Source organism: Erinaceus europaeus, chromosome X, assembly GCF_950295315.1.
Source record: "Erinaceus europaeus chromosome X, mEriEur2.1, whole genome shotgun sequence".
Classification (NCBI taxonomy): domain Eukaryota; kingdom Metazoa; phylum Chordata; class Mammalia; order Eulipotyphla; family Erinaceidae; genus Erinaceus; species Erinaceus europaeus.
In genome coordinates this window covers 105,934,930-106,079,108 of record NC_080185.1, presented here as the reverse complement: position 1 = coordinate 106,079,108, position 144,179 = coordinate 105,934,930, and the positions used below count along the sequence as shown (strand labels likewise).

At 41.5% G+C, this 144,179-nt stretch overlaps 1 protein-coding gene across 7 annotated transcripts; it reads right to left on the bottom strand.

The window, feature by feature from the left end:
* Positions 1 to 28,733: 28,733 nt before the first annotated feature.
* Positions 28,734 to 91,649, bottom strand: TAB3 (TGF-beta activated kinase 1 (MAP3K7) binding protein 3). 7 transcript variants are annotated; one of them, XM_060182765.1, is made up of 11 exons: positions 91,362 to 91,649; positions 64,538 to 64,631; positions 59,430 to 59,542; positions 58,720 to 58,840; positions 51,198 to 51,388; positions 44,671 to 46,126; positions 43,171 to 43,331; positions 40,475 to 40,568; positions 38,115 to 38,198; positions 33,908 to 34,003; positions 28,734 to 31,429 (listed from the first exon to the last, which is right to left on the bottom strand). In XM_060182765.1, exons 5-11 carry the CDS (start codon positions 51,297 to 51,299, stop codon positions 31,281 to 31,283), a joined length of 2,142 nt encoding a protein of 713 aa, XP_060038748.1. In that variant the 5' UTR covers positions 51,300 to 51,388; positions 58,720 to 58,840; positions 59,430 to 59,542; positions 64,538 to 64,631; positions 91,362 to 91,649; the 3' UTR covers positions 28,734 to 31,280. The 7 variants fall into 7 exon arrangements, with proteins under 7 accessions (XP_060038748.1, XP_060038747.1, XP_060038746.1 ...); XM_060182764.1 differs by lacking the exon at positions 59,430 to 59,542 and adding an exon at positions 52,957 to 53,043; XM_060182763.1 differs by lacking the exon at positions 59,430 to 59,542 and adding an exon at positions 51,539 to 51,636.
* Between the last annotated feature and the right edge of the window lie 52,530 nt (positions 91,650 to 144,179).

Genomic DNA, 144,179 nt, shown 5'->3' with positions numbered 1-144,179 from the left:
GGAAGCCAGGAGCTGGATAGAGATTGCATGTGAAAGCAAAAACTTGTGAAAGAATAGTCTATTAAAAACAATCTCTTTAAAGAAGATGGAGTGCTAGTTTCCATGCTCTAGCATAGACCCTGGTAACCACTTATGTAAAGGAAATGTTTTAGATGACATGAAGGACTTTTTATTAGTGATTTAATACTGATTTTTAAAAATGTAAGATAATGGGAATAATTTCGTACGGTTCCTACCATCAGAATTCTTTTTTAAAAATTTTTAAATATTTATTTATTTTCCCTTTTGTTGCCCTTGTTTTTTTATTGTTGTTGGAGTTATTGTTGGTGTTATTGATGTCGTCATTGTTAGATAGGACAGAAAAATAGGGAAGACAAAGAGGGTGAGAGAAAGATAGACACCTGCAAACCTGTTTCACCACCTGTGAAGCAACTCCCCTGCAGGTGGGGAGCCGGGGGCTTGAACCGGGATCCTTATGCCGGTTCTTGAGCTTTGCGCTACATATGCTTAACCCACTGTGCTACTGCCCGACTCCCACCACCATCAGAATTCTGTGTCCCCATCCCCTCCATTGGAAACTGCAGTAGTTCTCCTGAGGTCACCGATATGGGCTGATTCTATAACTATCTGTCTGTATCTGTGTATATTTATAGAGTTCCCCATATTTCCTGTTGCCCTGCCTTCACTTCCTTTCTAAGTCAATCCCACACCTACTATTATTTCTGGGTGTCTTTTTTTCCTCTTCACTCTCAGATAAGAAAAATAGTACTTGTCTTCCTCTGGTGTTTTCCAGATTCACTCCCCTTTCATTGATGGTATAAAAACAAGATTCCTGGTGACAAGCACCTTGGGTCCTGGTGGAATTGGCAGCCCTCTGGTCATCTTCCCCTATCATTTACCTCTCTGACAATATGGACCAAAAATTCTTTTTGGGGTGCAAAAGGTGGGAATTCTGGCTTCTGTAATTGCTTCTCCACTGGACATGGGCATTGGCATGTCGATCCATATCCCATAATAGTTTAAAAATATTTCATTTTTATTTTAATGAGAAAGACCAGGGTGTTGTTCAGTTCTGGCTTCTAGTGGTGCTGGGGATTGAACCTAGGACCACAGAGCCTCAGGCATGGAAGTCTTTTGGTAACCATTATGCTGTCTCCCCAGCCCCAGGCTGGGGTCTCCTTGTGTTCTTTCAAATGCAAGTGATGTCCCCCTTGCCCTCCCTGGTTCTCCATTCATGGGGATGAAAGGCTGTGTCTGTCAGCTGGGCTTTATTTCAACACACATGTGGTTTTTAATGAATTTTCAAAGGAGGGACTAGTTTAATCCATTTGCTCTTTGCAGGACGTGTTTTAACCTTGTTTGTAGGCTACTAGCAAGATTGAAATCTTAAGGGAAAAAATCCATAGCAAAGCAGATTGGAGAGAGATCTGCTATGCCAGAAAAAGTGCCTCTGAGAATGTGAGTGTGGTTAGCTCTATTAGCTGCTTTGTACTTTTCCTCTATTTTATACTGCAAAAGACTGTTTCAGCATCAGGAGGGAAAAGAAACCAGCAGAGTAGAAAAACATCTTTGCTGAAAGTCACATTAAAGTCAGTCCAGGAAGGCAAAGTGCACATGTTATCCTGCACAAAGACCCCTGTTCAAGCCCTTGGTCCACACCTATGGGGGTGGGGGGTCATAAGAGGTGGAGCAGGTCTGCATGGAGAGCTATGGAGTCGTGCAGGCACTGAGTCCCAGCAATCACCCTGGTGGCAAAACAAAACAAAACAACCAGTCCAAGCAATCATGCTTATGTGAAGAGCAAATACATATGACTTCCTTTTATTTGTCTTGATAGTCCCATAGTTGTAGTCAACTCAGTATATTCGGCAAAAATAAATCGTGTGTGTGTGTGTGTGTGTGTGTGTCTGTGTGTGTCTGTGTGTGTCTGTGTGTGTCTCAAAGTGGTGTTTAAAAGGAGAAAACAGTTTTTGATGAAAGTTCACAAGAGGAAGGCTGACAGCTGCTCCAACTCTGTGGACACTTGGTGACAAGATGGCGTTGAGCTAGGTTTTCAGAACAAGATGACTTTTGCTATATTTTTTGAGATTGATTCGTTTTGAGAAAGGGAGAGAGGGAGGGTGAAGGGGAAGAGAGAACTGTGAGAGTGTGAGTGGAGTTCAAAAGGCAAATAGAACATACTGCTCCACCACCCATGCAGCACCACTCTGATTTGAGTTTGTGGCTCTCTCATGTGGTGCTGGGGAGTCAAGCCTGGGCCTCACACATGGAACATAGGTCCTCCACTGCTGAACCATCCCTGACCCAGAGTTTTGGCAGGAGAAGTGAAGAGACAAAATAAGATTATGGGTAGCTAGCACAGGAGGATGACACATGCTGGTCGGCTTTTAGAGTCAACCCAAACCCACAAGGCAAAGTAACACAGAATTAAAATGAGCCTTGAAAAATGTCTTAGGTCCAAGCAAGGGAAGTGACATGAGCAAAGGCCCTGGGGTTGAGGAAGAAGGTGTATTTAGGGTAGGAGGCTGGCCTGTGATCAACAAATGTAACAAATGGAGAATGGGGTTTATATGTATATATAAAAATGGAGAGAGAGAGAGAGAGAGAGAGAGAGAGAGAGAGGGACCCCAAGACCTGCAGCACTGCTTTACCACTCACGAAACTTCCTCCCTGTAGGTGGGGACCAGGATCTTGAACCTGGATCCTTGTGTGCTGTAATCTGTGCACTCAACCTGGTGAACCACCACCCAGCTCCAAGAATAGGGTTCATTCTACAGGGAAGCGGACAGATTTCTAAACAGAATTGTAATCGGTTGAGTCACAAAACATTGTCAGCAAGAGGAAAAAGAGGTGGGGTCACTGCAACCTTTTAGGGAGACACAGGTGGTGGCCACACTGAGCCCCCAGAGGGAGGTAAGTCATGCGGAGAACAACCCATAATGTATCGTCTTGTTGGGTACACACAGAAAGGAGGGGACAGCTAGAATGAGCAAGCTTGAGACTATTAACAGTGTTAATGGCTGTGTTCCCATAAAACTTCTGTCTAGACTGTGGGTGGGGTCTAGCCCCAGGCATAGCTTGGTAACATTTACCTTAGAGAAGAACTGTGGGTACTGCTCGTTTCTGGCTTACCTGTACACTCTAAACCTTTTCTTGGAACTGCCACTTTGTTCAGTTTACTGTTTTAAAAAGTATTCTGCCAGGCTGGGAAAGATAGCATAGTGATTCAGCAAAAAAGTCTTTCATGCCTCAGGCTCTGAGGTGCCAGGTTCAATCTCCTACACCACCATAAGCCAGAACTGAGTAGTGCTCTGGTTTAAAAACAATTATTCTGCTATTTCTGTGACTCATATTCAGTCTTACATGGAAGAATCCCCCTTTTTTTCTTGCCTATGGATAGAGATTTATGCCTCCTGCATGATTCTACAATTCCTAGTAGACTTAAAAATTTATTAGTGATTTAATATTGATTTACAAAATTATAAGGTAATGGTTATAATTCCACACCTTTCCTACCATCGGAGTTCTGTTTCCCCATTCTCTCCCTTGGAAACTGCAGTAGTTCTCCCAAGGTCACAGATAATGGGTTGACTATTTTTTCTATAACTATATTTTTATATATTTGCCTATTTTTCCTATGGTCCTACCTTCTCTTCCTAAGTCATATCTACTACTTTTGAATATCCTTTCCATCTGCCCCTTTTGTTTTGTTTCCTCTTCTCCCTTTAGGCCCTGATGGAATTGAAATTCAGAGCTCTCTAGTAATCTTCCCCTAATAGTTACCCCTCTGGGAGTATGGACCAAAATTCTTTCTGGAGTGCAGAAGGTGGAATATCTAGCTTCTGTAATTGCTTCTCTGCTGGACATGGGCATTGGTAGATCGAACCATACTCCCAACCTGTTTCTGTCTTTCCCTAGTGAGGTAGGGCCCTGGAGAGGTGAGGTTATAGGAAGCACATGAGATTATCTGCCCAGAGAGTTCAAGATGAAATCATAGTAGCAACCACAACTTGGTGGCTATGACTTAGTGAGTTTATGGAAAGATCCTGGTTGTATTTTGTTGAGTTTCCAGGTGAGCTTTTCTTTTCTTTTCTTTTCTTTTCTTTTTTCTAGTTTATCAGGAGAGCTATCTGAAACAGCTCCTTTTCCATAGCCACAACCCCGGAAGTTCCCCACTTAGCTCTTTCTATCGGTGGTTCTGAGATTCCCTGGAAGACTTTTAAAAAATGTTCATTTTACTTATTTGAATAGATACAGGGAACTTGATAGAGACAGGAGAGATAGGGAGAGAAACAGACTCCTGCAGCATGGTTTCATTGCTCATGAAGCTTTCCCCCTGTGGCTAGGGACTAGAGGGCTTGAACTGATGTCCTTGCACATGACCCGTGCTCAACCAGATGTGCCACCATACGGCTCCCTTCAGCAAACATTTCCTTTCAATTCCATACAAAGAAACACGGAGAGGGGAAGAGAAGAGAGGAAAGGTGAGCAGAGGGAGAGAGATAACACATCACATCACATTCTCTAAGGCTTTGCTTTCCCTGTGCACGCTGCTCCCACGTGGTACCCGAGACTTGAGCCTATGTCCTCCTACATGGCAAAGTGTGAGCTTTACTGGGTGAGCTATCTTCTTGCCCACACGGAAAAATCATTTCAAATGAATCACAAATCTTTGCGTCTCCTGCAATTCATCCTGAGCTTTGAGTATAGCAAGTGCTCACATAGAAATTGCTGCATTTATTGCATCAAGTCAGGAGGTCCTGCATCTTAGAGGGGAGCTTGTTTTTTTTTTTTTTCTTTATTGGGGGGAATTAATGGTTTGTAGTCAACAGTACAGTAGTTGGTACATGTGTAACATTTCTAAGTTTTCCAAATAACATTCTAACCCCCCACCTAGGTCCTTCTCCATCATCATCTTCCGGGATCTGAACACTCTCCCCCACCCCAAAGTCCTTTACTTTGGTGCAACACACCAAATCTAGTCCAAGTTCTGCTTTGTGCTTTCAGAGGGAATTTTTTTTTTAATCACTTTTTTTGGATAGAAACAGAAATCAAGAGGCAAGGGGGAGGTAGGGTGAATGAAAGACACCCGCAGCACTGCTTCATAGCTCTGAAAGTTTCCCCAGTTTAAGTGGGGACTGAGGTCCTGAACCTAGATCCTGGGACACTAATGTGTGCACTCAACTAGGTGCACAACCTCCTAGTCCAGGATGGGTAATTTTTTTGTCCTTTCTGGGAGCTTTCTGAAAAAGTCAGAGCTGGCTTTTAAAATAAAAAAATATATATATTTATTTTCCCTTTTGTTGCCCTTGTTGTTTTTTATTGTTGTTGTAGTTATTATTGTAGTTGTTATATGATGTCGTCATTGTTGGATAGGACAGAGAGAAATGGAGAGAGGAGGGGAAGACAGAGGGAGAGAAAGATAGACACCTGCAGACCTGTTTTACTGCCTGTGAAACTACTCCCCTGCAGGTGGGGAGCCAGGGGCTCGAACTGGGATCCTTACACTGGTCCTTGCGCTTTGTGCCATGTGCCCTTAACCCGCTGCGCTACCACCCAAACTCCCGGCTTTTTTTTATTTGAAGAGATAGACAGATGGAAAGGGGGAGGGTGGAGAGAGAGAGGGAGGGTGGGAGGGGAGAAGCAGAGACGGAGGGAGGGAGGGGAGAGAGAGAGAGAGACACCGAGACCAGAAGCTTCCTCCAGTGCAGCAGGGGCCTGCCTCAAACCCGAGTGACACTCATGGTCCAGCAGGCGCACTGTTCAGATGAGCTACTGGGCTTTTTCCTGTTTCCCTATGTCAAAATGTGCCATGCCTTTTCCAACAGCCCAATATTATGCTGGCCCTAGAGAGTCACATTTTAAATAGTTTTTTACGTGGTGCCCAGCACAAACCCAAGGCGTTTTGAATGTACAAAGCCATTGAATCTACTACCTGGTTGAATTATTTTTTTTATTACCCTATATTTTTAGTGGATGGGGTAGGGGTGTGGGCAGCAACTGGCTGCTGAATTTCTTCAGAGCTCCAGACACTCCTATCCTGCCATTTTCTCTGTGACTCCAGCATCATTTTGCTTCACCAGCTTTCTCAGTCTTCTCTCTGTGTGTAAATATATACACATGAATGTTTATATGTGTTATAAATACATATCAGTGTGTGTATGTGTGTATAAATATGCACGAGTGCGTACAGATGTGTATATAAATATGGATGAGTGTGTGGATACACGCATGCGTGTATAAAGACACATAATGTGTGTGTGTTCTGAACAATTTGGTACTGCAGGAAAACTATACTCCTCTAGCCCCCAGGGACTTCACATATATAGTCCCCAAGAATTAGACATTATCTTCCCTAAGACATTGCCATTTTTCCCCCTTTTATTTGCTAGGACAGAGAAATTGAGGATGGAGGGATAGAGAAAGAGCAACACATGTAGCACTGCTTCACTGCTCAAGAAACTTCCCCTCTTACAGGTGGGGACCAGGGATATGAACCCTGGTTCTCGATTGCTGGGCTGAGCTTCATTGACAGGAGACAGACGACCAGGGACTCATGGTTGAGCTGTACGCAGTATCTCTTTATTCATGTAGGACACAGCGCAATCTATACCAAGCTAGACTAAACTAACAACTAACTAAAACGAACAATGTTGTCTTTATATATACTTCCCAAGTAGGGTGTGAACAGGATGTGACGCAGAGAGGGTGGAGAGAAAAGTGACTGGTGAAAATCAGGGTGTGACAAGGAGAGGGGGTGGAGCAGGTGAGAATTCTACCACTAAACCACCAATGCCCTGGAGGGAAGGTGGTGCTTTATGTAAATGTAAAAGTGATTTATGTAAATAGACGGCAGTGGTTATGTAAATAGAATATAGTGGTTATGTAAATAGAATGCAGTGTTAAGCAGGGGGGGGATTTAAACCAAATGAAACAGAAGGGGTTTTTAAAAGCAGAATTAGAAGATACCAACACTCGATATGTAATATGTGTGTTCAGCCAGGTGTGTGTCATTGTCTAGCCCAAAGACATTACCCTTTTCAAAGGCAGGGCAGCCATTAAGTGATGGATACTATTATCTGACCCACTGTCCATAACCAACTTCTGTCATTTTGCTTATAGTTTTTTAGCAAGTTGCCTTGGTCTAAGAGCTGACTCATGATATCACATACTACATTTGGTTGCCACATCTGTCTCATGGTATGGACCCGTTCTGCTTGCTTCCTAACATTGTTATTTTGAGACCCTTGTTTTTGTGGAATGCTTCACTGTTGGGTTTCTGTCACATGCTGAGCGGACTGCTGCAGTTTGGGCAGGGATACAAGAGTGATGTCCTAACAGAAATCACAGTGGAGTGTGGGAAAAGATTAAAGTAATGGTTCTGCACGACACTATCATGCCTGAGGCTCTGAGGTCCCAGGTTCAATCCCCCATCCTGTCATAAGCCAAAGTTGAGAAGTGTTCCAGTGAAATAAATAAATAAATAAATAAATAGAATAGCAAACATTTAACAAAGAAGTCACAGTGCCATTGGCTGCCTTACTTCTGATGCTAACTTTGATCAAACATACATTGTATCATCTGCTGAATTTCTCCTCTCTTAAGCTACTGTTTTTGCTTGTTTTTCTCTTTTTCTTTTTAAGCTATTTCTGAGGCGAGGTAGGAGTGTGAGGGAGTGGAAGGCTTGAGCAATTTGAGGAGGAGAGTGCTACTATGTGAGTGAGTGGTCCTTTAAAGGCAGTTACTCCTAGAATAGAAAGAACATTCATTCAATCGAAGAGAGGATTTGCATCACTTAACTCTGGTACCCATAAAACCTAGAGTTCCTTCCATACTGGTGGGTAGAAGGAGAATAATGGGTGGGTTAGGGATGGGTGCAGGGGATAATTAGCATTCTACTTTTTGGGGTGACACTTGGATGGGAGAGCCCTTTGTTTATCTATTATTAACTCTAAATTGGAGTTTCTTTTCTGATCATATGTAGTAACAGTAGTAGGCAATCTCTTCTTTCCAAGTTTAAGTTGCCCAAGAAAATTGATATGGCTTATAAGGATGAAATCTTCGACTGGCCATAACTCACTGGGTAGAAAGCATATCTTGCCATGCAGGTGACCCAGGCCCGAGCTCCGGCCCAGCATGGGAGTGCGGTAACTCCTGAGGAAATGACACTCTGGTACCACAGTGTCCCACATGTACTGTGCTGTGTGTGAATAAACAGTGGCCCTGGGATTGGGGAGATAACAACGGTTATACAAAAAGACATTTGTACCTGAGGCTTCAATGTCCCAGGTTCAATTCCCCACATCACCAAGAACCACAGCTGAGCAGTGCTGTGGTATAATAATAATGATAATAATAATAATAATAAATAATGTCCCAGGGTTGGTGGCAGGAGTGGTGTTATTTTTAGTATCATCAGCATTTTGTTTGAGCATAACTACTTCCCGTTTACCTTTTGTACCTTAATTTTTCACATAATTGCAATACATTTGTCAAAACTGATAAATGTTAAGAAGCTATACATTATTACTTACTAAACTCCACACTTTATTTGAATTTTGCCAGTTTTTTTCCCTGAATGTTCTTTTCTGGCTCCAGAGTCCAATCTAGGAAACCTATCATATATTCAACTCTGATATTTTAATTCTAATGATTCATCTTGTGGATGTTAGATGGCAGAAGATTGCAGGACAATTTGATTTCTGATCCTGAAATATTTGCATATTGAGAGGATAGCTAAATTCAGCTGTTTAATAAGTAGATGAGTTTAACATTTTTTTCCCAGGAATATCTACCCTAGTACCTAAAGAAAAAAGTTGACCTCTGGGAGTCGGACAGTAGCACAGCAGGTTAAGCGCATGTGGCATGAAGCACAAGGACCAGCACAAGGATCCCGGTTCGAGCCCCTGGCTTCCCACCTGCAGGGGAGTCGCTTCACAAGTGGTAAAGCAGGTCTGCAGGTGTCTATCTTTCTCTCCCCCCTGTCTTCCCCTTCGCTCTCTATTTCTCTCTGTCCTATCCAACAATGACATCAATAACAATAATAATAACTACAACAATAAAACAAGGGCAACAAAAGGAAATAAAAAATTTTTTTAAAAAGAGAAAGAAAAAGTTCACCTTAAAAAAACCGATGCACTGTTAGGAATTTCAAGACTGTCTAGGGAATTGCGCTCACACTGTGCATGGTAGTTGCTCAAGAAGGAATTAGGACTCAGGTCTTTTTAAAAATATGAACCATTGTCATGTGGTTTATTCCCCCATTAGGTGGTGGGAAGAAAATCTGATTGTTTTTCTAGAAAACTCCAACCATTTTAGTTTAATGTTTGTGAGTGATTGTTTGTAATATTATAAAATATAAATAAAATATATAGGGGCCGGGTGGTGGTGCACTGGTTAAGCGCACACATTACAGTGCGTAAGGACCCAGGTTCAAGCCCCCGGTCCCCCCCCTGTAGGGGGAAACTTCGAAATTGGTGAAGCAGGGCTGCAGGTGTCTCTCCATCTCTCTCTCTCTCTCCCTCCCCCTTCCCTCTCAATTTCTGGGAGTATCTATCCAATGAATAAATAAAGATAATAAAAAATCTAAAAAGAAGTTAAAATTAAAAATAAAATAGGGGTATAGTTCCACACTGCGCCCACCACCAGAGTCTGCTCCCCACCCCCACCCCCACCCCCAGTGGCAATCACCAAATTGTTTTTCTTTTATTGCCATCAGGGTTATCACTGGGGCTTGGTGCCTACACAGCAAATCCATTGCTCCCAGTGGCCATTTTTCTTTTTTTATTCTTTTTTTATTTGAGAGGGGGTAGGGAGATTGAGATAGATAGATGAGAGAGAGAGAGAGAGAGAGAGATCGGACAATCTGCTCAAGAGGTCTAACTTCACACAGTGAAACCACCTGCTGCCAAAATGTATACACTTTAAAAAAAATCACCATTTCCAGCTTGCTTTTAAATCATGTACTTCAACCTCAGTGTCAAATATTCTATACCATTTGTAAAATTAAATTAATTTATTTAAAAAATAAAAAGTAGAAATATTGACAAAACCATAGGATAAGAGGGGTGAAATTCCACACGTTACCCACCACTAGGGTTCCATATCCCATCCCCTCCACTGGAAGCTTTTTTATTCTTATCTCTCTGGGAGCATGGACCCAGGATCGTTATGGGGTGCAGAAGGTGGAAGGTCTGGCTTCTGTAATTGCTTTTCCGCTGAACATGGGTGTTAGCAGGTTGATCCATACTCCCAACCTGTTTCTTTTTTTTAAATTTTATTTATTTTAATTTTTTTAGAGTTGCAGAGAGAGGGAGAGAGAGAAACACCAGAGCACTGCTTAGCTCTGCTTTATGGTGGTGCGGGGGATTGAACGTGGGATTTAGGAGCCTCAGGCTGTTCTGTATGTAAAAACTATTATATTTACTGTTGAATATAAAACATTAATTCCCCAATAAAGAACAAAAGAGATTGTGGAGAAAACTTAAAGATATAGTATAGTCTTGAGAAAGAAAGGGCAGACAGGAACTAAATCTACTCAGGAAATATATTTATATTTAACATATAATTATAGATGCCATTCAGTGTGTGAATTTAAGTCATGCATATTGATTTTGTAATTTTATTACTGTTATGATAATAGTTTAGAGACGTACAAGATTTTGGGGTACAGTTTCACACCACACCCACCACCAAAGCCATCCATTTTAATCTGATCCATTGCATTTATATGTAGTAACTTGATTACCATTTTAGCAACAAGCACCTCTGTCATTTATAATTATCCTTTCTTTCCAGTGTCTGGGCTAACACCACAGTTTTAAAGCACTCTCATGACTGAAAAAGGAGTGCTGAAACACTTTTGTTTAGTATCTTGTTGAGAACATCTCTATAATTAGGTTTAAAAATCAAAGTGGAAATAGGATTATAGTTCTGTTATATTGACAGGAGGTTTACTTGGGTCTAGTACAGATGTCTGAAAGTTGTTACAGAACACTCTTCTATAAATGAGGGTTTGTACACAACATTGTGAAAAGCGGATCTAATCTGGATTCAGCATCTAAAACACTTTGGACAAGAGGGTTATGTTTTGGGTACCTAATATAATCTAGTGTCTTTACACTCCTTTGATGTTGTTAAAAAATCTTTTGAAAGCCTTGAAATAATCTCTGACTCAAAATACTTTATGGAGTCCCTTGATCCCTTTACCTAGCTCCTCCACCCCCACCCCATGGAGATGTCTGATTCAACTGTAGCACAAAACCATGGTACCATTTTACCATTCCTTAGAAGAAGAATGGTAGGATGGAGTTTAAAAAAAAAAAAAAAGATGGAAGATCACCTGAAAAGTCAGTAACAGCAATAAAACCAGGATCTCTTCAGAAACTCATTAAGCCACAGACATCAAATTGCAGATGCTACTATGATTTCATCCTGAATTCCCTGGGCAGATGAGTTCATGAATGCTTTCTAGAACCTTACCTGTCCAGAGCCCTGCCTCACTAGGGAAAGATAGAAACAGGCTGGGGGTATGGATTGACCTGCCAATGCCTATGTCCAGCAGAGATGCAGTATTAGAAGCCAGACCTTCCACCTTCTGCACCTCAAAAAGAATTTTGATATATATTCCCAGAGAGGGAGAAATGTTAGTGGAAGATGACCAGAGGGCTCTAAAATCCAGTTCCATCAGGACCCAGAGACGAGAGGCAAAAGGAAAAGACACTTGGAAGTAGTAGGTGTAACTTAGGAAGAGAAGGCCAGGACCATAGAATAAATGGATATATATATATATATATATATATATATATATATATATATATATATAATAGTCAACCCATATCTGTGACCTTGGGAGAACTCATGCAGTTTCCAATGGAGGGAATGGGTACTCTAGTGGTAGGAAAGGTAATGGCATTAACCCCTATTATCTTTTGACTTTATAAGTCAATGTTAAATCACTAATAAAAATAATAAAATAGAGGTGGAAATAGAAGAAAAAGAAAGGAAAAGTTCAGTAGCTTGATCTTTTAAGACGAATCACCTTCCATCATAAACCATGTAATGGCCTTCACTGTATGAAGAGAGCCTTTCCTTCCTGGATTAGAACTTGATGGTGTAGGCTTCATCTGTTGTAGCTGTAAACGTAATGCAGAATGGTTGGGTGGTCAACCTTTGTTCTCTAAATACACACATTCTTTTTTTTTAAATATTTATTTTATTTATTTATTCCCTTTTGTTGCCCTTGTTGTTTTATTGTTGTAGTTATTATTGTTGTTGTTGTTGGATAGGAAAGAGAGAAATGGAGAGAGGAGGGGAAGACAGAGAGGAGGAGAGAAAGATAGACACCTGCAGACCTGCTTCACCGCCTGTGAAGCAACTCCCCTGCAGGTGGGGAGCCGGGGTTCGAACTGGGATCCTTATGCCGGTCCTTGTGCTTTGCGCCACCTGCGCTTAACCCGCCGCGCTACAGCCCGACTCCCAATACACACATTCTTAACTGAACATCTGATATATTCATTTGCCTACAATTAACTGACAATTCTTAGACTACTTCATAAGACAATTGTTTATGTAGAATAAGTTGTGCTGTTCTGAGAGTCCATGTGGCAGCTAAAATCTAGTAATACTCCATACACCAGCACCTCAGCCTGAATAATCATTATTCTTACTTTTAGATATTTGCTTAAGCGAAGTATATATACATAGTTTGGCAAAGCACTCCATCCACCCAGTTGAATGAACAGAGTTAAGATTGCTGGCATTTTATTTCAAGTTTTTGATCCATTTTCTGCATCCTAAGTTTGCCTTCCAGGCACGCTGACACCCTCCTGATAGTGTCCATTCTGTTTCTCTTCCATTTTGTTCATCCCCGTCCAGGCCAAGATCAAAAGAGCTCATCTGATTGCACACTTCATTCCAGGGAAGGCTATTTGCATTTTTAAAAAATTTATTTTATTTTATTTATTCCCTTTTGTTGCCCTTATTGTTGTAGTTATTATTCTTGGATAGGACAGAGAGAAATGGAAAGAGGAGGGGAAGAGAAAGATAGACACCTGCAGACCTGCTTCACCGCCTGTGAAGTGACTCCCCTGCAGTTGGGGAGCCAGGGGATCGAACCAGGATCCTTACACCGGTCCTTGTGCTTTGCGCCACCTGTGCTTAACCCACTGTGCTACAGCCTGACTCCTTGGCTATTTGCATTTTTAAGCTGAACATTTTCACTAATTGAAACTTTGAACATGTTGGTGTGATCTACACTTCTGTTTTTCAAACCGAAGAACAATAGCAAAAAGCAGTATTCTGCAGATAAGTGTCTCCAATTCCGAGTTCGCCATTCTCCTTACCTCTTTATAGCTGAAACAAAACTAGACAACTCCAGCCACTTTTTCCAAGAAATACCCATTACATGAGGGGGTTTGCAGTGAGCTGATCTTGGCATCCAGTTCATGGGAATGTGGCAGCACATCTGGCTTGGACACAGGACAGAATGTGGATCAAGAAAAAATGTTAATGCCTGTGAGGGGGGGCGTTTATAGGACTCACATACACTGTGTGTGGATCAACATGCTCTACCACCGAGCCACCTCCTCAGCCCAAATCCCAAGGAAAAGCTGCTTTTAAAGGATGTAGGAATCTATTTTGTGTGGTCCAGAAATCATGATACCCGATTTGGGAATGATATCAGTGTGTTCATGTGTTTTGTTTTTCACTTTGCATATTTTGGAATACTTCTCTGTTTGATATTGTGCACTTATCAGGAAAGGGAAGAAATGGCAGATGGCACAGGACTATGCTGTCTGAAATGGGTATTTCAGAAGTCACAGCAGTGTTGCTGGAAAGGGGAAACTACACTAGTTAAGCCCAGCAGATAGGCCTTTGATACTGGGGATTAGCTGCTGACAGGCTCCTTGAAATAACAGGAGGCCTGGGGCAGGAGGGCAGCAGTGCTGCTGCTCTGGTATTTCAGACCACACGGCTGGAACTGAGCTTCAGAAGAACATTCGGGGTGGGGGGCTCCAGATAACCATCTAGTTTCCCCCAAAACTGGGGTCTGGATGGCGACATGCACACTCTGTCCAGTGTAAACGTTCTTATCTGTTAAGAGACCAGCAGTCACCGCCACTGTAAAATGATTTGTCTCCTCAAACATTCCTCTTGGACATGGAATGATAACTTTAATTCCATCCAGTGCCCAGTGCAAGATTGTTTGGGAAGCACAATTTTCAAACTCCCCCCCCCCACATACACAAATAATAATCAAAAAAGGAGAAGAAACTAGAGATGGGAGAGCAGAGGCTAAGCATTGTGGCAACAAACAATATCTGGGGCGGAAGTGGTTTACACAAGCATTTGGCAGTTTCTGGTGTGGGTGTGTTTTTTGGGTTCAATATGTCCTGAGGAATATTTTATGGGCCATTTATTCTGCAGTTATCAGTCAGGAACAAGTGGTTGTCAGGATCAAAAGCATTTTGAGGTCCCTGTACAACAACCCCCCCCTCCCGCCCCGTCTCTCTCTGTGAGGCCTGGCTGCATATTACAGACACTGGGAAGGTCCGCAGATGAAAAGCCCTCATTCCCTTCCTGAGGAGCAGGCCATGTCCTATAAAAGCAGTGCTCTCTGCAAAGTGGGTACAGGGCATCAGAGAACTGATACTCACCCTTGCCTGCCCTTCCAAGCAAACAGAACTTGATATAATGGTATGAAATAATTGATCTTTACTTCTATCTAAAGTTCAAAGAACAGAATTTCAGGTGCTGGAGGGGAAAGCACAAACCCTCTGTGGTGTTTACTCAGTGGAAGACAGCACCTGTGTCTTTCAGAATGAGACTTTTGGACTCCTTGAATCCTATGTGTATATGCATGTGCTTGTGTATGTTGGGGGGTGGGTAGCTTCTTAAAATGAAGATTCTGGGGCCCTCTTGAGACTGGAGGAAAGAGAATTCCTGAGGGTGGGACCCGATTGCTCCTGTTGTTAAACAGTGTTTCCACCCTATCATTTTATTATAAAATAACGAAAGTTGCTGTGTTAACTATGCTAGAATTGACAGTCCAGTGGCATGAACTGCAGTCATGATGTTGTGCAACCATTACCACTGTTTGCAGAACTTTTTCATGACTCCAAAGAGAAACTCTGTAATAATTAAGCAGTAGCTTCCATCCCGGGACGGACGGACAGGGACACACACACACACACACACACACACACACACACACACACACCCTTCTAGTCTGCTTTCTGTCTCTGAATTTGCTTAGTCTAGATCATTTAACTGCAATCTTAAAATGCTTGTCTGTGTCTAAGTTCATGCAGCATTTTTCTTTCTTTTTTCCTTTCTTCCTTTTTCTTTCCTTCTCCTCCTCCTCCTTCTCCTTCTTTTTCTGTTGCCAGGGTTGTGACTGGGGCCTGATGCCCACAGGCCCCTGCTCTTGTGGCTACTTTTTCCTTTTTTTTTCCTTCTTTTATTGAGATTAATGGTTTACAGCTGATAGTAAAATAGAATAGTTTGTACTTTTTTTTTTCTATTTTATTTGCTAGGACAGATAAACTGACAGGGTAGGGGCATATAGCAAGGGAAGGGGGAGATAGAGAGGAAAAAAGAAAGACAGCTGAAGTACTGCTTTACCACTACAGAAGCGTCCCCCTGCGGGGGGGGGGGGCAGGGGCTTGAACCCAGGTCTTTGTGCATGGTAATGTGTGTGCTAAACAGGGTGTACCACTGCCTGGCCCCTGTAGCATGAGGGCTTCAGGGCTCATTTATATCACAGCATGGATCAGAACCTTATTCCTTTTTTTAAAGAAATGGCTAAATATTCTGCCTGTTTGCATATGTGCATGTACACAGGCGAGTACGTATACACTGCATCTTATTCATGCCTCTGATGTAGATGTTTGTGTTCATATCATCTTGTGGCTATTGTGAATAATGCTATGATCAGCGTTGCTGTACAGGTAAGGTATCTGCTTAAACCCATTTTCACTTCATACGTGTGTGTACGTGTGCGCATGTGTGCACAGAATTGCTGGGTCAATGATTATTCCTTTTGTGGGACCATGATCTCATACATACAGTTTTCATTCCAGGCCACTTTTTCATTCAGAGAGACAAAGAGGAAGACCCCACAGCACCAGAGCTTCCTCTGGTGCCATAGTACCTCTCATGTAGTGCCAGGGCTCAATCCTGTACCAAGTTTGTGGCAAGGCATGCACCCTGCTTGGTGAGCTATTTCTCTGGCCCTAGCATTTTGCTTTTTGAGGAGCCACCAAGCTAGTTTTCTGCAGTAGTGCCATCCTTTTATATCCCCACTGGCAAAACATAGTGCTTTTATTTTATTTTATTTATTTTTTCCTCTAATGGCCATCTTGCCAGTTTGGACATGGTGTCTTGCTGTGGTTTTGATTTGCATCTCCCTAATGCCATTGGCATCTCTTTGTGCACTTAGAGGCCACATAGATAGCATCTTTGCAGAAGAACCCATTCAAGTCCTTTGCCTTTTAAAAGCAGTATATGCATTTATCATATGCAAAGTGTATTTCCAGGCCATACATTTTTGTTCAGTTTTTTTCTAGGCTGTCTTTTGTCTTTTGTCCCATGTGAAGTCCTCTTTGTCAGTGGGGATCTTCTCCCTGTGAGTGGGAGCAGCCTTCTGTGGGCTAACCTACCCATGAGCCAGATACCCTCTCTGGGGCTGGGGGTGGAGGTGGGGAGCTTTATTCACCAAGATGTGCTCGGTGACCCAGACACTTGCCCGCAGAGTCCTTGTGTCCAGCATTAACGACTGCATTTCTGTTTGTCCTGGATTCACCTCGCAATTGTAGTGACAGAATGATACCCATTGTCAATAGGGATAACCTTGACGACCTTAATGGTTTCATGAATGTTCCTAAAGTGAACACAAAGATGTGTACCTCTCGATTTACATGATTTTGTAGTGTTTTCTGAGCCAAGGGAATAGAAGACTGTTTTCAGAGATCTAAGGCTATTTATGGAGAAAGAAAGAACATTGGCTACTGGAGAAACTTTTTGAGAATTTCAAATCTAGTCAGATAAACAGCTGTATAAACTTCTATTTTAGGGCTGAGTTTTTTGGTTTTTTTTTTGGTTTTGTTGTTGAATTATAGGAATACTTTATACATTCTGGATACAAAATGCTTATAAGAAATGATTTGCAATTATATTTCTCCCATTCTGAAGATTGTCTATTCACTTTCTTCAGTCCCCCTCACTGTATAAAAGCTGACTTTGAAATTAGATTTCACTATTTTTTTTATCCTTTGCTTACTCATACTTTTGATGTTCTGTTGAACACACTGTCAAGTTCTAGGCTATGAAGATTTACCTCTAAGTTGTATGATGTGGGGCTCTGATATTTAGGATGTTTACCCATTTTTCAGTTAACTTCTATATATGGTGGAATCTAGAGAATCAGATTCATTCTTTTGCCTGGGGAAGCTCAGTTGCCCCAGCACCCACAGTTGAAGATACCATTCTTTCCCTTATTGGACGAATGTATCGCTCTGGTTAAAAAATTATTTGACATAGATACATTGGTTAATTTATGGACTCTGATTTGGGGTCTTTGTATACTCATGTCACTACCAGAGTATTCTGATTACTGTGACTTCATAGTAGTAAGTATTGAAATGAGGAAGTTGATTCCACTAACTTTGTTCTTTAAGGTTCTTTAAAGTTTTAATGGCTCTCCATATGAATTTTTAGGATCTGGGAAAAAAAAACTATTGGAGCTTTCAGATGGGCTGAATACAATATATAGAACACTTTGGGGAGTGTTATGTTAGTAGTGTTAAGTCTGATCCTTCAGAATGAGATACCTTTTCATCTGTTTGGTTGTCATTAAAACTATGATTTATTTTTCTGTTTCCTCTGCAAAACCGCATTGTGACTTTTCCAGCAACCCAATATTTTGACCGTCTTCCTTTTCTCGTGGCGATGTTTTCAGTATACAAAACTTTCACTTGCTTGGTTGGTTTCATTCCTACGTATTTTGTTCTTTTTGATAGCATGCAAATGAAATTACTTTCTTAAATTCCTTTTCAGAGACTGCTTGGTGATTGGGTCTGGAAGTACAGAAGATGTTTTTAAGATTTAGTTTTATAGTAGAGAGAGAGAGTGAGAGAGAGATTGACCATAGCACAGTTCCTTTCCAGCATCCCATGGCAAGTCTTGTGCTCTAATATGCTGAGCTACTCCATGGCCCTTTGAAATGTTTTTTATATTTATTTTTTTATTTTAGTTTTTTTCCAACAAACATGTGTTTATATTATTATTATTGTTGTTTTTTATTTATAAAAAGGAAACACTGACAAAACCATAGGATAAGAGGGGTACAACTCCACACAATTCCCACCACTAGAACTCTGTATCCCATCCCCTCTCCTGATAGCTTTCCTATTCTTTAGCCCTCTGTGAGTGTGGACCCAAGGTCACTGTGGGTTGCAGAAGGTGGAAGGTCTGGCTTCTGTAATTCTTCCCCGCTGAACATGGGCATTGACTGGTCGATCCATACTCCCAGCCTGTCTTTCTCTTTCCCTAGTGGGGAAGGGCTCTGGGGAAGTGGAGCTCCAGGACACATTGGTGGGGTTGTCTGTCCAGGGAAGTATGGTTGGCATCATGCTAGCATCTGGAACCTGGTGGCTAAAAAGAGTTCACATATAAATCTAAACAAATTGACTAATCAAGAACCTAAAGGCTGGAATAGTGCAGATGAAGAGTTGGGGGGTCTCCATTTTATAGATAGCTAGTAGGCATATTTTAGTTATATTTCAAAGGGCCTGTGGCTATACTAGTTTTTTTGTTTGTTTTTCCCCTGAGCCTGAAATCTGATATTCAGGTGGATCCAAGTTATTGTCTGGGGAGATGATGTCATGGCTGGAAAAAAGACCGGAAAGCTGGATCAGAGAAAAGAGTAGCTCCCAAATATGGGAAAGGTGTATAAATATTGTCGACTGTAAACCCCATCAATTTGATCTGATCTGGGGCCCGTATTCAGCTTAGGAGCAAGAGAGCAATGTTACTGAAGTTGTTTCCTAGTTTTTGGAGGCTTTGTGTGAATTGTTTGGGATTTCCTATATATGTGATTGATTTAGCTAGGTCTACAGATTGTTTTACTTACTGCTTTCAAATAAAGGTGTATATTTCTTGTCTATTACTATGGCTAGAACTTCTAGAACAAAGTGGTTTGCAGTGGTGTAAAACGGCAGCCTTATCTTATTCCTGATTTTTTTTTGGGGGGATACCACTTATCTTTCACCATTGAATCTATGAACTGTGGGTTTTTCAAATGTGCTCTTTTTAAGGAAGGTACCCTTTAAAGTACTGTTTTCTGAGTTTTTTTTTTTTTATCTTGAAAGGGCACTGAATTTTGTTAAAAACCATTTATGTATCAATTGAGGAGAATGTGGACTTTTCCTCTTTGTGTTATTAGTGTGATGTCTTGCATCAGTTGATTATCTTATGTTGAACTACTCCTGCATTCCTGGGATAGATCCCACTTGGTCGTGGAGTATAAATAACTCTTCTAGTAATGCTGTTGAATTCAGTTTGCTATTTTTTTTGTTTTTGTTGAGAATTTGTACATAAGGGGAATGGTGGGTTTGCAATTTTCTCTTAATGTTGTTATCAGACTTTGAAATCAATGTAATGCTGACTTCACATCTTGTAGGTCAGGAAGGGTGTCCCCTCTCCTTTTACCTTTTGAAAGGTTCTGAGGAGGATTAGTGTTGATTCTTTAAATGTTTGCTAGACACGATTTGTAATAGCCTAAACCCCAAACATGGAAGCAGCCTAGGTCTCCAGCAACAGATGAACGACTAAGAAAGTTATGGTATATATACACAATGGAATACTACTCAGCTATTAAGAATAATGAGGAAATCACCTTTTTCACTTTATCGTAGATGAGGCTTGAAGAAATCATGTTAAATAAGATAAGCCAGGATGAGAAAGATGAATATGGGATAATCTCACTCATAGGCAAAACTTAAGAAACCAGAATAGAAAGGGAAAACAAAACAAAACTTTAACTGGTTGGGTGTATTACACCAAAGCAAAGGACTCTGGGAAAGGAGGACGGAGGGGGGGGGGGTGGGGGGCTTTCATGTACTGGTACTTGATGGTGCAAAAGGACCTAGGCTGGAGTGAGAGTGTTTTGCAGACGCCTATATTATGGCGAGATGAGAAATTGTACCCACATGCCAACAACTGTACTGTAAACTATTAAGCTCCAATTTTAAAAAGGCTACAGTAAGAATAAAACAACAACAACAAATGTGTGTGTGTGTGTGTGTGTGTGTGTGTGTGTGTGTGTGTGTGTATGTATTTGCTGGAACTTACCAGTGAAGCTCTCTGGTTCTGGACTTGTTTCTTGGGGGAGATTTCAGTTACTGTGCTAGTGTATTAGCTGATCCAATGTTTGTGCTTGTTACAGGTCTTTGAAGATTTTTCTGGTTTTTAGTCATTTAAGTTTTTAGGAATCTGTCCATTTTATTTACATTATCTAATTTGCTGAGGCACAATTGCTCCTACTAGTCTCTTGTTCATTTTATTTTTATAAATAAGTCCTATACTCACTTTTAGGAATTTATAGCTTTTCATGTTTGCTTGTCAATATAGCTAAACATTTGCTCACTTTTTCCTCTCACACAGCCAACTTTGGGTCCTGTTGCTGCTCTCCTTTTCCCCATTAATCTCTATTCTTATGTTTCCTTTCTTCTGCTGGATATTGTTTAGATTTGCTCTTTCTCCAGTTCCTTGAACTAGAAACTTTAGGTTGATTTGAGATAATTGTGTTTTTAGACCCAGATATTTATACCTCTACAGAGTTCTGTGAACTGCCTTTGCTGGATCCTGAAAGTTTCAATAAGCTGCGTTTTTTTCCCCCATCATCTCTGAATTCCCTAATTTCCTGGAGATATGTGCACTTAACCAGGTGCTCCACCGCCCAGCCCAATTTTGTTGGCACACTGTTTCAGAATGCTATTTACTTTCCTCCTATTTGTGAATTTTCCAGGTTTCCTTTTTACTTTCTTTTTTTAAATTTATTTATTCCCTTTTGTTGCCCTTGTTGTTTTATTGCTGTAGTTACTATTGTTGTCGTTGTTGTCGGATAGGACAGAGAGAAATGGAGAGAGGAGGGGAAGAGGGGAAAGATAGACACCTGCAGACATTCTTCACCACTTGTGAAGTGACTCCCCTGTAGGTGGGGAGCCGGGGGCTCGAACCAGGATCCTTACGTTGGTCCTTGCGCTTTGCACCGCGTGCCCTTAACCCGCTGCGCTACCGCCCGACTCCCTCCTTTTTAATTTCTAATCTCATTCTATATTGTTGGAAGAAGGCACTTTGGAGGACTGCAGTCCTTTAAAAACATACTGAGATTGGTGGTGTGGTGAGAGGTAGGGTTTCTTCTAGAGAATGTTCCATGTGTGCTTGAGAAGAACGGGCATTCCACTGTCCAGTGTAATCTCCTACTTGCTCTTTAAAGATTCATTTCCTTCATTCCACCAAACAGATGAAAAGAGAGAACCAGAGCAGCACTCTGGCATAGCTATCATTGATATTAGGGCACGAACCCTGACTCTCATGCCTGCAATCCTGCGCTCCCCTACTATGTCACCCCCAGGCTGCCAGTTCTCTTTCCTTATTGTTCTTGTGTCAGGATGTAGTAGCCAGTGCAGTGTTGTATTAATGGCTCTGAGTGTTTATAGAACCATTTCCCCCTTTACTTCTGTCAGTTTGCCTCATCTATTTTGTAGCAGCAGTAGTAACACAATGAGAAGTGCAGCTGGAAGGAAGACCCTGTACATTTAGAATACTGCATCTATCTAATGAAATACATAGTTAAAGCAAAGAGTTATCCTCAATAGGGAACAGAAACATGAACTTGCAAAAAAGAAAAAGTGACCAAACTGAGACTTCATGAGAATAGCAGTGGTTTGGTGGTGATCTTGGAAACCATTATTAAATCACCAATTAAAATAAAATTACCAAAATGGACTCATTTTCTAATCCTCACAAGGCAGTATAACATCACCACATGCATTGCATTAAAATAAAGGACTCATTGGGGGTGGGGGGATGATTTTAGGTCCTGGTGTGTGATGTGGGATGAGGACCTAGGCTGGGGGTGAGTGTTTTGCAGAAAACTGTGAAATTTTACACATGTACCAACAACTGTCTTTAGTGTAAACCATTAACACCCCCCCACAAACATTGATCAAAACGATACAGAACAAAAACAACTTTTTAAAATATTTATTTATTTTCCCTTTTGTTGCCCTTTTTAATTTATTTTTATTTTTATTTTTTAATTTCTTTATTGGGGAATTAATGTTTTACATTCAACAGTAAATACAATAGTTTGTACATGCATAACATTCCCCAGTTTCCCATTTAACAATACAACCCCCACTATGTCATTCATCATCCTTCATGGACCACTTTCTATCTGACCACAACGAAGTAACTAATAGTCAGTAGCAGGTCCTGTAGGATAGTGAAGTCCTTTGAGAAGGCTTCAAAACATTCTTTTCGGGTTCTGGATTCCTGTTCTCTTAAAGCCTCCAACTCTGTGTCTCAAGTTTTGTCCGTTTCATTCCATGCCTCTCTACATTTCTAATAGTTTTATAAGACTTTTCCAGATAAATGGCCTTCCTGGTGAGGTACTTTAGATGCGTCTGATAAGAGGGCTATGTAGACCCAGCAGATGCCTCATGAGCATGACCCTGGGGTCCTTCTTGTGTGAACCCTCACTAGGCCTGGGCAAACCTGGGGGTCCTGTCACAGTGCCTCTCCCCCGTGTGTCCTTCCGTGAATCTTGAGGTTGCTAGAAGTTGTGGCTTGAAAATCACGTCAATCATGTTTCTAAGGCTTTTCCTCAGCACAGTGTAGGTGACCGTGGAGGTCTGGCCACTTTTTTCCCCATTATTTTGCTTTTTTATTCTTAATTTATTTATAAAATTAAAAATATTAACAAGACCACAGGATAAGAGGGGTACAATTCCACACAATTTCCACCACCAGAGCTTGTATCCCCTCCCCTCCCTTGAAAGCTTTCTTACTTTTTTTCTCTCTGAGAGCATGGGCCCAGGGTCATTATGGTTGTAGAAGGTGGAAGGTCTGGCTTCTGTAATTGCTTCAGCACTGAACATGGGCATTGGCAGGATGAGCCATACTCCCAGCCTGTGGGGGAGGTGGGGGTCCAGGGTACATTGGTGAGGTCCTCTGTCTGGGGAAGTCAGTTTGGCATCATGGTAGCATCTGCAACTTGGTGACTGAAAAAGCTTTAAGATACAAACACTACAAAAATGAGAATAGATGGAAAATTCCTTAAAATTTTTTTCCCTCCAGGGTTATTGCTGGGGCTCAGTGTCTGCACTATGAATCCACTGATCCTGGGGGCTATTTTTTCCCTTTTGTTGCCCTTGTTGTTTTATTGTTGTTGTTGTTGTTATTGCTGTCATTGTTGCTGAATAGGACAGAGAAAAACGGAGAGAGAAGGGGAAGACGGGGGGAGATAAAGATAGACACCTGCAGACCTGCTTCACCGCTTGTGAAGCGACCCCCCCCCCTGCAGGTGGGAACCCGGGGGCTCAAACCAGGAACCTTACACTGGTCCTTGGACTTCACACCATGTGCGCTTAACCCACGGTGCAACTGTCTAGCCCCCAAGAATTTTTTTATTGCCACTAGGGTTATAACTGGGGCTCAGTTCTGGTATTAAGAATCCATTGCTCCTGGTGACCATCCCCCCGTTTCTTCTTTTTTTTTAAATTGAATAAGATCGAGAGAAATTGAGAAGGGAGGGGGGAGCTGGAGAGAGAAAGATACCTGCAGACCTGTTTCACTGCTCCAGAAGCGTCCTCCTACAGGTGGGGAACAGGGGCTTGAACCTGGGTCTTTACACATGGGAAATATAAGTGCTTAATTGTGTGTGCCACTGCCCAGCCCTCTCAAGTGCCTTGATTTTTAGTAATTTTTAGATGTAATGTTTTAAAGGCAGAACATGTGGTGTCTATAACTATAAACTGTACTTCTGAAAGTATTTTTTTGGGGGGGAAGTCCTGATGGAATTAGGTTTCAGAGCCCTCTGGTCATCTTCCCCTAATAGTTCTCCCCTTCTGAAAATATGGGCAAAATTCTTTTGTAGTGCAGAAGGTGTGAGTTCTAGCTTCTGTAATTGCTTCTCTTCTGAAAATGGACATTGACAGGTTGAGCCATACCCCCAACCTGTTTCTGTCTTTCCCTAGTGGGGTAGGACTCTAAAGACTTAAGATTCTGGGACACAGTGGTGAGGCCATCTGCCCAGAGAAGTCAGGATGGAATCATAGTAACATCTGTAACTTGGTGGCTGAAAGGCAGTTATGAAGTTGGACAAAATATTTAATAAACAGGAACCAGAAAGTAGAAATAAAGCACATGAGAATAGGAACTTTAGGGTGATAAAAAGCTACAAGGTCTATTTTAGGTCTGTAATCTTAGGGACCCAAGACTGACTATTCAGTGATTAAAAAAAATTATCTTTATTTATTGCATCAAGACAGCCAGAAATCGAGAAGGAAGGGGGTTATAGAGAAGAAGAGAGACACTGGCAACACTGCTTTACCACTTGCAAAGCTTTCCTCTTGCAGGTGGGGACTGGGGGCTTGAATGCAGGTCCTTAAGCATGGTAACATATGTGCTCGACCAGGTGCGCCACCACCTAGCCGCTATTCATTGGTTTTCTTAAGCAATGAGCTTTAAGACCAGCAGGCCTCACTGCTGAGGTTTTTTAAAGCCAAATGGAATAGGAAATAGTTTCTTTTTGTAAAGCTATGGACGTCCAGTGCTTTGCTAAGCATTTGTTTTCAGCCAGTCACAAGTGAGCAGTAGTGGGTGTTTTAGGTATTTAGTGTGGGGTTGAAAACTTCGCCCTGGAATCCTCAGCAGAACTGGGGGATGAGGATTAGAGATGGCTTGGCATGTGAGTAGTTCTTAATCAAGGGAACAGAGCAGCCTGAAAACCTCCTAAGTCCTCAAAAGAGTAAACACACAAGTACATTTGTTTTTAATTTTATTTCTTTATTAATTTTTAAATATTTATTTTCTATTTTGTTGCCCTTGTTTTTATTGTTGTAGTTATTGATGTCATCGTTGTAAGATAGAACAGAGAGAAATGGAGAGAGGAGGGGAAGACAGAGAGGGAGAGAGAAAGATAGACACCTGCAAACCTGCTTCACAGCCTGTGAAACGACTCCCCTGCAGGTGGGGAGCAGGGGCTCGAACTAGGGTCCTTTCGCTTGGCACCAAGTGCGCTTAACCTGCTGTGCTACCACCCGACTCTGGTACATTTGTTTATGAAGTAAAGTAATCCAGAACAACTCGTGCTTTTTTTCCAAAGCACATATAAAACTCTGAGAAGCACCACTTGCCTTTTCCTGATCTCTGGAACATCATGAAGGGTGGTCAGAAGCACACCTAACCCTGTTCAAGAGGCAGGCAAGGTAGATGGTCCGAGCACTTTAAGAATCTCAAATTGGCAAAACAAAATCACCCGTACACTGTATACCCTATCATCAGGCTACAGTCAAGTCAGGAGGTGTTTGGAGGGGTGAATGCAGGTGGGAGATGAGCCCTGGCTGGGCATGATGCACACAGCAGTCCCCATACGGGGCAAAGGCACAGAGCCCATTATTAGCACAATACCAGGATTAGAAAGACATGTAGTTCTCACACAACCCTTTATTTGGGTTTTTGTTTTACTTGTTTATTTATTGGAAAGAGACAGAGAAATTGAGAGGGCATCTCCAAGAAAGACCTGTAGCACTGCTTCACAACTTGTGAAGCTTTCCCCCTGCAGGTGGGGGGTGGGGGTGGGGCTGAGCCTGAGTCCTTAAGCATTGTAACATGGGCTAAAGCAGATGCACCATTGCCTGGCCCCACAATCCCTTTGACTACAAAAAGGAGTGGCACAAAACAAGACCTTAAGTAGTTTCTACTTCACATTAAACCACTTACTTAAATAGGATGACCCAGGATATGAGAATTTTTGAGGAAGAATTTTATACTAGTTATCTTCAATATTATGACTGCATGCCACCACACGTGGGTCTGTTATGTTTGCATTAAGCAAAAAGTCTGTAAGGGGGAGCTTTCTTAGGATTTCTGGCAGAGAATATATATATATATATATGCAGATTAAAGAGCTGAGACCTAACAATCTCAAATTTTCTATTTAGACCCTAATTTGCATTGCAAGCTTGGTGAGACTAACTGGAAATTTAACACTACACATTTAGTATTAGAAATTGCTTTGTAAACGTGATGAGTCGGGCCAACAAAATAGGTCACCTGTCTGCTTTGCCAGATGCACGACTCAAGTCCAAGCCTGGCCCCCAGCACACGGAGAGAAGTTTTGGTGAATCTTCCTTTCTCCCACTCTGAAAAAAAAAAAAAGATGGTCTGCAGGCTGGGTGGGATCACACGTTACAATGTGCAAGGACCTGGATTTGAACCTGATTCCCACCTGCAGAGGGAAAGCTTTGTGAGTGAAGCAGGTCTCCCCCTCCCCTCTCAATATCTTGCTGTTTCTATCCAATAAATAAAGATAATAAAAAATAAAATTTGGCCTGCAACTATTAAGTTCCAGAAACTCGAAAAACAAAACCAAAATGAGTATACATGATTTCTGCATATTTACAGAATTTCTATATCTGGGATTTGTTTAAAAATAAATGGTGATAGATGAGATTATAGATAAAATAAGGCTACTTAAAGACAGTTTGGGAAGTGTGTACTCAGTACATAAGGGGTCCTTATGAGATTCTTCTATACTTGTGAATTTTTACATAAAATGTAGTTGAAATGATTGACTTTAATGTGTTTACTCACTAGAAAGACTTAATTCATTTGTGGAAATTTCTGTGCAAAAATTGTGTTGATTCTAAGCCCATGGCAGTTATTTACCTTGAAAAAACTAGTTGCAAAGAACTTAAAAACAAAAAGGAAATGACTCATTCTTTTGTAATATATTGAAATGTAATAACAGTGTTTCTGACAGTCTGCCTTTTAGCATATATATATATATATATATATATACATATACTCCATTTTTAAAATGACAGCTATGGGCCCAGGTTCAAGCCCCCACCTGCTGTAGAGGGAAAGCTTCACAAGAGGTGACATAGCATTCCAGGTGTGTCTCTGTCTCCTCTCTCCTCCCCTCTGAATTTCTCTGTACTATCAAAGAAAAGAAAGGGGAAAAAAAAGTCCCCTGGGAGTGGTAGATTTGCATGCAGGCCACGAGCCCCAGCAGTATAACCTTGGTGGGAAAAAAAATTGAAGTTACAATACCCCAAGTCTAACGTTCTGACAGATTAGGTTTTTGAAAGAGTATATTCCAGTCCAGAAATATGTGAGTGTTGGAAGTAGAATTAGTTTGAAAGTGCACATCATTTCTAACTATACAGAAAAGATGCGAGATGTAGTGTTTGCTTTCAGTTTATTTATTTTGCAGAAATCTTTGACTTACTGAATATGTACTGTTTGGACGTACGATGCATGCATAGCCTTTTATATGCCTTTGTACAGTTCCATCTCAAAATGATTTGATTCATAGCATACACAGAAATCTAAGAGACGTGGTATTTACAAGATTTAATAAGTTTTTGCTGTTTTAATAAAGAAACTGATAAGTTCCTTTACAGTAGGGAAACATGGACACTGAGTGTCATTATAAATACGAATCCAGAATTGTTCAGTCTCAAAACAACTTCTCATGACTTTTGGAATTAAAATTGAGTCATTATTCTACTAATCTGAATGCCTAGGCCATGCAAAATCTAATTGTATTAAACGTTTGGGGTGCAAATAAACAGGAAAAAATGCATGTCTGGTGAATGTGAAAACATCAGAATTTTACAATAAGAAAATATTAATTCTTTCAAAAAGTTACAGTAGTGGTGCAATACAGACAGTGCCCAATTTATTCTGATTTTTAAAAAGTAACATTTCAGTTGTCATTTTTTTCCCAGATATATAGACACACACTGTGACATGGACTCAAAGTCTGAACAAAGATTACAATATTAAAATAAATCAACTTTAACTATAAAGGGACATCTTCACATTCCAGGATACATCATTGATATTTTTAAAGGAGAAATTTTCTATGCCTTGTATTCTTGCTTTGTTTCTACTGTCAAAGACGTTACAATTACCTTTTAAAATACTATATAAAATTGAGTTGTCACAGAAAGTGGATATAAATCCTAGATAACTGTGACAACGCAATGACAAAAATTTAAGGAAACAGTGATTTCTTTAACAATTAACAAGTACTTAAATTGAGACCAGCTCCTTAAAAATCATTAAACTGCTTAATACACTTCCCGTTTCTTTCAGGGAAATAAACAAATCAGCAACACTTTCCCCGCCATCATTATTCTGCTCTAAAACTACATTTTTATAATACATTTCTTTCTTTGAAATCCTGTCTCTAAGCTCTCCCACACAATGTCATAAAACATTTTACAATGCTTAGAAAGTTTCTGGCTCCTCTATTTCCACTTTAAGACCTACTCTCAAATTTAAGGGACGACATGCTCTTAACAAAATGGCATATGTGCTTTCAGGAAAAAAAAAACCAGCTTACAAAAGAGTGAAATAATGTAAAATGTGTAGTCAGGTCTATGTATTACTAGATACATCAAACTATTTTAAGAAGGTAACTTTTATTTAAAAAATTTTTTTTCCAGAAACAGTAAGTGCATCATCAACTGATTCAAAGAATACAGGGGGAAAAGCAGAGCATAGGAACATCGCAATTTATATTCTACCACTCATGTCAATTGTTTGTACATATCAATTCAAACAGGACATCCTTTTGAAAAGGCACCTTCAAAGATGAGTGAGTTCATGTTCAAACTAATAGAAGAACTGGGGCAAAGTTAAATAGATCACATTTTTCAGTGTCAAATAATTTTCTTATTTTAAAAATTGTGTACAGCCCATGTTGATGTCTAAACCTTGTGCACAATCAGAAATGAACAGATAGAAAACTTCCTTGCAAGCAATCTCTGACATCTCATACCCCACTCGCTACACCTACCAATAGACTCCTTGCTCATTTTTCCTGGCAGGTGAAAACAATGATTTACTAGATATATCACCAAAGGACTGGAACCATGCATCTACTGTATGACAACAGCTTAGTAACCTGGATGTATGTTCATGCAATAGATTGAAAGTCATCTATATGGTTTTAATAAAGCATCAAACTGTTTTCATACATGCTATTTTCATTCTTAACTGACAACTGCCAAGTTAATTGCTGCCACTTCAAAATATCACTACGAATACTGGTAAACCTTTAGCTAGCACACCAAGCAGTTATATATATTTTCCCCCTAAATTGTGAATACCAAGTGGGGTGGACCATCACTAGAAATATGAAACCATACAAAGGCAATGGCATATTACAGAACAGTAGGACTGACAGATACCAGTGTTACAAAAAGCCTTTAAAGAATGCTGTTCTCAGGTCAATGCTTTAGAGCCTATCTGCTTTCTCCCTATTTTCACAGTTTTGCCACAGTTGTATGAGAGATGTTTTATCAGGGTAATCACACAACCACACTTTGTGAGACAAGTGAATATGTTTTAAGAGACTTGTCCATACATGAACAAATGTTTGCAAAGCTGTGGGTTGAAGGTGACATGATTTTGATGGGAAACGGAGTTATTATGCCTTTGGTCTCAGGATGCTGTTAAGTGCAGCGTGTTGTTCCAGGTCTGCCAGAGATCACTGCTAAATTAGATACAATGACAGCTCAGTGTGTGTGTGTAGGGGGAACTTCGTATGGGAGAGTGGGTAGTCCTAAGTGGGTAGAACCTCAGGTAAAAGTCCTTTCGGATAAGAAAACCTAATTTTATTGCTATTTGTTTACCTAAGAAAAGGGAAAGATTCCAAAATCCAATTTTGAGTTAAAAGGAAACTCAGACATGGCAAAGGCTGGAAGTAGACGTGCCATGAGTCATGTTCCAGTGGTGCACCCTATTGGCTCACATACTTTTCTGTGTCTTCAGCTATTCACTCTGAAGTTCTACCTCACAAATGAACTCAGTGTTCTCTCTCTGAATACAGTGTATCAACTTTAAAAAGTTTAGTTTCAAAGTCTTCTGTATTCATCTTTCTCTTAGTCATAGTTCTTGAGTAGCTTCTTTTCCTCCCAGATTAACAGTGTGCAACGTTGCAAAATTGGCCAACTGTAACCCTTTCACACTGGTTTATTAACTTAAGTGCAAATCATCACTGAACAGCTAAAACTGATGATTTTTATGTTTCAGCTAAATTAGGTTTATGGCACAAAGTATTACCTGTGCTGTAAACATTAATTTATCACAAAATTGGAAGGAGGAGGAAAAAAAAGGCCCTATGGACTGCAAACGTTTCTTATAAAACCACAGCAGAGTTCAAGATTTCCAAATGGATTTTGGAATGGATTTATATTTGGCATACATTCACTGTGCTATTGGCAAAGCACAGTTGGATGAGAAGGTCATTTATAAAGTCATACTTTGTAAGGACTTGTTACTTTTAAAAATCAGTGGCCTAACAAAAGCATGCAGTAAAATATCTATTATGTGGTATAATTAGGTTTAGTTACCAGTGTTGATACAGCTTGATGAATTGTACAAGCAAAAGGGTTCTTACCACTTCTGATTGTACTTTCAAAGAGCACAATGTCTAATTCCTGACAAATCACATTTTAAAACATCTTGTATATGTTTGAAATTACCCCTGAAATAAGCAGCGATTTCAATACCCTTATTATTTTGCCCAAAGAAAACCATACTCTGGCCTTTTCTGCCCTTCAGTAGGAAGCAATGGGAGGGAGCATGGGCAGCCTGTTTCCAGAGAGCTATGAACAGGCAAGTCTGCTCTGGAAATTCACAGTTTGTCTGTATAAACTATCACATGTCACCTAGAGCCAAAAGTTCTAGTTGATACAGTATGGGCTACTCAGCAGTAATTTTGAACAGTTGGGATTCTACAGAAGCACTCTAAACTTCTGTGGACTTTTTTGTATCCCTTTGTCTCTCACTCCACAATGAGTTAAGGTGAAAACTAAACCTCCCCCTTTTTCCTTGAGAAGAGTGCAAATGCTACAGTGCCATTCCTCCTCCCCTGTGTGAGCGGAAATGAAAAGGCCCGGCAGATGAACAGATTCTCGAGGTCTCCTTTTCTTCTGGTAGGCGTTTAAAGGTTTGCTCTCCAGGCTCTTCTTTCAGGTGTACCGTGGCATCTCACACTGCTCACAGCGATTTAGTGCTGGGTGGTTCAGGAAGGTACAGCTGTCACAGTTCCACGGAGCCCCTTCGTAGTCTTCATCTCGGGGGTGTGTCCGAGGGTTGTGTTTGGAGCCAGCTAGATGCTCTGAGGGAGTTGAGAAGACACACATTTTCAAAGCATATTCCGAGTTGAAATAAAAACCGCCCCCCCCCCCACAAAAGCAAGGGTGGTCATTTTCTGTCTTACCTCAGGTGAACACCAATTATGAAACAGGGCTACTCGAAATGCATAGCTGAACACAGGAAATTTATGGTATTTACTTTGTTCTACCTTTTTTTTTCTTTTTGCTATAGAAAAATACAAAAAAGTTGGGGCCAGGTAGTGATGCACCTGGTTAAGCGCACACATTACAGTGCAGAAGGACCTGGGTTCGTGCCCCTGGTCTCCACCTACAGGGGGAAAAAACATTAAGTGGTGAAGCAGGGCTGAAGGTGTTTCTTTGTTTCTATACAATAAAAAATACAAAAAAAGGTTTCGCACTGTTCATTATTCAGTTAGTGGACAATTATGTTATATTCTAGCATAATGGAGACAAACGTTATGGCATGTTCAATGAATTCTGCCTCCTAGCAACCTCAGCCAGCTGTGGCTTTCCCACTTCAAATGCCAGTCCTCACTATGTGTGGGATTCATTTCCACAGGATGCACGTCTAGTGAGAATGCTTCATGCGTGGCAGTGACAATTCAAAAGTTTTTCATAAAGCTTTATTTAGCTCTTATTAGCTATTTTCTATTCTTTCCTATTGTTTTAGTATGAAAATGTCTATAAAATGGTAAACTTATGTTGGAGCCTGAATTTTTATTTAAAGAACCTGCATTCTTACTAGTCTTTGCTTTCAGAAAGCCAAAAAACAAATGTCTACATATTTTCTAGATGGAATTCACCCTTGGAATCTGGGACTGAGTCAGGAGGCTGGGAAAATTACTTGTTAGGCACTGAACATCTTCACTATGAAGATGGGACTAAGATCTCAAGTGAACAGACAACTTAAATCAAGATTTGGGAGAGGTTTTACTCAGTCACCGTTTGGGCTTAAATGTATCTCCCTACTGAAACTGGTTTATGGTTTGTCAATTTGTCTTTCATGAGAAATGACTTACATGAACATTACTGCAGGTATAAGACGACTCAGGTTTAATCAAAAAAAGTTATCTTACTTTATACAGAATACCATTTCTGTAGACTCATCTGCACTTTTCACTGCCCTTACCTCTGACCCACATGTAGTATTTTTTTTTTCATGCAGAGGATATATGTATCATCTTTAGTATAAAAAGAGCAGAATGCCCTGAAATCTCAGCACTTTAGAAAAATGTTACACTGTTGAGTTTTAAGGGGGAGGCTCTTGAAAATTCAATAAATGTATGTTCTTAGGGGAGGTGACTTCTTACTTATTTCATTTAGTATTCATCAGAGTGAGAAAGTTGAATGTTAAACCCCTCAGCCTATGCTGTTTTCAAACAGATGACTTTAGTGTGGGAAAAACTTTAATCTAGGATGCCTGGGGACTCTATTCACTGTTTAGTACTGTATGGAAGAGAAAAAAATCCTTATACTCAGAATTACTGGTTAAGACAGGTTAATAAAAGAAAAACATATAAAAGTGTGTGGGACTGGGAGGTGGGTCCCTTGGTAGTGGACCTGGGTTTAAGTCCCCAGTTCACACGAGGTGTGGAACACTATTGCAGATGTCTCGCCCTCCCTCATATACTATCAAAGAAAAATTAAAAAAAAAAAGATTAAATTGTGCACACCAACTTCTGTATACATGGGAGATAATAGGAAAACTGTGAAACTCCTAGTCACTAGTTTAATAAATATCTTTAGCTGTCAGGAATCAGTTTTCAGAGGCTATCAGGAAATACATGGTAAACAAGGTTATGCTTTTAGGCAGATCTGTATCGTCTCCTTGACAGGCCTCTTTAGTGCTGTAGTCAGCCTTCTGGTACAAAGGTTGCCTTAGCATTTTTACCGTGTCTGTAATTTCTCAAAATAACCTGGCGAAAATTATTTGAGGCCTCATGGAAAATAAAATCAAAAGACTATATATTTATGCAACACACTCTGAAAGAGAACTGGAGCACCACACATGCAAGTACCTCCCAGGCACTTAATTGGATTAATCAGCTAAATTTCTCAAAGTAAACAAATAATCGGTATTATTTATATTATATAATACATGGAAGACAAAATGCTCAAGAGAAGACAGCTGGTTTGCTCTGAGGTTGGGATCTATGCACATTAAGCAGGATATTTACAGATATCTATCTCGTTTCAACAGAACCCAAGGGTGAAGTTCAAGAAACAAGAAACATTAGAATAATCTGTTTGACTTCATTTACATACTCTTAATATGTGATAAAATATCAGATTTTGAAGCTCTGGTATTGAGCAAATGTAAAGTATCTCATCAATAATTTTATAGATTGCTTATTGAAATAACAGTACCTCAAATATTAAAATCAGTTTCACGTGTATTGCTGAGAAACAGAGGCTTCTAATGCTATGGGGATCAATGCACTTCTAGATATTTTTCACAAACTTTGGAAATTAATACAAACCATCTGCTGTCTGGGTGTCATGGACATCTGCCTGTACTCTGGAGGTCACGCTAATCCTTCGGGCTTTTCTCTCAATGGTGCAGGGGTCTGAAGAGTCTGCAAAAGAAGAAGCAATCAAGCCACATGTTACTGAGGGTGGAGAGGAGAGGCCCTCAAGGCTCTTTCACACTACCTGCACCGTGAGAGTTTATTACTTCGTGTCACTTTAGTTCTCCAGTGAGTGCAAATTCAGTGGCAACAGTTAAGTCGTTAGGAGACGATACATCCTTTCCCTAAATAATAGTTAATTAATGGTTGAAAGCACCTTCTACACAAACAATCCCAATATTTTATATTATGTTTATTTACTGGACAGTCAAATTGAGAGGGACATCTGTAGCACTGCTTCACCACTTGCAAAGCTTTCCCCCTGCAGGCGGGGGCTTGAACCAGGGTCCTTGTGCACTCAACTAGATGTGCCACCACCTGGCCCCAATCCCAACATTTTATCAAGAGCACTTTACTATGTATACACATGGCCAAGAAGACAATTTGGTATCCCAATTTTTTTTTGCTAGAATAGTGTGAATGTGCACTTTCTAATAATTGCTTAGGCCCTAAGTCATCCCCTAGCACTACCAACCTTTGGAAATCAATTGCTCCGGAATCCTGTGTGTGCTGTTGGGTACTTAAGTATTCTATCAGCAAATTAACATCTCAAATCTTTACAAAGCTCAGAAACTGGTCCTAAAGGTAATGTGTTTCTATGGTACTCCTAACTGATGCTTAAAAATACCCAAGATAGGAGGTAGACAGTGGCGCACTTGGTTAAGCACTCACGTTATAGTGCACAATGACCCAGGTTCAAGCCCCTGGTCCCCACCTGCAGGGGTCTCTCTATCCCTATCCAATAAATAAAAAATATCCACAAGCATTCAGACTATGCTCTTGGCGCCCACCACATGAGTTACCAGTGGCTAGATAGGAGCAAGCTTTGAATCTACTGAGGACTTTACACACCCTAGACTGCTAAAGTACAGTCCAAAAACTTTCTCTTCAAATTCTACTTGAATTTCTAGCATGTATCTGTAGTAACCACAGGACAATTTACTAGCTTTTAAGTAAGGGGCATTGCAAGGTAGTCTGTATTGAACTGGATACATCCTTCCAGAGCAGCGTCATGTGCTGGAGCTCAAACCTGGGCCATAAACAGTAACTCTCTCATTATTAATAGTCAACACTTTTTAAAAATTTTTATTGCTAACTTAATATTGATTGACAAAATTGTAAGATGACGGGTATAATTCTGTACTGTTCCCACTCCCTGCATTGAAAATGGCTGGCACCAAGGATCCCCAGTGATAACCCTGGAGGCAAAAAAAAACCAAAAACAGTAGTTCTCCCAAGGTCACAGATAATGGGATGACTATTCTTTTTTTATATATTTATTTATTCCCTTTTGTTGCCCTTGTTTTATTGTTGTAGCTATTAGTGTTGTTGTTGTTGTTGGATAGGACAGTGAGAAATGGAGAGAGGGGGAGAGAAAGATAGACACCTGCAGACCTGCTTCACCGCCTGTGAAGCGACTCCCCTGCAGGTGGGGAGCCGGGGTTCAAACCGGGATCCTTCTGCCGGACCTTGTGCTTTGCGCTACCGCCCGACTCCCTGGGATGACTATTCTATATTTGCTTCTTTTTTTTTTTTTTTGCCTCCAGGGTATTGCTGGGGCTCAGTGCCTGCACCAATGCTCCTGAAGGCTATTTTTCCACCTTTTTGTTGCCCTTGTTTTATCGTTGTTGGATAGGACAGAGGGGGGCGGGAGAGAAAGATAGACACCTGCAGACTTGCTTCACTGCTTGTGAAGTGATCCTTGCATTGGTCCAGGCACTTAACCTACTGCACTACCACCCAACCTCCATTTTCTATGGTTCTGCCTTTTTTAACTTTTAAATTATATTTATTTATTGGAAAGAGACACCTGCAGCCCTGCTTCACCACTTGTGAGGCTTTTCCCCTGCAGGTGAGGACCAGGGGCTCGAACCCGGGTCCTTGTGCACTGTAACGTGCACTCAACCGGGTGCGCCACTGCTAGGCCCCCCTTCTCTTCCTTTTTCCCAATATAGTTGAAGTTCAGAGCCCTCTCTGGAAGTATGGACCAAAATTATTTGCGGTGATGCAGAAGGTGGGAGTTTTGCCTTCTGTAATTGCTTCTTTGCTGGGCATACCACACTATTTTGTAGCCTCATGATCTCCCATTATGATGTTATCTTTAATGGCTTCCCTATCACCAGAGTTCTGTATCCCCATTGCCTCTGTTCTCCCTCTTTTTAAGTTTATTTTCCCTTTTGTTGCCCTTGTTTTTTATTATTGTTGTAGTTATTGCTAGATAGGGCAGAGAAAGGTAGATACCTGCAGACCTGCTTCACTACCTGTGAAGCAACTCCCTTCTGTTCTTTTTATTGATATTAACTCTTGTACATTTGTAGAGTCAAGCTACGAAATGTCTACTTTAGTCTGGATAAGTGTAATAATGGGATAGAAAACTGAAACGAAGAGATACTTGCAGCTTCACCACTGCCTGGCCCCCTAAATAACTCGATCTTTGAAATGCTAGTTAAATTATTTGGTACATAAAAACAAATCTTTCATATTGTTTTATGTAATACTTGTCCTAATTATGCAAGATTTATTTTCTGATGAAAGCACTGATTTTCTAAATTGTTATGCTCACACCTTCACAGTATACAAGGATCCAGATTCTTCTGTTGCCTCTCATCAATAAAATAATCTTAGGAAACTTACACATACACAAAAAGTATACCACGATCCAAAGACTTAACTAGGATCATAATGCATAGGTGGAGAGTATAGTGGGGTCAGAACCCCAGCAAAGAGGAGAAAGGGCTGTAGACTACACCACCCCATCCCTGTGGGGCCTGCACTGACAGCAGATAGGCTGCCCAGTGTCAGATTTGGGACCGTACAGGAAAGATATTGACATGACAGTGCCTATATGATTTGTGTGCATGGTACCATCAGATCTTATTAGTAACTCTATAAGCAAGGATACAGAGATAGAACATTCAAAATTTAAAGCAGTTTGCCAATACCCTGACTTCTCACAAGAAAAATTCTAAATCAAAAATGTTCAGAAGTAATAAAAAAATCACCCTAAAATGTAAATGAACTGAATTTATAAAACCCAGCTACATTCTGCTTACAAGAGATTCAAGTTGTAAAGACAAACATCAACTTAAAGTAATGGGACAGTAAACAGTACTCTGAGCCAATGGAACAATTTAAAAGGCAGGAACTTACACTATAGGGTTCCTGCCAAAAAAGGTAACAAGAAATAACCCTTACTAATATATACACACACTCAACATAGCAGCGCAAGAATATAAATAGACTTAAACTTACCAGCACAATGACATGAAAGAAGATACTCATACATCACGCCTGACACAAAATTAATACAAAGAACTCGTAAATCTCAGCAATAAACCAATTAAGTACTGGGCAGACACTTCTCTAAGGAAGACATAATGACTATTATTCAAAGGACAAATAAATGAAGTGAAACATCAGACTTTAAGGTCCCCACCTCCAAAGAAACAGTATTCAAGAGGATGTGGAGAGAAGAGCCATTATGAAAACATTAGTTGAAGAACTATCTGTACCCCTATGTTTACTGCAGCTTTATTTGAAATAGTCAAAGAGTTGAAAAACCTAACCACCAAATAACTGGCTACTATTCAACTATAAAATGGATGAAATCCTGCCATGTGCACCAACATGGAGAGCATTATGCTTAAAGGTGAGATGGATGAACTAAGCTAAAAAAAAAAAAAAAAAAAAAACAGAAGCACAATATTTTTCTATAAAACCTACCGGTGACAAATTGGATGTTTAGTGTAGACGTAACGGAGTACATATTCTTTAAATAAAAAAAAAATTGCCATCCCCTACAGTCAAGAGATGAAACACCAATTGCCAGATGTGGAGTAGAGAAAAATCAAAGCAAAAAAACATATGCCAATCTGACAATAATTTTAGTGTTTCAAGTGTAGAAGGTGTAAGGTAAATCTTTTTTAAATATCCATTTATTGGATAGACAGCAATATGCAGTACTGCTCATGAAAGCTTCCCACCGCAAGTGGGGACCGCCCTTGTGCATGGTAAGGTGTGCACCACCGTCCAACCCCCTCCATGAACACTTTCTACTCACCTTTTTTAGACGGCTTGGGTGGTACAATTGGGCCAGGTTCTATGTTGTCATAAAAATTATTCATGGCTTTTGGATCAAAGTTTCCTAATAAGCAAAACAAAAATCACAAGGCATTTAGGGCTCTTATTTCCTGTTCTTTGAATGTTAAAGGAAAACAAAATATTTAAGAAAGGAACTTGTTTTTCTGAGTTACAAAACTCATTTATATTATCCTACCCTCCTCCCATAGAAATAGTTTACCTATTTTTCTAACAGTCATTCTCTTTGGGCAGGATGAAGCATGTGAAATTTTTAGGGAGTAAAGTGAAAGGATGGCTCAACTACTTTCTCTGTTTTGAGGTGTTTGAAAGATTATTCCCAAGCAACCTGATAAGTACGAAAAACCATCAGCTCACAGATTGATATTTTAAGAACCAAATGGTACCTATAGACTGATCAGTGACAAAAGAGATATGGTTCCAATTTTAGAATAATACAGTCGCTGAATTTTAGGGAGTAAATATTGTATCTGCCCCAGGTTAGTTTTTCTCCATTGGCAAATTCTGGTTCTTCCTTTACTTCTGTAGGGCATATCAGTGCAATGTATTTGTCCAGAAGTGCAAATTATAATTTACAATTGTATTCATGCTTATTTACAGAGGACAATATTGTATGTAGTGACATTTCAAAGATAGACGTTCAGACCTGTTTTCCTCAACACAACCTGTAATGAAGCTGTCCTTTCACCTTAAAGTTTAGATTTGAAATGCAGTATAAACTTTCCATAGTATGGAAGAGCAGAGCATAAAACAGATCTGAAACCTTATGAAAGAAGATTCAGAAATACTTTAGCACCAAAACACCACACTTTGCTTATAAAAAATTAAATAGTGGCTTCCTTTGCAGGTCCTATTACAGGTGTTTTTTTATCCATCTGGATATTCTACTTAAACTTTTAGAAAATAAGTCTTTTGGGGACTCGTGAAAGCTACAATTTATTTGATGCATTAATTGGATCTTTTTATGTTTTAAGATGCCGCATATGTGTTTCTTCAATTACTTAACAGCTGATGTTCTAATTTCTAGACCCCATAAGGCTTACTATAAATATGCTAACCAAATGTTGGAGTATTTATTTGGCTTCAAAAACACACAAAGATGCTGCAATCTTCTAATATAGTAGCAGTAGTTTGTATAGCCTCCACATTATGCACAAGACTGTTTTTGCTATTCAAGCTAGTTAAGCTGTAGTGACTTAGGCTTCTGAAAATAACTTTAGGCACGCCTAATTAGACTGCTCAACTTTCACATTCAAATTTGCTTCTATTGTTCATATACTTCTTTTCACCTGCTATTATTCAATCATACCTAAAATGGTAATGAGACACTTATTATATTTATGCTCCTGAAATATAGCAGAAGCTCCTTAGCTACTATAGTTAACAAGTGTTGGTGGGATAATGGGATAAAAGACATTAAAACACAAAATTAAAAAATTACAGGTCAACTTTAAGGATCAGTTCCTGTCATACGACATCTGTTCCAGTACAGCCCCAGCCCGTATGTATACAAATGCGTGTGATTATGTTCACTGTATGTATATAGATGCAGCTCCCAGTTTTGATTGAAAGATACATACTTGAACACTTATAACACAATTTGAGGATAAAATCCTTAGATTTTTGTGATTTTTAGTGACTTGCCTTTGAGTCTTTAAAAATATTCACATTTGTTTTTTATAGAAAGAGCAGCTTCTGGGGACTGAGTGGTGATGCACCTGGTTAAGAGCACACATCACTATGTGGAAGGACCCGGGTCTGAGCCCCAGTCCCCACCTGCAGGTGTCTATCTTTCTCTCTCCTGTCAAATAATATATATAAAGCAACTGTCAAGAGGCTTGGGAACAGGTACAACTGACTCTTGGCAAGCTGTCTACAGAGTGTGCTGTGGAAACGGGATATAGGAAACATTTCTGACTTAGAGAACTAGGTAAAAGGAAGTCAGGAGAGCTTCTACTGTAGTTCAGTGCTGTGAGAAATCGAAAAAATTCTAGATATAGTTGAATACTCATATAAAATAACATGAAATTTATTTAAAATATGATCCTAATTTGGGATCCCTATTTTTATCATTGTTTCAGATGACTATCACATATGAGTATATTCATTTTTAGAATTAAAACCCACAAATTGATAAAACATTAATAATTGGCTAAAAGAGGATGAAACTCAAAGTAATAATTAAGAACTTAGTGATGAAACTGCTAAAGCAAAATTATATTGATCCCCCAAATCTTTACCTGGATTATAATATTATAGTGAATGAAACTGTAGCTTACATTTTAAAACATACTATTACTTATCAAGTAATCAAGTCTATACCTCTAGATTGAAGAAGGTCAACTTCTTTCAGTGTACAGTCAACATTTATCTGGAGTTGTCTGTTCATGCTTCTCAATCTTGTCATTTCCTCAGGCTAGTAAGAAAGGACCCAAAATAGCAATGGCGGGAAAGTCATTATCACGTCCAACATTAAAGAACTTTGTTTTCATGTTATTCCTAAGAATATGCCCTTAGTCCATAAGAAGGAATGTTTAAGAAGTCCTATATATGCTTATTATTAAAGGAATAGTCAGGTACAATGGGGACATCAAATGGCCACATGTAAAAATATGCATATAATAGTTAACTATGAAAACAAAACATTCTCAATGCTAAGAGTTAACCTTTTAAATAAGCAATGTCAATCTTTTTCAAGATTATTTTTTTCCTCAAAACTTTCAAGGTATTACCACCAAATTTACAGAGGAATCTGTGATATAGATGGGTTTTTATGACTCTTCTAAGGTTATAAAGAACACAGTAGAGCCTATATTGAAGGAAGCAGTTAATCATAAACACTTCAGAAACAAATGAACTCCTTTCTCTAAGTTTGTTTTCTTCTGCCTTGACCTTTCCTGTCCAGCCTACTCCTTAGGTCTCACTGGCATATTTAAGACACAAATGTGAAGAGAGCCCTACTTTTCGATAAAGCTTTCTAACAGTCTTTACTTCCTATTATGACTTTCTATGCATGTACAGTAAAAAGTGAAGTCTGAGTTTAGATTCTGGAGGAATAGACAGTATTCAAAACATACCTGAGCATTAAAATAAAGCACCTGTCCAGGACTTTTAAGGAATGCTGCTATATTCCTAAGAATGTGTGAATGATTCTACTTTTATTTGTAGAATTGTGTCAGGAGAGTCAAGTATTTCAATAGGCTTATTTCCAAAGAAAGCAGACTATTTAGAGTGGGGGGGGGGCTTTTTTAGAGCTGTTGAGGCAGAAATACCTTCACTGTTTCTGCACTTTAAGAAGCTATCTGACAGACTCGTATTAATGACCACTGATGTTCTTTGAAGACATATCTTAAATTTCCCATCTTGAAGCCTATTAACTGGTCAGCACTTTTCATTTACTGTTTTTTTATTCTCTTTTGTTGCCCTTGTAGTTATTATTGATGTCGTTGTTGTTAGGACAGAGAAATGGGCTTCCTTCACCACCTGTGAAGCGCCTCCCCTGCAGGTGGGGAGCCGGTCCTTGCACCACATGTGAATCCCAATCTCATCAGCCATATGCGGTTTTTTTTTTTTTTTTTTTTTTTTTGGTGATGGTACAAACCCAGGGGGCCTTACACATGTGAAATGTGCACTTTTACCACTGTGATCAATATTTTAAAAAAATTATTGCAGAGGTACCTGCAGGACTGCTTCACCATTTGTGAAGCTTTCCCCATGTGTGGGGGACTCGAACTTGGGTCCTTGAGCATTGTAATGTCCGCTTAACCTGGTGTACCACCACCCGGCCCCCTGAGCTTGTTTTTAATGTACTTGATAAATTAATTTAGGGAGTCGGGTGGTAGCACACCAGGTTAAGTGCACAAGGACCAGATTAAGGATCCCGGTTTGAGCCCCTGGCTCCCCACCTGCAGGTGTCTCTCCCCCTCTCCTATCCAATAACTACAATAAAACAAGGGCAACAAAAGGGAATAAATATTTAAAAAAAATACTACATGCAGCATTTGGCAGCATGGGTCCATAGCCTTTGTTTCTTCAATCTAGTAACCTTGTGAAAATCAGATGAAAGCTATAGATTTACATACACATATGCTGTCTGCAAGAGACCTGGACATACATACCCATTTCTCTAAACTTACAACCTCAGGAGAAGTTCCCCCCCCCACCCCGGTTTAGAAAGGAACGAACAAAGCACTTACCACAGGACCATACTCAAGAGTACAAAAAGTGCTTGCTAAATTACTGCTTAAAGTGAAAAGAGAGATTCACTCATAGAAAGCTTGTAATGTCTTCGGGACCTAAGTGTCCATAGTGGAATAAGATGAGGGTTTGTTTAAGGGTATACTGTACTGGTATCTATCATGGGGAAATGTAAAAATGTGCCCTTGTGAGAACATCCTAGAAATCAATTATTTTCTCAATAAAGTGATATTGGAGTTGAAAAAAATCTTAAAAAATAAAAGCTGGCAATTTCACAAGATTTTAGGAGATATCTTTCAAAACTGTCAAAATTGTTTAAGATCTTTAGAACTCAATAGATATGCTAGACATTTATCCAAATATTTTCATTAGAGCACTTCCTGTTAGAACTGCTGCTATTCTCAGTTTCTACAATTATTTAATTAAACTGATGTTTTTAAATAGTCATTAACACTCAAAATTCATACTGATCTATTTTGATTGATTTGAATTAATGTACTTGGAAAAATTATTTCTAAGTGTTTGAAAAATACATATATGCTTAGAAGAAATGAATATGAGAACTTATAAAATATTTGGTCAAAGTTCACTATTTCTATTTTGGCAGAAAGCAATTTGCAATAGGAGACTACCTCTGGCTTATCAGGATAAGCCTATGAAATTCATATATGTGAAAATAATTCATCATTTTGATGAGGACTATTGAGGGTAAAATACCTTCACCTACTGCTTAAGAAATAAAAACACACTGCCAGAACAGGAACAGAATCTAAGGGAAAACGAATGGCCTGGGCAGTCGTCTTTCCACACATGTCACTTACCGTTGGGATAGCAGTGGTACAGCTGACCCTTCTGAGCCGTCTCTGCATCAGGTCATGCTCCATACTGTTAACTTCTGCCTTCAGTCGCTCTAGCTCCTCCTTCTCAAGTTTCAATTGTTTTGCTAGCCTCTCCATCCTTGCTCGCTGATGTAACAGCAAGGCTATAGTATTACAGATAAAGTCATTGCAGAGACTAACACTGATCAAGGGGGCATGGAAATATTTACATGCATTGGTAGTGTAAAAATACTCAAAGAACCATCATCTAACAAACCAACATTTATTTTAATATCTAAATTATTACACCTTTAATTTAGCTCTTGTAACTGCTACAAAAATGTCATCATCACTATATCCCCTCATTTTGCTGGCTTTAGTTCCTATAACATTCTATGCTTTTTTAAAATGGACTAACCACCAGGCACATTGGATTACTACAGTTACTAGATGCTCCTTTACATAATACAATATTGTTCTTCACTATCAATCCCACCTTTTATAAATACATTTTACTTATAAATATCATTTGTATCCTTCAGGCTTCCTCTCTAGAAAAGATTCAAATTCCTTCACTGATAAAAAAAAAAAAGTCTACTTGAAAAGTCAACCAATAGTTGACCAGAGCCAATCAGTAAGTGCCTCACGCTAGTTTCCAGGCTTCTGAATGTAAACCGGTCCTTAGCGGTTTTATGGCCAGTGATCCCACTAACAAAACTGGAGTCGGTCTGCAATTGGGAGTTTAGGCTTCTCAAAACATAAGATCACCTCTGACTTTCTTTTTTAGAGAGAGTATGCTTTGCAAGTACAGCATTTTTTTTGTAGGCAGATGAAAAAAAAATTTTGTATCAGATTGTTGCTGTTCTAATCCAAGTATGAATAGTTTTTCGCTGAAGTTAGAAATAAGCAACTCAAGATTCAATTTCTACTTACCATTAGTTCTAAGTTTGAACTTGTGACAAACATAATTTTGTGGCATGGGATTTATTAAAGACAACCTTGGGCAGAGGAGATAGCATAATGGTTATTCAAACAGACTGTTAAATCTGAGGCTCCCAGGCTCAATCCCCTGTAGCGCCATAAACCAGAACTGAGCAATTCACTGGTTGAAAGAAAAAAAAAATACCTTAAAAAAGTCTACTTTTTCCTACTTTGCATAGACAATTTCACTTGTCTGTATATTTCTTTTTTCTTAAAAGAATTTATTTATTCATGAGAAAGACAGGAGGAGAGAAAGAACCAGCCATCACTCTGGTACATGTGCTGCTGAGGATCAAACTCAGGACCTCATGCTTGAGAGTCTAGTGCCTTAGCCACTGTGCCACCTCCCAGACCACTGTCTGTATTTTTCTGAGTGTTTTCACTAGTATCACACCTATATTTGCACATTTTAAAACAGACTGTAGATGCCTAAGTACTAAAGAGTTAAAATAATTTTCTTTTGAATAGGTAATTGCTGCCTTACCACACCACAAAGATTTGATTTCACAGGACTAAAATTACCTTGTGTATAGGCATAGTCATCTGATCCAGAACTTGAACTTCTTTGATACTTATAGCTTCCTTTTTCACCCCCTGAGCCTGGTATCACCGAGATGGGCTGAATAGGTTCGGGGGCAGCAGAACGCTCTTCTTGGTCCACTAAATTTAAAAGATTCTCAGTTGTTGCTCGGCCTACAGTAATTTTAAAAACTGTAGTTGGGTTTGGTATCATCCGAGGAGATGGTGATGGGGCACATGAAGGTCCAGTTGGCTGTGTATATGTGATATATACAGGGTTAACACTAAATGGAGGTTTTGGCTGACTGGATATTCCTCGTGAAGGAGAGCTCGAAGGTGGTGTGGTGGCTGTATACAGCGAGTGCTGATTCCGAGGAGATGGTTGACTACTAATAGGCGAAGGGCTTCTATTAATTCCTGTGCCAGGTCTTTGAGAGGGTTCGACTGTAATTTCTATTTTTTTCATGGACCCTTTGGGTAAACTAGATGTTGTGTATGGGAGATAGGCAACTGAATGGCTTCCCTGTTTCTGATAGCTTGGAGGTCCTTGTTGATATGGATGGGGTGGAGTAGTTGAAGGACTAGGTGGCATAAAGACATGGGAGCCCGGGTGACCCAACTGGGAAGGCTGCACTTGATGCTGTGGTGAGCTGAAGGGTGACGGACACTGAGAAGGGGGCGGTGAATGGTAAGCAGGCTGAGGGATCTGCTGCTGTTTTGGAGAATACTGAGAAGGTTGATAGTTCTGCTGATGTGGATATACAGGTAAAGGACGTTGGCTATAATGAACTGGGCCCTGTGGTGAGGACTGCCATGGTGTACTCTGAGGAGTTTGTCGTCCTGATGAACTCTGAGATGTCTGTCTAATATAAATAGAACCAGGAGGCCCATAGAGATTGCTTGGAATTTGTGGAAGAATTTGTAAAGCTCTTGGTACAGCCTGTCCAGAAGGGAGGTTCTGGGATACTGTAACAGTAATTGGATTTGTACTATACCGAGGTATGTGCATGTACGAAGGAGGTGGAGGTGGCGGTGAAGGTCCTTGCATAGCAGAAGGGTTCATGCCTGTTTGCATGGAAGATGGCTGTTGAGGTGGCTGTGAAGGAGGAGTAGCTGCACTTCTATTCTGTTCATTCATAAAAAATGGATTATAGCTGGGAGTAGCAGCCACCACAGCTGGAGCCGAGTGTGGTTCCTGAACTAAACATATCAGCTGTTTACCCGCTGCGTGTTGTGGATCAATATGTCCATCGCTTGAGCTATGTACCAGTGTTCGACCACCATTAAGCTGCACGCCATCCCCTGGATGGTAGCTACTAGGAGAATGGATCCCCAGGTTAATATGCAAAAGGCGGTTTCTATTCATCCTGTTGTCCTCTGGACTATGGTATTCCATATACAAGTATTTGCTACTCTCCTGGGAAAGTGCTCGGCAACAGGCTTCCAGATTGTTATTATTCTAGGAGAAAAAAAATAGTAAGATTGGCAAACATTAACAGTCTAATTAGTGGAAGCTTTGCTATGCTAGAGAGCTACACAAATGGCATAGAATAAGCAGGTTATGGTATTTTAATCATAAAAGTTTTATAGGCACGTGTCCTATAAAAGGAGATCCCAAACAATCCATATCCGTTTACTGGTGTGGTGTTTTACTCACATGACTAGCATTAACACTACAGCTATAAGAATGTAAAGAATGGGGGGCCGGGTGGTAGCACACCTGGTTGAGCACACATATTACAGTGCACAAGGACCCGGGTTCAAGCCCCCGGTCCCCACCTGCAGGGGGAAAGCTTTGCGAGTGGTGAAGCAGGGCTGCAGGTGTCTCTCTGTCTCTCTCCCCTCCTCTCAATTTCTGGCTGTCTGTATCCAATAAATAAATAAAGATAAAAAAATTTTTAAAAAGAATGTAAAGAACCTACTAATGGACATTGTGACTTTACCCTAAGTTTTGTGGTTATTTGTTGCATCTCAATAAATTAAGATGTTGGAATAATCTTGGATTCACCAAACTGCAGAAATATGCAAGTAATACCCACCATTAATATTTAAACACATGAATCTAAGATAATGATGCTTTAGTTTTTAAAAGGCACTGGGACCATAAGAGAAGGAAAACCATCACAAATCCCTAAAGAAAACAGTAAGAATTATAAAGCACACTTCACTTTTCTTAATTAAATTTGTCCCCACATAATTTCAGCTGTCTGTATCAGTGTAAAAGATTTAACCTAAACAAAGAAATCAGTAGAACAGGAAAAAAAAAGAAACCCTCACATTTTGACTTATGGTTCCCTAACTTTGCTCATGTTATGATAATTATAAAATACATTTCAGTGACCTTAATAAAATTCATTCATACTCCCTCAGTCTCAAGAGGTGTTTTTTATTTTTGCCTCCAGGCTTATTGCTGGGGCTTGTTGCCTACACCACAAATCCACTGCTCCTGGAGGCTATTTTTCCCCCCCTTTTGTTGCTGGATAGGACAGAGAGAAATGGAGAGAGGCGGGGAAGACAGAGATTTATCTGCCAAAAAGTAGTTGGTTTATTTTCAAAATCATTTAAGGATTTGAATTTCTGACAGATACATACACAAAGACACAACAACAGTTTACATGCTGACAGAAATAAAACTAAAAAAGATTCCCTGGATTTTAAATACTAATATAGTACATAATAATTTTCCTTTAGAGAATTAAGAACCATTTTTTGACCCCTGCAGGTGGGGAGCCAGGGGCTCGAACCAGGATCCTTGCGCTTTGCGCACTTAACTGCTGTGCTACTGCTCATCTCCCTGAGAACTTACCTTTGAAATAGAAATTTCTGAATTGTTGTGACATTCTCTGTCATAAATATACCCATAGGTACATACATAATATTGTAAGGGAAAATACCTCAGCTGGTAGAATGCAGGAGTAGCATGTCTAAGTCTCCTAGTTCAATCCCCAGAGCAACATGCAGCAGTGTGATACTGTGCCCTGGTGTGTTCAAATTCTATGTCATGAAATAAAAATTTTAAATAAAAAGAAATACCTCACTTCTTGTGAGAACCAAATAAGGATAAATTTAAAAACAACACTGCAACTTTGAGGTGGGTGAACTCTTAGGATTCATTTACTGCAACTCAACGTCTTTACAAATGAGGAAACTGCTGACTGGCAAATTACAAAGCTTGATAACAGGCACTTAACTAGAGAACCAGTGCTAGAAATAAGAGTAATTTTCTTTACTAACGTAACAGGGCACAGACCCAGGTCTGAAAGCATGTGTTATTCGCTAGTTGGAGCTCCACCATCTATGGAGCTCTACCTGTTTTGTCCTTGGCGCTATCCCTGGTGTACACACATGGTTTCGGGAATCTAACCCAGCACATACATGGAGGGCAAACTCTCTACTACTGAGCTACTTCTCAGGCCTCAAAAACATACTCATTTCAAGGGTGACGATCTTAGGCTGAAAGTACATATTATTGATACACTGATAAATGAAAGCATTAGAAAATAAAAGATCCAGTGGAACAAACTTTTGTAAAAAAAATTCTCAGAATTGATTTTGTAAAAACTCCATAGGTATCTTTAATCCAGTTCTTTATATAAAGTCTTAAAAATACTCTCTGAAGGAGGCAGATTTAAGATTGACAACTAGCAGTGTTTGCTCTCCTCTCCTGCCACACCATCTAGGAAAGACCCCCAGAGAAGCAGGCTAGGCTCTTCGATGACTTTCAATGACAAAGGACAAAAAGCATTCAGGTAGTGAGGATATAGAAAGATGCACTTCATCAAAGGTAAAAAAGCTGCTTTTGTGACCGTAAGACACAATCAGGAACAGATCCTTAAGATATAGAACTTGAGAGGGATAAAGAATAGGAAAGCTTCCAATGGATGGGGATGGGACATGGAACTGTGGAATTGTACCCGTTAACTGAGAATCTTGTTAATCATCAAATCACTAATAAAAAACAAAGATACAGAACTTCAGTCAGATGAGCATAGAGGAGTTTGAACCAAAATTCTATCATCCCAGTCCTACTACAGTAACTAACACAAAACCAGTCCAAAAAATGCTAAAAGGACTATCATAAAAGCAAATAGTGGATACTCTCACATGGAGTAAATATAAGTATTTGGTCTCACACTGCGGAAAGTCAGGTTATCAAGGACAATGGGGTGGAGGGGCCCATGGGGGAGGGGAATTGTACCTCTCTTACCCTATGGTCTTGTCAGCATTTCCATTCTATAAATGAATAAAAGAATAGGAAAGCTTCTAATGGAGAGGATGGGATGCGGAACTCTGGTGGTGGGAATTGTATGGAATTGTACTTCTTTTATCATACAATTTTGTCGATCATTATTAAATCAATAAAAAAATCACTAACAGAACATTATTTAAAAATTAAAAAAGAATTCTGGCCTGGAAGGCAGATTAGTAGCAGAGTGCCAAACTTGCATGCAGAAGGTAACAAGTCTGATTCCTGAGACCATGTCACAGAGATAATCTGGTTCATCCTATTCTTCCATTGTAATAAATGAGATGGAGGCATTAACTCATGAAAACAAATTATAGGCAGATGGATCAATAACAAATTTAAAAACCAAAGAACAAGGATAGAGATAGATTAGAGTCTATCTCTGAGTGAGGAAGGTGATTTTCATGTAGTGGTTCAAATGAGAAACCTCACTTCCACTAGCTGCTTTCTAGTGGGAAGCATATTTGCTCTTCCAGAGACCAAGGCAGGGTCCCTGACAGAGTGAGATTCATAGTGAAAATGTATGTTAGCAAAAAGGACAAGCCATAGCCCTAGACTTGGTGCAAGGTCTTGCAAACTAAGTACCTCTGCTACCACCACTACCATATGAGTGGAATTTGTACAGTAAGTAAAATTCATACAGTTAAGTTCAAGTTTGAACTGATTACATCTGTTAAAGTCCAGTAGGCAGGACAGTATTGACCCCCAAAGTCAGCCAGGTAAAAAAAAAACACTGTAATTGCTCTCTCCATTATCCTTAGTCATCTCCATCAGGAACAACACAATGGACCCCTTTGAGGGCCCTCAATGTGGATCAAAAATGGTAGGGAATATTCCATCCTTCGAAGGGGGGTTCAATAACATATTCTACCTACCTGAAGAAGATGGGTCCTGAAATTGGTGCAACTCGGAATGTTCCTACTGATGACTAGAGAATTTAAGTTTGGACCAACATGGATGTAGAGGTTACATAGGCTCTTATGCTGAATATGGGCCCCAGATCAAATCGATAGGGGTTTACAATAAACAATATTTATACACTTTCCCCATATTTAGGAACTACTCTCTTCCCTGATCCAGCTTTCTAGCCATCACATCATCTCCCCAGACAATAACTTGTGTCCACCTGCATATCAGATGTCAGGCTCAGGCAAAAACTAATAAAGTCAGGGGCCCTTTGGAATATACCTAAAATAGACCTAATAGCTAGTTCCAAAACGGAGACCCCACGTCTTCATCTGCACTATTCCAGCCTTTAGGTTCATAGATTAATCAATTTGTATGGCTTTATTTGTTAACTCTTTTTTAGTCACCAGGTTCCACATGCTACCATGATACCAACCGGACTTCCCTGGACAGATGACCCCACTAAGGAAAGAGAGAGACAGGCTGGGAGTATGGATCGACCTGTGAATGCCCATGTTCAGTGGGGAAGAAATAACAGAAGCCAGACCTTCTGCACTCCATAATGATCCTGGGTCTATTCTCTCATTGGGGTTAAAGAACAGGAAAGCTATCAGAGGAGGGGATGGGATACGGAGCTCTGGTGGTGGGAATTGTACCCCTCTTATCATATGGTCTTGTCAGTGTTTCCATTTTATAAATAAAAAAAATAAAAAAACACTATAACCAAAACCACACAGATTCTATGAGGAGTGATGCAAAACTCACCAGACAAGAGCATCAAGCCTATTTCTCTGTTGCCTCATAAGTGGGAAGACATATCCTATCTCAGAACAAAAGATTTCAGTAGAAGAAAAGATGGGCTGGGAGATAGCTCACCCACTAAAATATATTTTATCATATGCAAAGGCCTGGGTTCAAGTTCCTGGCACCACATGGGAGCACTTTTCACTTTAACGGGGAAGCTATATAGGTCTCTTTCATCGTTTTAATTATCTTTATTTATTGGATAGAAAAAACTCGAGAGACACCTGCAGCCATGCTTCAACACTTGTGAAGTTTTCCCCCTGCAGGTGGGGACTGGAGGGCTCGAACCCGGATCCTTGCGCATTATAATATGTACGCTTAAGCAGGTGTACCACCACCTGGTCCCTCTCCCACACTGTCTGAAGTTGAAAGGAAAAAAAAAATCACTGGGTACAGGCAAGACCCCAATGGGGGTTGGGGGAGAGAGAACAAAAAGAAAGTGGCCTTACTTACATTGGCTAACATTTACCGATAAATAAAACACTAAGCAAGTAGACTCTCACAGGCTTTTAAAAACAGGCTAAAGTGCAATGTATTAGAAATATGCCACTATCATTCTTTGGGGACCACCAACCTGTAACATGCACTGAGATACCACACCCTCTGGAATTTCTGGAAAACGTTGTCGGAGGTCATGAAGAACCTGAATATCGAGCTGTGGACTGCTTTGCGCCATGCCAGAGAAATGGTGGTCAGGTTTTTCTTAAGAAATCGATGCTAACCAGCCTTCCAATAGTAATGATCTTCCAACACCACAGTCATTTTCTATGAAAAGAAATCAAAGTATGATTAAATTACATAGTTGACTTTATTCAAATAAAATCTATCAATATTTTGAAATAGAGACCTAAAATAAGTAGATCTAAGTCCCCACTGGAAAACTGGATCAATATATATGTTGTCATGCCCAAATACCTGGCTTCAAGCCTGGCCTCTACCAGCAAGGAGGAGGCTTCATGAGCAGCGAAGCAGTGCTGCAAGTGTCTCTGTCTCTCTCCCACTCGATTTCTATTCTGGTGGCAAAAAAGAACAGAACAAAACAAAACAAAAAAGAAAAAGAAAAATTACTGAGGGGGCACCAGACAGTGGCGCAAGGATCCCAGTTCAGGGCCCCGGCTCCCCACCAGCATGGGGATTGCTTCACAAGTAGTGAAGCAGGTCTGCAGGCATCTATCTTAATATCTCTATCTTCCTTTCCCCTCTCCATTTCTCTTTGTCCTATTGAAAAGAAAACAAAAATCACTGAGCTACTTTTTAATCTTTATTTCCCATTTTTAAAATAATTTTATTTATTCGTTATTGGATAGAGACAGAGAAATTGAGAGGGGATAGGGAGATAGAGAGGGAAAGAGACAGAGAGACACCTGCAGCCCTGCTTCATCACTCGTGAAGCTTTTCCCCTGCAGGTGGGGGCCAGGGGCGTGAACCTGGGCACTTGAGCACTTAATGTGTGCCTTTAACCAGGTGCCCCACAGCTTGGCTCCTATTTCCCATTTTTAAAGGGGGAAAACATGCCATACAGCCTCAACATTTCTGCTAGATGGCCATTCACTTGATGTTAAAGTATCTTTATGAATGAGAAATAAAGGGCTGGCAAAATAGCTCACTTGGATAATATGCTGCGTTGCCATACATACAACCTAGGTTCAAGCCCAGCTTCCAAGCTATTGTCTTTCACACACTCTCTCTGCCTCTGTCTCTAAGAAAAAATAAAGACTGAGAAATAAAGGCCTGCATATAAGTCACATATTCAGGAAAGCTCATCCCGTACCAAATAGTCTATTATCTTATAAATAGGCTCTATAAGTTTAAGCATGCCATTACTGTGGCAATGTGTAGAATTATACAGAACATTTTAAAAAATATATATTTATTTTCCCTTTTGTTGCCCTTGTTTAACATTGTTGTGGATTGATGTCATTGTTGTTGGATAGGACAGAGAGAAATGGAGAGAGGAGGGGAAGACAGAGAGGGGTAGAGAAACACAGACACCTGCAGGTGGGGAGCCGGGGGCTCGAACCGGGAACTTTACGCCGGTCCTTGTGCTTTGCGCCACGTGAGCTTAACCCGCTGCGCCACCGCCTGACTCCCTATAGAGAAAATTTTTTAAATTTAAGAAAAACATTATATTACTTTTGTTGGTTTATATTAACTTGGTAATTTAAAAGGTTAATTCCCTATAACATCACATTTGACTTTCCCTAGAGGTAGGACATGTCATTTGCACGAAATTTGTTGGCTTTTCGGAGCTTCTAGCTTTGTCTGTCTCTTCCAAGCCAAGACCATCAAAGGACTATGTCTACTCTGTGTCTACAAGGTGGTCAGTCACAAACCTTTATGTATGATTCTGTCTTGCCACAGGTTAAAAAAAAAAAACAACGAGGGACTATTTAAATACATTCCAGCCATCAACAAGATGTCTAAGAAAAAATAAAATAAAGAACATGAGGAGAACTCAAATTGTGTAAGAATATAGGTAACTTCCTATTCATATGTGGGCTTTCTGGCCATCTTATATAATTCTGCTCCCTGCAATTTACGTCTTGGTCTGCTCCAGTCCTCCATGGCTCCTATATACCACGGCTCCACTGAAATACCCTCTCTGCTGCCAAACCCAGAGGATAGAACTTCTGGTCCGTACACCCCATGGCCTCTGCAACATCTGATACTGCTGACCACTCCCTGTTTCACAGTACCATGTATTACACTAACCAGGTTTCATACTAACTTGTCACATTAAAGTTTCCCTGGTTTTTTCCCAGAGCTGCCTCATTTTTCCATTCTATATTCTTTTGCTCAATGATCACACTCACTGCAAAGGTTCCAATAACATTTACAGACTGATGATTCCCAAATTAGTTTAAGCATCATGGCTCTAAGACTCCAGGCACACAGGGCCAATATGGGTTATGCACCATCTGCTGCACAGCACCCTCGATACATGTTTAAAAGATGCTAGCTAGTCAGTATGTCCAGAAAGGAACTCCTCACAGTGCTTCCCCCAAATGCTTTGTTCTCTCCATGAATGTTACTATTAGTTACTCAGTCAACAAAACTAGCGATCTGCTGTAGGACTGAGTGCTTGCTGTCACAAAGGGAAGGCAGTGCTGGTGCTAGCCATTCATACTCTGGAAGCCAAGTAGTCACGGTGAAGAGCATTGATAATGGCACTCACAACTCTCCTACATGGTAACTGGAATTGACCACCACCCCTACAAGTGACAGTCACCAAGGGCAAGAAGAAAACTGCTAAGAAGTCAAAGATCAAGACTTATATAAAAGTTCATATCCACAATCATATCATGCCCTGAAAGGACTTTACGTAATCCTTAGGACAAAACTGTCACCAGTAAGGATGTCTTCAGAGACTCAGCTCTTAGCCTTAAAGACCAGTAAGAGACTAAGGCTAAGTTTCAGGAGAGGTACAGGACTGGTAAGAACACATGGTTCTTTTCAGAAGCTGTGAGTTTCAATCTGCTTTGTTTCAGTCATTAAAAATGTCAAACACTGGGGCCGGGTGGTAGTGCACTCAGTCGAGTGCGCACATTATCATGCACAAGGACTTGGGTTCAAGTCTCTGATCCCCATCTGCAGGGGGGATACTTCATGAGTATGAAGCACGTCTACAGGTGTCCGTATCTTTCTCCCTACTTCCTTTCAATTTCTCTCTGTCCTGTCAAATAAAATAGAAAAAAAAAAAAAAGGAAAAAATGGCCACAGGGAATAGTGGATGGATATGTAGTGCTGGCATCAAGCCCCAGTGACAATCCTGATAATAATAATAAAAAAATTAAACACAGAACTAGAAACCAGGGTATAATCCTTGATTTTTCCCATGTTTTTGTAACCAACAGAGTGTAAAGTCGCCTGAGTCATGCCTTGTATTCTATTTTGTTATACATTATTCTTTAGGAAAGATACTCAATCTTTCTGTCTTTGCAGCCTTATCTGTGAAGCAGAAGTTACAGTAAGGTCAAAGTACAATTTAAATGGAAAGTAATAACAAATCAGGGAGCACTAGTTATTAATGTTCAGGGCATGTTTAAATAGTGTTCTTATCAACATCATAGTAGTAACTTCTTGCTGCTCGTCTTGCCTCTGGTCTTGCCTATGTTCATGTCACAGTCTCACTACTTTATTTCAATTTAAAATATTTAAAACGAAATCTGCACCCAACCCAGAAATATGATCCTGTACATAGATGCCTTGTGCTGCCTCCTCTCAGGGCTTTAATTCAGAATCATCCAATAAAACAAGGGCAACAAAAAGGGAATAAATTAAATAAATATTAAAAAAAAGAAAACTCGGTGCTAGGCAGCCAGGAGACAGCTCACCAGGTAGAGCGCACTCTATGTGGGCACTTAACCAGTGACCACTGCCTGGCCCTTCTATGAATATTTGTTAGGTAATATGGGAGGAGAAAAGGAATGCATTCACTGGGAGGAATGGCTTTAGATAAGATCTTGAATTAAAAAGAGGATAAAGAGCTTTCCTAGTAGGAAATGATTTCTGGAATCTAAAGGGTTAACAACAGACAGCTGGGTAGAGGTGTACCTGGATGTACTATGTACAGGGACCTGGGTCCAAACCTCTGGTCCCCATATGCAGGGGAGAAGCTTCATGAGTAGTTGAAGCAGGGCTACAGATGACTCTATCTCCACCTCCCCTCTCATTTCTATCAAGTAAAAAGACACTATTAAAAGAAAACTGGGTGGGGGTGTTAGGGGGTGGTACACCTCATTGAGAACACGTGTTATCGTGCCCAAGGACTGGAGTTCGAGCCCCTGCTCCCCACCTACTGGGGGATACTTCACAAGTGGTGAAGCAGGTCTGTACGTAATTATCATTCTCTATCTCCCCCACCACTCTCAATTTTTCTCTATCTAATAAAATAGAAAGAAGGGAATAAATGGCTGCCGGGAGCAGTGGATGCACAGTGGTTAACACTGAGCCCCAGCAATAACTCTGGTGGCAAAAAATAAAAAAGAAAAGAAAACTAGGGAGTCGGGCAGTAGCGCAATGCATTTAAGCACATGTGGTGCAAGGCGTAAGGATCCCGGTTCGAGCCCCCGGCTCCCCACCTGCATGGGAGTCACTTCACAGGCGGTGAAGCAGGTCTGCAGGTGTCTGTCTTTCTCTCCCCCCGTCTTCCCCTCCTCTCTCCATTTCTCTCTGTCCTATCCAACAACGATGACATCAACAATAAAACAAGGGCAACAAAAGGAATAAATAAATCTAGGCAGCCAGGAGATAGCTCACCAGGTAGAGCACACTCTATGCCACGCACAAGGATCTGGGTTCTAGTCCCTGACCACTACATAGGAATATCTGCATAGTGGAAGCTTCGCAAGTGGTGAAGTAGTGCTGTGGTCTCTATCCTTCTTTGTCTCACTTTGTTACTGGGAAAAAAACAGTTCATTGGGACTGGAGGAATCATGCAAACCTAGTGATTATTCCTGGTGGGAGGAAAAAAGGAAATCAAGACAATAATAGACCACCTCTCCCCTTTGAGAACACCCTACATTAACAAGGACGTGGTGAAAAGAGAACCCTCCTACACTGTTGGAGGGAATATACATTAGTCCATCCCTGTGGAAAAGAGCCTGGAGACCCTTAAAACATAAAAATGGGGCTGCCATATCATCCAGATATTCCTCTTCTACAACTTGAAACTTGAAGAGATCACGTTAAGTGAAATAAGCAAGGAGGAAGACTAGATTTTCTGACTCATAGGTGAGACTTAAACCAAGAAAGGCAAATAGAAGGTTACACTTAGACTAGCTGTGTTGTATTGAAGCAGACCCAAGAACTACGAAGAGAGGGCTGGGGGTAGAGCTTTGAAAGGCGGATGGGTTCCCAGTGTCCTACAGTGGAAGAAGAGGACTGCCGAGGAGGAGGGTATAGTGTGTTGATACCTATAATGGGGAGTCTTGTAAATCCATAATTCCACAATAAGATTGATCTAAAAATGTAATTATCAGCTACCATGTCCGAGTAACAACGCCCTTAAAAGTAATGATTATCCTCATTTCACATATAAGAAAGTCAACGCAGATAATGGCATATGGTAGGACTGTGATACTCCCAAGTCCATGTTTTTCCTCTATGCTTCTGGTAGTAATGATGAGCACCTTTCTTTGACTGAGAAATCCTCACCAGTTCATCATATAAACACGGGGTTAAAGCATCTGAAAGGTGAAGGGCAGGAATAAAAGAATTCTTAAAAAATAAGCCTTTTTAAGACATGCAAGAGACAGAACTACCAGCAAGAAGTTGTTTTAATTGTAAAAACTGGGTGCAAATACTTTTGAAAAAAATAAACAGTAAAAAGCATCTTCAAAACTGAACTCAACTGGCCCAGTGAAATGACTCATTTAGAGAGTGCGCTGCTTTGCCATGTGTACAAGCCAGGTATAAGCTCAGCCCCCACAACACTGAAGGAAGCTTTGGTACTGTGGATATATATATATATGAATAAATACATTTTATTTATATAGATATATAATAAATATATATATTTTTTGCCTCCAGGGTTATCACTGGGGCTTGGTGCTAGCACTATGAATCCACTGCTCCTGGAGGCTATTTTTCCCATTTTGTTGCCCTTGTGGTGGTGGTGGTGGTGGTGGTGGTTATTGTTATTATAGCTGGTGTTGTTGGATAGGACAGAGAAATATCGAGAGAGGAGGGGAAGACAGGAGGAGAGATAGACACCTGCAGACCTGCTTCACCGCCTGTGAAGTGACCCCCTGCAGGTGGGGAGCCGGGGCCTCGAACTGGGATCCTTATTCTGGTCCTTGCGCTTTATGCCATGTGTGCTTAACCCACTGTGCTACTGCCCAGCTCCCGGTGCTGTGGTCTTTTACTCTCTTTCTCTGCCTGATTTTATCTTAAAAAGATCAAAATGAACAAGTAAGGCTGGAAAGACAGCACAATGGTTAAGCAAAAGATTTTCATATCTGAGGCTTCTAGGGCCCTGGTTCAATTCCCCAGCACCACCAGAAGCCTGACCAATACTCTGGTCTTTCTCTCTGATTGTTCTCTTATTAAAATAAAAAGAAAGGGGGCCAGACAGTGACACACCGGTTAAGTGCACACACTACAGTGTGCAGGAATCCGGGTTCAAGCCCCTGGCCCCCACCTTCAGGGGGAAAGCTTCACAAGTGGTGAAGCAGGGATTCATACCTACAAAGATGACTACTATCTGAAAAGATGATTAACAGCAGACCCACTTTTTCAAAAGTAGGAGCTAAACTAATAAAATAGTACTCTCCTTGGGATTATGATGTAAGTTTAGTAGTGGTTAATACACTCAGCCCAGAACAAATATTCACACATAAGCAGTAGCTGCTATTTATAACCAATAAGCATTTCACTACGTATAACACTCTCAAATTTAGTAATTTCTTCGTGATTACAAAATGTTAGAATGCTTCTTTTAAAAAATCTTATTTTATTATTTATTTTTATCAGAGCACTGTTCAGCCTTTACACCTGCAGCACTGCTTTACCACTTTCAAAGCTTCCCCTCTGCAGGGGGGACTGGGGACTTGAACCCAGGTCCTTTTGCATTGTAACATGTGTACTCAACCAGGTGTGCCACTGCCCAGACCCCCTCTTAAGTATGTAATTATTGATTGACAGAAATTGAGAGGAGAGGAGAAGTAGAGAAAAGGAGACACACATAGCATTGCTTCAATGCTTCTGAAGCTTTCCCCCTGCAGGTGGGGACTGATGGGGAAGGAGACCCAGGTGAATCGTGAGGTGTGTACTCAACTAGGTGTGCGACTGTCCAGTCTGTTTTCTTTCCCTCTCTGTCTGTCTCATTGGATGTGAAAAAGTCAGCCTGGAGCAGTGAAGCCAAAAACAATTATTCAAAAGAGCCACTTCACAGAGGAGAAACCTGACTAACACCTTGTCAGCCAGATGACCAAAAGCAACATCAACAGTGACAAATCATACAGGTAATATGACAGATGACAGGATGAGAATTCGATAATGGTACTTTTGCAGCCTTCCTCCCCAGAACTCATAACCCAGTTGATCCATGAGAAACCATCAGCCAAATCCCAACACAGGTATGTTCTATAAAATACCTGATCTATTTCCCTCAAAACTGACAAGGTCATCAAAACAAGTCAAAGCTGAGACAGTTGCAGCCGAGAAAAGCCTAAGGAGACATGATGACTAGAAGTAATGTGGTATCCTTGTGGAATCCTGAAACAGAAAAAAAAAAGCATTAGGTAAAAAATAAGGAAATAGGAATAAAGTTTTCTGAACTAATATCATTTGCTAGCGCCTTAACATTGGCTAGTTTTAACAAATATACCAAGCTAATGTACGCTACTGATAACTGAAGAAATTGGGTGTGGGTAGAAGAGAAGTCCACGCTACTGCAGACTATTCTTTTTATTAAAAAAAATATTTATTTTCTTTTGTTGCCCATTATTTTATTGTGGTAGTGATTGTTGTTGTTATTGATGTCACTGTTGTTGGATAGGACAGAGAGAAATGGAGAGAGGAGGGGAAGACAGAGAAGGGGAGAAAGATAGATACCTGCAGACCTGCTTCACCGCTTCTGCAGCGACCCCCCTGCAGATGGGGAGCTGGGGGCTCAAACCAGGATCCTTACACTGGTCCTTGCGATTAGCACCACGTGCGCTTAACCCACTGCGCTACCGTCCGACTCCCTGCAGACTATTCTTTATATAAAAAAAAAGGTAGTAAAAACTCTTCAAGATGGCTTATGAGTCTGGCACAGCAGTTTTTTTTATGTTTTATTTATTGGGGCTGGGTGGTAACTCACCTGGTAGAGTGCACGCATTACAATGCACAAGGACCCTGATCCCCACTTGCAGGGGTGAAGCTTTATGAGTGGAGAAGTGCTGCAGGTGTCTCTCCTTCCCCCCATCTCACCCTCTATTAAAAAAAAAAAAAGGAAGGAAGAGAGGGAAAACATGTCTACCAGAAATGGCAGAGTCATGTAGGCACCAAGCCCTAGAGATAACCCTATTGAGAAAAAAAAAAAAAAAAAAAAGACTTATATGTGCGAGAGACCCAGGGCATCTGTGGTATATGCAACACCAAGGATAAATCTTGTAAGCTGGGCACTCTACCTACTGCAGTAACTCCAAGACTGCTGATACAGGAGTTAGTCACATATCTAGCTCTATGAGTCCCTTCTTTTCAGTAGTGTAAAAATCTGAGAAAACAGTTATGTTTCTGCTAACTTCCCCAATTCAATATAGAAAATGATTAAAAATCCAGCTACCCTCTGCCCTAATCCAGCTTTCTAGCCCTATTTTAAACTCTGACAACATGTTCCTAGACGGAAGTATTTAGTATCTAGTATTTTTAGACCACCTGCATGTTAGCTATCAGGCTCAGGCAAAAAAAATACTAAAGTCACGGGCCCTTTGGAACATATCTAAAGTAGACTTCCTAGTTTCTTCCTAGGAAGACCCCCTAATTTCATCTTTTCTATTCCTATCTTTTGGGCTCCTGTTTATTAAACAATTTATCCTGCTTTATATCTTACTGCCTTTCAGCATTTGAAATAAAGTAGTGAGACTATGACATAGACATAGGCAAGACCAGAGGCAAGAAGAGCAGCAAAAAGTTACTACTTTTTTAATAAATAAATTTAATAAAAAGAAAGAAAGGCCACTGCTTTTTAAAAAAATATTTATTTATTTATTCCCTTTTGTTGCCCTTGTTGTTTTATTGTTGTAGTTATTGTTGTTAATTGATGCCGTCGTTGTTGGATAGGACAGAGAGCAATGGAGAGAGGAGGGGAAGACAGGGGGAGAGAAAAACACCTGCAAACTTGCTTCACCACCTGTGAAGCGACTCCCCTGCAGGTGGGGAGCCAGGGGCTTGAACCGGGATCCTTATGCCAGTCCTTGCACTTTGCACTACGTGTGCTTAACCCGCTGCGCTACCGCCCGACTCCCAGTCTACTACTTTTTACTTATGCCTTGGCAGTTTATCTGGTTGTGATTTACTATTCTGAGCCACCGTCCCCCCTCCCCATTCTATTTAGTAGAATGAAGTCTGGATTTTTCTAAGATGAATAAAAAATTTTATGTACAGTCAAATAATATATAACTTAAAAAATGTTAACCATATGAAACCTATTTGCATTACACAAACAGGGAATTAGTAAACAGGGTAGTAGTAGCTATAATGGTTTGTTTTGACAGACAAACATTATTCTCTCTACCATTTAGAAACTATGTATTTGTAAAACTACTAATTAATGCTGAATTTATTATTTTAGAACAAATATGAACTTATTTATCTCTAAGGCACCATGCATATAGAAGTTTCTAGTTAATTTGTTGACACAACATTTCATAATCATTATAGAGATAAAATAACATATACTGATTATACTGTTTATTTGCAGTGCTATAGCAAACTTTTTTTAAAACTTCTAAGTTACTTTATCTTGAATATTACCCGACAAACTTTAAATAAGAGTAAATAGTACTATGTATCTATTTGAATGCCATTTTCTACCATGTGTAACAGCTTTTCCCAACAATCTGATGTGACACTGCAAAATCTACTCCCCGTTTATGTTAGTCCTCTCCTATGAACCTGAATCAGCACAACTTTCTCCCCATCCTAAATGCCCATAAAAGTCTGTGTGTGTGTGCGTGTGTGTGTGCGTGCATGTGCGCGCTCACTACCACTTTCAGCCTTTGAAATAATGCCTTTTAATTTTATTCTCCTCTAGGTTTCACTATAAATCTTGAAAAATAAAAATAAATATGCTCTGTACACTACAGTGGCTGATACACACTAAAAATTTCATGTAAATAAAGTATAGGACTGAAAAGTAACTGGAAATGTTTGGCGCTAGTTTGAGATAGTCCAAGGCCTTTGTTGACAAATCCTTAATGACAGTATTTTAAAGAAAAGGCAGGACAACCTCTTGGTGACATGCCAGAGATAGATTGTCTCCACAGGACTTTAGGAGATTCTTAGGAAATTGCTTTTCAGAAGGTGGGTTGTGATCTACTAATGAGCTCAATGATAAGCTTACCAGGTGATGAAAAGTAAGGAAAAAAAGAAACATCACAGAAAACATCCAGAGCTTCGCACGTGGTAATGGCAAATATTGATTTGAAAACTGGTTTGAGGTATGTGTGTGCATTATCGGCACATGTTGCATTGAAAAATATGGACTTAGAACATGGGGTGGCAGTCAATGCCCATGTTCAGCGGGGAAGCAATTACAGAAGCCAGACCTTCCACCTGCATCCCACAATGACCCTGGGTCCATGCTCCCAGAGGGTTAAAGAATAGGAAAGCTATCAAGAGAGGGGATGGGATACGGAGTTCTGGTGGTGGGAATTGTGTGGAGTTGTACCTCCCTTATCCTATGGTTTTGTCAGTGTTTCCTTTTTATAAATAAAAAGAGAATATGGGGTGGCATTTCGTAGACTATCAATATGTAAGAAAAATACTTATTACCTTCTCTTTCTGTTTCTATTTGAAAAGATGGCAGCTTTTCGAATTGACAAAGTAGAGTTATTGGAGAATCCTCTAGATATAAAAGCTGAAACTTAATTTTATTATTTTATTTTTTCTCAAATGCTGCCTCCATGTGTTTGGTGAGCTCGGGTACCACACATCCTACTGGAGGCTCTTGCCTTCAAAAAAGTTAAGAAAACTGAGTACTCAGTCTCATAAAATGACTACTACAAATGTATTTAACAATTTCTAACTCAATAACACTCCTAAACTACCACCACCCATCCATTTAATAAACTCTGAACACTCACTACTGAGCTTGGACATACATGTCCAAGGTTCATGTCCCCAGAAGTGAAACATGCTAGTAGTTATAAGAGTAAAATCCCATAACAAGCTATCAGAAAAAAAAAAAAACAACATTAAGGTAAAATAAGGGAAAGGGGCACTGAGAAAAGCTTAGTGGAAAAGAAAACATTTACACTGGGTTGCAAAGACAAATGGGAATTTTTAAAAATAAAAAATATAGGGGGTCAGAAGATAGGTCACCCACTATGGTGGATACTTTACCATCCATGAAGACCTGGATTCACACCTCTGGTGCCACATGGGGGCACCATGCAGGGCAGCTTCAGGAATGCTCAAGCAGTGCTATGCTGTCTCTCCTCTCTCTCCTCTCTGTCTCTCCTTCCCTGTCTCTATCTGAAACTGAAAAAAAAAAGTCCACTGGGAGCAGTGGAATCATAACAGGCCCAAAGTACCAGCACCAAAGTAACTAGATCAAGAAATACTACAGAATTATGAAGGAAGAAATCCTATACAGCAGTTAATGTGGTAGTTTTCAAACTTGGCAACGTCTGGAGAAATCCATGGTTGTTTCCCAGACAGGCATAGAAGGAGTACTGCTAGCAACTTGGTGGTTCTACAGGACAGGACAGGACAGGACAGGACAGGACAGGACAGGACAGGACAGGACAGGACAGGACTGTCTATCAACAAAGAATATTCTGGCCCACAGTGTCAACAGTGCCAGAGCTGAGTAATTCTGAACCTGATTTCAGTACAGTCCCCTGTAACTGTGAAAGAAGTAACTGAGAACTAGAAGGGTTTAAAAAAACCTTTGCTCAACGTGTCAAGAGACCTAGCTTACTAAGTAGTGCACATGCCTTGTATGCACACAGCCCAGGTTCTAGTACCAGCAGCACACAGGATGTGACGTGCACTGAGGATGGTCCTGAGCTATGTGCACGCTCTCTCCTCTTTTCCTCTCCTCTCTTCTCTCTGTCATTGAAGCAGCAGCCCAGAGTGCATGTGAAAGGACTTGGCTCTGGAAAAAAAACTTGCTAAAAAGCCAAGATTCTTAAAAAGGTCTTAAAACATCTGTCCAGTATTTATTTCACAACATATACCCAAACCTATGCTACTATAGTAGGAAACAACCATCAATAAGAGTGGATATGTTTTATAAGGCAGAGAAGCAAACTAGAAATCAAAGCTGATATTATCTACCAATGACTCAAAGCAAGGATTCTGTTATAATACCACTTTTAAAAATCATGCCCTTATTTGTTCATAATACTATTGATGGGCTTATCTTCTATACAACTTGGTTATTAAATGAACCTGGTTTTCAGGATAAGAAAATTCCAATAGGGCACTGAATGGTGGCACACCTGGCTAAACTCACATGTTACCATATGCAAGGACCAGGATTCAAGCCCTGGTTCCCAGCTGCAGAGTAGAAGCTTCCTAAGTGGTGAAGCCGAACTACAGGTGTCTGTTTGTCTATCCCTTTACATCCCCTTCTCAATTTCTCTCTGTCCTATCAAAAAAAAAATTGTTAGGGAGCAAATTATCTTTTTTATGTATATTTTTATTATTGGATAGAGACAAAGAGAACTTGAGAGTAGAGTAGGGGGTAGAGAGGGAAACAGAAAACTGCAGCCCTGCTTCACCACTTGCAGGTGGAGAACAGGAGCTTGAACCTGGGTCCTTGTGCACTGTAATGTGTGTGCTAACCAGATGCACCACTGCCTGGCTGCAAGAGGAAAATTTTCAGTAAAAATGAAAAGGTGGAAAATCAGTATATTCGCACAGACCCTCTTGTTCCCAGGGGCAGGCCTTTCAAGCTCCAGCAGCTCCCCCTCTGGGGATCTGGGACCTGGGTAGGATTAGTTTCTTCCACTGAAAATCCACCACAAAATTATTGTTCCATTTGCTAGTGTAGTTTCTAATAGTAAAACTGTACCTAGAATTGACTGAGGGTCTACACCTAGACACATGAAATCACCTGCACATCCTTGCTCTTAAGTGCAGAATAGGAACAAGGAGAAATGGAGTGAGATAAACAATTTAATGGAAACGCATATTTGGGGATTTTTTTTTTCTCTAACACACTGTAGGAATATAGACACACAGATAAGCATTCCTTACCTCCAATTTCTCAGTCAGTGAGACTTCAAATAATATACCTATCCAGTCCTACACAATCATTCATGGTGAAAAACTTGAAGAGGCTCAAGACAGTCTAAAAAAAAATCAAAAAGGTAAGATTCAAACTGTGGAAGAACTGAAGGAGACAACAAAATCAAACTGATATCATCGAAAAGAAGGTGGCCATGTGTACACGTTTACTATCTTGCATTTCACTGAATGAAGTCTATGTTCAATTGATATCAACAAGAAGTTCACCTGACTGCCTAAGCTCCTCAGCCCCCCTCCCAGCCAGTCACTTTATTATTATTTATTTATTTATTTAAGAAAGGAGACATTAACAAAACCGTAGGATAGGAGGGGTACAACTCCACACAATTCCCACCACCCGATCTCCATATCTCATCCCCTCCCCTGATAGCTTTCCCATTCTCTATCCCTCTGGGAGCATGGACCCAGGGTCGTTGTGGGATGCAGAAGGTGGAAGGTCTGGCTTCTGTAATTGCTTCCCCGCTGAACATGGGCCAGTCCAGTCAGTCACTTTTAGTGCCTGAGGCAGGGCAGGACATGCTGAGGTGTTGGCTTCAGAGAGGCAGGAAGAGGAACTTTAGCTGCATCCCTGGCAGGCCATCATGGCCCCAGTCATACGCTAGCCACTGAAGTTTAATGGGCTGGGGATTACAATACTGTGTTGCTGCTTTCAGAACCACAGGCCTTTCTTTACTTTTTTTTTTTTTGTCTCCAGGGTTATCACTGGGGCTCAGTGCCTGCACTACGAATCCACTGCTGCTGGAGGCCATTTTTCCCTTTTGTTGCCCTTGTTATTATTATTGTTATTGCTGTCGTTGTTAGATAGGACAGAGAGAAACGGAGAGAGGAGGGGAAGGCAGAGAAGGGGAGACAAAGATAAGACAGCTGCAGACCTGCTTCACCGCTTGTGAAGTGACTCCCCTGCAGGTGGGGAGCCCTGGGCTCCATCCAGGATCCTTACGCCGGTCCTTGCACTTGGCGCCATGTGCGCTAACCCACTGCGCTACCGCCTGGCCCCCAGGTCTTCACATTTAAGTGACTCTATAGCACATCTGATTTATTTTCTGGCAAAGCAGTGTTTTCCCAATTTCCACACACTGAGTGAACACATCCAGACCCCAATGTGCAGTGGCAAAGAAGGTAGATAGTTTCTCCATCTCCCCACTACACCTCACTACAATCAGAGTGGTTCATGCAGAACTGGGAGACCCTCCCTGAATGCTAAACCACTCAATCACTCCTCGTAGGGGTGCACTGAACAACACGAGGAGTCTAGTAACACAGCTACATGATCCACAGGAAAGCGGCTGAGAGTAAAGCCTAAGAATTCTCATCACAAGGATAACCCCCCCTTTCATTGTATTGATATGAGAAGATGGACTTTTAACTGAACGTATCATGGTAATTATTTCACACTATATGTGAATTAAACCCTTTGTGTTGCTATATTCCTTGAACTCATACTATGATGCATGCCAATTATTTCTCAGTAATACTGGGAAAAGGGAATTAGGCTAATCTTCTTAAGGAGGAAGAAGACTGCTTGATTAAACATCTTAGGGAAATAATAGGAAGAACCTTAGGTAAGAAGAAAGCAAAATTTGGGATCTTAATGACTCAAGAACTAGCTAGATATTTCAGGTTAGCACTAAGAGAGTGAAGGCAAAGTTCTATATAGAGAAAGTTCAGCTAATAATGGGGCTTCATTAAGAGAGCAGGGTGGCACCATGGCAACCCACTACAGACAAACCAGGGAACCTGAGCATGGTCTTAAGTATGCAGTACGCTGTTAGGCGTGTTGTACGTGATAATGCAGACTTATGTCAGAAAATGTGTTGTTTCAGAGAAATATTTTTTAGGGATGAAACAATGGAAGGGGGGCAGATGGTGGTACCCAGTTGAGTGCACACTTTCCAATGCTCAAGGACCTGGGTTCAAGCCCCTACCCCATCTGCAGGGAGGAAGCTTCACACTCGATGAAGCAGGTCTACAGGTGTCTTTCTACCGCTCTACCTCTCCTTCCCCTCTCAATTTCTCTATACTATCAAATAAAAGAAAAAGGAAAAATGGCCACTGGGAGAAGTGGATTTCTCTTGCAGGTACTGAGCCCTCGTGATAACTGTGGCAGCAAAAACAACATCTTGGATGTGCCACAATTTCTCAGCAAAAAAAAAAAAAAAAAAAAAAAAAAGGTTGGTACTGAAACAAGTTTAATAAATTGTTGTTAAAATTCGGAGGCTCTAGCTGGCCGGGCTAGCTTCACGGGCGGGTAACAGAGACGACCAGAGACATACGGCTGGGCAGGGAAGCTGTATTTCTTTATTCAGGAACAACGATTCATAAACTAAGACAAACTAATCACCAAACAGAACTCTGTTGCCTCTTTCCCCCGCGACGGCGCCAAGCACTCTCGAACTCTGCAACTCTGGAACCCTCTCGGGGTTCCTCCGGGGCAGGGACAAGCGGGCCTGCAAAACTAGCAGGACTGAACCAATTTTCTTGGCAGGGGGAGAGCTAGAACAACCCAATGTAAAGCATACAACAATTCCCCCTTTTCTTTTTAACTAAATGACTACAGTATCAAGGGTGTGGGGTGAACAGAAACCTCTATCATACAGGCATTTAAAAAAAACTGGCACAAACATGGAGAAACATGTAAGCAAGTAACAAGAACCAGTGTGCTGCCAAGGGAAGGCCTGAAGGGGCCATTTCTTGCCTCTGTGGGCAAAACTTTATCAGCTTAAAAAAAAAACATTTCTTGCCTCTGGGGGGCGTACTTGCCTCGACAGGCATTTGCATGGGGGTGGGGAACGGCCTAGAGTCCCAAAGGCAGCTGGCTGCAATTTACTTACTATGAAACAAAACTTGTTATTAGCATAATCATAGCGTAATCTAAAATTTCTAATAGAGAAGGAATTTGAGACTTTTACATATCAACAACGTCTTTTTAACCTTTTGTTACACCCATTCAAGATGGAGACACACCCTAGGTGTGCGCAGGAAAGGAAACCTCAGGCATGAGAATAATTAGCATAGCCATTGTGTAATCTATCAATTCTAATAGAGAAGGTAATGGAGAGTTTTACATATCAACAAGTCTATTTAACCTTTTGTTTAGACCAACTTAGTTAAAATATATTGATTGTTAACTAATTTTTACCTCAGACTTTAAATGTAAGTTAATTTTATCTTTATGAGAATTACGTTGAAACCTTTTTCATTTAACTTTGGCTAGTAAGAATTTAGCCTTAAAGTTACTGTTTACCAAACTTTAAACATACACATAAACATGGTCATTAATGCACAAGGAGAGAAACCTTTGTTACGAAGACATGTCATTTCAAACACGAATTTAGATATGTACTGTCTTAGTTGTTGGGGGGGTGCATTGTCCAGTGGTGGTCTCTTGGGCAGCTTTACTTCTAGGAATTTCAGGTTGCGATCTCTGTACAAATCTCTGTGTACTACAGCTTATCTGCCTTCAGACCGGACCGGCAGCTGGAAATCTCGTGTGCCCAGTTTCGGCAGGGAGCCCAGGGGTCCGGGAGGTCCGGGATCGTTCCAGAATTCATAGCATGAGGGCGGGCGGGCCAGCCTTGTAGAAGGCGTGGGCCGAGGTACCCAGGGGTGGCGGCCATGATAGGCCACTGCGGCCCTGCCCCATGGCCCTGCCATGTCTGCTGCCCTGTTCCATGGCCCTGTCATATCTGCTGCCCTGCTCGCAGTGGCCGAGCAGCGTGGAGGGATCCCGCGTCGTGTCCTGCGCCACGCGGTGGAGAGCCGGCTCCTGTGGGCTGGCCTGCGTGCTGGCATTGGGCTCCTGCGTGGTGGCATCGGGCTCCAGCGTGTTGACATTGGGCTCCTGTGTGGTGGCGTTGGGCTCCTGTGTGCTGGCGTCGGCCTCCTGCGGGCTGCAGGGCTATGGGGCTGCGGGCGCGGTGCGCGGGGTTGTCTGGGCGCAGCCTGCTGGCTGGCTGTTTAACCAGGTGGAAACAGCAGCTCCGCGCCTCGCCTCCCACCCGCTGGCTATTCCTGCTGGCTGTTCTGAGTTCGCCCGAGCGAGTGGAAACCACAGAGTGGTCCAGAGATAAATGTTCCAGAAACAGCAAAACAGTCTCGTGAAGAAAGAGCAGAGGCCTTTGGAGATCTCTTCACAAGCAGAAGAGAAGGCCATAGTACATAGGTAGCCAAATTGTCTTCACTTATCTGAGAGATGCGCAGGTCAGGTCCACGTGGGCGCCATTTGTTGTTAAAATTCGGAGGCTCTAGCTGGCCGGGCTAGCTTCACGGGCGGGTAACAGAGATGACCAGAGACATATGGCTGGGCAGGGAAGCTGTATTTCTTTATTCAGGAACAATTCATAAACTAAGACAAACTAATCACCAAACAGAACTCTGTTGCCTCTTTCCCCCGCGACGGCGCCAAGCACTCTCGAACTCTGCAACTCTGGAACCCTCTTGGGGTTCCTCCGGGGCAGGGACAAACGGGCCTGCGAAACTAGCAGGACTGAACCAATTTTCTTGGCAGGGGGAGAGCTAGAACAACCCAATGTAAAGCATACAACAATAAATATGGAAAGATATATCAGAGATTAATTATATTTTAATTTATGTACATTTGGAAAGGCTTACATTTTAAATATTCTCAAATAGGTATGTATACCTAGTGGGTTACTATGCAGCTGTTAAAAATGATGACACAGGGGCCAGGTGGTGGCGTACCTGGTTAAGTACACACACTACAGTGAGCATGGAACCAGGTTCAAGCCCCTGGTCCACACCTGCAGAGGGAAAGCTTCATAAGTGGTGAAGCAGGGCTGCAGGTGTCTCTCTGTCTCCCTCCGTCTCTACCCCCCAATTTCTCGCTGTCTCTATCCAGTAATAAATAATAAATAAATTTTTTAAAATGATGACATCATCTTCTTCAGAGTATATCTTGGTTAGAACTTGAATGTATCATGTTGAATGACGTAAGCCAGAAAGAGAAGGAAAAATATGAATGATAGGTATAAAGTCAGGGGAAAAAAACGTAAGGGGAAAACACAAGGTGAAACTTGGAGTGGGTGTGGTATATTGCACCAAAGCAAAGGACTCTGGGACAGAAGAGAAAGAGATGGGATGGAGGGGTGTTGGGGTCCTGGTGTATGGTGGGGGAGAGGGGCCTAGGTTGGAGAGCAAGCGTCTTGCAGACATACCTAAACACCTATCATGGGGAGATGGGAGATAAAAGGTTGTATGTATGTGTCAACCATTAACTGCCCCCCATAAGTAAAAACATTCACAAATGGGGGCCGGGCGGTAGTGCAGCGGGTTAAGCTCACATGGTGTGAAGCGCAAGGACGGGTGTAAGGATCCCGGTTTGAGCCCCCGGCTCCCCAACTGCAGGGGGGTCATTTCACAAGCAGTTAAGCAGGTCTCTATCTTTCTCTTCCCCCCTCTCGATTTCTCTCTGTCCTATCCAACAACGACAGCAGTAACAACAACGGTAAACAAGAGCAACAAAAGTGAAAATAGCCTGGAGGCAAAAAAAAATCACAAATAAATAATTAAAAAGAAAAAGTAAACTAGGAGTCATTACAGAGTTTTTTTTAAGGAGAAACAAATGCAGAGAATACAAAATAGTACTTGCAAGCTTATGACTTTAATAATTTTATACAGAGATTGTAAAAAAAAAAAAAAGCTAGAGGGCAAAGATGGTTTGGGCTGTTAGAACTCCAACATGCTGCCTGGGGCTCAAGAGGCCACATGTCCAATCCCTGACACCACGGATGCCAGAATTAAGCAGCGCTTTGGCGCCTCCCCCCGCCCCTGCCTCATTCACACCTTGTGGAATAGGTATGACGGATAATCCAGAAAGATAAAATGACTGAATTAGGTTTTGAAGGCAGTCTGGAGATAAAATCTTCAAAAACTCTAAAACATGACATTTAAATATCAATTTAGTGTTAATATGACTAATAATTATATCATGTGACATACCTATTATCAATATTAGTACATTAATTATAAATGAAATATCACTTTTAATCACTATTGAAATTGTATTATATGCAGGGACCTACAGCAAGTGAAAAAGTCTGAGTGTGAAGTCCTTGCCCTGCCTTGAAGCTTATTGTTGAGCTGGTGGAAAAAGAGCCTATTCTGTACTCTGGCAACAAACAAGAGTTCAGAGAAGAGAGAAGATTTTAGGCAAAGTAAAAGTTTGCTAAAGAAGAATAACCAAAGTAGACAACAGAAAAGATACAGAATTAAAGGAGACAGAAGAAGGAAAATATAAATGTTCTCAACAGGGAAATTCACACCAGTGATAGTTCTAGCAATATATATATACATACACACATATATTTTAATTTTTATTGGGTGATTAATAACTTACAATACACAGTAAATACAGTTGTTGGTACATGTGTAAAATTACTCAGTTTTCTGCAAAACACTAATACTTCGCCTAGGTTCTCTGCTACCGTCATTCACCAGGACCTGAACCCCCTCCCCCACTGTGCCATCCCCCGGACCATGTGAGCTCTTTATATATTTTATTAGCCTTTTGTCTGATGTATGGCATGTAAAGATCTTCCATTTCTTTTGCTGTGCAGATGCCTTTGATTTGATGTAGTCCCAGTGGTTTATTTTTGTTTTAGTCTTCCTTGAAATTAGATTTCTATCACTGAAGATGCCTATAAAATTTAGATGGAACAGAATGCTGCCAAATTTTAAGGCATGATAGAATTATGAGTAGAACAAGGGAGAAATCTAACAGATGAACCTCTAAGAAAAGAAATCCTAGACATGCAGAGGAAAAGTTATTCTCAAGAGAAAATGTAGTATTAACTTTGAAAAGGTGGTATCCCTGCACACTAAAACGTGAAGGCAACAGGGTGTGACTGACTATGCTCCTGGTAAACAAAGGCAGTCGGCACTCACAGGTCTAAAAGTAAACTGGTCAGGGATATCATTGCAAGGATGACGAAGTGAAGGCTGAGTACCCTTCCAAAGCAGAAGCATGGTCACCACTAGGATAGGAGCACTGACTCCACTGCTGGGCCAGAGGCCGGAAAGCTCATGGCTCTCCCCAAGTTCCCAGGGCCAGAGTAAACAAGACTTGGCCAGGGCCTTATCAAGAGTATGCTGAGAAACAAGAATGGACGCCTTACAGAAGGTATCTACAAAAGGAGCCGAACCAAGAGTGAAAATAAAGAAAAGGGGGGGGGGAGCATCAGAAGAAACACTTCTATGATTGAAAAGATTGTGGCATGTTTAAAGAGGAGAGAGACTGACTAGACAGGGATGAGAAAGGACTAGTGAGAAGGCCAGCTTTTCCAACAGGACAGAGGAGCTGGCAAACTTCAAAGCCAGAGAGACCATGTTCGAGAAATTAGGTGAAAGGTAGCTGAGTACAGGCTATGAACGAGTAACCTTCAACTGCCTGGGTCTCCAGGACATGAGGCCAGTATATGGTTAACAGAAAGAAGAAAGTTAAGGAGAAAACTGGGCATTCAGTAAGCATCTATGGGCAAGTTCTGACTGGTCCCAATAGCTGAAATAAACTGCTGTCATAGTCACAGATAAACATGTGCCAGTCACCTGGTGTGGGGCCAGAGACAAGCTACTGAACCTCTCTTGGGCCCTGTTTCCTAACCCTTTGCTATTACTATCGCACCTCACCTGGCTGTTGTGGAGATTCATATAGAAGGGAAGTAGCCACACTCTGAAACACCACATTCAATGTTGGGCTGTCTGAGAGTCCTCAGACAGCAGCAAAACTAGATGTCTCAAAAGAAGTGCTTCCTGTATGTCTGTTTTACAAGGGCAGACATGCATCAAACCTACAAACTAAGACAGAATTCCTGATGGGAAACAGTCTGACTAAAGAAACATTTTACATGATAAAAAAACCAAGTTGATATTGTGCACCCCAATTTCAACAGAAGTAAAAAGGAACTGCATGTTCTAAGAGTCATTCCAGACATGTTTTAGCTGAAACAAATACAATAACCCTGTCTACTGTCGAGGTTTAGAAACTGTCCAGGGTTGTTGAATAGACTTAAAACACTACCGAGTACTTTTGTGACTATACACATGTGTTGGTGCACACACGCACTTTCACTAAAAATGTACAAAAGCATGCCAGCATGCTACATAAAACAAGGCAAAACTTATCAACAAAAGACAAGTCATGCAGTTGGATGAAGTATATGAAATTACGTTCTTAAAGAAAAAGAAATATTATAAAATAAAATGGACATCAGCTTCCACATGGGGTCAGCCATCTTTGCCCAAATGGCCCTTGTGCTTTTTTTGCTGTATGCCTTTTCATTTTCCTGATTAAAAATGTAAAACTCCAGGGGGGAAAACCTGATGGGGAATACTTAGAAAGAGCTGGGGGGGGGGGCTTTAGCAATGGAGTACAAATCACTCATTAGAGTCATATTATAAATATAAAAAAGTCATCAAGGGACATATATATTCAATGAAGTACCATTCAACACTTAAAAAGACTATAGTGTGTCCTCTAGGACTAAATGGATGGAACCGGCAGTGATTATGCTTAGTGAAGTAAGCAAGGAGGTGAAAGACAACTATGGGATGATTTCATTCATATGTGGAATATAGACAATTGAAACACATGAACCTGAATGAATGTGTGTGTGTGTGTGTGTGTGTGTGTGAATTCACCCACAGATGGTGAAACAATGTTGCAGGTGTCCCTTTCTCTTTCTATGTCTCTACCCCCCAATGATGTAAGATATAAAAAAATGATCTACCTTAAAATAACTGCAGATTAAAAAAAATTAATGAAAAGACCCAAGATAAATGAAAACTTACACCTGCACAAAAAAAAAATCTGAGAATAAATGTTTACAGTAGCACTGTTCATAATCGTCAAACAGTGACTAATCGCAATGTTTATCTACTGGTGAACAAATAAATGAATAAATAAGTTTGGTACACCCATATAATGGAATAAAAAGAAATGAAGTACAGATACATGCTACCACATAGGGGAATCTTAAAAATGTTATGCTAAGACAAAGCAGTCAGTTACAAAGGTATGACTTCATTTAGAAGGTTCCACAATGGGGAAATCTAAAGAGACAAAAAGATTTTTGATTGCCTAGGGTTGATGGGGAAGGGAGGGGCTATCTTCGTTCTGATTCCTTACTGTCACACTGCCTTTGTTGACTAATTAAACATTACCAGTGCTGCCATGCCACAGTATGTACTGACTTGGTACTGCAGGTAGTTTACCAGAGACACCAAAAACTGTGATGTCAACCACCTAACTTCTCTATCTGTGAGATCTTTCCTAACACATGGGACTACCTAGTTCCATTTTAGATGGCATGTTACCTAACAAAGTTACAGATATTAGATACGGGCTAGGGCTTAGGGTCTGGGTACAGGTGTACATGCATCCATAAGCAAGAGGCAATTACATACTCAAAGTAAAAGTGCTTAATAGCTCTCCATGATTAGACTTAGACCTAATAAGCCTGGGATCCTAGTAGAAGAGCTTAAAGAAAGCATCATAAATGTTCTAACCGATCAACCTTAGGCCAAATCAGTTTGGCAATCTAGTAGAATGACCCAAAGAAGGAAGACCCCATACACCTAATACTGGTTGAATACAACAGATGACACCCAGTGCTTTGGCAACTGGTAGAAAGTCTAAGCTGTCAGATAAAGAAAGGACTACAAACGCTGGATATGGGCAAGAGACTGGCTCACTTAATAATGGTCTTTTTGGTCAATACCAGAAAACCCCATCATCTGGGCCCCTAGTTAGGGATTGCCTGGATTCCCCCCAAGATACGATGGCCTAGACCTCCAATAGCTCCCTCTCTCCAGCATCACCAGTCACTTCCATCAGGAACATACATCATCATAAGCCCTCTAGTGGGCCTCTACAGAATTTGTCCTCCCTATAAAGTAGCAAAGGCAGGGACTGCCCACTCTTCAAAGGGAGGCTGAGTCATCCTACTCTGCCACTGGAGGAAGACTGGTTCTGAAATGAGTTCAGCTTAGAGTGCACCCAGCTGTGACCAAGAACTTCGAGCTCAGATTAACAGGACTCAGAGGTTACACAGGCTCTTGTGCTAAATATAAATATATGTGGGCCCCAAGTCAGGTAGATGTTAATTTTATTCATAGATTTTCTTCAAGAATGGGAGCTACTCTCTGCCCTAATCCAACTTTCTAGCCCTCTTCTCAACCCAGCATCTTCTCAGACAACATTCCTGTCCAACTCCATTTTAGCTATCGAACTCCAGCAAAAACTACAGAAGTGTCACACACCCCTTGGAACAGGCCTAAAACAGACTTCCTCAATTCTTTCTACCCTAAGATCCCTATTCTCATCTGTTCTATTCATAATTTTTGGTTTCTGTTCATTAATCATTTTGTCCTGTTTATACCTTACTGCCTTTCAGCCATCAAGTTACAGATGCTATCAACAATTCCATCCTGACTTTCCTGGTCAGACGACCTCACCAATGTGTCCTGGAAATACACCTCTCCAGAGCCCTATCCCATTAGGGAAAGACAGAAACAGGATGGGATTCTGGCTCACCCTGTCAACACCCGTGTCCAGTGGAGAAGCAATTATAGAAGCCAGACCTTCCACCTTCTGTAACGCAAAAAGAATTTTGGTCCATACTACCTGTGGGGGGAGAGGTGATGGGGGAAGATGATCAGAGCGCCCTGAATTCCAACTCCATCAGGCCACGGAGAGAGAAGAGAAAAAAAGGAAGGACATTCAGAAGCAGTAATAGGTGTAGGTGTGACTCAGAAAGGAAGAGAAAGGGAGTCGGGTGGTAGCGCAGCATGTGGTACAAAGCTCAAGGACCAACGTAAGGATCCCGGTTCGAGCCCCCAGCTCCCCACCTGCAGGGGAGTCGCAGGTCTGCAGGTGTCTATCTTTCTCTCCCCCTGTCTTCCCTTCCTCTCTCCATTTCTCTCTGTCCTATAATACCTACAACAAAAAACCCAACAAGAGCAACAAAAAGGGAAAATAAATAAATATAAGAAACAAGGGCAACAAAAGGGAAAATAAATACATTTTTAAATATCTTTAAAAAAAAAGGAAGAGAAGATGGGACCATGGGGGGGGGGAGGCAACTATATACAGACAGTTAGTTACAGAAATAATAGTCAACCCATATCTGTGACCTTGTGAGAACTACTGTAGCTTCCAGAGGAGGGAATGGGGACACAGAACTCTGGTGGTGGGAATGGTGTGGAATTATACCCATTATCTTGTAATTTTGTAAATCAGTATTAAGTCACTAATAAAATTTTTTAAGAAAGAAAATAGGGAGTGATTGCTCACGGATGCAGCGTTTCTTTTTAGAGTAATAAAAGTGTTCTAAAATTACCTGCAGTGATGGTTGCACAACTGTGAATACATTAAAAACCACAGAACTATGTACTTTAAATGGATCAATTGTATAGTTATACTCAAAAGCTGTTAGAATATAAAAGAGGAGACTATCACTTAAGAATCTTCAGACATTAAATGATAATGGAACTATAGTGCCAATATATTTGAAAATTTAAATGAAATACAGTTTTTATGAAAAGGTAAATTATCAAATGGGTATAAAAGAAATAAACCTGAAGTTTAGCCTATCACAATTAAAAAAATATATCTGTCATTAAAAACTTTTTACTGGGAGTCGGGTGGTAGTGTAGCAGGTTAAGGGCACGTGGCGCAAAGTGCAAGGACTGGCATAAGGATCCCGGTTCCAGCCCCCGGCTCCCCACCTGCAGGGGAGTCACTTCACAGGCAGTGAAGCATGTCTGCAGGTGTCTATCTTTCTCTCCTCTTCTCTGTCTTCCCCTCCTCTCTCCATTTCTCTCTGTCCTAATGATGACATCATCAACAACAACAATAATAATAACTACAACAATGAAACACAGCAAGGGCAACAAAAAGGAAAATAAATAAATAAATTTTAAAAACTATAAAAAAAACTTTTTACAAAGAAAATTCTAGGTGTAAAACAGCTTTACTGCTGAATTCTAGCATACATTTAAAAGCTAACATAAAACTTAACACAAACTCTACCAGAACAAAAAGAACAGAATATTCTTCGATTCATTTACCAAGGCCACCGAAACCTGACCAGTAGAAGAAAACAAAATTAGAGGCCACTCTTACTCAGAGAACAAAGATCACTAGTCCCTGAGTAAAACAAAAGGCCCTCTCAGAATGACCAAACTAGATGTATGCCTGGAGTGCAGAATTGATTTTGTGCTGAGAAATTAACACATACAGTTTGATTTGAGAAGTAAAATCACACATTAGCAGTAAGAAAGGCATTTCATAACATCTAATATCCATTCAAGATACATGCTCTTAAAAAACCAAGAGAATGAAACTTCCTAAATCTAATAGAGTGTCTAGGATAAAAAATTAAAGAAGCATCATACTTACTGGAGAAATGCTGACTTTCCCCTTTGAGAAAGGGAACAAGGCAAAGATGTCCTCTATGACCTCTTCTAGGCTACACTCTAATCTAAGCATTATTTAGCACAGTAAAACAAGAAACAAAATTATAGCAATTCAAAAGGGAGAAACAAAATTCTCTTTATTTGATGATTTAATACATGGTAAATCACTTTCAAGATAAGTACTTAAAAGTTGTAAAAGTCTAACAAAAACTGCTAGAGACGAGGTCACTATACAAAAAGCCAAGTGTATTTTTATTTAAAAAAAAACTATGCAAAAATGTTTGGTATCAAAAATGTTTGGTATCTACCAAGTCTCCCAGGGGTGGTGCAATGGCTAGAGCAATGGCCTTACAAACTGTGAGACCTGGAGTTGGATCTCCAGCATCAAGGATCTAGAAATAAAGTTTACAGAAGCTATAAGGCTATGAGTGACTTTCTGGAGCCAATAGTAAAGATTACTGGGAGAAATTAAAGATGCCAGTCTCCTGAATTAGAACACATGGTAACAATTCTTCCTCAATTACTCTATAAATCTCATGCAAATTCAATTAAAATCCCAATGAAAGAAAGAGAGAGAGAGAATGTGTGTGTTAAGTGAGAAGATAGCACCAAAATTGATCTATATGTGCAACAGGCCAAAAACAGTCAAGATGCTCTCAAAACACAAGGTGATAGAGCGTGGATGTCAAACATGTATACTTTGCCATGTACGAAGCCCAGCCACCAAATAGGAGCACCGCAGAGATGTGGGAGTGGTGACTCAGTGCCATGGTGTCTCTCCTCCTCCTATTCATCCCTCCCCTCTGTCTTCTACCCTCTTTCTGCAGCAAAGGAAAAAATCTGTCAGAAGTGGACAGTGGAATCGCTGAAGGCATGAAGCCCCAGTAAAGCCAAAGAGGCAACAAAACAAACGCCCTGATAATGCAGCTAGATGTGGTAACGACATGAGAAGGCAGGTGAGTGAGAATATGCAGCTAGATGTGGTACTGACATGAGAAGGCAGATGAGTGAGAATATTTGCAAAGAAGGTAACTGATACAGGGCTAACATCCAAAATAGAAAAAGAACTCACATGATAGCCTCCTCCCCCAGATCTGCTGCTTGAGATATGGCCCAGACCATAAAGTATCTGTTTTGCACCCAGAAGACTGCAAGTTCAATCTCTAGCACTGCCCATGAGCAAACAGTGCGCTGGTCTTACATCTATAGAGTAAATCCTTTAAAAACTATCCTACTTAAAAATGGGCAGAGAAGGAGGAGAAGCAATTGAAATGTCCATGAACAAATGAATGGACAAAGAAGTTGTAGGATATATACTCAATGGAATACTAGTCTGCAATTTAAAAAGATAATGTGTCCTTTGGGACAAAAATGGATGGAACTGGAGGTGATTATGCTCAGTGAAGTAAGAAGGTAAAAGACAACTACCAGATGGGTTTGCTCATGTAGAGAATATAGAGATTTGAAAACAGAATTTACAATTTAAAAAAAAGAAGTAGCTGTACCGTCTCTAAAACTTGGTGAGAACTATGGTGATTATTGGGTGGGGAGAATCCCACAACTTTGGTGGTGGGTGCAGTGTGAAACTGTACCCGTGATCTTGTATTAACTATTAACTCGGAAATAAAATTATATTAAATATTTGAAAATGGACAGAGAAATGAAGATATTTCTATAAATAAGACATACATATACACACAGATGACCAACAGGTAGGCGAAAGGTGCTCAACATCACTGATTATCATGGAAATTCAAATCACAACACACATACTTACACACAATGGAACATTATCCATCTATAAAAAGAATGAAATCTTGCTATTTCTGAGAGCATGGGTGGACTTTGAGGGCACTGTAGTAAATGAAAGCACACAGCAAAAGACAATACTGGTATGCTTTCACTTACATGTGAAACCTGAAAACAAACAAAACCAAAATCATGAATACAGAGAACAGAATGGGGTAGCTACCAAGGTTGGGGTAGGGGTTGGGGGGAGGATGGATAAATAGGTAAAGGTACCAGTTTGGTGTACTGCACCAAAGAACTCTGGGGAATGAGGACAAGGACAAGGGGGGCGTTCAGGTCCTGGTACATGATGATGGGAACACCTGTCATGGAGATGAGAAACTGCACCCATGTGTCAACAATTGTACTGTGAACCATTAACCTCCAATAAGAAAACACAAACTCCCAGTCATAAAACCAGTCATATAGACCACATAGGAGCTATAATTAGAGCAGTATTGTAGATCTGAAAGTTGTTAAAAGTGGAGCTGGGAGATAACATTATGGTTATGCAGAAACTTTCATGCCTGAGGCTCTGAGCTCCCAGGGTCAAACCCCAGAACCATCACAGCCAGAGCTGAGCAGTGCTCAGGTCTCTATTTTTTGCTCAATACCTCTCTTTCATAAAGTTTTCAAAAAGTTGCTAAAAGTGTAAATCTTCAATTTTTATTGTAAGAAAGAATTTTAAATAACTTTTATTAGTGATTTAATAATAATTGACAGGAATGTGGGATAAGAAGGGTACAATTAACTCCATACAATTCCCACCACCAGAGTTCCATATCCCATCCCCTTCACTGGAAGCTTCCCTATTCTTTATCCCTCTGGGAGTATGGACCAAAGATCTTTATGAAGTGCAGAAGGTGGGAGGTCTGACTTCTGTAATTGCTTCTCTGCTGGATGTGGGCATTGGCAGGTTGATTCATACCCCCAGCCCATTTATATCAAGAAAGAAAATTTAACTATGTATGGTGGTGGGCATCAACTAGACTTACTGCAGTGACCACTTCTCAGTACATACAAATATTAGTTTCAGGTGTATGTATCTGTTTGAGAAATCACAGTGTACTACTAGGTCACAAATAATCTCTCAAAACTGAGACCTGCCTACATTTCCAACAGCAAAATGGTACATAATGATATATTTACACAATGAAATGTTCAATAATTATAAGAGATTGCCTGCAACTATACACAACAGCTAAATCTCTCAATCATAATGTTGCACAAGAGTACAGTAGGACTTCATCTACATGGAACTTACCTAAAAGTAGGAAAAACTAGGCTTTGACATTAAAAGGCAAGGAAATGGCTAGGGGGTAAATAAATCAGCAGAAGGGCATGCAAAGGGGCTTCTAGCTGCCTGGTAACGTTCACTTTCTTGACATGAGGCGCTGGTACACAAGTGTGCTCAGCTGACGAAAATTAAGGTTTTTTTAAAATTATTATTATCGACATCAGTGTTTTTATTCTCCATTTCTCTCTGTCCTATCTAACAAAGACAACATCAATAATAACTACAACAATAAAACAACAAGGGCAACAAAAGGGAATAAATACATATTTAAAAAATAGAAAAAAGGGAGTCGGGCCATAGCGCAGTGGGTTAAGCACACGTGGCGCAAAGCGCAAGGACCGGCATAAAGATCCCAGTTTGAGCCCCCGGCTCCCCACCTGCAGGGGAGTTGCTTCACAGGCGGTGAAGCAGATCTGCAGGTGTCTTTCTCTCCCCTTCTCTGTCTTCCCCTGCTCTCTCCATTTCTCTCTGTCCTATCCAACGGCAACAACAACAATAATAATAACCACAACAATGATTTAAAAAAAACAAACAAGGGCAATAAAAGGGGGGGGGATGGTCTCATGGTGCAGGCACCCAGCCCCGGCAATAACCCTGGAAGCAACAAAAAAAAAAAAAAAAGAGAGAAAAGGAAAAAAAGGCCTCTGAGAGCAATGGATCCATAGTGCTGGCACAGAGACCCAGCAATAACCCTGGTGGCAATAAGTAAATAAGAAATCAAACACCAAAAAACTAAAGAGGGTGGGTGTGATGAGACAACATACTAATTACCAAAAATATTCATAGAGGTATGAAACCAAGTAACAGTAACTTCCAGTAACAGTTTGAAACTACTTGAGATCAATTTTTTTCTAGGCATAGTGATCTATGTTGATTATAAAGATCAAAGGTAAGTTATCTTATGGAATTTTTATTAAAAATAATTATTTTCTTTTGATAGAGCAGAGAGAAATTGAGAGCGGAGGGGGAGATAGAGAAAGAGAGAGAAAGAGATATTGGGGGTCAGGTTTAGCGCATGTGGTACGAAGCACAAGGACCTGCAGATGGATCCTAGGTCCAGCCAACAGCTCCTCAACTGCAGGGGAGTCCCTTCACAGGTGGTGAACCATGTCTGCAGGTGTCTCTTTTCTCTCCAACTCTGTCTTCCCTCCTCTCTCGATTTCTCTCTGTCCTATCCAACAACAGCAATGACAACAACAAAAGAAACAAAATGGGAAAATGAACTCCAAAAGCATTGGATTCGTAGTGCAGGCACCGAGCCTTAGCAATAACCCTGGAAACAAACAAACAAAAAAAAGATACCCATAGCCCTGCTTCACTGCTTGTGAAGTTTCTCCCCTGCGGGTGTGGAATAAGAGTTTTTAAATCTCAAAATGAAGTAATAAATTCACATATTTAGCCAAATCTCCTAATTTTACAAATCAAATAAAGGCTCTTTGAAATTCAATCATTTGTTCAAGGTAACAATTAGCTCTCAATACACAGAAACAATCAAATTATTTAAGTTCATTCCCCATCCAATTTTCTGTAAATTCTAGGGGAGTCCCAGTCACCAAGAGTTTAGTTTACTGACAGTGTCCCTCAAAATATGCCACATTTCGTTCAAATGTTATCAACTCAAAATTAATCTGCCACTCATGACTAATAGCCAAAAGCTATTTCTGGGGCAGAAAAGATAAGAACTTCTAAAAGTAAAGTTCACAACATGCAACTGAACAGATAACTTTCTGTTTACACTAAATGACTATGACATCCAATAAGTCACATGTGACAATTTATAATCTTAATGGCACCTATAGTAATCCCTAAAAAGATGACTTGAAACCAAGCATTTGCGAACTGAAACTGAAGCCAGTACAAATAAATGTAATGAATGAGCGACATTGAATTATATAACTAAATTAATATATCGTTAAATAATTATTCTGAGTACTAGAATATTATCTATCCAATTGATTGCTACTAGTTTCTGTATCCAATATGAAGTGTGCTTTTTAACCTTAACTTTTATATTTTATTTTATTTTAATTGCCACCAGGATTATCACTGGGGCTCAGTGCCAGCACTATGAATCCACTGCTCCCAGCGGCCATTTATTCTTTTTCTTTTCCTATTTTTATTATTTGACAAGACAGAGAAATTGAGAGGGGAAGGGGAGATTGAGATGGAGAAAGACAGACACCTGCTGACCTGCTTCACTGCTTGTGAAGCGTCCCTGCTGCAGGTGAGGGGCGGGGGCTCGAACCCAGATCCTTGCACTGGTCTTTGCTCATAGTGCTATATGAGCTTAACTGGGTGTTCCACTACCCAGCTCCCCCCCATTTTTTAAATGGAAGAATGACTTGTCATTTTGAAGCTAAATCTATCCAAAGTAATACATAAAATCCATTTATAAAGTCCCATGAAAACATTTTCATATTACAAAAATCATCTGGCCTCAACCCGAAGTATCCTGTCTACTCTTGCAGCACAGAATTCTCTCATTTGAACTACAGTGTTTGATGCCGGGCTAAATCCCTGGACTTAGCATCCTCAGGGAAAATACCTGGCCTTTTGAGGGCCTGCAGAAAACTTGAATCAGAAAATGGTTCCATGGCCACAAAAAGAGATTCACCAAAGAACCAATGGGTTCAGTGATATAAATACAAATGATTAGAAATGGCTTAAATAAATGCAACATGATATCCTGGACTGGGTCATGGAACACAAAGGGACATTAGCAGAAGACTGGTGACATCAGAGCTGCAGTTCAGCTAGCAGTAGTACACTGATGTTAGTTTAGTGTCTTCGCCTTGACCAATGTACTGTGTTTAAGACTACTTGGATTAAGGGTATATAGGAATGCTGTATATCTTTGTACTTTTCAATTTATTTATTTATTTACTTATTTATTTTTGCCACCAGGGTTATCAAATGGGACTTAGGTGCCTATATAATGACTCTGCTGCTCCTTTCATTTTTCTTTAATTTCTTTTTCTAACAGACAGAAATTGGGGGTGGGGGAGGAGAAAGAAACCTGCAGTCTTGCTCTGCTGCTCCTGAAGCTTCCACCACCCCCACTCCCTCAGGTAGGGACTATGGGCTCAAACCCAGGTCCTCACACGACAATGCATGTACTCAATCAGATGCACCAACACCTGGCCTTCTACTACTTTTCTGGAAATGTAAAATTAGTCCAAAATGAAAATCTCATTTATAAAGAAATGGCTTAGCAAGGATAACTAGATATTGTAAGTCTGTACCCCAATGCTGGCCTGATCAATGTCTTTAAATAATGTCTCCATCCCCTCAAGGTTTAAATAGGAAGTGGGAATGGGTTTCACAGAAGAGGCGCTATCTTATCTTTTTAGGGAAAACCCACCTCTGTCTCCTTCCCTCCCTCCCTCCTTTCTCTTTCATCTACCCCCTTTCATCAGAGAACTACACAGCTCTGGTTTATGATGGTGCAGGGGATTGAGCCCAGGACTTCAGAGCCTCAGGCTTTTGCATAAGTATTACATTATCTCTCCCACCCCAAACCACTTCCCCCCCAAAAGATTTATTTTACTTATTACACATGAAAGGCAGTTTCACATGAGAGAGAGGAAGAGAAAGAAGCCAGATCACCACCTGGAACCTAGAATTGAACCCAGAAGCTCAGGCATGCAAGTCCAATGCCCTGCCAGCCAAGCTATTCCCCCAACTATGGAAGGAACTCTCTTTTTATTTTGATCTAGTTCATGAGAGAGACAGACAGAGACAGACAACAGACACCAGAGCACCACTCTGACATATGCAGTGCTGGCAGTACTTCCCGGGCCATGGAAGGAGCTCTTTCCACGCTACTATTCCTCCAGTGTCACTACATAAACTCCAGAAAACCCTCTCAAATAACGCTTACTTCAGTAAAGGCTGAGAATAAAAATCATGAAGTGGAAATGGAGGACTACTCAAATACAACTGGTATGGACACTGGACAGATAAATAGGGATATTTTAGAGGTCTGGAAACAGCAAAGGTCAAGAATAATGTAAATGTAAAATATTCATTACACACTCAAGCTATGGACCAGGCTCTTTTTTTTTGGGGGGGGGGGGGCTAATAGTCTACAGTATATACAGTTGGTAAATGTGTAAAATTTCTGTTTTCGACAACTCTTGCCCCCAGCCTAGGTCCTCCTCACCATCCTGCACCAGGACCTGATATTCCCGCCCCCCCAGTCCTTTAATTTGGTGCAATCCATCAAGCCAGGCACTTTTTAAAGTGCTTTAAATATTGGGTTGTTGGAAAAATCATGATCCGCTTTTGCACAAAAAAAACATATACATCATGATTTTCCAGACAACCCAATAATATTAACATATTTAACATTCCCAAGAACCTTGTAAGACAAATAGTATTTATATCCATATTTTACAAGTAAGTTCTGTTAAGTCACAGATCAGAGATTTGAAGGCAATCACTATACTACTGATACATATACAGACTTTTATTCTTTTTTATTCTTTTTTATATATTATATTTATTCCCTTTTGTTGCCCTTATTGTTTTTTATTGTTGTAGTTATTATTGTTGTTGTCGTTGTTGGATAGGACAGAGAGAAATGGAGAGAGGAGGGGAAGACAGAGAGGGGGAGAGAAAGACAGACACCTGCAGACCTGCTTCACCGCCTGTGAAGCGACTCCCCTGCAGGTGGGGAGCCGGAGTTCGAACCGGGATCCTTATGCTGGTCCTTGTGCTTTGCGCCACCTGCGCTTAACTCGCTGCGCTACAGCCCGACTCCCTCATATACAGACTTTTAAGAGCCCAGTCAGGAAAAAAAAAAAAAACTACTTTACCTTCAGAAAGGGACCAGGTCCCACAACGTACCCTGTCTTCAGCCTTCACAAGAGAAAAAAAAAAAAAACTTCTCTACCCAGGGCTTGGAAGTTCTTGCTAGGCTCATAAAGGAATGGGACTTCACCACTCCATCGTCAAGATTCTGCTCATAAATTCTCAGTTTGCCATGCACTCAGTGCATGCTTTGGTTGAGACACTGTTATACATAGACGCTAGTTTTTCCAGTACTATCAGTCCTCAAATGTAGATAGGGGCTGGAATTCTGAAGACTGTAACATTATTTCTGTGGAAATAGTGATTTCTAAAAAGAAAGTCTTATACATGACTTTTTAGCTCTTTTCTTCTCCCTTTAAAAAAAATAACTTATTTTTTTATTGAGGAAATGTTTCAAAATTTGCCACAGGGGTACAATCTCACATTTCCTGCAAATATGTACATGACATCTTAGAAATTAAGACTCCCTCCATACAGCCGCTAGCTTTACAGCAGCCAAGATAACCAAACAATTTTGAGTAGACATAGCAGTAACTCAAACAATCCAGTACGCTCATACATCAAAGTGGCACAGTTTCTTATACCTAACATAATAGGAATGGTGTTACTGAAAAAAGAAAAAAATCAGCTTACTATTTTATGAATTCTTGCACTATGGCCAATTTTGGATGTATCCAGCAGTTAATACACTACTTTCCCTTGTAGCTCGTAAGTTTTTCAATACAAAAAATACCTCTGAGTAAATAAACCTCTCTCTCCCCCTCCCCACCCAAAGCACAGAGGCATCCTTTGGAAGGTTGCTAACGCAGTAATAATAGGGTAATAACAAGAGCAGCAAACTTTGGTTTTTTAGCATTTACCATAGCTAGGTATATTCCAAATACTCTACATTCTCTGGCTCATATTATCCTCACCAAAAGTCTCTAATGTAGATATTACACTGTCCCAATTTCAAAAATGAGGAAATGGGTCAGAGATTAAGCAACTTGTCCAACATCACAGTTAGTTGGTGTCAAAAGTAAGAGTTAATATTTGAGCATTTTACCCTCTGTAGAATTTTTTCTATTTTATATACTTAAGTTTTTGACAGAGACAGAGTAACTGAGAAGGAAGGAGGAGACGGAGAGAATGAGAGACACCTGCAGCATTGTTTTACTGCTAGAAAGCTTTCCACCCACCAAGTGGGGATCAGGGCTTGAACCTGGGTCTTTGTGCTATAACATGTCACTAACTGGGTGTGCCACCACTCAACCACTCTTCTATTTTTTTTTAATTAGGGGGATTAATAGTTTATAGTCAATAGTAAATACAGTAGTTGGTATATGTTTAACATTTTCAGTTTTCTGCTCACCACTCTAACCCCCTACCAAGGTCCTCCTCGACCATCATGCTGCAGGATCTAGGGTTTTTAACTCTCAAATTTTTCACACGGCACTCCTGTGTGTACTTAATTTGGTAAGCTCTTAAAATGAACAAAGGATACTTAAATTCATTTTTAAAATGAGAGAGAATGCTTTAGAGTATAAGAAAAGAAAGGTCCATCTCCCCTTTTACTAGGAATATGTTCTTCAGCCCAACTAATACTGAATACATTTATGGAGAACAAAATTTAAATGTATTTTGCTTCTCTTTTATCACTTTGGAATTCCTCATTAAATTATTGGACCACCACTACCAACGGAAACAGCATATAACTTCCATAGCAGACTAATAAAGCTTTATTTTAATATCTCCAGGTAAAACAAATACACTGCTCACCCCAAAGGCTAAAATAATCTGAAGAGTCTAATATCTATGAAAAGTTTCAGAACAGCAACAAGAAATGCTAGAAACAAGATATTCCTTTCATGACAATGCAAAACTGACCTTTGCACAACACTGTAATAGTTTCTTTAACCACTACCATTCACTTGGTTTAACCTGGGACTGAGTGAACTTCAACAACTGAATTTCCTTTGAATTTTGAAGCATATGCCTGAATTCAGAAAGTCTTCTGTTACAATCTACAAAGGCTATCACTTTATCTCCTGGAAGAATCGCCTGCTCCACATAGCAGTCAATTTTGGAGAGTTAAAGGGTTGCTCCCTACCACTGCACGGAGTAATTATTGATAGGAACACAAACCCCCAACTTGTGGAGTACAAGCTGATTTTTTAATTTTACTTTATCCCTTTGACCCTCAGCACTTACCTTACCAGGAAAGAAAAGTCTAGAGCTGAGTTTCCCAGCAAGCTAGGAAAAGTAGAATCACCCATAAGACTGCAAAAGCATAATGAAATACTGAACCCCCATGGGCAGTGTTTCTATGGGAAAACCCATTTGCATTCAATTTCGGATAGAAGCAACCAGTGCAGCCTCACTCAGCTCTGGAATAGGAAATTCTCCCCCCCCCCCCCCCCCCCCCCCCGTTAACCCCTCACTTTCTTCAGAGTGAGCTCAGCTGAGTCTCCCTAGAACTGGAGGCACCTGCTTCCACGGTCAAGACAATCAGGAAAGGAATGGCGGGTGGGAAGGTTGCAGAGTTACAAAGACAACAAGGTAGGGCTGGGGCGGGGGGGGGGGGGGGGGGGTGATCCCAGGATGAGGAAGGGGAGAAAATGAAGGTCAGTTGAGTGGCAGCGAGCTGAAAGGGTGAGGAAAAGGGGGCTAAGGTGCACATGGGAACAGAGTAAATGCCTCCAGCAAATGGGCTGTGACAAACTCTCAACATTTACTTAGCAGAGAGAAGGCAAAGAAAAAGAGAAACTGGGAGTTGGGCGGTGGTGCAGCAGGCTAAGTGCAGGTGGCGCAAAGCTTAAGGATAGGCATAAGATAGGCATAAGAATCCCGGTTTGAGCTCCCCCTCCCCACCTTCAGGTGAGTGGCTTCACTAGAGGTGAAGCAGGTCTGCAGGTGTCTCTTTCTCTCCCCGTCTTCCCCATCTGTCTCCATTTCTCTCTGTCCTATCCAACAACAATGACATCAATAACAACAATAATAACTACAACAATAAAAACAAGGGCAACAAAAGGGAATAAATAAATAAATATAAAACAATCTTTAAAAAAAGAGAGAGAAAAACCGAGGTAAGGATCTTGCCACTGCCTCCTTTGCTCTGGCTACTCTCAACCTCTATTTCAAGAAGGAACGGGGTGGGCTCATCTGGATCCTACTTGATCCTTGGAATTCACAGAAGGGAGCGAGCGGGCTTAGAAGTCTAGCTGCCCTCCTTGTTGGCATCCACCGTGACAAAGACTTCAACGTCAACTGAGAACTAAGTGAAAGTTACGGATAACGGCAGGAGCAGAATTATGAAAAAGGAAGGGGAGACATTTGAAGTAGGAGGGAAGCAGGATACTGGCGAGTCAGACAAGTAAATGAACTATAATAAATGTTCTTAAATATAGTTAAGATTAATTCAGTCTAGCAGTTACAGATACGTCATTGGGCCCATTTCATTTTTAGACAAATGAGTATTTGTGGCCATGGCAATAAATTGAGGTTGATTATGCAGAAGGTATGAAAATAAACTTCCAAATCTGTAAGAGGCAATTTCCTGGTAACTTTTCTTCAGACTAGTGGCAACATAAATCATTCCAGAAAGGTTTGCTTACTTGGTGAAGACTCAGTTACATTATCATTTGTCAGTTTTTTTTCACTTCAACCATCTAAATATCATTAATTACATTAACAAAGATATTTAACTATTTCTTAGAAATATAACAATGCAAAACTTGCTCATCCAAACAAAACTGCCTGCCAAGACCCCAAGGCATTATTCAAAGCAAAGCTCCAAACTCCATAAAACACGTAGCATGCACACACGCCCTGAGGAGCACAGGACTTCATTTTTCTCGGCCGCCCGTGACCATGTTGACCATCCAAACAATTCACTTCTTAAAAGAGGAGCAAATTTCGTAATAAACTTTGTAGAATTTCCTGCCAAGGAGAAAAAAATTGACAGTAAGACTAACCAAAAGACCTGCTGGAGAATGAGTGCCAGACGCTTGGCATTCTCCCCCCGCCCCCACGTTTGTTTTATTTCAGCAGCTACTATTCCAGTTGCACTTTCTTGTACAGAGACAATGGCCAGGATGGCATGTTCAGCAGTACAGCAAAGCTGCAAGAGCAGAGACCAGAGCAGAACCAAAGTGACCGATGGCCATGCACTGGTGAGGTGTTCCTGCTGCTTCACTGGAATCTCAGAAACTCCATGGGAACCTGCAAAGGCGTTCAATTCCTAGCCCAAGGGAGATTATGCTGAATATCTCATAATAGCTTCCCGTATTTTCTGCAAGCCATGAACTGGGTCTGGAACCTTTGTACTAAATTAAAGAGAAGAAAAACAGCGTCAGTCATCAAATACTCTCTGTGGAATTATTAGGTGGGTGGGCGTGTGTGTGCGTGCGTGTGTGCGTGTGTGCGTGTGTGCGTGTGTGCGTGTGTGCGTGTGTGTGTGTGTGTGTGTACCTCGAAGCTATGATAAAGAAAAAGTCCTATAAATAGTTGGTGTCTTATCTTGTTAATGCAATTTGAAAAACTATTCAGGGCCAGGATAAGCAAAATATTTGATCTCTGAAGCATACTGGACATGCTGAAACTGGAGGCAAAGTTGCTGAAAACAGCTGAACTTCTCAGATAGGACTCTATTGGCTACTTCTGCTAAAATGTTACCTCTAGCTAGAAAATGGATATATCAGAAAAGAAAAGTGGAGATTATCTTTAGCCAAGGCCACTGTGTTTTCAAATTTTCTAACAGAATGAAAACTACTTTTTGCTTAAAATATACACATGCATAAAATCTGTATCAGCACAGAAATTCAGAGTACAACTGGAAAACAAATATTCCAGAATCAGTCACACATCACGTTGAATTCTAGCCCTGCAATTTACCAGATGATAAGTGACTTCCTCGGTGAAGCTATTGGAGAATATTGTAGGGTAGCATCAGTATCTGTACAACTGCGATAGCATTATCTTTAGCACAGGGTAGCTTTGAGGACTAAATGCAAACAAGCATATAGAACCCATCCAGTCCAGAGCACCCAATATTCAATATTCTAATATTTTCTTTACTTCAATACAAACTGTACAGAGTATGTATCTATAACTAAGGAGGCAGTGTCAAATAAGCATGTGGAAGAAAATGCAGAGTGACAAAACACAGATTTCTATGTTCTGCCAAATGGAAAGACAAAAGCCATATATTCGCTAAAGTCGAACTTTTCCTGGGGGAGGGGGGGGGTCTGTGCCTAAAGTTGAAAACCTTCTTACATTCACTGATTTAAATTACATATGAATGCATGCCTGTCTTCCAGTATTCATAAAGAAGCATCATCATAAAACCTACCATGGGTGACGGTGTTCTTTAGAATTTAATAGTGAAAAATCAAACTCTCTCATCTCAAAAGCCCTTTCTTTATAAACGTGATGACTTTCTTCTTACAAATGTTCTGGCATGCTACTGCAAAACATTTGCAAAGGAAAGGGAGAAAAAAAAGTAAATCCTCTCATCCTTCCAGAATGAACAACAACAAAAAGTGTGCAAAGAAAACTAAGCTTGTCAAATCGTGCTTTCCTATTCATTCTCGCGTCTGCACAAATCCGAAGGAAAAATATATATCGCATGTTTAAAATGATTGTCTTATTGGCAAACATCACTGAGGAACAGATGAATCTGACACGTCCTGTCTGGACCAAAGGTGACAAAATTTCTTAAGCAATTTGAATAAACGACGCTGCTGTGCGAACAGACATACTTGATCATTTTAACGCGTCGACAGGGCAGCTTTAACTTTTGATAGGCAGTTTACTTTATACCTCGCCTAGCCCCGGTCCCATCCCAAATCCTCCCTCCTCCAGCTTTTATACACTTTAATGAGCTGGCATACCGTCCTAAACTACAGAACTCCAAGTGGGAATAACTATCATCTGTTGTCGGGACCTCAAAGGACGGCTTGGGAGCGTCTTGAGATGAGCGTCGGCAGTGTTTTCGGCTTGCTCCACACCTGCTAACAATCTTTACTCTTCCTACCCACCTTCCCCACGACTCCCAACACTCCCGACAGCCCCAGCCCTGGGCGTCCGCCTGTCCCCGCGCCCAAACGCCCAGCAGAAGCGGGAAGCCCGCCCGCAGGGTCCACAGCCAATGGCCACAGTCCGGCGGGGAAGGGCAGCATCCTCTCCCGGGGGCGCGGAGTCAGCCCAGGCCCCCGGCCACTCCCTCCTTCCTCGGCCTCCGAATCGGGCAGACGCGCCAGGCCCCGCGCAGACCTCCTGCAGCCCCGAAGTTGCCGGGGTTCGCCAGAGCCCCAGGCCCGAACCCAGTCCCCTGAACACCCACCACCGCGCACACGCCCACTGGCTCCCCGGGCGCCAGGGTCACTGGTAGGACCCCTCGGGGCTTCCCTTCCAGCCCCGACGCCCCGGTCCGGACAGGTGCCAGGCCTCCGCGCGGACACTCACCCGCGGCCGCCGCTCCCCGCTCGCAGCCACAGCCGCCGCCTCGCCCTTGCGCCTGCTGTCTGCTCCCGCGGGGGGTCCGGGCCGGCACTGCTTCCCCGCCCGACCCCCCCTCGGGTACGCGCTGCGCGGGGCCGAATCCGGTGAGAGCCGATGCCGCCGCCCCCTTTCCTCCCTCCTCCCTCCGCGCGTCCCTCCCACCGAGACCCGCCTAGTATTTCCTGGATCCGGTCTCGGTGAGAGCTAGGCGAGCGAAACGCCGGCTTCGAGACTTGTCGGGCGCCGTCGCTCGCCAGACACAAAGATGGCGTCGCCGGGGACTGGTGACAGCGATCTCGCGAGGCTTCCCCCAGAGTAAAAGGAGGGCCAGGGGGCCCACAGGAAAGGTGGTCAATTAGGGTAACCTGAGCCGGCTTCAGAGCAAACGCTCCCCCTACCGGAAATGGGCAGTACCGGTTACAAAGCATATTACTGCGCCTGCGCACAACCGGGCGGCGGCGCTTGCTTTGCGTGACCCATGAAGTGGGACCCAGTTCCCCGTGTTTTACCTGTTTCCTCTAAAGTAGCAGGGCGGGGTAGGAAGAGGAGGAGGAGCGTGAAATGAAACCCAAGAAAGGGTTGGGCTGGACCTGGTGGCAGAGTGAGAGGTGTCCCTGAAATGTGTCCCTCAATCAAGAGCCCGAAGGTCCAGTACAATTTGGCATCCTCAGGACTCCTCCAACCTTATCCTTCTGTCTTCCCTCCCAGTAACTGAGCATTCTTTGCAAAGTCTCAGCTGCCCTTCCTCCTGTGGGCCCTTCGCATTATCTATTGAGTGCTGCTGTGCTCCTTGGAGCCCTGGGCTCCCAGCTGACAGTCATCGCCCTCCAATTCTTCACATCACCATCTAACTTTCTCTTTCATTTTGACACTATGAGAGTCTTCCAAGTCGCATACTAGCAACTGCTTCTATTCTGTTTTCATTTCCCTCGCTCATTCATTCAAGTGTATATTCAGAGTTGCCTATGTTCTGGGTACTGAGAAAACAGCCTTGTGCTTTGATCTTACTCAGGGAGCTACTGTCCTAGAATGGAGATGGATGAGGGGAAAATGACGACAATTCAGCACAGTAAAATACTGTGATCATAGAAAAGAAAACAGAGGGCTAGCAGATAACATAATAGTTGGGCAAACGACTTTTATGCCTGAGGCTCCAAGGTCCTAGGTTCAGTGCCTGGCTCCATAGTAAGTCAGAACTGAGAGCAGTGACCTGGTTAGAGAGAGAGAGAAAAAAAAAATAAAAAAAAATAATAAATGAAATTAATAAAGAGGAGAATGGGGCTGTCAAAGAGCATTTTTTTGTAACCACTTTATTGAAATCACAGAGTTTTAACATCTCAAGATAGGTGTCATCACACCTAGCCCACCATCAAATCGTCATCCTCCTCTGCCAAGGAAAACCTCCAACTACTTTTCAACCCTGGTCCTTGAATCTCCCAAAATAGACTACAGTTTATTAAAGTTTCACCTTTATTATCCCTTACTTTGTTTCTTAGCGACCACTGATGAGTGAATGAGATCATCCAGTATTCGTCCGTCTTCTTCAAGTTTGTATCGCTTAACATGATTTCCTCTGGTTTCATCCATGCTGTAGCAAAAGAAAAGAACTTGTCTTTGAAGAGAACATTATTTAGGATAGTCTCAGTGGAGGAGATAGTTCAGCCTACTAGAGCAGCATGCAATGCCTAAGGCTCCAGAGGTCACAAGTTCAGTTCCCATATTTTATACCAGCCTCCATAGAGCGCTTGTGCCCCTCCCCCTCCCTCTCCCTTTAAATAAACATACTTAGATACATCTTTAAGGGGGTCTTACAGGCATAGTTTTCAGTCTGGTGAATCAGTCAAGGCAATGTCTGAAAACATACCATGCTAACTGTTTTAACGGATAGTTTAATATGATGATGTCACCAGTCCTGGGTCATGTTTTCATTCATATTGACACAGAAAGAGATGAAAAGAAAGACACCACAGCACCAGAGCTACAGCCGGTGCCACAGTGCTCTTGTCTTGACCCTGGGCTGCATGCTTGGCAAAGCAGGCGCCGTAGCCTATGAGCTATTTCTCCAGCCCCTGTGGATTTATTCTAAGTGATCTCACACCTGACTAAAAACTCTGTCTGAGGTTGGGAGGTGGCACCCCTAGTAGAACATGCATGTTCCAGTGGTGAATTAGTACTGTAGGCATCTCTGTCCCTCTCCCTGTCTATCTCCCTCTCCTTTCTCAATTTCTCTCTCTCTGTCTGTCTCTCTCTGCACCTCTCTCTCTATATATATATGTATGTGTATATATATATATATATATATATATTTCCAAAGTAAATAAAGAAAAAAAATCAAAACAAAAAATAAAAAACCGGGAGTCGGGCTGTAGCACAATGGATTAAGCACAGGTGGCGCAAAGTACAAGGACCGGCATAAGGATCCCGGTTCGAATCCCGGCTCCCCACCTGCAGGGGAGTCGCTTCACAGGCGGTGAAGCAGGTCTGCAGGTGTCTATCTTTCTCTCCTCCTCTCTGTCTTCCCCTCCTCTCTCCATTTCTCTCTGTCCTATCCAACAACGACAACAACAATAATAACTACAACAATAAAACAACAAGGGCAACAAAAGGGAATAAATAAATAAAATGAATATAAATATAAAAAAATAAAAATAAAAAACCTCCTTTGCCTATTTTTTTCTGTCATTAATTTTTGCACATGTCTGGTTTCTCTGCTCCTGCTCACCGTTTTGATTCTTTTCACTTCAGATGGAGAAAGAGATATGCAGAGAGGAGGAGAGACACCACAGCACTGGACCTCCTCCCAGTGCCATGCTATCTTCCATGTGATACAGGGACTCAAACCCATGCCATGTGTTGTGCGTGGCGAGAGGCACACTCTACCAGTTAAGCAGTCCTTCTACTCCTGAATATTCCATCATGAGAGAGGAAAAGACTGTGATGTACAAACAGCAGCCCCTTGAAGCAATCAAGACTCAGACTGGGAGTTCTATCTTCTCTTCTCTCCCACTTGGATTCTGCCAGCAGTACCAAGCTTGACATCAAGGAAGTGCCCCCTCCTTCTTGTGCTAGTATCTCAGTGTCTGCTTCTCTCCCTGTTGGCTGGCCGGCTTCTCCTCCTCCAGGAGTGAGAGGGGATCCACTGAGGTGGGCATTTCTTTGCTTTATAGACACTCCCAAAAGATGGTGCTGTCCTTTCTGGACATGTCAAATACCTAAAACTGGCTTGCTTCTCTCCCCCTTCACCCCCTCCTCTTTTCCTGCTATTGTTCCTCCTTCTCCTTTTTCTCTTCCTTCTCCTTCCTCTTCCTTTTCTTCTCCTTCTTCTTCTCTTCCTCCTTTTCCTTCTGCTCCACTCTCTCTTTGTTTTCTAGTTAGTTTGTTTATATTGTCACCACAGTTATTACTGGGCCTTTGTGCCTGCACTACAAATCCACTATTTCCAGCAGCCATTCTCCTTCATCCCCCTTTCTTTTTCTCTTTATTTTATACTTGATGGGACAGAAAGAAATGCAGAAAGGAGAGGGAGATAGAGCAGGAGAAAGAAAGGCACCTGCAGACCTGATTCATTGCTCATGAAACGTTCCCCCTGTAGGTGGAGAGCAGGGGCTCCAACCGAGGTTCTTGTGTGTGATAATGTGTGCACTCAACCAGGTGCGCCACTACCTAGGCCCATCTTCTCTTTCTCCTCCTCTTTCCCCCCTCTTCTTTCTCCTCCTCCTCTTCCTTCTCCTTTTTCTTTTTCAATAGAGACAAAGAGACCACCATGCTAACACTTCTTTCAGTATGGTGAGGTCCAGGCAAAGCAGCACACTCTCTTTTTTATTACTTTTATTTATTTATTGGATAGAGAAAGTCAGAAGTGGAGAGGGGAGATAGAGAGAGACAGAGAGATACTTGCAACACTGCTTCACCACTTGCAAAGCTTTCCCCCTGCAGGTGGGGTCTGGGGGCTCAAACCTGGGTCCTAGCACACTGTAGGATGCTTGCTCAACCAGGTGCGCCACCACACCAGTCCCTAAAGTAGCACACTCTCCAAGTGAGCTATGTCACTGGCCCTCTCTTTTGGATTTAGGGGTTCTTCTTGGCTTCTCACTGAGAAGATCTGATGGCACACTCTAGGACACAAATGACTTTCTTTCCTCTGTCTGGCCTCTCTCTTCAGCACCCCCTACTCCCACCCCATGCTGCTCTCAAGCCGTTTATGGGACTGGCACCCAAATGCTGGCTCATCCGTGGGGACAGCAGGATCCTCCCTGCACCCTCCTTGTTGCGCAGTTCTTTGAGATCGCTCAGTCTTTGCTGACTTCTCCATTGCTACACTTTGTGGAAAGGTCACAACTTTTTACTGCCAGTATCCCCAAACCAGAGGTTCAGGCTACTCAGCTTTCTGTGGCAGTTACTAGATCTGAGAAGACTCACAGCTCCTTGCTATGCTGCATAGCAGGCAGGCTGGCCTGTCAGTACGCCTCCAGCAAGCTGCTTGCCTTCACAAGTCTTACTTTACTTTAGTATTTTTTATTGTCACCAGGGTTATTGATGCCTGGACAATGAATCCACTGCTCCCAGCAGCCAATTTTCATGTTTGTCCCTTCCTTCCTTCCTTTCTTTCAATAGGACAGAGAGAAATTGAGAGGGGTGGGAGAAACCGAGGGAGAGAGAAAGAGAAACATCTATAGACCTGCTTCCCTGCTCATAAAGCTTCCCCCTTGCAGGTGGGGAGTGGGGACTCAAACCCAGGTCTTTGCACAGGGTGATATGGGCACCCAACTAACTAGATGCACCACTGCCCAGCCCCCTATTTTATTTCATTTGGATAGAGACAGAGAGAAATGAGAGGGGGTGGAGATAGAATGGGAGAGACGAAGGCCAGGCGGTGGCGCACCTGGTTAAGAGCACACATCACAGTGTGCAAGGTCCTAGGTTCAAGCCCCTGATTCCCACCGGCAGGAGGGAAACTTCACAAGTGGTGAATCAGGGCTGCAGGTGCCTCTCTGTCTCTCTTCCTCTCCTCCCCTCTCAATTTCTCTCTGTCTCTATCCAATAATGAATGAATGGGAAAAAAGACAAAAAAGTGAGAGACTGAGAGACACCTGCAGCACTGTTTCACCACTCATGAAGCTTCCCCACTACAGGTGGGGACGGGCATGGCAACGTGCACTCTATCAGGTGCTTCACTACCCATCTCCCTCCTAGAAGTGTTCTTGCAAGAGACAAGTGGCAGCACCTATGGTGGCCCCAGTCTCCAAGCTCCAGGCCCTCCTGGCCAGCTCGCCCCGCAATGCACTCTCTAGGTTGGCTCTATGGAGAGCCGCGGCGCTGCAGCCAGGTAACTGGAGGACGACACACCTTTCTCAACGCTCAGAGGTCCCCTCACTTGACTTTACCTTTCGCAATGAGAAAGAAAATCTCTATCACTCCCTGAAAGATGATAGCTAATAAAAGTCTCACTCTTCTTTGTCCTCCCCTGTTTAGACTGGAGGAAGCATTTGAGTGATAGTTATAAATCCGGTTTTGCCACCTCTGGGTGAACCTTTCGGGCTCAGTCTAGCAGCTCCCTTTCAAATGTGCTAGAACTCAGTGTGCAGTCTCTTCAGCTGTATCAGGCACTACATGTGCACCATTCCAAACCTGCCTGGCCTCACCTGGCACAGCAATCATTTACAGACCACTTAGATGTACAGACCACTTCAAAGCACAATAAATAGTCTGGAATGACAACCGTTTCATTCACTGAGTATGCAGCAGAGCAGCAATTTGGGTTGGGCTCAACAGGGCAGTTCTTCTGGTCTCCCCCAAGGTTACTCATGATGATAAGAATCAAGGCTATTCATGGGACCAACCAGGGCTCCCTCTCACCGGGTTACCCCAATTCCACAGGGATTGGTCTAAGAGTGAAAAAGCGAGCTGGACCTTTCTCAGGCTGTTTCATTAGGCTGCCTGCTTCTAACAGCTGGGTAGGCGATGAGGCAATGGTTCTTATAGTCACATGTAATAACACAGGTCTGTTGGTTTTAGACACTGCTGTACGGGATACTGCATCAAGAAACAAGCATACGATAAACTCTTGATAGGAAAGGTAAACTCATAACAAGAGCATGAGTCAGTTGTGGAAAGAATGAATGCAGTTACACACACACACACACACACACACACACACACACACACACACACACACACACCATGTGGAAGAGATCCAATGTAATCAGTCCAAGTTGCTGACTGGTCTCCTTGAGAAATGGTGCCATTCTGTGGCTCAGGGTTGGTTTGTGCAGGTGGTGGGTTGGCTAGTAGGAGCAAACTAAGCCTTGATAAGAGGGAACACTTATTGGCTTGAAGGACAAGCCTGGGTCCTGTTGACAGTACTCCTCCCCTTCCTTCTCACTGAACAAGCTGACAAGGAAACTTATTGGCTACTTGGTGCCAGGGAATCTGCATTTAGGGTATCAGGGTTTTTTTTTAGCTGTTATTTATTTATTTTGGATAGAAACAGAGAGAAATTGAGAGGGGAAGGGAGAGAGACCTGCAACACTGCTTCACCACTTGTGAAGCTTCTCCCCTGCAAGTGGGAACCAGGGGCTTGAACTCGGTCGGGTCCTTTCACACTGTAATATGTGCTGTCAACTAGATGCATCCCCACCCTGTCCCAGGGGACCAGCTGTTTTATAGGCATTGTCTGGGACCAAGGCTGTTGAGAAGAACCCATAGGAAGCTAGATTTGGGTGCCCATCTCTCTGGGACTAAGGTTGATCTCTGATTCCGGTTAGCTTTTCACCTGTGGTATTACATGAATTCTTGGGATAATTTTTCTTATACATGTGCTCTCTCTTTGTATTGAAGTACTCCATTTTTGTCTACAGCCATACCACCCTGAACATGCCCAATGCCGTCTGATCTCAGAAGCTAAAATACTCCATTTCAATTATGTTGACTGAGGGTCCAGGTTCAGACACCACCAGATATTGAAGCTGAGCAGCACTCTGCTCACACTCTCTTTCTCTCATACAAATAAATCTTTAAAAATAAATTATAAAAGTCTTTAGAACTGAGCATTTATATATATCAACAGTGAAGTGTACATTTAATTGTTACTGATAGAAAAGAAATTAAAAACTTACTGATATCATTTCAAAATAAATCAATAAAGTAAATAAGGACGTAAGTAAGTAAGTTAGGGGGCAAGGTGGCGATGCACCTGGTTGAGTGTGCAAGTTACCAAGCACAAGGACCCAAGTTCAAGCCCCTAGTCCCTACCTGCAAGGGTGAACAATCCTGCAGGTGTCTCTGTTTCTCTCTCCCACTCTATCTCCCTCACACCTCTCTGTCCTATCAAATAAAAGAAAGGGAAATAAAGGAAAAACCAGCCTCCTAGAGTATTGGACTAATCATGCAGGCACTGAGCTCCATTAACAAACAAACAAAGTTATGTTCATCTTCACTTCTATAGATCCTTTGATTTTTACTTTGTGATTTGATGATTCTTGGTGAGAAAGGGATTCCATACAATCTAACATTATCCCATTATTCTACCTGTTAGTTTGCCTTCTAGCTACTTTCCATTCAGCACCTGTCCCTGTATTGGTCAGAATGCTCAATGAGGGCTGGGGAGACAGCATAATAGTTCTGCAAAAGACTTTCATGCCTGAGGCTCTGAGGTTCCAGGTTCAATCCCCAGCACCATCATAAGTCATAGCAGTGCTCTGGTGTTTCTCTCTGTATCTCTCTCATTAATATAAAATAAATAAGATATTTAATTTTTTTTTCTTCTTAGAAAACAATGCTAAATGATGACAGTATCAGGATGCTAGAAGAATTAAAAGCAACCTATTCTAATACTCTCTACTGCAGCCATGAGGAAGAACTGAATTGAGCCCTCTATGCCAAGACAAAGTGGAAACATTAAATGATTGCTGAAATGCCAAGAACAAAGGAGGAAGAGACCACCATGAGTGACTCCTCATTCTTCTTGCGTCCTGATCCCAGCTCAGGGAATGTGCACTGTCTCACATCTCACCATTCATCCTCTGCCTTGGGAGTTGTGATTTTGGTGATGGATAATGGGTCAATTCTCCCCCTGGAGTATGACTAAGCTATCAGCACCAGATTCTTTGGGGAGCAAACCAGGGGGCTAGGGTTGACCCATCACTTGCACTTGACAGCTACAGTACACTGATCTCAGCAATTCTGACTAGGGACCAGGGTCAGCCCTTCCACACCCTGCCTTTTCCCTAGCCGCCCCACTGCTTCCCAAGTATGTCCCCACTCACTGGTCAAAGCCTCATTTGGGCATCTCTACCAAGGCTGTCCTCTCTGTTCTCAAAACAAATGGCTGAATTAAAATCAATTTAATGGCTTCCTCCCCCAGTTTGGAGCCACGGTTTAATCCATGATAGGAATAATTAATTTAATGTATTTGTTAAACTATAGAGATTTATAAGAATAAGAAACATTTAAAGGGTCAGTTATCTTAGCCAGTAATTTCTAATTTCCTTTCCGAATAGCACTTGAGGGAGTAGAAAGAAATCATTTTACTAGATTAGGGAAAGAGCATAATGGTCATGCAAAAAGATTTTCATGCCTGAGGCACCTAGGGTCCCAGGTTTAATCCCTGGCACTACCTATATGCCAGAGTTGAGCAGTGCTCTAGTTAAAAAAATAAATAAATAAATGAAATGGACCGGGTGGGAGGTGCACCTCACTGAGCACAAAGAGGAAAACCCAGGCTCAACATCCGGGTCCCCACCTTCAGGGGGGAAGCTTCAAGAATGGTGAAGCAGGGAGTCGGGCGGTAGGTAGCACAGCAGGTTAAGCACACGCGGTACGAAGCGCAAGGATCCCGGTTTGAGCCCCTGGCTCCCCACCTGCAGGGGGTTATTTCGCAGGCAGTGAAGCAAGTCTGCAGGTGTCTATCTTTCCCTCCCCCTCTCTGTCTTCCCCTCCTCTCTCCATTTCTCTCTGTTCTATCTAACAACGACGACATCAATAACAGCAATAATAACTACAACAACAATTTTTTAAAAAGGGCAACAAAAGGGAAAGTAAATATAAAAATAAATAAATAAATAAATAGAATGGTGAAGCAGTACTGCATCTCTCTCTCTCTCTCTCTCTCTCTCTCTCTCTCTCTTTTCCTTCCTCCCTCCCTAACTCCCCCTCTCCTCTCACTTTCTCTCCTACCTAGTTAATTGACTAATAAAAAAATAAAGAGAAATCCTCTTTCCCCTCAGGATTCTTCAAGACTTGATAAATAATCAAACAAGCATGAAGTAGGTTAATAAAAGAAGTGAAGAGTAAGGTATTGACAATGTGTGTACCACCTGCACACATGGGAAAGACCCAGAAAATCTGAGTGACTCCATGTGGTCTCAGGTACCCACTTAAAAGTGTCCTCATGTAGAGGGTTTGGGGAGGAAGAAAGGAGGAGTCGGTTAAAGTGATGCAAGTTCCTCCTTCTCCAGGAAGAAGAAGGCAGTCATGAAGGCGTACGGCAGTGTCATGTTCTGACACTGCTCCCAAGTGTCTCCCTGTACAGTGAGATCTAGGTCAGTCAGCTCCCAGGGAGGCTGAGGCTCCGCCCTTTGCACTGTGATTAGATCTTCCCTAGAAGAGCTCTTATCTGGAAGTTAATCTTCAGTCAGCCTCCATGGCCTGCCCCTTCCATGAAACTAAACCTTTAGAAACTAATCCAAAAACATATTGGGTGAGTGGTGGTGGGGGGTGGACAGTGTGGCAGATTTTTGCTCCTCTACATATCTGGCACATACAAAACTTGCTCAGTGTCTGGGCCTGGCAGTGGTGCACCTGGTTGAGTACAAACATTATCCTGCTCAAAGACCTGGGTTTAAGTCCCCCATCTCCCACCTATAAGAGGAAAGCTTCAGGAATGGAGAAACAGTGCTGCCGGTGTCTCTCTTTCTCTCTCCCACTCTACCTCCCCCTTCCCTCTTAGTTTCTCTCTGTCTCTCTCTCCAAAACATGAATAAATAAAATAAAAAAGAAAACCTGCTTCATGTATACTTCTAGAGGAGTTCACGATGACTCTCAGTTCCTTCTCCTTAGTTCTAGATCAGCTCAAGGATGCACGAGGAGATTCTTATTCACAGGGTGACAGTTGCTTACACCCCCAACTCTCAAGCTGAAAGAAGTACAAATAGATTTAGTCTTAAAAATCTCTTTTCAGGGCAGGGCGCTGGAGCAGCGGGTTAAGCTTGCATGTGGTGTGAAGTGCAAGGACCATAGAAGGATCCCGGTTACAGCCCCTAGCTTCCCACCTGCAGGGAGGTCGCTTCACAAGCGGTGAGGCAGGTCTGTAGGTGTCTATCTTTCTCTCTCCCTCTCTGTCTTCCCCTCCTCTCTCCATTTCTCTCTGTCCTATCTAACAACAACAGCAACAACAACAACGATTAACAAACAAAGGCAACAAAAGGGAAAAAGTAGCCTCCAGGAGTAGTGGATTTGTAGTGTGGGCACTGAGCCCCAGCAATAACCCTGGAGACAAAAAAAAAAAATCTCTTCTCTGATCAGCAACAACCCTGGAGACAAAAAAAAAAAAATCTCTTCTCTGATCAGCAACAACCCTGGAGACAAAAAATTCTCTTCTCTGATGAGCCAGGTAGGTGTGTAATCTAGTGGGTGGATAATGGAGGAAAGGGAAGACAGGAGGAAAACACCATTTGGAGGGAGGCAGATAGGAGAGACTGTTGAATTAGGGAGACTCATGTAGAGTGACCTCACTAAGATTATAGCAATGTTAGAGAGTGATAGTGTTTGTAATTCCTACCCTGTTGTGGATTTGAGGATGTGACCTCTTTTCCCTTTTTGCAAAAGCTGGTGTAACTGTATTTGGCCCTCGGTGCCACTGGGAAGTGAGCCCATTCTTGATTTCAGGAGAAAGTAACCAAAATTAATTTTTTCTGTGTTGTAAATATGAATCATGTAAATATGCATAATGCTTAAATGTTTAACATGTAAGTGTTCAATCATCATCTGCTAGATGAACTGTAGTTCTATAAAAGGAAACAAACTTAAAGCAACACAGTGATTTTGGACAAAACTCCCCTCACCAGCAGGACACAGTGTATGAATTAATACATCTTACAAATTATTAGAAGGAAGAGTATTTTTTTTTTCAATCTTGAGGAATATTATAGCCAACCTTTCATAACATATAAAGAATAACTTCTGTATTCAGCCACTTGGTCTCCTAGACAGTCTTGAGGTCTTTTTGAATCATATGGCTTCCTTGTACTTGTAAACAAAAACTGGAATGAAGAGACATTTGGCAGGAGGACATTGAGGTTAAGAGAATTGCCCCAAGGTCATAGGTACAGCCAAGTTGGGACTTTGGCCCTTTACTTCTCAAGTGCAATAAGCCCCTTTGCCAAGGCACAGTAGAAACAGTAAGTGTCATTTTCTCTTAGCTTCAGTAACCCATTCATTGTTGGACATGCACTATTGTGCCAGGTCCCTAGGATATAGACATGAATTACACAAAGTCCCTGAGTCTCGGGCACTCCCCAATCTATTAGAGTAAATACATAAACAAAGAAGTATAGGTACTGGGTGGTGGTGCACCTAGTTGAGCACACATGTGACAGTGCACAAGGACCCAGTTCAAGCCCCCAGTCCTCACCTGCAGGAGAACAGCTTCACTTGTGAAGCAGGGCTGCAGGTGTCTTTCTGTCTCTCTCCTCCTTAGTCTTCCCTTCCCTCTCAATTTATCTTCTAGCCAATAAATAAATAAATAAATACCAAGCACAATGGTGTGCAGTAAATGAAACTATACTTTATGCCTTTGAGTTTTAAAAGAAGTGTTTCAGAGAGTGGGGGGGGGAAGTTACGAGAAGAAGATAGTCTGAGGACATTGTCCTGAAGGTTTTATGTTAAAAATTCATAATGAAAATGATAATTTATAGTATTTTAAGTATTATTTTAAGTATATATTCAGCCATCATATCTGAAATAATAAATAATATTATTTCAATTTTACCAAAGAGAAATTATATAAATGGTGTTAAAAATTCTCCTAAAGATACATTCCTTTACTACTCACAATCTCATGCTCTCAGTCAAATGATGACATTATAAAGACCCTTTAAACTTCTCATCCTCTCCTCTTCTGACTCATAGGAGGGATTGAACACTGGGAGATTGTATACCAGTGTGCTTGAGAATAAGACATTGTGATGTTGTGAGTAGATACATAATGAATGGAGAGATAGATGATAGGTAGGTAGGTACATAGACAGACAGACAGACAGACAGACAGACAGACAGGGTCTAAGTCCCCATTCCAGGTAGAAAGTTTCTCAAATTCTTATGTTCTAAGCACTTCTTAGTTATGTGACCTTGGGTGAGTTGTGCAAACACTCCGCTAGGTTTCTCATATGCAAAGTGTGGTGAAGATTAAATGATAGTGAAGCACATAGCACAGTGCCTAGCAGAAAAATACATAGTCAGGGAGTCGGGCAGTAGCACAGCGGGTTAAGCACACGTGGCGCGAAATGCAAAGACCGGCATGAGGATTCCGGTTCGAGCCCCCGGCTCCCTACCTGCAGGGGAGTTGCTTCACAAGCAGTGGAGCAGGTCTGCAGGTGTCTGTCTTTCTCTCCCCCTCTCTGTCTTCCCTTCCTCTCTCCATTTCTCTCTGTCCTATCTAACAATGATGACATCAATAACAACAACAATAACTACAACAATAAAAACAAGGGCAACAAAGGGAAAATAAATAAATAAATATAAAAAATTTTAAATACATGTCAAAATACAGTAGCGAGTGACTACTGAGGGTGATATGAAATTGCTGGGTGAGTTGAAATTTTACTTCTTTGATGTCCATATAGCACGAACATTTTCCAAGTGGTCTTTCTTCATCATATGAATTTCCTCAAAAGTCAATTGCCCCTTCATTCCTCTGACTGTGGGGATTAGGCACCTTGTCAATCTGGATGACTGCTAATGTGATATACTTATTAATCCTTTTTCTATTACATTCAATATTTGTTGCAGCTAAAGAAACTGCCATTTTTTGTTTTCTTTTCTGAGGATGAGAGACAGAGAAGGGGGGGAGAAACACTGCAACACTGCCCCACAGCTTGTGAAGCTTTCCCCCTGCAGGTGTTGCCATGTGGTGGCCTTGATCTTGAACCCTCGTCCTTTCACACAGTAACGCGCACTCCACTAGGTGAGCCACCCACTGTCATTCTTACACAAAACTGGGCAATACTTTTTTTTTCCAGGTTTCTATAATCAGATTAGGGTATATAGTAATAAATATGTTTGACTGTGGATAACAAATAAAATCTCTCTTATAAAACTCTAAGTTGGTCTGGCATTCTCAGTGCTAGGAATAGCATGCTTCTGTTTTGTGCTACTATGGTCTTCTGTTCCCAGTTGGCTCTCTGCACCTCCAAATTCCAGCTAGTGGGGAGGAGGAGAGGGAAAGATATGTGCCTTCCCTTTAAGGGCATCATCACCTGGAAGTTGCACTCATCACAACCTTTCACATACTATTGGGCAGAAGTTTATCCCATGACCACATCTGATTGCAAGGGTGACTGGGAAATGAAGTTTTTCTTTTAAGTAGGCATATATTCAGTTCAAACTTGTATTGTGGGGCTGGGGAAATAGCTCAGGGCATTAGAGCACAGAGTTTGAAGGCCTCAACACCCAATTCCCATCCTCAGCACCAAGATATGCCAGAGCTGTGCAATGTTCTAGTCTCTCTGATAAAAACTAGTAAATAATTTTTAAAAATTAACTGTAGCGCAGCGGGTTAAGCGCAGGTGGCGCAAAGCACAAGCACCGGCATAAGGATCCCGGTTCGAGCCCCGACTCCCCACCTGCAGGGGAGTCGCTTCACAAGCGGTGAAGCAGGTCTGCAGGTGTCTATCTTTCTCTCCCCCTCTCTGTCTTCCCCTCCTCTCTCCATTTCTCTCTGTTCTATCCAACAACAATGACAGCAATGATAACTACAACAATAAAACAACAAGGGCAAAAAAGGGAATAAATAAAAATATATAAATAAAAATAAAAACAAACAAATAAAACAAGACAGGTGGGTCAGGGAGATAGTATCAGTGGCAGTGCAACAGACTTTCATGCCCAAGGCACCAGAGGTCCCAGGTTCAATCCCTGACACCATGATAAGCCAGACATAGCAGAACTCTGGTCAACAATAAAATAAGACAGGTATTTATTTATTTATTTATTTATTTTTGCCTCTAGGGTTATTGCTGGGGCTCGGTGTCTGTACCATGAATCCACTGCTCCTGGAGGCTATTTTTCCCATTTTTGTTGTGCTCGCTGTTGTCATTGTTATTGTTACCATTGATGTTGTTGTTGGACAGGACAGAGAGAAATAAGAAAGGAGGGGAAGACAGAGAGGGGGAGAGAAAGACAGACATCTGCAGACCTGCTTCACCATCTGTGAAGTGACCTCCCCCCTGCAGGTGGGGAGCCGGGGCTCGAACCGGGATCCTTACACTGGACCTTGCACTTCACGCCGAGTGCACTTAACCCGCCGCACTACTGCCCGGCCCTCCATAAGACAGGTATTGTGCCCTATGCACAGCATCTACAATTCCCAGCAAGGAGACAAGATCAGAACCCCTGATACAGAAAAGGGAGAAGTAGAGCCTCTTGACACAGTTCTTGGTGATGATTTGGAAATGCACAAGCTCCTCATCCTAATTCACCTGACAGACAGCCCATAACCCTGATCTCTTCAAGGAGCTGCCTAGCCATTGTTTTCTATCGCCTCAGTTTCTGCTCTCTGGAAGGTTCCTTTCCATTGACAACTGTGGTCATATCTTTAGGATTGTTCAGTTCTCATGAACTGTTTTCTGCTGAGCAGACTGGGGGTTCTTTTTTTTAAAATATCATCTTTATTTATTGGGTAGAGACAGCCAGAAATCAAGAGGAGAGGGGGGATAGAGAGGGAGAAAGACAGAGACACCTGCAGCCCCACTTCAGCACTCGCAAAGTTTCCCCCTGCAGGTGGGGACCAGGATCTCGAACCCAGGTCCTTGCACATGGTAACATGTACACTCAACCAGGTGCTCCACCACCTGGCCTCCAGACTTGAGGGGCTCTAACATCAGAAGCGTTTGGAAGCTAGACTTTTGCATGTAGGTATTTTAGATTCCCTCTAACAAGACATCTGGTCTATTTGTTGAGTGTCAACCACATACAGCAGTAACCACAGCCCAAACTCTAGTCCAGAGGAATTCACTTGCTGTCTCACTGCACTCTGTGCAGACTCATCTTCCTCTCACTCAGCTCGATAGCTGTTTCCTCTAACTCTCCTTACCAGTTTAGGGTGGGAACTCAACAGCCCTGATGAGCTCTTTACCTCTGCTCAGACTCTCAAGTGTTCCCTCGATGAAGTCTCTTGAAATGGCTCCAGCGCGGAGCTGCAGAAAGCAGTCGGCTTTCCCAGTTAGTTGTGCGGGGCTCTACAATCACAGGCCAGGGACAAAGAATGAGTCTTGACTGAGCTGTGTTCTCTTCCATTTTTGGTTGCTGTCTGGCGAGCTCTGACTGGGGTCCATCCCTCTGTAAGGACGTTGCTAAAAGTAGCAAGAAGCAGCAGACACTGCTCAATGTTATAAATCTTTCTTATTTATCCCAATGCTATTGCTTCGGAAGCCTGTGACCTGCTTTCCAACGTCTCGCAGACCTCTGTTCGTGCTGTGACCAGCTAGAATTTCCATCTCTGTAGAGGAGAGAAAATAGATATTGGGGAGAAGGTGCATCCTCTGGCACAAATGCCTATTGATTCAGATAGGTTCTGAACTCCACTCCATAAAGTGAGTAGTAGCTCGCAGAAGGCGTGGGGTCAGCAAAATAGAAAGCTGGCCCCCTTGGAGCACCAGTGTTCAGTATCATGGGTTCAGTGTGGACAGGGCAACCCAGGCAGCTCTCCCTCTCCACCCCAAATAATCACTGCTAAGTAAGTGTTCACTAGAGTTGATACAATCGGCACAAATACTCAAAGTTGAGCTCCCAACTACCAAAGTCACTGATTTTCTGGACCCTGTCAAAAACTAGATTTTTACAGTCAAGGAAAGGGCTGGATAGACAGCATAGTAGTCCCCACCTGCAGGGGGAAGGATTTGCGAGTGGTTAAGCAGTGCTGCAGGTGTCTCTCTCTCTCTTTCCCTCTCAACCTCCCCCTACCTTCTTGATTTCTGGCTGTCTCTATCGAATAAATAAAGATTTTAAATTGTTTAGAAAATATTTAGAAGGTCGGGAAGAGGCACACTGGGTTAAATGTATATAGTACAAAGTGCAAGGACCCCTGCAAGGATCCTGGTTTGAGCCCTCAGCTCCACATGTGCAGGGGGTCGCCTCACAAGCAGTGAAGCAGGTCTGCAGGTGTCTCTTTTTCTCTCTCCTCTCTACCTCCCCCTTCTCTCTCAATTTCTCTATGTCCTGCCTGCACCAAGCCCCAGTGATACCCTGGAGGAAAAAAAATGTTTTTAAAGGAATTATACTGGTTTCACAAAATACTTTTGTGTCTGAGGAACCAAAGGCCTCCAGCACCGAGGGCTGAGTGATGGTGCACCTGATTAAGTGCACATAGTACTAAGCACAAGAACCCACTCAAGTACCCCGGTTTGAGCACCACTTCCCACCTGCTGGGAGCTGGGGAGGCCTGAGTGATAAAGCAGGTCTGCATGTGTCTCTCTTTCTCTTTCCTTCTATATCTCCACCTCCCCTCTCAATCTCTCTCTGGCCTATCAAATAAAATAGGGAGTTAATGGATGCCAGGAGCAGTGGATTCATAGTACTAGCACTGAGCCCTAATGATAACCAAGGTGGTAACAAAAAGTTAAAAACAATAAAAATTAAAAACTACAAAAAAAATCCCCAGCACCATCATAACCCAGAATTGAGCAGTGCTCTGGTAAAATAAATAAACGAAACAAATAAAGACTAGGAAAACAACTGTATAGTGATTTTTAAAAACTGTGAAGATGAGAAAAGCCATTTTGATTTTTTCAGTCTGTGCTCTCCTGTCTTTCTCCTCTGGCGGCAGAGAGAGACCCTTAAACTAACCACCACACAGAACTCTCCTGCATCCTTCTCCTCAGGCGGAGACACCAAGAACTCTGGAACTCTGTAGGGGTTCCCTTGGGGCAGGGACAAGCGGCCACGAAACTAGCAGGGGCCAAACCAATTTTTCTGGCGGGGGGGGAGAGCTAGACCAAACCAATGTAAAGCATACAGCACACTGAAAATACTTTCATCAGTTTTCCCTGTCAAAATACAAACCAAGTACCAATTTTCTTTGAGAATGGAGACAATGACTGTTCTAAACAGAAGTTCTAGAGCAAAGGCAACAGACTTTGAGGAGTTTCTATTAATATAATTTTTCTTTTTTTACCAGAACACTGTTCAGTTCTGGCTTACGGTGGTGTGGGGGATTGAATCCAGGACGTTGGAGTCTCAGGCATGAGAGCCTGTTTGCATAACCATCATGCTATCTACTCTCCGCCCAAATATAGTTATTTATAGTGGTATAAAACATGAAGGACTTTGATCTCTTTTTTAAAATGTTTATTTATTTATTCCCTTTTGTTGCCCTTGTTGTTTTATTGTTGTTGTTATTGATGTCGTTGTTGGATAGAACAGAGAGAAATGGAGAGAGGAGGGGAAGACAGAGAGGGGGAGAGAAAGATAGACACCTGCAGACTTGCTTCACGGCCTGTGAAGTGACTCCTCTGCAGGTGGGGAGCCAGGGGGCTTGAACCGGGATCCTTAAGCTGGTCCTTGCACTTTGTGCCATGCGCACTTAACCTGCTGTGCTACCACCCAACTCCTGACTTTGATCTCTTTTGCTCATGTAGTATCTGGAACATGTGTTGGACACACAGTAAGCATTTATGGGTTAGTGAATTCATGGATTTTTTTTTAAATAAGCCTAAAATACACTGGAAAATATTTAACCACAATAGTTGAAAGGGAATTGGGGCTTTTTCATTTTATCAAGAAGACATGGTCATGTTCTGTAATTTAGATTTTTACAACTCATGAAAATAAATATTCAGACTGCCTGAAAAGACATTTAACCTCAGCTTACTGTGCCTAAATATTTATCCCAGGAGAGAGAAGAGGCACAAGCACGGCTATGTGATACGCTATCTCTGATGTGATCTCTGTGTCTCTGGCAGGAGATAATGGCTGAGAAGACACTGATACAAACAACTCAAACAACCTTAACATTGCAGCAAACATGTTCAAGTATTGCTCGTATAACTCTCTTTGCCTCCGAAGAAATGAGAGAAGTGGTTTACACAACACTCCCATTTTACCAGTGTAGACATGGAGCTGCAGACAGGTGAGTAACTTGATCAATTTCCCACAGATGGTGACTCATAGAGCCAAGACCTGAAGACCTTGGACAGTCGAGGTCACATGGGGTAAGAAGTCATCTTTTGGGGACTCACCTGGTAGGTCACATGCCACAATGCATGTGGGGCTTAGGTTCAAGCCCTGATGCCACATGGGAATGCCACAGTATTCTGGTGCTGTGGCATCTTTTTTCTTTCTTTCTTTCTTTCTTTCTTTCTTTCTTTCTCTCTCTCTCTCTCTCTCTCTCTTGATCTGAAATACAAAGATGGAAAAAAGTTAGCTGGGGGGTCAGGTGGTGGTGCACCGGGTTAAGCACACATAATACAAAGCACAAGGACCTGCACAAGGATCCCGGTTTGAGCCCTGGCTTCCCACCTGCAGGAGGTCTCCTCACAAGCAGTGAAGCAGGTCTGCAGGTGCCTATCTTTCTCTTTCCTTCTCGCTTTCCCTCCTCTCTCAATTTCTCTCTATCCTATCCAATAAAAATGGGGGGTGGTAGTGGCTACAGTGCAGGCACTGAGTCCTAGTGATAACCCTGGAGGCAAAAAAAAAAAGTCAGCTGCGAGTGATTATACATGGCATGGCCAGAGTGCTCCCCACAAAGAAGAAAGATGGCAAGGCCCTGTGTGGCAAAATAAAGGAGACAGAAGAGGAGGAGGAAGAGGAGGAGAGAGAGGAGGATGAGGAGGACGACGACAGGAAGGAGGATGACGAGGAGGAATGCTTTTGATCCATGGGCACTTAGCTATGCTACAGTCCTTCTGTGCCCCCTCAAGAATCTGCAGCATATCTGTTTTTCTTCCTGCTTGAGATAATGCATTTTACAGGAGCAAAAGTCTCCCATCCCCCAAATAACGTCTCTGGTAAAAGATGAATGTCAAAGAGGGAACCTGGAGGCAGGATGAAGATGACTTTGGAACTAAAGACTTCTCCCGGAAGAATCTGCTCTGTGCAGCAGGCAGTATTTAAGTCTACATGCCTTTTACTTTCTAAGTCAGGACCCCTCTTTTTTGTAGTAGTGCAAGCTGACCCTTTCTTTCTTCTTCCCATAGACATCTGCATAGGTGAAGTTATTCAGGATTGTGTGTGTGTGTGTGGGGGGAAGCACAGAGAGTTAGCTCAGCCTGTCAGAGCATCACCTTGCATGCTTGAGGCTTTATAGTCCCCAGAGTCTATAGGTTCAGTGCCTGGCACCGCCTTGTCCCTGAACTGAGCAGTCGACTATTGCTCTGGTCCTATCTCACATACTCTCTCATACTCTCACATTACTCTCTCTCATAATGAATAAATGTATATCTATTTATTTTCAGGGAACTGAGCATTTATTAGGAGAAGTAAAGACAGAAAAGGAAAAGAAAGTACAAGCCCTGCAATCATGTAAACCTCTGAGAAAGAGACAAAGGCCAATAAATGTATCTTAAAAAAAAAAAAATATTGGCTGTTTCCAATAGAGTGGATGGGGACACAGAACTCTGGTGATGGGAATGATGTGAAATTATATATCTGTTATCTTATAATTTTATAAATCAATATTAAATCACTAATAAAATATGTAAATTATTTTAAAGAAAAGATTAGGGGATCGAGTGGGTTAAGTACACTTAATACCAAGCACGCAAGGACCCTGGATCCTGGTTGGAGCTTCCAGCTCCCCACCTGCAGGGATGGGGGCACTTCACCAGCACTGAAGCAGATCTGCAGGTGTCTTTCTCTCCCCCATTTCCCCCTTCTCCTTCAATTTCTCTATGTCCTAGCCAATAAAATGAAAAAACAAAATGGCCGCCAGGAGCAGTGGATACATAATGCTGGCACCAAATCGCAGCTATAATCCTGGAGGAGAGAGAGAGAGAGAAAGAGAGGGAGAGGGAGAGGGAGAGGGAGAGGGAGAGAGAGAGGGAGAGGGAGAGGGAGAGGGAGAGGGAGAGGGAGAGAGAGAGAGAATTTGGCTAGATTGGCAAGATAGCTCACCTGGGGGGCAGTAGGCAATGGCACATCCAGTTGAGTACACACGCCATCATGCACAAGGACTAGGTTTCAAGTTCCTGTTCCCCATCTGCAGGGGAGAAGTTTTACAAGTGGTGAAGCAGTTTTCTCTCTCTCTCTCTCTCTCTCTCTCTCTCTCCCTCCCTCCCTCCCTCCCTCTCAATTTCTCGCCCTATCAAATAAAAGGGGGGAAAGTATAGCTCACCGGGGAAGGTCTCTGCTTTGCTATGTATGTTATCCAAGTTCAGATCCAACCCTCACTGCCATGCTGGGAGAAACTTCATTGTCGTGCTTTCTCCTCCACCCCCACCCCCCAAGTTTCTCTACCTCAGTCTCTGTTTTTGTATCTGAAAAACTTAGCCTGCAACAGTGAAGCTCCAGGGATGACAAAAATAAGTGAGAAAATAAATTTCGATTGTTGAAGCCACCTAAGCAACGCTATTTTGTTACGCAAGAGCAAGCAACCTGAAACAGATAGTATTATAGTGTGCTGACTCTCCACTTCCCAAACATTTGTGTGGCCACCTTGGCCCACTGAGGCAGATGGATTACCACTGAGAAGTGAGCACTGCTTTGGTTTTGACAGGAAACTGACCTCAACAACCTTTCCGCGTGTCTCTTCTCCTGAGCCTGAACCTGGATTCTGCTCGAGCTTCTCAGAGGACGCAGTGTTGGTGGAAGGTGTCTTCAGCTGAGGGGGTAGGGGGAGGGGCAGAGAGAGAAAGAAGTGGTGTGGCCCATTATCAGGTAAGAGACTAAGAACACAAATTTTGAATGGCGTAGGAGATAGCTTAATGGTTATGCAAAAGATATTTATGCCTGAAGCTCCAAGGTCCCGGTTTCAATCCCAAATGTCTCCATAAGACAGAAATCAGTAGAGTTCTGGTTAAAAAATAATAATAGTAATAATATAAGAGAAATTTTGAAAGAGATTGCATCAGAAGAATCCTATTGGTTGAGTCCAGATGGTGGCGCACTTGATTAAGTCCACACATTATCATGGGCAAGGATCCCAGTTCAAGCTCCCACTCCCCAACTGCTGAGGGGAAGCTTCACGAGCAGTGAAGCAAGTACTGGAAGTGACTATCTCTCTTCCTCTCTCCCTTTCCTTTCCCTCTTGTATTTTCCCTGGCCTATCAAATAAAAGGAAAAAATAACTGCTAGAAGAAGTGGCTTCGATGGAGCTTGAAAAATTCATGTTAAGTGAAATAAGTCAGAAACAGAAGGATGAATATGGGATGATCTCACTCTCAGGCAGAAGTTGAAAAACAAGATCAGAAGAGAAAACACAAGTAGAACCTGAACTGGAATTGGCCTATTGCACCAAAGCAAAAGATTCTGGGGTGCTTGGATGGGTGGGGGGAGAATACAGGTCCAAATAGGATGACAGAGGACCTAGCAGGGGTTGTATTGTCATATGGAAAACTGGGAAATGTTACGCATGTACAAACTATTGTATTTACTGTCGAATGTAAAGCATTCTTCTTCTTCTAGCGTTTGCCCTTCTTCCGTAGCCAGTCAACAGCGTCAGGTTGAGCCTGATGTCTGCTTGTTGCTGGCTTTGAAAGTGACTGGGATCCATGTGGATTCAGTTGGCTAGGAAGGATCGTCAGTTTCCCCAATGAATGGGTACTCACGGGATGCACCACGAGAAGGTCGATCCAATGCATCCCGTAAAGCATTAATTTCCCAATAAAGAAATCATATATATATATAAATGAAGTGGCTTCCTCATGGAGGCACCGAGGCCAAATCTGGTGGCAATTAAAAACAAAATAAAAGCAAACAAACAACAATAAAAAGAACCCTACTGGCTGTCAAGAAGTCATTTAATTTCCCAGCTAAAAATGGAGGCAGAGGTTACTGACTTCAGAACTTTCTTCTTTCTCAATATAGGGGTTTAGTACAAAACATTTGCTTGAAGCACTGCGTTGGTAAAATTTACAAGTATGCCACTTCATTTCCATATAGTTTGAAATTGTTCTTAATTTCTGCTTTTATTTTTATTTATTTATTTATTTAGGATATAAACAGAGAGAAATTGAGAGCGAGTGGTAGCACAGTGGGTTAAGCGCACATGGCACAAAGCTCAAGGAGCGGCGTAAGGATCCCGGCTCAAGCCCCCAGCTCCCCACCTGCAGTGGGGGGGTCGCTTCACAAGTGGTAAAGCAGGTCTACAGGTGTCTATCTTTCTCTCCCTCTCTCTGTCTCCCCTCCTCTCTCGATTTCTCTTTTTTCTATCCAACAACAACAGCAATGACAACAATAATAATAAAAATAACAACAAGAGTAACAACAAGGGCAACAAAATGGGAAAAATGGCCTCCAGGAGCAGTGGATTCATAGTGCAGGCACTGAGCCCCAGCAATAACCCTGGAGGCAAAAAAAAAGTAAAAAAGAAAAGAAACAGAGAAATTGAAAGGGATAGGGGTGATAAAACAGATAGAGAAAGGGGGTCAGGCAGTGATGCACCCGGTTAAGTGCACATAGTACTAAGAGCAAGGACCCACACTTTGAGCCCCTAGCTCCCCATCTTCAGGGAGTCTGCTTCACAGGTACCTATCCTTTCTCCCTCTCTACTCCCCTTCCTCTCTCAATTCTCTGTCCTATCCAATGAAATGGAAACAAAGGCTGCCAGGAGCAGTGGATTCATAGTGCCAGCACTGAGCACCAGTGATAACCCTGGAGGCAAAAATAAGAGAGAGAGAGAGAGAGAGAGAGAGAGAGTGCTAAAGAGACCTGCAGCACTATTTCACCACTCAAGAAGCTTCTCCCTTCAGGTGGGGACCTGGGGTCTTGAACCTGGGTCCTTGTGCACTGGAATGTGTGGGTTCAACCAGGTATGCCACCACCTGGCCCTCTAATTTCTGTTTTTAACTTTGCCCATGCATTACTCAGAGTTGTGTTATTAAGGAGCTTTCCAGGGGTCTTTCTATTACTGATTCCCCACTCCACTGCACTCATACAACATGCCTTACTTAATTTGAATCCTTTAAAATTATTGTGACTTGTTTTGTAGTTCAGAATAGTATCTATCTTGGTAACCATTCCATCTGTACTTAAAAAGAATGTGTCTTCTGCTTTTGGTGGATGGAACACTTTTTTCTTGTTGTCAAAAGATTCATTCATTCATACATTCTTTCATTTGGGAGAGTGTGCAAACTAGAGGATTACTCTGGTATAAGTGGTGCTAGTGATCAAACATATGACCTCATGCTCACAAATCCAGTGCTTTTACCCACTGGAAGATTTTATGAATGTTAAACTAGCATTTATGGTTATGTCGGTTGACTGTGTTATTTGTTTCTTATAAACTTGCTCATTTTCTGTTCTGTTACATGTTTGCTATTGAGAGATCAGCATTTAAATCTCTGTCACTATGAAATCATGGACTTTTATCTTTTAGTTCCATCAGTTTTTGTTTCAGTGTCTTCAATTTGTTATTAATTTCATAAATGTTTCTTATTGCACGCTCTTATTCTATCAATTATCATTATGAAATGGCTCTCCTTGCCCTTGCTATTATTTTTTTCTGTTCTGACATCCAGTTTGTTGGGGATACAGCCATTCTAACTTCATTTTGATCATCATTACCATGGTATCTATCAACATTTCCCTATGCTTTTACTTTTAACTTACTTGAATGATTATATTCAAAGTAAGTTTCTTATAGACAATGTATCTGGATCTTCTTAAATTTAATCTGATGAGCTCAAACATTATTAAAAATTCTATTCATATTTATTTTATTTCAAATTTTTAAAATTTCTTTATTGCAGTGTATAGACACATGTATAGACACACACACAAATACATATATATTACAGAGCCAGGGGCTCTGTACCATTTCACCATTCTGAAACAATTGAGATAGACCGAGAAAGATAGGAAGGGTGAGATCAGAGGAAAAAAAGAGAGACAGCTACCACAGCCTCAGAGCTTTCTCTGGTTGCAGGGCATCTTCTTTGTGGGGCCTGGGCTCTAACTTGGGCTGTGTGCATAGCAAGGAACCCATGTGAGCCAATAAGGTATCTCAACAGATTTTTTAAAATAATTTTTTTAATATGTATTTGTTTTAGAGGACAGAGAAAGAGGAGGACAGAGAGGGGGAGAGAAAGACAGACACCTGCAGACCTGCTTCACCTCTTGTAAAGCGACTCCCCTGCAGGTGGGGAGTCAGGGGCTCGAACCCGGATCCTTACGCTGGTCTTTGCGCTTTGCGCCATGTGTGCTTAACCCGCTGCACTATCGCCCGACTTCCAACAGATTTTTTTTTTCAGAGCACTGCTCAACTCTGACGTATGGTGGTGTGGGGATTGAACCTGGGACTTTAGAGACTCAGGCATGAGAGTCTCTTTGCATAATCATTACACTGTTTTTCCCCATCCCATGTCTACAACTATCTCTAAGTATTTTCAAAGATATTTGTATATATACTGGGGAGTTGAATGGTGTGATCAAAAATCTTTTTACTGACAGAGCAAATAATCAAAATATCATAGAGACTAGTTGTGAGGCCCGAGTTCAAGCTCCCACACTACATGGAGAGTGCTATGATGGCACTGGGGGAGCTTCATGTCTCTCTCTGTCTCCTTGAATGAAAAAGCTGGTTTGGAGTAGGGCTGGGCGGTGGCACACCAGGTTGAGCACACATGTCACCAGGTATAAGCCTCAAGTTCCCAACCAGCAGGTAGGAAAGCCTTGTGAGCAATGAAGCAGTGCGGCAGGTGTCTCCTGTCTCTCATCCTATTTTATCTCCCCCTTCACTCTCCATTTCTCTCTGTCTCTACCATATATATATATATATATATATATATATATATATATATATATATATATATATATATATTTAATGACCAAGACAACCATACCTTTAAGGAGAACGTGAATATGTCTCCACTCCATATCTCAAAGGAGCAGAGACAGAACTAGAAGGTCTGACAGGGTCTGTATCTCACACAACTCTAGCCGAGCACTTGGCTTGGGCTATGTTTGGAGTGGTGCTCTCTGGAATTGTGTTGAGTCACAGCTTTTGCTAAAGGAGCACTGTGTGAGAACAGCTGGGAGGGGTCTGGTCTCCAGTGGATACAAGGCTCAACAAACTCACTCCAGGCACATCGTTGTCTCTGGACTCAGAAGGATGGTCCAACAGAGGGAAATGTGTAGATCCGGACAAGCATTGGAAGAGAGACCAGCCCCCAAAGACACAGGAACCCACAGATCACTCCTGGAGACTGGGACTGCAATACTAAGCTGTGCATGTTCAGGACTGAAATAAATAGTGCATCTGAAAGTAGTGAAAGCAGAAGTCTTTTGTTTTTAATTTTTATTAGGGGATTAATGGTTTACATTGATAGCAAAACACAATAGTTTGTACATGCATAACATTTCCCAGTTTTCCACATAACAATTGAACCCCTACTAGGTCCTCCTCTGCCATGTTCCAGGACCTTGTTGTGACCCCAACAGGAGTTTAGGACTATTAGCATATGAATGTCACCCACCCTGAGACTGGACAGACAGAGAATGGAATGTAGGAAAGCACAGGACTTTGAGCGGGTCTCTCTCTTTGGCTGCTGCTTCTTCTCTTGGTCAGCAGCATCTCAGCGGAGGTGCTCCAGGTATCCACCATGGCTACTTCTCCTGGGAACTGAACACGTGTGACTGTGCTAGCCGGGAAACTAGACCCCTCTACAGCCATGAGCAACCTTTACCAGAGCTGATAATTGTTTATCATATGGGACTAAACTTTTGATAACTACACTCAGACTTTATGGACCTAGTGCACTCTTAACCCTTGATGATAATTGCTTATTTTGCCTTTTACCTGTTTCACCCTAATAAACCTTGTATTGTTTAAACCAGTTCCCAGTTCCTCATTGTGAACCCTTTTACCCGCCTCATCAGCCCCACAAAATCCTCTTTTAAGTTAAAGTAACAACAGACCTGAACCCTCCCCCCAACCCCAGTGTCTTTTACTTTGGTGCAATACACCAACTCCAGTAAAGCAGAAGTTTAAAACATCACCTCTGGAGGCCAGGTGGTGGCACACCAGGTTAAGTGCACACACTATAGTGTGAAAGGACGCAGATTCAAGCCCCTGGTCCCCACCTGCAGGGGGAAAGCTTCACGAGTGGTAAAGCATGGCTGCAGGTGTCTCTCTCCTTCTCTACCTCCCCCTCAATTTCTATCTCTATCCAATATAAATAAATAACTTTTTAAAAAAGTATCACCTCTGAAAAGGAAATGCTTGATAAAACTGAAAGCTTTCATGGTTTACTGATAATCACCTATTTTATTATTTTAAATATTTATTTATTTATTTTTACCAGAGCACCATTCGGCTGACTTATGGTGGTGTGGGAGGTTGAACACGGGACCTCTGGTGCCTCAGGCATGGAAGTCTTTTGCAGAACCATTACGCTATCACCTGCCCCCAGCCCCCCCCATCTATTTTAAAACAGTAGTTTTAAAGCCCAAATATATACACAGACTGTTTGTCTGCAGATGACCTCATTCCACGGCAAACTTCTTGACTGGACTTTCCAAACTTCCAAAAGCAATCTCCAACCTCATATTTCCTGAGCTGCCAGCGGAAGGTGTGAATTCCCCTCAGCCCTTTGGAGGAAGCACTTTTGAATTCATTTCCCTGACACAGGATTGCTGTCCCCAAAACAATTTTGGAAGAGACACTAGGTGCTATAAGGATGAGAACTGGAGAGATGCGTGCCACAAACGCTTTTAATCAGTGCTACCAGGAAGCATGTTTAATCACTGTGTAATAGAAGAAGTGAAACAAATATTTTAAAAATACTTTAGCTATCTATTAGATAGAGACAGAGAGAAATTGAGAGGGGGAGGGATAAAGACAGAGAAATACACCTGTGGCCCTGCTTCACCCCGACTTTCCCCCCTGCAAATGGGGGCCAGGGGCTTGAACCTGGGTCCTTGCGCATTGTAATGTGTGTGCTTAACTTAGGTGTGCCACACCCTAACCTCCAGGAACAACATTTTGTTTAAGGTACTTATTGACTGAGAACTTCATTTAAACTGGGTCCCCTCCGTCCATCTTCCCTGCTTTCTCTGGGTTTCCATTTTGGAAATGCTTGGCCATGATCGGACTCACAATTTCTGCCTGGTGGCTGTTCTGCCTCTCAGCCCTGCCACCTGCTCCCAGCATCTTCATCCTTTGAACTATAAATGGAAATTCATGGTTTTGGTTTTTGTACTTGCAGGTTATAGTTGTCTCTGACAATTCCCTTTTCATTTGAGCAAAGCCAGAGTGGAACTGTGTGTTTTCAGTCATACTCTCCCTGGGACCAAATGTCATAGCTGGGTTGCATGAAGGCTTATTTGTATTATAATAGCATTTCCTTAAGATCTCAAGGGGCCACTATCTCTAAAATCACTTGTCTACAGGAACTTTGGGGAGAATAACTTGACCTTTTTAAAAGTAAACTTTCCAACTGAATATCTTCCTCTGGATCTAGGTTCAGATGACTGTGTGCAAGTGTGTACACATGAGTTGAATTTTGTAGTTACTGTGGATTCTGACATTTCAAAATGCTTTCGTGTGGCTTTGATTTTCCTGGAGTATGTTGACTGTGATGATGAGTGAACTCTAGGTATTAGGCAGGATGACTTAGCAGAGATTGAAGATGCCTGAGCCAGATCATCCCCAAGATCCTCAGAATTGGCCTTCCAGTGGCGCCCCAGTGGCAGGCAAATTGTTTTGAGCTAAGAGGCATGAAATAAATAAATAAATAAATAAATAAATAAATAAATAAATAAAGGTTTGAGGTGCCTGGGAGGTGGCACACTGGATGTAACATTGGAATCTCAAGTATGAGGTCCTGAGTTTGGTCCCTAGCATTGCATATGCCTGAGTGATGCTCTGGTATTCACTCTCTCTCCCCCCCCTTTTCCTCAGGTAGTTGTAGAGAAACACAGAACTTTAGTCGTGGTGCAATGTGTGACTATACTTCTGAAATCTTATAAAGTTATAAGCCATTGTTAAGTGAATAATGATAAATTATTTTAAAAGATATATTTATTTATTTACTTATTTATGGAAGAACAGAGGAGGAAAGAGAGATAGAGAACCAGAGTATCATTCTGGCACATGTGATGCTGGGAATCAAATTCTAGGTCTCATTTTTGAGAATCCAATGCCTTATCCACTGTGTCACCTCCTAGGTCTCAAAAATAAATTCTTTTCAATGAAACAAATCCAATTACAAAGAAGACTAAGGCAAGAATAAACCAATGGGACTACATCAAATTAAAAAGCTTCTGCACATAAAGATAAACCAATACCCAAAGAAACCTCTCACAGAATGGGAGAAGATCTTTACATGCTATACATCAGACAAGAGTTTAATAACCAAAATATATAAAGAGCATGCCAAACTCAACAACAAGAAAACAATGGGGAGAGGACATGGACAGAATATTCACCACAGAAAAGATCCAAAAGGTCGAGAAACACATGAAAAAATGCTCTAGGTCACTGATTGTCAGAGAAATACAAATAAAGACAATACTGAGATACCACTTCACTCTTGTGAAAATGTCATACATCAGAAAAAGTAGCAGCAATAAATGCTAGAGAGGTTGTGGGGACAAAGGAACCTTTCTGCACTGCTGGTGGGAATGGAAATTGGTCCAACCGCTATGGAGAGCAGTCTGGAGAACTCTCAGAAGTCTAGAAATGGACCTACCCTATGATCCTACAATTCCTCTCCTGAGGATATATCCTAAGGAACCCAACACATCCATCCAAAAAGATTTATGTATATCCATGTTCATAGCAGCACAATTTGTAATAGTCAAAACCTGGAAGCAACTCAGGTGTCCAGCAACAGACGAGTGGCTGAGCAAATTGTGGTGTATATATACACAATGGAATACTACTCAGCTATTAAAAATGGTGATTTCACCATTTTCAGCCCATCTTAGATGGATCTTGAAGAAATCATGTTAAGTGAAATACGTCAGAAACAGAAGGATGAATATGGAATGATCTCACTCACAGGCATAAGTTGAAAGACAAGGTCAGAAGAGAAAACACTAAGCAAAACCTGGACTGGAGTTGGTGTATTGCACCAAAATAAAAGACTCTGGAGTAGGAGGAGGGGAGAGTGCAGGTCCTGGAAAAGGCTGACAGAGGACCTAGTAAGGGTTGTAATGTTGTGGAAAACTGAGAAATCTTATGCATATACAAACTATTGTATTTACTGTTGAATGTAAAACATTAATCCCCCAATAAAGGAAAAAAATTAAAAAAGAATAATCAGTATTAGCTTTTCAGATGTAAGAAGAACTGGCCACAGTTGAACTCCAAATAAAAGTTTCTTGATTTAACATTAGATGCATCGTTTCCTATAAAGTTAACCAGTATATACACATTAAGGGTTGAATGGTGGTTCATCTGCTAGGGCTCATAATGTTACAGTGAAAAAGGACCCTGGTTCAAGGCCTTGGTCCCCACCTGCAGGAAGAATGCTTGGTAAGTGGTGAAGCAGGTCTGCAGGTGTGTATCTCTTTCCCTCTCCCTATCTTTAGTTCCCCCTCTCAATTTCTTTTTGTCTCTATCCAAAATAAATGAAGTAAGTAGATATTTTAGGCATAATTTGAGTTTCTGTTAAAATAAACCCTGCATATGGATCAACCTGCCAACATCCACATCCAGCAGGGAAGCAATTACAGAAGCCAGACCCTCCACCTTCTGCACCCCATAATGACCCTGGGTCCATACTCCCAGAGGAATAAAGAATAAGTAAGGAAGCTTCTGGTGGAGGGGACTGGACACAGAACTCTGGTGGTAGAAAATGTGTGGAATTATACCCCTGTTATCTTAAAATCTTGTAGATCACTGTTTAATCACTAATAAAACATTAAAATAAAAATACACTCTTAATTGCTGTAAAAATAAGAATAAAATAAAACACAACTAAAGAGCTAAAAATAAGTAAATAAATAAATCTTTTTTTAAGATCTATGAGGACCTCGGTGGCTGCAGAGAAGCTTTTGAACTTGCGTTAGTGTTAAGACCCTTCCCCCAAATCTAGGAAGCTGATCACTGTCTCCTGATGCCCCAGAACAATGTAATTTGGAAGGGTATCACCCAAAGAAGTTCATCTGTAGACAAGCCCTCTGTGAGCATCTCATCTATACTCGCTGGGTAGAGCCCAGCCTCCCTTCCTGTGGAAGCCCCCCTTTCCTCTGATTGCTGTCTTGGGTCCTCCAGTAGGGACTTAGACCCCAGCTCTCTTTCCATAAGATGGGGCCGGCACAGCCCTTCTAGGTCCCGTACGTGTGCTACTAAGTGGATAGTTCCATTGCTAACCTGCCTAATGCTGTTTTGGCTACCTGTCCCAGCCCAGGAAGACCACAGAAGGCTGGGGGGTTTTCCCCAGTGCTCCCACAAGCTCACAGTGAATGTTCCTCCTCCCTGCATTCTAGAAAGATAGTAAATTCGAGTTCCTTCCCACATTTGTATTATTGTATTTGTAGTCCAAAAAGGAGTGATCATCAGTCCCGGTTTGTCCAGGACTTGGGGAGCAGGAGTCTGGTGCAGGTGCAGCACTGCTAGTGCTGACACTAGGAAACTCCCAGACAAATTGCGAAAAGTTACTCACCCTAGTGAGAGGTCATGCATAAGACAGCTCATGACCTGGAGTTTTTTTTTTAAGATTTTATTTATTAATGAGAAAGATAGGAGAGAGAAAGAACTAGACATCACTCTGGTACATGTACTTCTGGAGATTGAACTCAGGACCTCATGCTTGAGAGTCCAATGCTTTATACACTCTACCACCTCCCAGACCACTTGATATTTATTTTATTTTATTTTTGCCTCCAGGGTTATTGCTGGGGCTCGGTGCCTGCACTATGAATCCACTGCTTCTCGAGGCCATTTTGCCCATTTTGTTGCCCTTGTTACTGTTATTATTGCCATTGCTGTTGTTGTGGCTGGATAGGACAGATAGAAATCAAGAGAGAAAGGGAAGACAGAGAAGGGGAGAGAAAGATAGACACCTGCAGACCTGCTTCACCGCTTATGAAAACCCCCCTGCAGGTGGGGAGCGGGGGGCTCCAACCGGAATCCTTCTGCCAGTCCTTGAGCTTCGTGCCATGTGTGTTTAACCCAGTAACTGCACTACTGCCTGCCCCCCATTTTTTCATTTTTTAAAAATTGGCTAAGACAGATAGAAATTGAGAGGGGAGGAGACATAGAGAGGGAGACAGAGCTACACCTGCTGTCCCTGCTTCACCGTTCGTAAAGCGACCCCCACACTGCAGGTGGGGACCTGGGGGGGCTCAAACCAGGATCCTCACACTTCATATTATGTGCACTTAACTCAGTGCGCCATCGCGCGACCCCCGTGGAATTTTTTTTTGTACCCTGAGTTCACTGAAGATAGGTGTCCTTAAGAGGACTATCATATTTATGTAAAGTTTTTAATTGGAATATATATATATGCGCAAGTGTGTGGGTTTATATAATCTCTTTTACCTTTTATATCTTTATTAGTGATTTAAAAGATTATAAGATAATAAGGGTATAATTTATTTTTCTTTTCTTTTATTATTGGATAGAGACAGTGACTGGGGGAGGGGAAGATAGAGAGGGAAAGAGACAGAGAGACACCTGTAGCCCTGCTTCAGCACTGGTGAAGCTTTCCCCCTGCAGGTGGGGCCCACCAGGGGCTTGAACCTAGTTCCTTGTGCACTTGAATGTGAACACTTTACCAGGTGTGTGACTGCCTGACTCCCACCACCAAAGTTCTGTACCCCCAGCCCCCTTCAGCTGTTACCACCACAGTTTTCCCAAAGTCATAGATGTGGGTTGACTATATATATATTTTTTTCTTTTTTCAAACTTGCTTCAGTTCTCTATATTCTACTTATGAGTGGCATTATCCCGTAGTTGCCCCTTACGTCCTTATTTACATCATTATCACAGTCACTGCCAGTCATATACATTTAGTCCCAGAGGACACAGTGTAGTCTTATTTTTTTAAACTGCAGAGTAGTACTTCATTGAGTATATGTCCCATGAGGTCTTTTTTATTTATGCGACTCAAATTAGTGATTTTATTCCATTTTTAAAGGCTTTCCCCCACCAATTTTAAGTATTCCTCATAGGGGTCCCCCCGATATTTTAATCTTTTAATCAGGAAAATGAAAAGGCATGTATCAGAGAAGCGCATGGGCCATTCAGGCAAAATGGTTGACCCCATGAGGAAGCTGATGGCCATTTTTATTTACTTTAAGGCCCTGCCTTCACTTTTTGCTCTATACAATATCACCAGGTGAACACACACATTTAACTGGTATCAAGACTAAGGAAATCATTATTTCCAGAATCCCCAAAGCCATTTTGTACAGTTTTTTTAGTTACTGCCCCTTTGAATAACTGTGTAAAGGAGAAAGATAATTTTACTTCTACTCTTCTATATTCTTGACTGAAACACATTATAATATACATGTTTTTAATTTGATTTAATTTAATTAATTTTATTTTAGCAGAGCACTCCTCAATTCTGGCTTATGGTGGTACTGGGGATTGAACCTGGGATGTCAGAGCCTCAGACACTAAAATTAAAAAAAAAATTTTTATTATATTTATTTATTTATTTATTGGATAGAAACAACCAGAAATTTAGAGGAAGGGGAGGGAGAGAGTCAGAGAGACACCTGCAGCCCTGCTTCACCACTTGTGAAGCTTCCCCCCTACAGGTAGGAACCAGGGGCTTGAACTCAGGTCCTTGCGCATTGTAGCATGTGCACTCAACCAGGTGCGCCACCACCTGGCCTTGGCACTATAGTTTATCTGCACAATCATGCTATTTCCCCAGCCCCAAATTTATTAACATACATACCCTGTGAGGAATAATTAACAAATGCCCTACTGGTTTATTTTCAAAGATTTACTTATTCATTTACGTATTTATTTACTTCATGAGAGAGGTAAAAGCACTTGCTCTATCTAGCATACGCATAGGGATAAAGCCAAGTGCCCCACAATGCAAGTCCTATACTCTATCTCTAAGATTCCCGTTGGTAGGCTTTATATAAATGAAATCATACTGTATGAACTATTGTTTACAGTTCCTTTCATTAAACTTCAAATTTGTGAGATTCATTCATGATATGCTAGTTTATTCATTCTTACTACTAAAATATATCCCATTGCCCAACTATACCACACAGTTAACTTATCTATTCTACTTTTTTTTTTTTTGCCTCCAGGGTTATTGCTGGGGCTTGGTGCCTACACTATGAATCCAGTGCTCCTGGCAGCCATCTTTTTTCCATTGTTGTTGCTGCTGCTGCTGCTGCTGCTGTTGTTGGATAGAACAGAGAGGAGTTGAGAGTAGAGGGGGAGACAGAGAGAGGGAGAGAAAAAACACTTGCAGACCTGCTTTACCACTTGTGAAGCGAGCTCCCTGCAAGTGGGGAGCCGGGAGCTCGAACTGGGATCCTTGTGCTGGTCCTTGTGCTTTGCACTATGTATGCTTATCCCAGTGTTTCACCGTCAGGCCTCCCATCTATTTTACTTTTAATGGATATTTAGACTGTTCCCACTTTGAAGCTATTGTGAACAGTATGCTGTGAATACAGCACGAAGAGAATGGGGGTAGGAAGTTGGCAAAATCTAAGGGTGTTAGCAGCACTCAAACCAGCATGTTTCTATCTTTCCCTAGTGGGGCAGGGCTCTGGAGAGGTGAGTTTCCAGGACACATTGCCATACATCAGAAACGACAGCAACAACAAATGCAGGAGAGGTGTGGGGACAAAGGATCCCTCCTGCGCTGCTGGTCCAACCCCTGTGGAGAGCAGTTTGGAGAACCCTCACAAGGCTAGAAATGGACCTTCCTTATGATCTAATAATTTCTCTCCCAGGGATATATCCCAAGGAGTCAAGCATGCCCACCCCAAAAGATCTGTGTGCACCTATGTTCATAGCAGCACAATTCAAAATAGCCAAAACCTGGAAATAACCCTGGTGCCTAGCAACAGATGGCTGAGAAATACTATGGCTGGAATACTACTCAGCTATTAAGAATATTCCGACCCATCTTGGATGGAGCTAGAAGGAATTTTATTAAATGATATAAAACAAAAATTTAAAAAAGATGAGTATGGGATGATCCCACTCATACACAGAAGTTGAGAAAGAAGAACAGAAAGGGAAACACAAAGCAGAAATTAACTGAGTTTGGAGTATTTCACTAAAATAAAAAACTCTGGGGGTGGGGTGGGGAAGGGTAGACTTCACCTCCACTATAGGGGGGGTGGCAGTAGGGACACAGACCTTTGGTGGCAGCAATGGTATTAATATACACTCCTATTAACTTAAAGTCTTAAAAAAAATCACTATTTAATCAGTGTAAGAGGGGAAAAATAGATTGACTGTCTTGAACTTTTAGATGCATAGAATGAGTATATATTCCTTCAATCTAAACACTTAAGGTTTCAAATTGGCAACCTGACGGAATTTTAACAATGTACTTAAATTGCTAATATATGTCTAATAATAAATTTTTAAAGAATATTAAATCATCTATAATCTTAGGCCAGGGAGACCAGAAACAACTGATCTTGTCAGTATATAAGATACAGTTATTTGTAAATAGCATTAAATGACATAAATCTTGGTAAGGTCTTGTATGGTACACTAAATCTTAACCATGGATTTTCAAAGTAAACCAAATTCCCAAATAACTTGGTTATAATAATAACTATCTATTTCCTTCCTAAACTAAGATAGCAGGAACCTTCCCTATTCTCTATAAAACCCATATTTCTCCCAGTCCTGGGTCATAGTTCATTTTTCTTCATGCTTCTCTCAATCCATACCACTTAATACTGCATCTTCTGAGCTCAGCTAAATCAGTGAAACCAGTACCACCTCAACATGCTTCACTTCAGATTGTGTCCAGAGATGCCAGGCGTGGGATGTCAACCCTTCAGCTCCATTACTCTGGTGAGACCTTTTCTAGCTCACAAGACTCCTTAATTCCATTCTGGGTGGTGTACTTCCTAACAAAGCCACAGACCTTAGATATAGACCAGGGCCCATGAAATAGAGCACATGTACACATGTATCCATAAGTTAGGGGAAAATTGGGGCCAGGTGGTAGTGCACCTGTTAAGTGCACACATTACAGTTCAAGCCCCTTGCAGAGGGAAAGCTTCCCCAGTGGTGATGTAGGGCTGCAAGTGTCTCTCTGTCTCTTTCCTGCTCTATCTCCTCCTCCCTTCTCAATTTCTCTATCTGTTTAAACAATATAAATAAAGTTAGGGGAAACGCTATACCTTAAAGCTTGACTCTTTTTTAAATTTTCACTATATTTTTATAATGTGTATCACTTAATTGCCATTTTTCTCAGTTAATCTCATGTTTTGTTTTGTTTTTTAAGTCAGAGCACTTCTCTTTTATTTTATTCAGCGCTGAATACTGAATCCAGCATTCCTATTTATAGTTCTCTCAGCCATGTTCCACCAAAGTTATAACCATGACATTACTAATATTTACCTTATTTCATGTAGATTTATATTCATCACAAATTATATCTGACATCTTTAATAATTTAATCATATGAAGATGATCTCTAAGTTATGTTCTTTTTTTAATTTTTTATTTAAGAAAGGATTAATGAACAAAAACATAAGGTAAGAGGGGTACAACTCCACACAATTCCCACCACCCAATCTCCATAACTGACCCCCTCCCATGATAGCTTTCCCATTCTCTAGCCCTCTGGGAGCATGGACCCAGGGTCATTGAGGGTTGCAGAAGGTAGAAAGTCTGGCTTCTGTAATTGCTTCCCCGCTGAACTTGGGCGTTGACTGGTCGGTCCATACTCCCAGTCTGCCTCTATCTTTCCCTAGTAAGGTGTGTCTCTGGGGAAGATGAGCTCAAGGACACATTGGTGGGGTCTTCAATCCATCCTGGTGATTGAAGCATCCTGGTGGCATCTGAAACCTGGTGATTGAAAAGAGAGTTAACATACGAAGCCAAACAATTTGTTGAGCAATCATGGATCCCAAGCTTGGAATAGTGGAGAGGAAGTGTTAGGGAGGTACTCACTGCAAACTCTAGTGTACTTCTGCTTTCAGGTATATATTTTGCAGTAGTTTATGGATACGTGTGAACATAAGCTCTCTCTCACAGAAACTGGTGTATATCTAGGTTATGGGACTTTGTTAGAAAGTGAACTACCTGAGATGAAATTAGAGTGTACTATAAAAGGAAAGGTCTCACCCGAGTAGTGAAGCTGAAGGGTTGTCATTCCACACGTGAAGTCTCTGGACACAGTCTGAGGTGAAGCATGTTGAGGTGGCAATCGTTGCGTTGGTTAGGTTGTGATCGGAGGATGCAATATTATTTGGTTTGGATTGGGAGATGCATATGGGAAAGTGGGCCCTATCCAAGGGTTCCAGGACTGGGGGAAGTAGGGGCTCTATAGTGGAGATGTGAGGTTCCTGCTGTCTTAGGGTTCAAAAAGACAATTGATAGTTAATGTTATCATCACATTATTTGTTAATTGGGTTAACTTTGAAAAGTCCTTTTGTTATGGTTTGCTGTACAGTATCCAGTATCTTGTATATAGCTGTGCTATTGGATGCTTAATCTCATGTTTTTATTTTATGATTTTTGATACATAAGAAGTACATGTGATGCAAAATTTAGAAGATGCAAATAGTGTACAGCATTGTAAATCTGCTTTTATCTTTTCCCTTTGTCAATGAAGTTTTCAGTTTCATCCATATACATATATATGAAATTTTGTTTATTTTAAAAACTTATATACAGATTCATATATATATATATATATATATATATATATATATATAGTATTTGCCTGTCACCAGGACTTCACCACTCTGGCCTAATATTTCAGATAGAAAGATAGAGACTGAAGGAGAGAGGGGAGTGGTTAAGATACCAGATACCAAACCTTTTTCCATTGTGGTGGGCGCCAGACTCAAATCTGGGTTGCATATCTGAAAAACCAGGCACACTAGCCAGCTGAGCTATTATATTGTCCCTTCATGAATATTCCTGTATGTACAGGTATTTCGTGTGTATAGAAGTGCATTCATACAAAAACAGAAAGGGAAACTTGGCCTGCATGTGGTGTACTGAACCAAAGCAAAGAACTCTGGCCAAGGAATGGAAGGAAGGAGGTGGTGAGGGCATTGGGGTCCTGGTGCAGGATAATGGAAAAGGACTAGTTGGTAGTAAGAGTGTTCTGCAGACAACCTATCGCAGGGATATCAGAAATTATACCCACATGTCAACAATCATACTGTAAAGCATGAACCTCCCAATTAAAAAAGTAAAGAAAAAACACATTTATATGATTAAAATACCAACTATATGATATACTAAACAACAAAAAAGACCTTTTGCAGAACCTTTGGAGTTTTTTTTTTCCTCTTCTTATTATTTATTGGCTATCACTGAGGCTTCACCACTCCAGGATTAATTTTTTTCAAATAAGTAAGACAGATATTAAGTCACTAATAATTTTTTAAAAAGAGATGAAGGCAGAGAAGCTTCCTTCAGTGCGGTAGGGGCTGGGCCTGAACCTGGGTCATGCACATGGCAAAGCAGTGCATTGTGCAAGTGAGCTATTTCCCCAGTCCCCTTGGGAGTTGCTACCCACATCATGAAAAAGAATTTCTGAGCACAGGTACCACCAGCACACAAAGAAGACATTTACTGGCAAAGCTCTGTGTAACTGCACTCTGTGGACAGGAGGGTGCAGTTATCTATTGAACACAGTGATTTCATTTCCTTTGGATGATACAGTCGTTCTATTTTTAAGTTTTCGAGGAACCTCTCTACTGCTTTCCGCAGTGGCTATATCAATTTACAATTGGACCAATAGTGCACAAGGTAGGAGGACTTCCTGCCTCCTCACAAACACTTGCTATTTCTTGTAATAATATTCCATCAGTATGTATTATGTGAATGTGTTTATTATATATTTTTCTATACTTATTCACTTGTCAACAGTTAAGCTGTTTTCATATGCCAGTTATTGTGGATGATGTTGTAGTGAACATGGGAGTGTAGGCATCCCTGCAGATAATAATATCATTTCCTCTGAAAATATACCTAGAAGTGGAGTGCCTGGATCACATTGCAGTTCTATTTTTAACTTTTGAGGAACCTCCATACTGTTTTCCATGATGGCTCTACCAGTTTAGATTCTCACCAACAGTGCACAAGTCAGAGTTTTTCAAAACCACCTCTGGGTTAACAGTTCCTTATAAAGACTCACAGAAATCACCAAAACTTGTTATACTCATGTATTGAAGAAAAGGATACTTTAAAATTAGCCAAAGATGCATAGGGCACAGTCTGAGGGTAGCCATTATTCTTGGAGTCTATTACTTCCCTGAGGTCTTTGTGTACCACTGTGTACAGGGTTTTGTCAACGATATTCCATGCACTAAGGACTTGAAGCTCTGAGGTCCCAGTTTCATTTCCCAGTACTACCTTAAGTCAGAGATGAGCAGTGCTCTGGGAAAAAACAAACAATATTCCATGTATACTGTTAGTTTGGGAAGCTAACTCAAGCTTTGGTGTTCAGAGTTTTTATTTAAGCTTCATTATAGAGGTATGACGGATTGAATTATATAGCAGGATTCAATCTTTAGTTTCTATATCCCGAACCAAACTTGTAGTTAGTTCTTCTAGAAAGTCATAGCCTCAGCATAAACTCTCAGGTATGGTGCAGGGAGCTGCTACAAATACCACAGGGGACTTTCCAAGGGCTTAGCAGTCTCTGTCCAGAGCCAGGACAAAGGTCTAAACACTTTTCTGGCAAGGCTTATTTTTGTTACACAGGGCCTTTCCCCTTGGTCTCACAAGACTTGTGAAGTTGGGTTTTAACAATGGCAGGGGGAGGACCAGGGAGATAGCATAATGGTTATGCAAAAAGACTTTTTATGCCTGAAGCTCTGAGGTCCCAGGCTCACTCCTCAGCACTACCATAAGTCAGAGCTGAGCAATGCTTTGATTTTAAAAGACAAACAAAAGATGCAAGAACTGAGGCTGGTAAAAATAGTTCACTTGGATAGTGGCAATGCTTTTGCTATGTATGCAACCCAGCTTCAATCACTATCCCCACTGCACTGAAGGACGCTCCTCCACCTCCAGCATCTGAAAAAGTAAGCTCAGCGTATAGTGAAGCCCTAGAAGTGACCAAAACAAAATTATCAGCACTGCCAACAACAAGAACAAAAATCTGGGAAACTACGAGAGAGGAATTTTCCCAAGAAAGACTGAAATCACCTGCCCCAGTTGGAAGGGAGATTTAAAACAATTCCAGGTGATCCACACAAAACAAAATAAAGTCATAGGGCCTGTAGCAGACTACTTCTTTGAAATGTAAACTCACCTGTTTATCATTTTTGGCAATTCTTTTGTACTGTTAAAAATTGGAATTCATTGGAATAAATTTACAGACTAAATTGCTTTTATTAAGGTAGTATCTCATCTAGTAAAGCAGGAAGGCGCTGTGAGATGCTGTACAAACTGTTTCTTATTGTCTGGAAGGTGGAAGGAGGTTAGTTATTAGCAAAAGAAAAGAAAGTTTATTTCAGGCAAAGCTACCTTCCCTCCAAGGAAAGAAGTTCTAAGTATGTTTATCAGTGGAGGACACCTCTACTCTGAGGCGGTGCTGCAGGTATGCTCCACTCCCAGAGATTATGTTTGGGACTCTGGCTTCTTGCAGCCAAAATACATATTACTTCTACTCTCTGACTAAGGATAGGGAAACCCTTGCTGTTGCCGACCTTTATTTAGAGAGCTCAGGGCCAGTGTCCTAAATTGACTTGCTCCTTTAGCCTGGATTCCAGCCCTGCTCTTGTGTCAATAGCCCAGCCCCTGGGTTGTGTCTCGTGGCTTCAAACTCCAAAAGCTGTCTGACTCCAAATTCTTCCGACCTCTTTGATGCCAGCATCCCTTGTCCTTTCGATACCTGGGGATTTGCTTTTGAGTTCCCCTATGTGTTAGGAGCAGAGGACAGGACTCAAGCATCTTGCCAGGTGATGTTTGTTATCACGTCTCAAAGGGGCATAAATCCTTAGTACATCACCCTGCCCACAAGGGAAACACTGCTTTTTTTTTTTCTTGCATTACACAGAGTAGATTATATTCTCGTCGTTCTTTCTAGAAAAGAATTCCAGCTTTACTTTTATGTCTTCCCAAAGCAAAAGGAATTCAAGCCTCTGCTCTAAGCACTTAGGCTTTGCTTTGAGGTTTCAAAAATATCAGAAACAATGTTTTCAGATAAATCTCTTGGTCTGTTCTTTCCCCAACTTATCTTTGGAAGAGGAAAGCCCTTCTCAAACATATGACCCTAGAAGGGGCCTAGCCTTGATGTGAAGAGAAAGAAAGCAGCAGAAGATAGTGCTCTCAATTCTAGAGATTAACCCAGGCATTTTCCATTCCAGTACATAATGGCATGCTCATCATGAAGGCCACCTAGCATGGGCAAAGATCAAGAACCTGAAGATCAAACGTCATAACCTCAAAGAGTGATTTCCAAAAGTTCAACATGTGAAAATGCGGCTCTCACACAAATATATAACAAATATGTCAAAGATTTGACTTAGTTCACCAATGAGGACATCCATAAGCTAGTGACTCTGGGTCAAAGAGCATGTGTAGGGCATCCGGAAAGGTAATTCAAAATAAATTGAACCAAGTATTTCAAGTTACAGACTTTTTTCCCCCTGGAAGCAGAGAACATGCTAATTAGGTAGGCCACCTCCAAAGGCTTTTAGGGCTCAAAGAATTCCAGTGTTGAGGGAACAAAATTCAACAGAGTAAATGTTAAAGATCTTATTGACTTTATGCAGTGACTCACGAATTGGGAAGCATCCAATCTAGCAGATAGAAAACACCTCCAAAGAGCTGTGTGAGGCAAGAGATTTCATAGAGCAAAGTGAACAGGAATAAGGAAGTTAGTTGGGTATTTGCTGAGTGGTTAAAGCAGTTACTTTCCCTGTATGGAGTAGAGGGAAAGCTTGGAGCTGGGTGGTAGACCTCACTGGGCAGACAAGTGCCGACTGGTCTAACACAACCATTCTTTTCTGTGAGAGCCCAGCATAGAAATTTAGCAAAGTTCCAGTTTCCTGATGTGGAGCTAAACATGAGCAGCTCCATCATGGACCTAATTTGATTTCTTCAGGGACCAACCACATGCCTTCAGCCCATATATCTGTCCCAAATGGCTCTGACTTTGGCATAATAGGATACTTGTGCTGACTTTGCTTTTTTGTTTGTATTACCAGAGCACTGCTCAGCTCTGGCTTATGGTGGTATGGTGGTGTGGGGGATTGAACTTGGGACTTTGGAGCCTCAGGCATGAGAGTCTCTTTGCATACCTATTATGCTATGACCCTTGCCCTCATTCAATGATTTTGAAGGGCAATGAATACAATGACTAAATCTTGAGTTTTGTCTCCATTTTTTTCTGTTCTTCTGCTGCAGGAGATAAGAGTCTCTTTGTAAACCACTAAAGAGGTCTCCTGGCCACTTTAAAACTACCCAAATTTGTTTGAAACTTTAAGCATTTCTAGGGTCAGTAGAATTGGGAATAAATTTAAAGGGCTCTATTCTCATGAACGTGCAGGTAGAATCAAGTAAAAGATGATATACCATTCAAAATATCTTGACTGTTGACCGTTACGTGAAAGCTCGTTGGTCAGTGTGTTATGAGTGTGTTATTAGGGTCAAAAGTTCCTGATAAATTTTATTGACAAGATCTTCAGCTCAACAGTGCTTCAGGACTTGGTTGCCAATTCTAAGGCTCCAGGGTTGAATCCAGTTGGGGGAGCCAGCATGGCCCTGGGTCACCTGGACTACGATACTTGATACTTTAATGCTTCTTCCACTTAGACAATTTTATCCTTCTAAAACCTCAGTTTTAAAAATTAGATTTTGGGGAGTCGGGCGGTAGTGCAGCGGGTTAAGTGCACGTGTCGCAAAGCGCAAGAACTGGCAGAAGGATCCCGGTTTGAGCCCAGGCTCCCCACCTGCAGGGGAGTCACTTCACAGGCGGTGAAGCAGGTCTGCAGGTGTCCGTCTTTCTTTCCTCCTCTCTGTCTTCCCCTCCCCTCTCCATTTCTCTCTGTCCTATCCAACAATGACAACAACAATAATAATAACTACAATAATAAAACAAGGGCAACAAAAGGGAATAAATAAATAAATATAATAAAAAATTTTTAAAAATTAGATTTTGAGGGCCAGGAGAAGCTAACATGGTACAGCACACAATTTACCATGTGTAGAAACCCTGCTTTGAGCCCCTGGCTACCACACAGGCCCCCACCTCTCTCTAATTCTATCTGTAACTGAGAGGAAAAAAAATCTGTTGAGAGTAGTGGGACAGGCACCAAGGCCCAATAAAGCTTTGGGGGCAAATTAAATCAGATTCAGTGTTAAAGAAAAAAAAAGTTTATGAAGAACAGAATAAATCAAATTTACAGGGATTTGTAAGTTTTCATTCAAAAGCAGTGTTTCTCAGAATTTTCACTCCTGCAAGATGAAGACAAGAAGAGGGAGACAGGAGACTATCCAGAAAATAAAGAACAAAAGAGTTCCCTTAAAGAAAGTGCATGGAAAGAAGAAGGGCTAGGAAGTCACATGTACCCATTTTACTTTGATGATGACATCCTGTAATAACAACAACAATTAATGTTTATTAAGCATGTAACTTGGAGATCTTACACTTATCTGGTTTAACCACTGCAACAATTCCATGAGGTAGGTGCGTGTATTATTCCCAAACTATAAATGAAAAACAAAATGGCCCAGAGATTTTTAAATGCCTTACCTATCCATGATCAATCATACAGATAAACTAAACAAATACTGAAAAAAAAAACCTAACTGGTAAACTTGATTGAGCATAAAATGAAATACTCCACAGCCCTGCAAGTCAACAATATCTCAACACAACTGGAAACAAAAACAAAACAAACAAACAAACAAAAACCTCTGGAGTTCATATACACGTAAGTTTGAATGAAAAAGTGAAAAGTAGTTCTAAAATCAGAGTTCAAAAAAAAGCCTATCAGGGTATGCCTAAAAAGAGAATATATTATATGCATTTATGATGTTTTCATTAAAACTTTAATTATAGTAAATTAACTGCTTAAAAGAAATATTTTGGGCCAGTATCTCACTTGGATAGTGGGATGCTTTGCCATGTGTCCAACCCAGTTTTGAGGCCAGCCTACACTGCTGAAGAAAGCTTCAGTGTTGTCTTCCCTCTCTCTCTCTCTCTCTCTCTCTCTCTCTCTCTCTCTCTCTCCCTCCCTCCCTCCCATGAGTCTCTATTTTAAAGTATTTCAGGGTTGTGGAGACAGTTCAGCATTAAAGCACCAGACATACATGCCCCAGAGGCTTCAGGTTCAATCCCCAGCACCACCATATGTCAGTGAGTTCCCTGGACTCATTCACTTTCTCTCTCTCTCTATCTTTCATATGAAAATAAATAAATCTAAATTTGTAAAGAAAGATTGCATATGATGCAATTAGAATATTGAAAAAACTTACTGAATACTAGTCTTTAGGATGGGAAAGAGGAATAGAGCTGGCCTGCAATGAGAAGACATCGACAAAAGCACTGAGAGAAGCAGAGCTACAACTCAGAGAGAAAAAAAATATTGACAGTCACTCTCAAATATTTATGAGGCTTAGCTGTGCCCAGGAACTCTGTGAGTCAAAAAATAGTCTTTTCTGATTAAACTTTGCCATGGCCTGAATGTGAATTGGGGGACAAAATTTACATGGTGAGTTTAAGCCCCACAGGTGATGGGTCAGAAAGCTCATAAACGGAATTCGTATCTTTGCAAAAGAGAATCCAGCAAGCCTCTCTGCCCCTGGCAGCATGTGAGGACTCAGTGAGAAGATGTTATCTCTGAACCAGGAAGTGGGTCTTCACTGAGTCTGCTGGCACCATGATCTTGAACTTCCCAGCCTTAAGATGGTTAAGAAATAAATTTTTGAGGGGAGTTGGGCGGTAGCGCAGCAGGTTAAGCGCAGGTAGCACAAAGCTCAAGGACCGGCATAAGGATACCGGTTCAAGCCCTGGCTCATCCACCTGCAGGGGAGTTGCTTCACAAGCAGTGAAGCAGGTCTGCAGGTGTCTATCTTTCTCTCCTCCTCTCTGTCTTCCCCTCCTCTCTCCATTTCCCTCTGTCTTATCCAACAGTGACGACAACAACAATAATAACTACAATAATAAAACAAGGGCAACAAAAGACAATCACTAAATATTTAAAAAAAAGAAAGAAATTTCTGTTGTTTATAAACTCCCCAGTGTTTGGTATTTTGCTAGAACAGCCCCACACATACTAAGACAACTTCTTCAGGTAGCTTTCTGAAATTTGCAAGGAAACAAATCCCCTGTTTCCTCCCATCTTGCTTTTCTACTTGACAATGGACGCGGCTCCATCAACCACAGTAACGGATCACTAGTGAAGATGGAAACAGAAAGGACCCACTTGTGGACCCAGTGCACGATGGTGAAGGAGGACTTAAGTTGGTGGAGGGAGTGGTGTGCAGACACCTATCAAGGAAAGGTAAGAAATTGTACCCACATGGCAACAGCTGTCTTGTAAATCATTATTTCTGTCTTTTTAAATTTTTTTCTTATTGTTTACTTATTGGATAGAGACAGCCAGAATTGAGAGGAAGGGAGAGATAGAGAGGGAAAGAGACAGAGAGACACCTGCAGCACTGTTTCACCACTTGTGAAGCTTTCCTCTCTTGCAGATGGGGACTGGAGGCTTGAACTTGGAACCTTGTGCATTGTAACATGTGCACTCAACCAGGTGCACCACCACCTGGCCCATCATTATTTCTCTAGTAAAACAATTAGGAAAAGGATCCACTGAATGGGCAAGAAAAAAAAAACATATCTTTAAAGCTATAAATTCAAGGAAGCCTGGTGGTTGTGTACCCAGTTAAACGCACATAGTACTAAGTGCAAGGATCCAGGTTTGAGCCTCTGGCTTCCTACCTGCAGTGGGGAATGCTTCACAAGTGGTGAAACAGGTCTGCAGGTTTCTTTTTGTCTCTCTCCCTCTCTGTCTCCCCTCCCCTCTCAATTTCTGTCTTATTGCATAAAGTAAAAAAAAATGGCTGCCAGTAACAGTGGATTGTAGTGCCAGACTTGAGTCCCAGCAATAACCCTGGAGGCAAAAAGAAAAAGAAAAAATGCTATAAATTCAATCTGACATTTACTTCGGTAATTGCAGGCAAAAACCAATCTATAAAGGAGTTTCATCATGGTAAAACTCTATCCCATAAACAAGGTAGATTAAATTTCTTAGCTTGCGTTTCCCCAAAAGCTCAATTTAGAGAATTTCTATGGAGATGATTTGGAAGGTAGTCCTATGCAGCACATGTAAGGAATTGGAAAGGGAGAAAAGCCTTCTAGGGCTGTAGTAACAGTGAATTATCATTGTATACATGTAGAGCTCAGTTCTGCTGAGGATCCTCTAAGATGTGGTATGGAATGTCGTCAAAGTGGTTCCATTGGAGACTGAGGTTGCTAATGAATTTATCTGAAGCTTCTGTCGTCTTAAGCTTCTGTCGTGCTTAAGCGTTATCTCCAGAGCCATCAACGCTCCCCGGCACAGGTTGTGTCTACTTGTACCTACAAGGTTTTGCAGTGCCGAGAAAGCCCCTAGCAAAAGAGTAGAGAAACAGAACTATATTGCAGTGGGAAGCTACTAGCTTGCAGAGAATGTCAAGAGCTCCCACTGATTTGAGCAAGTGAAAGGAACATTGGTATTTATTATATTGGGTGCCCTCTCTCTCTTGCTGGATCCCGAAACTGGTCCGAGGTCTCCAAGTAAATCTATCATCTCTTCCAAATTTAATTCCCCAAATTTATTTTTCCTAGTAACTCAGGAAAGTCACAATTAATCTCTAATTCCATAATACTATTCATTATAATACTTGAAAAGTGTTTATATTTAGACCCGTCAGAAGGAATTGTGACTTTAAAAACACAGAGGCCAAGCTGGGGAGACAGCATAATGGTTACGCAAAAGACTCTCATTCCCAAGGCTCTAAGCTCCCAGGTTCAATTCCCAGCACCGCCATAAACCAGAACTGAGTAGTATTCTGGTCTCTATTTCTGTCTCTTTCTCATAAAATAAATAAAATATTAATTTAAAAACACACAGAGAGACAAATATTTCTGTTCCAGCTATGCTAAAATAGCTGGACCTCAGGGGCTGGGACGGGGCAGTGGCACACCCAGTCGATTATATATGTTACCATATGCAAGGACATAGGTTCAAGCCCCCAGTTCCCACCTACAGGAAAGAAGCTTCATAATAAGTGAAGCAGAACTGCAGGTGTCTCTCTCTCTCTCTTTCCATCTCCCTTATCCCTCTAAATTTCTCTCTGTCTTATCAAATAAAATAGATAAATTTAAAAAATTAAAGAATTGTTAAAAAAATAACTGGACCTCAAGCAAACCATCCCATTGTCAATTACAAAATGTGTCAAGATATATGAGACAATAATTTTTGGACATACTACAGGTATCAAAGAGCAAATAAATGAGTTGAGTCATATAATCACTCCAGTTTTCTGTCTGGAGGCAATTTCCAGCTTGTGATACAGAAACTCAAACATAGCAGAGAAGTGTTCCGAAATTAGACACAGTCTTCAAGAAGACTTAGAGTCTGGAGTTTGTGTGATAAGAGTTCTAGGAAAGATGAAGATGTGCAGAGAAATAGCTCCAAAAATAAACTTCGGGGGTCCAGTGAGTCCATTTCTCAATGCTTAGCAACACATGCATACAGTCAACATGCTTGATTTGGGGTGAAAGATAAACTGGAGCTAACCGGAACAGTTTCCAAAGGTCACACAGGACTATGAGATGTTTGTACTTCCTGTTGAGCATCTAGGACTTCAATGGAGAGCTCAGAGGATCATAATGTAGACAGGTTAAACCAGTCCAAGAATGAAGGCTACTCGAAATCCGCCATAACAAAGTTGGAAACAAACCTCAAGGTTGATTTGTAAGTAACTTAAATGTCTGCTCAACACTCTTTCAAGAAAGACAAGACCTAGAATTCCACAATCTCATATTATGATGGTCCACATCTGACCAAAAATGATTAGACATGCAGAGAAACAGGAAGATGGGATCCATAAGCAGAAGAGAAATCAGTCGCCGAAACTGGCTCGGAAATGACAAAGATGACAGATTAAATGGGAAAGGGCTCTAGGAGATTTATTACAACTATGCTCAAGTATTTCAAGGAAAAAATTAGCACAGTGAGAAGAGAAATGAAAGATATGATAAACAACCAAACAGAACTTGTGGAGATGAAATGCACACTATCTACAACAAAACATTATAGCTATTGAAAAGAAGCTCAATAGATGGAATAAAATACCAGCTCAAAAGAAGGTTCTCACAAAATACAACAATGAAGGAGAGGGACAGGGACAAGGACAGGGAGAGGAAACCTATAGAAGAAGGATATATTTGGGTTTTCACCCTGAATATGTACCCCTGAGTTGCTATTTTTATCCCAAATAACCATGCTTTGTCTAAGGCAATGTATGAAAGAACATAAAGAGTCCTACAATTCAACAACTAAAGAGTCCTACAATTCAACAACAACAAAACCCCATAATCAACTGAAATTCAAAACTAGACAAAGGGCTTGAATAGAAGTTTCTACAAGGAAGATATACAGATGGTCAAGAAATATATGAGAAAGGACATCAATGCCAGTAGTCATTGGGAAAACACAAATTAAAATCACATGAGACACCACTCCATACTGATTAGGATGGTTATTATGTAAAAAACAAGCACATCCAAACACAAGCCCTGGAAGTAAAAGTTGAGAATGTGGAGGAATTGAAGCCTTATGCACTCCTTATGGGGATATAAAATGGTACTGCTGTTGTGGAAATCACTTTGGTGTTCCTTAAAAAGTTGAGCTTGGAATCTTCATATGATCCATCAATTACGTTTGTCAGTATAAACCCAAAAGAAATGAAAGCTGGGTCTCAGATACTTTTATACCAACAACCATGGCAACATGCTTCACAATAGTCAGAAGGCGGTATCACCTCAATGCGTATCAACAGATAATGGATAAGCAAAGTGTAGTATATACAGAGAGTGGAATATCACTCAGACTTTAAATAAAAAAGTTCTCAAACGGGGGGGGGGGCTTTTGGTCTGCTTCTAAATTCTGCTTCTAAGACCCCTTCTGTTTTATTGGTTTAATCCCCCCTGCTTAACACTGTATTCTATTTATATAACCACTGTTAACTAAGCACAACCCTGTCTCCAGGGCATTGGTTTAATCCTCACTGTTTTGCACGCTTTTTCCTTCTCCCCACTCCCTATCCTACGTACATCCTCTTCGGACCTAACTCTTCCGCCTCAGGATATATAAGGACAAGATTGTGATTTTAGATAGCTTAGATTGCACTGCGTTCCACATGAATAAAGACTGAACTGCATACCACTCAGACATGATTCCCTGGTTGTCTCTCTCTCCCGCCTGCAAAGCTAGCCCGGCAGGTGATGGGGGTGGGGGAGGCGGGTGGTAGCTCAGCAGGTTAAGTGCACATGGCAGGAAGCACAAGGACCTGCATAAGGATCTTGGTTCAAGCACCCGGCTCCCCACCTGCAGGGGGCGTCGTTTCGCGAGTGGTGAAGCAGGTCTGCAGGTGTCTTTCTCTTCCCCTCTGTCTTCCCCTCCTCTCTAGATTTCTTTCTTTTTTTAATGTTTATTTTTTTATTATTTATTTATTCCCTTTTGTTGCCCTTGTTTTTTTTTATTGTTGTAGTTATTATTGTTGTAGTCGTCGTTGTTGGATAGGACAGGGAGAAATGGAGAGAGGAGGGGAAGACAGAGAGGAGAGAAAGATAGACACCTGCAGACCTGCTTCACCGCCTGTGAAGCGACTCCCCTGCAGGTGGGGAGCCGGGGTTCGAACCGGGATCCTTATGCCGGTCCTTGTGCTTTGCGCCACCTGCGCTTAGCCCGCTGCACTACAGCCCGACTCCCTCTAGATTTCTTTCTGTCCTACTCAACAACAATGGTAACAACAACAACAACAATAATAAAAATCGATAAACAACAAAAGGGAAAAAATAGTCTCCAGGAGCAGTGGATTCATAGTGCAGGCACTGAGCCCCAGAGATAACCCTGGAGATTAAAAAAAAAAAAAGAAGAAGTTCTCAAACACACTTCAGTGTATATGAAACTTAAAAGCATCATTCTAATTTTTAAAAAATGCCAGAAAAGTCATGACACATTTTTGCATGGAAAAACATAGAAAAGGGCCAGGTGGTGGCGCACCTGGTTGAGTGCACATGTTACAATGTGCAAGAACCCAGGTTTGAGCCCCTAGTCCCCACCTTCAGGGGGAAAACTTCACAAGTGGTGAAGCAGTGCTGCAGGTGTCTCTCTGTCTCTCTCCTTCTCTATCTCCCCTTCTCTCTTGACTTCTATCTCTATCCAATAAATAAAGCTAACAAAAACATTTAAAAAAAGAAAGAAAGAGAGAAAAATATGTTATGACTTTTCCAACAGCCCAATAACTCACTTGAAGAGTGTGCTGGTTTGGGGTTGGGTGGTGGCGCACCTGGTTGAGCGCACATGTTACAGTGCACAAGACCCAGATTCAAGCCCCTAGTCCCCACCTGCAGGGAGAAAGCTTCACAAGTGGTGAAACAGTGCTGCAGGTGTCTATCTCTCTCCCTTTCTATATTCCCCTTCTTCTCCATTTCTGGCTGTCTCTATCAAATAAATAAACATAGTAGTAAAAAAGAAATATTCATTGTTAGAAAATAAAAAAGACTTTATATTAAGAAAAAAAAGAGTGCATTGCTTTGACATGTGCTTGATCTAGGTTCAAGCCCTGCCCCCACTGCATTAAAGGAAGCTTTGGTACCACAGTCTCGTTCACTCTCCCTCTCGGCCTATCTGCCTCTGTCAAAAAAGATCCAGAAACAAAAGGGCAAGTTTGTATGACTCTGTTTATCTTCTTCTTCTTCTTCTTCTAGCGTTTGCCCTTCTTCCGTAGCCAGTTAACAGCATCAGGTTGAACCTGTTTATCTGAGGAATCTAGAATAGGCATCTCATTGAAAAGGAAAGTGGAGTGGAAGTTACTGGGGGCCAAGAGAAGTGAGTAATGGATCATTATTATTTAATGGGTACAGAACTTCTGCTTGGATGGTGTAAAAGTTCTGAAAAGGGCTAGTGGTAATGTTTGTGTAACATTAGGTACTTAATGACACTGAATTGCACATTTGAATTTAGTCAAAATCGGTGGCCAGGGAGATGGCTCAGAGTTTAGAATGCAGTACTTGTGTGTGAGGCCCTGGGTTCAATCCTCAGCAATGCACATACCAGAGTGATATTCTGTGGCCTCTCTCTCCTCTTTCATAAATCATTAATAGTAGTTACAATGGTAAACTTTGTGCTATGTAAATTTCATCACAGTATAAAAAACATCAGAGAAAAGATGAAAAATGGGAAATACATTGTGAAATTATGTGAATTGTCTTAGTGCTAGAGAAGAGAAAGGGGGAGCTAGCAAAAAGACCAATATTTAAAAATTAACATTTGTGATATATTCTGTCTTAAAGTATTGAGGTCACACTTTAAAAAATATATAAAAGTTCAGGGCTGGGGAGATAGCATAACTGTTATGCAAAAGATTTTCATGGGGTTTGGAAGGTGGTGCACCCAGTTAAGCACACATAGTACTAAGCACAAGGATCCAGGTTCGACTCCCTGCTCCCCACCTGCAGGGGAGAAGCTTAGCAAGTAGCAAAACAGTTTTGTATGTGTCTTTCTCCCTCTCTATCTCTCTCTCCTCTCTCAATTTCTCTGTCTTATCCCATCAAAAATGGAAAAAATTGCCCCCAGGAGCAGTGGCTTCGTAGTGCTGGCACCGAGCCCCAGAGATAACCTGCAGGCAACAACAACAACAAAAAAAAAAAAAAAAAAAGAAAGAAAGAAAAGATTTTCATGCCCCATGTTCTGAGCTCTGAGGTTCAGGCCTCAGCACTACCATCAATCAGAGCTGAGTAGTGCTTTGGTGAAATCAATAACTTGCACCCGGATGAGATCGTACATATGGCAAAGCAGGTACACTAGCCGGGTGAGCTATTTGGCTGGTCCCAAATGCTTCTTTTCTATTATTATTTCCAAAAGCACTGCACAGCTCTAGCTTATGGAGGTGCAGGGGATTGAACCTGGGACTTTGCAGACTCAGGCATGAGAGATCCTTTTCATAATCATTATGAGATCTATCCCCCTGCCCTTCCTTTCTAAACAATACTTTGGAGCCGATGTCAAATAGTTATTGTTATTATTGTTGTTGTTGTTGTTGTACCATCCCACTTTTGGCACAGATGGTCCCCCTTTAGTCAGTTTCGACTTAGTTATCAAGTAATAACAACTGCACAAAAAGTTCAGTGCCTTACAACAACAAAGTGGGTTTTTACTTTTACTACATCGGTTGCCCTCCTGACTCTGCACTAGAGGGCCTTCATTCTGGCATGCTGGCTGAAGGGGTGGCTTCCATCTGGGGCACTGCCACACTGGTGACAGAGGTTTTTAAAAAAGCATTCAGGACCTGGGCGGTGGTGCACCTGGTTGAGCACACACATTACCATGTGCAAGGACCAGGTTCAAGCCTCTGCTCCCCACCTTGCAGGGGGGATGCTTCATGAGCGGTGAAGCAGGCCTGTAGGTCAACATCGGTCTCTCTCTCTCTCTCTCTCTCTCTCTCTCACCCCCTTCTCAATTTCTCACTATTCTCTCTAATAAAAATAGAAAGGAGAAATAAAGCATGCGATGGTGCTTCAGGTTTCATTCTATCACTGTAAATGAAGAGGTAAACTGAGTGAGCTCAAGAAGTTTGGGGGACACAAACTATAGCAAGTTACAGGCAAGTCCTCTGGGGGGTTGGGGCAGGATTCAGGGAACCTAAGGAAGGGAGAGGTCAAATGGAAACCAGCCTTGAAAATTTCCTGAGCAGACAAAGCCAACTCAGCCATAAGTTCAACTTAGCCCATTTTGCAAGACCAACTTGAGCCGGTCATTTCTTGTTTCTTTCTTGACCAGGAGCATAATCTCTCAGTCCTTACCAGTCCTGAGATTTTGTTTTGCTGAGGACTATCAAAACATTTTGCAGCTTTGCACACTTTCTTTCCCTGATTAAACTGACATGGTAGGGGACTTGGGAGGAAGCATAATGGTTCTGCAAAAGACTTTCCTGCCTGAGGCTCTGAGGTCCCAGGTTCAATCCTCAGAACCACCATCAGCCAGAGCAGAGCAGGACCCTGTGTCTTCTCTGTATCTCACTTTCAGTCACTAAAAAAAAAAAAAAAA

Coding starts and splice junctions, on each gene's coding strand:
- TAB3 (XM_060182765.1), bottom strand. CDS start 51,299: ATGGCGCAAAGCAGTCCACAGCTCGATATTCAGGTTCTTCATGACCTC. Junction 40,569..43,170: donor GTACCACTGCTATCCCAACG/GTAAGTGACATG, acceptor CTTTCTTACTAG/CCTGAGGAAATGACAAGATT. Junction 34,004..38,114: donor ACCCAAGCCGTCTAAAAAAG/GTGAGTAGAAAG, acceptor CTTCTTTTGCAG/ACTCTTCAGACCCCTGCACC.